The sequence below is a fragment of the Epinephelus moara genome, chromosome 12, assembly GCF_006386435.1.
Source record: "Epinephelus moara isolate mb chromosome 12, YSFRI_EMoa_1.0, whole genome shotgun sequence".
NCBI classification, from domain to species: Eukaryota; Metazoa; Chordata; class Actinopteri; order Perciformes; family Serranidae; genus Epinephelus; species Epinephelus moara.
This window is the reverse complement of record NC_065517.1, coordinates 23,133,170-23,264,282: the sequence shown is the minus strand read 5'-3', so window position 1 is coordinate 23,264,282 and position 131,113 is coordinate 23,133,170. Positions and strand designations below refer to the sequence as shown.

At 41.8% G+C, this 131,113-nt stretch overlaps 4 protein-coding genes across 8 annotated transcripts; all 4 read left to right on the top strand.

The window, feature by feature from the left end:
* The first annotated feature begins 39,299 nt into the window (after nucleotides 1–39,299).
* LOC126399123 (sine oculis-binding protein homolog) lies at nucleotides 39,300–54,182 on the top strand. 2 transcript variants are annotated; one of them, XM_050058940.1, is made up of 7 exons: nucleotides 39,300–39,596; nucleotides 42,171–42,300; nucleotides 42,603–42,797; nucleotides 44,616–44,767; nucleotides 45,946–46,041; nucleotides 47,551–49,452; nucleotides 51,743–54,182. In XM_050058940.1, exons 1-6 carry the CDS (start codon nucleotides 39,504–39,506, stop codon nucleotides 49,441–49,443), a joined length of 2,559 nt encoding a protein of 852 aa, XP_049914897.1. In that variant the 5' UTR covers nucleotides 39,300–39,503; the 3' UTR covers nucleotides 49,444–49,452; nucleotides 51,743–54,182. The 2 variants fall into 2 exon arrangements, with proteins under 2 accessions (XP_049914897.1, XP_049914896.1); XM_050058939.1 differs by having other exon boundaries at nucleotides 47,530–49,452.
* Nucleotides 54,183–56,468: 2,286 nt separating this feature from the next.
* Nucleotides 56,469–107,838, top strand: LOC126399121 (rho-associated protein kinase 2-like). 4 transcript variants are annotated; one of them, XR_007570856.1, is made up of 34 exons: nucleotides 56,469–56,924; nucleotides 65,040–65,121; nucleotides 66,884–66,984; nucleotides 67,655–67,792; nucleotides 68,882–69,142; nucleotides 69,802–69,946; nucleotides 70,229–70,367; nucleotides 73,813–73,904; nucleotides 79,498–79,657; nucleotides 80,930–81,026; nucleotides 82,029–82,108; nucleotides 83,897–83,945; nucleotides 84,037–84,172; nucleotides 84,530–84,621; nucleotides 84,865–85,111; nucleotides 87,209–87,315; nucleotides 87,508–87,667; nucleotides 90,360–90,520; nucleotides 91,876–92,060; nucleotides 92,258–92,327; nucleotides 92,550–92,653; nucleotides 93,548–93,734; nucleotides 95,582–95,675; nucleotides 95,955–96,049; nucleotides 96,337–96,525; nucleotides 96,642–96,810; nucleotides 97,896–98,117; nucleotides 98,748–98,815; nucleotides 98,930–99,018; nucleotides 100,512–100,590; nucleotides 100,740–101,007; nucleotides 103,112–103,394; nucleotides 107,187–107,287; nucleotides 107,338–107,838. XR_007570856.1 is itself a non-coding variant. In XM_050058927.1 (34 exons), exons 1-33 carry the CDS (start codon nucleotides 56,829–56,831, stop codon nucleotides 104,929–104,931), a joined length of 4,479 nt encoding a protein of 1,492 aa, XP_049914884.1. In that variant the 5' UTR covers nucleotides 56,469–56,828; the 3' UTR covers nucleotides 104,932–104,979; nucleotides 107,187–107,838. The 4 variants fall into 4 exon arrangements, 3 of the variants coding, with proteins under 3 accessions (XP_049914884.1, XP_049914885.1, XP_049914886.1); XM_050058927.1 differs by adding an exon at nucleotides 104,898–104,979 and having other exon boundaries at nucleotides 107,187–107,838; XM_050058928.1 differs by having other exon boundaries at nucleotides 107,187–107,838.
* Nucleotides 107,839–112,683: 4,845 nt separating this feature from the next.
* Nucleotides 112,684–114,183, top strand: LOC126399129 (leucine-rich alpha-2-glycoprotein-like). The gene is made up of 2 exons (XM_050058951.1): nucleotides 112,684–112,840; nucleotides 113,048–114,183. The coding sequence occupies exons 1-2, from the start codon at nucleotides 112,744–112,746 to the stop codon at nucleotides 114,043–114,045; spliced, it is 1,095 nt and encodes a 364-aa protein (XP_049914908.1). The 5' UTR covers nucleotides 112,684–112,743; the 3' UTR covers nucleotides 114,046–114,183.
* Nucleotides 114,184–114,321: 138 nt separating this feature from the next.
* On the top strand, nucleotides 114,322–116,401 carry LOC126399130 (leucine-rich alpha-2-glycoprotein-like). Its single transcript, XM_050058952.1, has 2 exons — nucleotides 114,322–115,157; nucleotides 115,281–116,401. Exons 1-2 carry the CDS (start codon nucleotides 115,123–115,125, stop codon nucleotides 116,290–116,292), a joined length of 1,047 nt encoding a protein of 348 aa, XP_049914909.1. The 5' UTR covers nucleotides 114,322–115,122; the 3' UTR covers nucleotides 116,293–116,401.
* Nucleotides 116,402–131,113: the final 14,712 nt, after the last annotated feature.

Below are 131,113 nucleotides of genomic sequence, written 5' to 3'. Positions count from 1 at the left end.
AACTATAAGAGTAAGAGTGTGAAATAAAAGTATGTAAGCAATAAAATAAGATAAAATGGAAATTAAAATATGCATCCAAATAAAGATAAAATGTGCATTATGCTACACTCGTACATAAAATATTAAAAATATTAAAAATACAATAAAATGTATATCGTCACTATTAAAAATGACATATTTATCATTACTGATAGATATAGTTGGAGAAGTTGGAAACATTTCTATTTGTAATAGACAAATAAGGTTACTACAGTTTGAGTGCTCTAGGATCAAAATTCAGTTAGTTAGAGGTTGTAAAAATAATGGATGTAGCTACCATGACCTCACCCACTGGTTTGTGATTTTAGATTTTTCTTGTACAGGCTATATATCTATTCAACCCAGTCTCACTCCGAAGTCGTCGAAATCCATCAACGTCAGCATGGTACATGGCCGATCGGCATTATAGTTTGATGGCGCTCGGTGGCGTTGTTGATGTTGTACTGATGCAGTGCTTTTATTTTGAAAGACACTGTATGTAAACTGTATATTTCCTGTGAAAACCGAAGTGTATTTTGAAAGAAGACAATGCATGTAACAGGCAGAACTTGACAGGTGTCCCCAAACGTCAACAACCAACACACCCAGAGTACCTTTTACATCATATCTGGACGTGAAAAGTCCGTGACAAAACGTTGATATGTGACGAGGTCGGAGTGAGAATGTGTTGATTTATTTCTGCTGTAAAGTTAGGCATCTCAACATGGGGGTCTATGAGGATTGACTCACTTCCAGAGTGAGTCAATCAAGTGGTCATTCAAAGAACTGCAGTTTTTAGCACTCCCATGTCAGCTTCATTTTTCAGACCCTATTGTTTCTGTTTGTAAAGCCTAGGTAATTTATTCTATTAAAGAAACCTCTGGTGCAATGGTGCATTAAATTCAATAGAACATTATATCGCCTGTATTGTTTTCTTACAGTTTGTACTTCTCTCAAAAAATGGCATTGACAACAAATTGTTTTGATATTATAAATGTGATATATAATATAATATAATGCAAAATCTACAATAAATGTTTCATAATGAAATGCAGTCCAATGACAAGCCAAAAAAACATCAACAAATCTAAACCCTAATTGAGGAGAAATAACTGAATTGTGCTGCCTCCATTAAGGCTCAAACACAGAAATCCATTATGTAGCAATAATAGTCTATTATCATAAAAATGCAAGTGTACATGAAAAAATTATAATCCAATATGCTTGAGAGGCACACTCAACAGTAAAGTGACTGCTGAGTGCTCCGTCGGCTGCACACAAATGGAACACATGCCAGTGTAGCAAAGACTAATGGACGGAGCGCAGACCAGCGAAGAAAACCAAAGGCGAATGGGCAGAAAACATTATCTGTTTATGTCTGAGCAATACACAGGGGGGCTACACTGGGGTTTGTTTTAATGTTTACATGATGCTTCACAGTTATAACATGGCATTAGCCTAATGTGTCTTTAAGATTCATTTGGGCGATGTGGTCACACAAACAGGAAGCCCTCGACACAGGAACCACAGATTGACACACAGTTTATCTTTGTTCGCCTCTTCATCGTGGGAGTGAGAGTTACTCCACTTTGAGCTGGTTACCATGCAAACTGAAAGCTGCCCTGCTGTTGACCATCGTAGATCACTGCCGCCTCCCATCAGGAGATCTCATGAGGCATGAAAAGTAAGACGGAGAAGCGGCTCTGTCATGTTATCCCAATTAAAGTCTGGTGAAATAATTAAATAAAACAAATCGTACTTGTCTCATGCAAATGACAATCTGCAAGCAGAATTAATGTTCTCCTTTTTTTTTTTGTTCCAGAGACGAGAAGGGAGAGAGGTGAGAAAAGAAAGAGACCGGGGGCCTGTGGCTGTGTGATCATGATTCAGCATGAAACCAGGCAACAAACAGTGCTGTCATTATAATCACAACTCCCAGGGGAAAGAGGGCACACTGGAAATTGGGTGCTTTGTCCATGCTGGCTCATTACATTGGGCCTGTCTAATGAATTACACCCCTGGCTGCTGCTCCAAAAAACTTCCATTCTGAGAGTAGAGGGTGACATCTTTTAGGCAGCACCCTGGCAAAAATAACCACTGTTGAAAATTTCTTGTCAGCTTGCTACCTAAGACAAAAGGGTCAGAGCATGAGAACAGAAGTGGTGTTTTTGTAGGAGGGTCATTCGTTCCCAGAAACACCATGTGTAGCATTTCTAGGCCTCCCTTCCATCTTGGGACCTGTGGCCCAAATCACATGGCCGCTCTAAAAAAAAAAATACAGCTTTGATCTAATTTTATTTCGTGGTCTTGCAGAGAGGGCCGTCAATATCTGACTAAGGAGACTTTAACCTTCCCTCAGGGTACCTACTTCTCCTGCACAAATCACTCTCTGCATTTGCATCTGTCTCACCTGTTGTTCCATGCACTCATTTTTCTTTCTCCTGTCATCCCTTGTTTTTTTAAAGTTCTTCCCAGCATCAAACAAACCAATTAGCAGACAAATCTCCAGATGCTTGGCTTACCACAGCTTAACAGCGAGCCTGCGGCGAGGCAGGGCATGAATGGCCACTCGCTGCTTTGATTATGTTCACACGAGCCTTGTTTATTACATACAGCGTCTTCTGAGCCACGGCAGGGAGGTAGACAGCAGGACTGTGTACCTCTAGCTAGCTGGGCTCTGAGATTATATTTTTAGAATGAACGATTGGTCTCTCTCCTCGGTAACTGCCCCATATTTTCTCGGATAGGTCAGATACAAGCACAGAAGATATTGACTGTGGTGTAGAGAAATCTAAAGGAAACCTAAAGGCATCTTTATATATGGCATAGCTCTCGGTTTGTTGTTTTGTCGGTGAACCTTGTGAGTTGTAATGGAGCCAAATTTTGTACTGTTACCTTTGTTAAATGTTGCTGTTGTCCCTGGTTTCATGTGAGAGGAGGAAATGATTGCTAGCTGCTAGGCTAATTTATACAATGTAAAATGCCATAGGCTTGTGCTAATAACATTAGCATGTTGTATTTGTTTGAAAAACGTGTGCAGTATGACCATTGTTTTGTCGGTGAACCGTGTGAGTTGTAACAGAGCCAAATTTTGTGCCGTTACTTTTGTTAAGTATTGCTGTTGTATTTGTCTGGAAAACGTGTTTAGTATAAGGCAGTTGTTTTGTCAGTGAACCTTGTGAGTTGTAATGGAGCCGAATTATGTGCCGTTACCTTTGTTAAGTGTTGCTGTTGTCCCTGGCTTTATATGAGTAGAGGAAAAGATCACTAGCTGCCAGGCTAATTTATACAATGTAAAATGCCATGGGCTTATGCTAATAATGTTAGCATGTTGTATTTGTTGGGAAAATGTGTCCAGATAAAGACAAGTGCTTTGTCTGTGAATGCTGAGAGTTATAGTGAAGCCAATTTGTGTACTTGTGTTTGAAACTGTCTCTATTAAGCCATGTTTAATGTGTGCTGAATGTGTGTTTTGAATCAACTAAACTTCACAGCACTTCACAGAAACCCCGCTGCTGACTAGTGTTTTGGAGGTGTAACTGCAGGGTGACACAGACACGCTACCGCATAAGTAAAAATGCTCACAACAGCATAGGCGACATGCGTAGGCTACAGCGTTGGTTCTGCCGCACATGTATAATTCCGCTTTAGACCAACAGCTGGAGCATATAGGCTTGTTATCACTCTGTACAACATGGCTGAATATGCTGCACTTCTATAGAATACTCATACATGATTTATCACATGAGTTTGCAAGCTTACAGGATTTACTTTATAGTGCAGGCTTATGATCTTATAAAGTGTACTCTCTCTTCTCAAAACCAGTATTTATGGTCCATGTAAAATATTTGATTGCGCTAAAGTGCCCACTTAGCTACCTGACAGGATTTGAAGGTACTGGAAGGAAAATCTCATGCAAATACAAAAAGGAGCTTTGGCACACTACTTACATTTCAATACATGCAAATAAAATGTGTTATGCTCACGTGATTTTTCTTTAAGAAAAACATGCTACTAAGACACTGATAATGCGAGGTGCTGGAAACATTCCTCAGAGATTTTGGTCCATATTGACATGATAGCATCACACAGTTGCTGCTGATTTGTCGGCTGCACATCCATGATGCAAATCTCCTGTTCCACCACATCCCAAAGGTGCTCTGTTGGATTGAGATCTGGTGACTGTGGAGGCCACTGGAGTGCAGTGAACTCAAATGGACGGATGGACGGATGGATGGATGGATGGATGACATAAGCCACAGACGACGAGCACAGTTTGATGGCAGTTTGAATGCACAGAGGTATGAGATCCTGAGACCCACTCTCATGCATTCATCCACTGCAACGATCTTATCTTGCAGCATGATAAAAAACGTCCCCATGTTGCAAAGATCTATACGTTGTTCCTGGAAGCTGAAAACACCCCAGTTCGTGTATGCTCACCTGGATCGGCGTGTCCCAATTCCTGCCAATGCCAGCAACTTCACACAGCCATTGAAGAGTGGGCCAACATTCCACAGGCCACAATCAACAACCTGATCAACTCTGTGTGAAGGAGATGCGTCGCATTGCATCAGGCAAAGGGAGGTCACACCAAATACTGACTGATTCTTTGGGGTATCTGTAGCGTTAGTCACGTGAAATCCTAATAAATGTCTTTTTTCAAGATCAAACTGCACATTTTAGAGTGGCCTTTGACTGTGACCATCCCATTTATGTGACCAAAAATTTAGGGAAATAAGTCTGTGCACAAAAAAGTCTAAGATATTTAAATTAAATCTGTGAAAAAATGGAAAATAAAACAAAAGTGTTGCATTTAAATTTTTTGTTCAGTGTAAATTCATATAAAAAATACATAAAAGAAACAATAAATTGGGAAATAATTGACATGTGTTTATGTTGTATACCTTTTACTTATGTGATTACATATTTTTGGGGCTCCATAAATTCTAAGGTTGTTGCTTTCGCAGTTATGTAAAAGAAAACCATGATGCATACAACTATATCCTACTGTTATATTCGTAGGTTGACTACACACACACACACACAAACCATGGCCAGCCCACAGCAGTAACACAGGAAACCAAATGTGCTCTGCTGTTCATCTCACAGATAGCATCTTATCTACAGGCTCCCTCCACACTGCAAGGACAGCAGTGGAAATATAATGCACTGTTGAGTCTCTGTTTATCCTGGGGATTAGGAAGAACTATACTGTATGCTGAGGTCAGAGTTATAGCTGTCAGTTTCAAACTTTGGCTTACACACACACCCACACACAATAGACATTTTGTCTATAAGAAGATCAACAACTTAAAAGTTGCTGAAGGTTGGAGAGTACGTGCAATTGTTTCAAAATGTTTTCTCCGTGCCTTTTTATATTAGAATACTATTAACCACTTTCCTCTCATCTTTTATTTTACATTCTATATTTACATGTAGAATAATGTTTGAATAGTGTGACAGAGACCACAAGAAGCGTGATGCAAATTAAATATTTGAAGAAAAGATTATTTACTTAGAAACAAGTTCGTTACGTTAGTGTTTCATCTTTTTACACAATGACTCTTCTAATGACTTTGAACCTTTCGAGGAAGCACATAGAGGAAAGTCCCAAAAGTGCCTTAAAACTTAAGTTTATGAAAATGTAATGATGTGAAATTTTAGCTCATGCCAATGTAAAGTCAGCAATGATAAATTGTATGTGAGCATGTTCCATCACATACAACAAATTCTATCACAACAAATTTAGGCACAATTTAAGATTTTATTTGCACACATTCGGACACATCTGCAAAACCCACATTTGTACAACTTTTCTTTTACAAAGACTCACAATGACACTGACAGCCTCTAAGCCTTAACCCTTAACCATAAACACCACATGCAACTCCAACCCTTGCCCTAATCTGAACATAGTTCTTACTTAAACCCTTAAACCAAGCCTTAAAGGGACAGTTCACCTCAAAATCCAAAGTACATACTTTCCTTCCTACCTGAGCGCTGTTAATCAGTCTAGATTGTTTAGAGATGTCTGCCTTCTCTCCAGTATAACGGGACTAGACGGCACTCGGCTTGTGGTGCTCGAAGCACCAGCAAATACATTTGAGAAACTCAACAGCAAAGTCTCTTTCTAGAAATCATGATCTGGTTACTCAAGATAATCCACAGAGCTTGTTGTGAGCAGTTTCATGTGGGAACTATTTTCTTTCTACCGAACTACACCCTCTAACAGTATCACAGCGCAAAACTAAGCGTGCATCCATCATGGTAGACAAGAGTTGTGTCTCAATTCAGGGGCTTCAACCTTTGAAGGACGCAGCCTTTGCGGTCGACATCGGCAAAGTCCTTTGAAGACCGCATCAGCCAAACCGAACGGTCTCCGCAACGGGACGGTCTGGTCTGCTGAAGATATCCTGATTGCAATACCAGTTGCTTTCGCCCTAGTCTCTATATACAGACTCTACATTCAGTGAATGTAGAGTCTGTAGGCAAACCCCGAAGATCTTGCCTCCAGAAGAAGAGCGGAAGAGCCCTGGTTTCCGGTTTTAGGCTGATTGTAGTCTACGTGATATTGACCAATCACGTTTGAGCTGGCTGCAGTTGTTGCCAGGTTAAACGGTCCGTGCAGTGAACTAACGAGGCTCCACCCGAATCAAACCGGAATGCCAAAAAATCGGGGGTCTGCCCCCAGAGGCTGTATCGCCGTCTGCCGGAAGTCAGACGCCGAATACAGCCAATGGGTTCTGAGAATGCTCTCGCCCCAACCCATTGGCATTCCTGTTGACTAGCAACCAGTTGTGCTTGACGAAAGAAGGAGTAAGCTACTAAGTAAGTTAGCCCTAAATCATATACCCAGAGATTGTTATTATTGATTTGATTTATTTCAGGCTGATGGAGGACTGTTTTCAGGTAAACTTTTTAAAATAAGGTTGTTTAAGCTGTTTGCTTTTAGCTAACAACAATAATGTTAACAACAATTAACTGTTAGCTAGTTAACAACTGTTAGTTGACTTAACTTGATATTTAATCTTCAGCGGCTCGCAATGCATCTTGGGATAGGCTAGGCCATGAAGGATTCATCCGTTGCATCCTCCAAATTCTGGGAAAGAAGGCTGCATTTCTCGCCCACATTTCAAAGGGCCTATGAAATGGGACAGCCTTGGTCACGCCAATGTGACGCAATCGGTCTTCAAATGCAGCCTTCGAATGCTGCAGCCCCTGAACTGAGACACAGCTAAGATGTAAATATTATTGCCATCCTCCTTGGCTCATGAGCTAGCTCCATGGTGCTAGGTGAGTTGGTAGTTTTGTTGCGCTGTGATACAGTTGGCGGGTTTAGTCCAGTAGAAAGAAAATAGTTCCTACATGAAACTGCTCCTCTCCACAGTCGGTATTTTCAACCCAGTCTCACTCTAAAGTCGTCGAAATCCAGCACTTGGCCAGTGACTTGCAGCATCAGATACCAACGAAAAAAGACGCCCTTTAATGTCGGCATGCTACGCGGCTGGTGGATGTTATGGTTTAATGGTGCCCAGCGGCATCAGGGGGAAACGTGGTGGTACAAAAACTTTAAAAGTTATGGTGGCGGAAGTCCAAGTAGGGTAGGTGGGAGGGGAGGTGGATAGGTCCAACAAACACTGACGAGATCGGTGTTCGAGTCTCCATAAGATCATAAAGCCAAACCCTGTTCTTTTTTCCTAAACCCAACCACATGGGTTTGTTGTTGAAGGAAAAAAACATCAAACTGTGGTGTTGAACCTACGTAGTGCATTTATTTTGAAAGAAGACAATGCATGTAACAGGCAGAACTTGACCCAGCATCCCTTAATTTCAAAAATCAACGCACCCAGGGTACCTTGCACATGGTATCTGGACATGGATGTGACAAGGTCGGAGTGAGAATGTGTTGATAGTACCAAAACTTGAACTGTACTGTCCCTTTAAGCAATAAAAACCTGTTTGAACAAGTGAAAGACAAACAAACGTCTTCATTCTCACAGTATAAAACTCAAACTGGTCCTAACAAAGGTGTAAAAACGTACACACTCACACACACAAACTGATTTTATTACATTAATTTATGTTCTTATAATTAATTGCCACCAGAACATAAACAATGACTGACACAAAACTCCACTGTAAACTCTGTGATTTATTGTGTTTCCACTATTGTTCCAACTAAGGGTACAAACTGCACTGTGCCCTATAAATACAGCAAATGCCAATAACTGCAGACATAACAGCTCCTTAGCAAATCCTTCTCTCTGGCATCTCTGCCATCTACCAACCCTCAGAACCCCGATTTAAGGACACTGCCCAGACTGCCAAAGATAAACACAAGTAGCCTGCATTCATTCACAAACAGAGGGGAAGCATTATATTTACAAGAGGTTTATTCTTTATATCCTCAGCGAAGGAACGCTTTCCCCGAATTGCTGTCTCAAGTGCACTTCTCTTATAATTACCAAAGTAGGATAACATCCCAAGTATGAGCTGCAACACTTAAAGCAACAGTTTGACATCACTGTGAGTATTTCTGGTGAAGAGTCAGATGAGACCTAATCTACACTGAATAGGCCTTTGAGGTTACAACCAGTAGCCACCTAGTGTAGCTTAGTTTAAGGATGAGAAATGGGAACCCACTTGCAATGAGGGGACAATGCTAACCACTGCACCACCGTGCTGCCCTTCTTTTTTTTTTTTTCTTTCTTTTTTTTATTTGACTGATATGATCCTGTACTGGGTTGATATCAGATATTAAGCTAGCAGATAAAGACGAGAGGCAAAATAAGTAGCAAACACTAAATTTGTGACACTCGGCCGGCCACGACATAGCCTACTTAAATGATACTCGCAGTTTACTCAAAGATGCCTTATAATTTTAATATATTTAAAATTTATATGTATGGATAGAAAATTCAGTTATATTACAAAATAATATCTCTCAAAGACAGAAATTCAGATAGGCCTCAATAGGGGACACATACACACACTAGAGTGTGGCGATCCGAGCCCGACGGTACCCGACGGGTCGGGCCGGGTTTGGTCAAAAATGTAGCTATAAATTGTATTTGGGCTCGGGTCGGATTAGGTCAGCTTTCACTGAAAATGTAGTGTAAAAATAAATAAAATCCTATTGTACGTCCTGTTTATTGCTTTGGCACTGTTATTTACGTGACAACACCTGAACATAACACACACAGACACACATTGGCTGTTTGTTTCTACCTCTCTCCTTGCTGGAAGTCTCGGACCTCCAGCCGCCAGCCTCTGCCTTGATTAAACGCTGAAAATAAAATAAAAGAGGGAGACGGGTTTTTCCTATTTTATCTTATTTTGTTTTATTTCTCCCTCTCCTCTCGCTAGAAGCGTCGGACCTCCCGCCTCCCGCTCCCGTCTCCGCAGCTGAGCACCCACGGTGCACGCCCGGCCTGTTAAATAGCCTGTAACAACTGTGTGACACAAACTCAGTGCTTTGGTCATTAAATAATGTCGGGCTCGGTTCGGGTTCGGACAGAAATATGCTGCTCGTGCCGCACTCTAACACACACACAAACACACGGAAAACTGGACATTATCATCAGTTTATAAAAACCCACCGGACGCCCTGGACGGGACGTGAAAAGTGGACATGTCCGGGCAAAAGAGGACGTTTGGTCAGCCTAGTATACCATTTCATACAGACCCCCAAGATGTGCATCGGGCTTCGTAGGCAATTTTCGTGGTGGCCAAACAGTGTGTGGCCCAAAAATATTTTTTCCCATTGACTTACATGGGAAAAGAAGCATCTGTAAATCCGTGGATACACAACCCCCACAAAATGACTCTTTTGACTATCAGGACCTTATCTGTTCATTCAGATAACATTTGAAAGGTCTAGAAGAGCCCAAGACTGAATCATTTTTTTTTTCCCATTCAAGTTGATGGAGCGCTTAAACGGTCAGAGGGAGTCTTCGGTCAGAGGAAGTCTTAAGTGTGTCTGCTCTAAGGGCTGCACAGTGCGGAAGCAGTACTAATCATTCGGACAGTTTTATACAGGGCAGCCTGACCATTTTGTCTTCATGCTTCATTGAACAGCTTTCATAGGAATTAATCAGATCAACTCCAACGTTGTATCCAGCTCTCTTTATACTTCCATGATTTCGTGCCACCAGTGCATTTTGTTATGCGCTACCCTTTGTTATACAGGCTAGTTAGCCAATTAGCACAATAACAACACAATCCCATGTGGTAAAAACAAAGCATATTTGCCTTGTGCCAGTAAACAATAACACAGGAAACATTTCTGCTAGAGAGTGCAATGGTTAAAGCAAAAATAATCTTACCTTATGTCACAAGGTTGTTTACGTTCCTCACTTCCGTTTCTCCTCTTGTGCGCTGAGCTGAACTGCCGATCAGAGTGATTTCTTCACCAGCAGGCTCCACAGTTGCTGATGCCAATTCATCATGCTGAATCAGCCGAAAAAAAGCCAAAGAAAGATTGTGATCTTTGTTATGTTAATAAAAAGGTAATAATTTAAAAGAATAGTGCTGCAGTTAGCCATGTTCCTGCATTAGCCTCTGTTATTGGCCTATAAAACATAATTTGCTCTGCATCACATTTCCATCAAAAACAATTAGTTGTATATGAACATAATTTCTAGGAAGCAGGGCTGCTAATGGACAGAATGATGCAGATCTTCATATCTAGCTCTCTGCCAGAAATAGACATGGGGAGACCAGGGTTGGATGGCTACAGGGGCTGTTACAGGGGCACACAGCTATTTTCTGGTCCTTTGAAGGTCACAGGAAAACAAATTCAACATCAAAATGTTTGCTTTCTTTGCCTGCACTCATCTACTGTGTTAAAACATCTGAAAGTCAGTAACTTACTTGATGAGGGGGAGTACAGAAGTACAGAAGGCACAAAATAGGTCCTTTAAAAAGTCATTTAAAAATAATTCCAGGGGTGGATGGGATGGAAAATAAAGTTTGAATGAAATATATTACTGCTGTTAGTAAATGATGGAATGTAAAATGTAAAATTGTATTTCCTTGAGTCAGAAGAAGTATTTAAAACAGTATTTCCTGTGCTTTATCAATGCACATTGATGGTAAATATTGATTACTGAATGCATTACAAACTTGTTCACTGCTGTCCTGCTGACACCACGTTGTATTCAGCATTGTTATGAAAAAAAACTCTGCACATTTATTCAGTCTGGTTCCCAAATGAATTATCTTTCCAGTATGCTTTACACCTGCGGGGATTAAATGTAATCCAAACAGCTCTTTTGCCCGAGAACATTGCACTTACACAAATACAACTAAACTTTCTCCACAGTCCACAGTGTCTCACACCTAATTGGGCAGCCATCTGATAAATGAACCACATTCATTATACAAATGTCAGTGCCTGCTGGTGGAGTGTAGGAAGAAGAGAGGGCTGGGGAGGAGGTGCGGAGGGGCTGGGAGTCGAGCTGACAGGCTGCTAATGAGATATCATCAAGGAAAACGGCTCCTCAGTCCAGTTAAGAGGCACAATTTCTAACATAGTAGTTGGGTGTATAATATAATGAGGCACACTGTGGGATTACGGTTTGTCATCCTGTTTTGTTGTAACCGTAAACCATGTCCATCACCATCATAACATGTCTGCACCAGGTTTTTATATCGAACAAGGTCAACCCTTTATTTTACTTTTAAGGTTACAAAAACACTCCAACATTTTATAATATGTTTCCGTCCTTGTCTCGCATCCCTTTGGCTATTCAAATTCACTCATCACACTCGCTGTTTACAAGGTAGCTCTTAGTGCGTATGTTATCAGGAGCATCTAAAATCCATTTTACGCTTAAAAAAAAGGATGTTATTGTAAGGAAAGAATAGACCACTGGGGCATAACAGTTATCTTTGGCTAAAAAGCACAGCAGAAAATATCTTTATGTAAATTTAACTCAACAGTTACAAGTACACTGAGAGGAAAAACATTCGCTAAAAGCACAACACATTAGCCGCATCGTGTCACACTGTGCTGTTGTTGCCCTGGGGATAGATACAAAGACAAGATAGACCCAAACTGTGGCGAGGTGCGCAACAGCAGATGGTAAACACCAAGCTCATATGTTGCAATCCCTATTCGACAGTGCTGACTGAAGTGGCTCAGACCATTACTTCTCTGAAACATTCAAAGGAATAGTTCAGTATTTTGGAAATATACTGTCTTGAGAAAAAGATACCACTGTCTATCTGTCCACTAAATACGACTGCAGCCAGCAGGTGGTTAGCATAGATTAGGCCTATGCAACTATACCATCTCTATGGGGTCTAATCACAAAAGACTTTTCAGATGTGTGTGTATTTTGGGCCTGTGTGTATATTACCACAGAGTGAAACAAACTGAATTTCCCCTCAGGGATCGATAAAGTACATCATTATTCATCTTTTTCTTCATCAACAACAATTACACCCTGTAAAGTGTCCCACCATCCGCTGGTCCTGATCCAAAACCACAGTTTCTGATAGCCTTTATGTCGCAATCACTGAGGTAGACCAAATAACATCGAAGTGAAGCAGCAATGCTGAGTTTAAGTGTAAAGTAGGCTACTCATTAGGCCAAGCAGTGTTGACAAAACGGAAACAAACCGGTAGTCCGCTTCCACTTGCTCACTTGCTTCTGGCTTATGCTTATCATACAAAGCAACAATGAACATGTATGAACTGAGGAGATCACGTCATTGTCTCTCAAGTGCTCCAATTTGCATGTCCAAACAGAGACACAGTAATCAGGGTTTCAGAAAGTCTGCATCTAGGTAGGCGTTTTTAAAAATAAACAAAAATATCTGCATACATCTCGACAGGGCCGTAATGTATGGGAGGTGAATTTTGTTGCATTTAGACAGAGCCAGGCTAGCTGTTTCCCCCTGTTTACAGTCTTTATGCTAAGCTAACCAGAAAATCTGGGCAGCACAGTGGTGCAGTGGTTAGCATTGTCGCCTCACCGCAAGAGGGTTCCTGGTTCTAACCCGGGGGAGCCCTTCTGTGTGGAGTTTGCATGTTCTCCCTGTGTCAGCATGGGTTTTCTCTGGGTACTCCGGCTTCCTCCCACAGTCAAAAGACATGCAGGTTAATTGATAACTCTAAATTCCCCGTAGGTGTGAATGTGAGTGTGAATGGTTGTCTGTCTCTATGTGTCAGCCCTGTGATAGCCTGGTGACCTGTCCAGGGTGTACCCCACCTCTCGGCCATTGTCAGCTGTGATAGGCTCCAGCCCCCCCACGATACCTAAGCGGTTACAGAAAATGAACGTACTAGAAAATCAGCAAAGTGTATTTCCCATAATGTTGAACTATTCCTTTAAACCCATCAAACCAATTTTTAAAGCTATGCCATTGCATCAACCTTGCAAAGCACACATCTCAACGGGTCTGAAGGGTTTGATATGTCGGCAATATAAGCTCAACTAGTTGTGGAAAATGATCCACTGGAGCAAACACTCTCTAACACACACCAGAGGCTGGATAAATCCTGGTTTGAGACCCTGAGATTTCAAATGAATTGCAGTCAGCTCACTGACAGTTTACAATTTTCAGAGCAGATCTGCAGCTGGCCTCGTAAAAATTGTATGAAAGAGTTCATAGGTGTTCGATATCAAATAAACAAGGTCTGTGGGAAGTGAAACTCATCGCCTCACCCAGCAGCAGCAGAGTCAGCAGCTCTTTTACCAAAGTTTCCAGTTGGCCTCGGCTGCGGACGTTGTAGTCGTGGAATAGATTGCCTTTTGTTTCCTGTGCAGCGGATGTCACTCACAGTTCACTTCAGATATCACACAATGGAGCGGCACTGAGTGGATGACAGTTTAACATAAAGATAGATCATAAATAGGAGCTTGTAAGCTACCTTGAAAAGAAAATGATGGCGAGAAATTGCCAACATGACCGAAATAAACAGCTCTAAACTTTGAGTTTTGGTCAAAATGGTCAAATTTAATAACACAAAAACTGTCTGTATTGTAAAGTATTGTCAAAAGTTGGTGTACAATACTTTACAATAACACAACATGCATCTTTTTTTTTTAATTGGCAAATACTGAGCAATAAAACATCTGATTTTCAGTTACTTTTAATGAGATCCCCTCAGATCTTCCTGGCAGGAAAACCAGTTTTAAGTGCGGCTTTCAATTTGTCAGATGATTCTGACAGGCGAACGCAGCTCGAAGAAAAAGCATTGATTCTCTGTTGCCTCACAGACCAGATGGTACTGAGACACGTAGACTCTCTCTCTCTCCCTCACGCATCAGTGTATTCAACAGTCATTGTGTGTGGGATTAGTGCATGTACATTGTAGGTTTCCGTCTGGGGCTTCTCGTATGGCCGTCTTTCGACACGGGGTGATTGGAAGCTGCTCCCAGCAAACAGGTGCCATCATGTGGCATCAGGTGTCCTTCCAAAAGGTTAGACAGAGAGAGGGGAGGATGGTTTGTCCTAGATATGCAGTTAGTTAGATCAGAGCCGCTCTCGGAGGACACTCTGAGTTTGGTAGCCACTGACAGCGGGGGACAGTGGCGCTGTGAATCTGGGATACAACCTGATTTGCTTATGAAATCAGGTTAGCTCTGTGGGCGCTCGCTCGTGTCGTGTTAAGCAGGTCAAGCTAAGCCTCGCAAAACGACGAGGCTTTGCATCACAGCAGAGTAAATATTAATTTTGGTTATCAGATTGCATGTGAAGTGCGCTCAATTATCACCCCACCTGTCTGATCGCAGGGCGGCAATCAAGCGAAGCAAAGAGGCCGCAAACACTTGGACCGACTTCGCCAGTGCACATTTACCCAGCAGGACAGCATTCCAGGATTGGTGTCAAACATCTCTCTGATGTTTGGTTTCCATGGTGACAGCAGCCTCTGGACATGAATCACTGAAACTGCAGACAGGAACAGAGGATCCATTTATGCACCTAATTGACGAGCTACATGTGATTAGTGTAAATGAGAGAAACCAAACAGCTTTACAGAGGTCTGTCTCCATCCATGCTAATTGATCCTTTAGCTGTCTGTTGATACAGCAAAGGGGACCCTCATTGTGTCTCAAAAGCAACAAGCTAGGGCAGGAGGGAAAAAAAGAGTACAGCTGACCATCTGGCAGGAAGGACCTTTCAGCTGATTTACAGCCTTTTGTCTGCCTTTTCCTTTTTCCTTCCTCTATTCAAGTCATTAAGGGCATAATGTTACTGAAATGTTCCTGTAGCCCTTTAACAGATCTATTTACCATTGATTTCATTTCACATATCAGAGAAAAATTGTTTAAAGTGATGTTTTCTGCAGTTTTGTTTTCTGTGTTGCGAACGCAACGTGGTTTCCAGGTATGCTTTAATCAGCATCCATCAAATAAATAACATCCAGGCATCAATCAGTAAACACACAAACAAGGCAACAGGTAGCGACAGATTGTGTTAAAAGCATATTTTCAAAAGCAGGAAGCAAGTAAATTGTGAATATGAGCCATTATGTTATTTCCTTAAAAATAAATTTGAGTTTTAAACCAGCTTTGTCCCTCTGTGCTTGGGTCCCGTTTGTCAGCTCAATCAATAAAAACAAAATTGAAGAGCTCGGTGAAATAAGCTCACTCTGGGGAGTGACAGCAGAAATCTTCGTCAGAGAGGGTGAAGACAGAAGCAGCAGTTTATGTTGTCCCCTGTCAGGGATGAGTCTGACCAACGCCCTCTTGGTGCTGCCATAAATGCAATTAAAATCTCATTTATGCCAACGCATGAGCTATGTGTTTTGCAGCAATGAGAAGACTTCTATTACTCTCTCTTGAGCTATTAAATGCTTGTCTGGTCCATCAGCTACTAATGAATCGCATGAGTGAATGTTGTGGAAATTCATCGTGTTGTGTTGGATGTTTTTGGCTTAATAATGTCGTTATTGTTGTGGTTTATTTTGGAACTTAATAAAAAGGTCTTTGTGGGGGGGTCATTGATTGGTCACCACCATCAGGAAGATTCTACTGTTCGGACATACTGTTGAGAGTAGTGGTTCTCAACCAGCTGTCTGAGGACATCCAGGGGTCCTTAAGGGAGTACTAGGGGGTCCCCAGAAAAATGGGAAATGGTTTATTTTCATGATTTCATTTACTATAGTGAGCACCGTGTGAATAAGGATGCTTTTACACCTGTCGTGTTTGGTTCGGTTCAGTTGAACTCAAGTACGTTTGCCCCCTAAGTGCGGTTCGTTTGGGCAGGTGTGAACACAGCAATCACACTCAGGTGTGCACCAAAACAACCAGACCGAGACCTTCATGAAGAGGTGGTCTCGGTCTGGTTACAAACGAACTCTGGTGCGGTTTGTTTGTGGTGAGAATGTGTTCCGACCTGGATCTGAACCAACTGCAGTCACATGACACGTTGTTTGGGTTAAACATGAGCACGTTACAGTCCTGGAGGATTATTAATGTGCACCTCCTCCTGTACTGCCTTAATATGCACATTCAGCACATCCAATGCATCAAAACATTGTTTTCTAGTTGGAGCCGCGCCTCGTTTTCAAACTGTATGGTTTGACTAAAATGAACAATGACAGCAATATAGTCCACGATGAGCAGCGCTAAAATCAACCTGCGTAGTTGTCCCTCCATTGTGACATTAGAAAGTGTCACATTTATCTTGCAAGTGTACTCTTCTTCAAAGTTTGTTTACTTCCTGGATTTTTCCTGCATGGAAATTCTGACCAATCAAGAGCAGCTTTCTGGCGCAAGGCATTTTGGGCCTGTCCCAATACTATGGGGTCAGATCAGTCTCATAATGAATGAACTCACGCAGGGTTTTTCACGAATGCACATGCTCTGGTTCGCAGTTGTATTTCGGACTCACTAATGCACACGCTCTGCTTCACAAATATTATTTTGAGGCACACTTGTAATATAAATTCACAGATTATGCGAATCGCTGAATGTGCATTTACAAATTGCTTCTCATTTGTGAACCTCTCTACATTTGTGAGAGAAATCTGTGTGGTGAATTTTGAGACTCTCCTGACGTCACCATTGGCTGATAAATCTGTCAATCAAATTTATGATTCTGATTGACAGATTCTTCAGTTAATCAGGTGTGTTCGCTTTCAGCCAATCGTATGGCTCCTTACATTTTCTCCACACTTTTAAACCAATCGCAGAGCTACTGTTATGTGCACATGCGCAGTGCAGTTCAAACAAGACGCACTAGACTGAAATGGTGGACAGGAGCCATGGTGGAAGAGACATGGATCAATCTCAATCTGTAAGTAACACATTTATCTTATTATCATTATCATGTCTACCAAGATTTCAAGGGAGCCCCGACCCACACTTTCAGCGAAGTGGAAGATGAAATGAAATGAAATTTCCCAAAACATTTTTGAAAAACAATTTGTTACTGTACGATCGGAATGTAAGCTATACAAACAACAGGTGGCTGGACTAGCGTGAACTCATCAGCAACTCAGTTGAACACAGCGTCAAAATATTTAAACAAATCGATTTATCCAAACAAAATCGATCAGAACTAGAAGACGTCGTAGGCGCCTCCTGTTTTCATCTTCTCCATTGATTCATCAGATGGAGAAGAATAAACATAGCACACACCACAACACAAGCACTGGAGCATTCTCAAACCTGAAAGACTACCGGTATTTTGCATTGCTACTACGCGTGACGTATGCCTGCACGATATTTCTCACTTCCCTCATCAAGGGTTATCTCGCAAACGAGGTACTCAATACCAAGTGGAAAATTTACGGGGTAGAAATGGGATTGGGCCTTTATCTGGTCCGCTTATAAATGTTGCCGTGAGAACACGAACCAACTCTAGGCAATTATGCAACTTTGTAACAAAATTCGTCCCTGATTCAGACCAAAGCGAGACAATTCTAGGTCTGAAAGCACCCTAAGAGTCAAAAGACTGACTACTCGTCCTCCACGGCTCTCTCCTCGGCTGTGGTGGACAACTATAGAATTACGGTCTTAATCAAAGTGAACAACCAAAATCTTTTTAGATGGAGTTCATGAATCAAAATCTTACCGAATGGGGGTCCATGACCTAATGTGTATCAATTTCAGGTCCTTGACTTGAGAAAGCTCCCCAGCTGACCACCACTGTTGTTACACGTTGATATATGGTTGAATTTAGGTTGTGATTCGTGGCATATTGAACAGTTTTTATAGTTTATCTATAGATTTTATAGCTTATGTAGAAAAGGCGTGTCATTTTGTTGTGGATAGGTACCACTGAAAACAAAATAAAGTAAAAAGAAAAAAGTAAACCAATAAACCATCCTTTTTGAGGACATATATAGCAAATGGCAATGTTTTTAAATTAGGAACATTGTTTTCAAGATGAATCACCTGCAAGGGCCAAGACATTTAAAATATCACCAGCCTGATTTTCATTCCAACCAAAAGTTGAATATCTCTCCAATGAAAGAGTCCATTGTCTTTCTGATGTCAAGAGGCCTGCTGCCAGCTGGGTCGCAAACCACTGATAAAGGCAATACAGTGAGAACATCTCAAAAAAGATTAGTTATTTAAAGATGCTCACAGGCATAATTAAGCCAACCCCAGGTTCACCCCCGTGTTTTTTTGTTTTGCTTTTCTGGCACTGCGTGTCTTGAATGCCTGCTGCTTACAGTCCTTTTTTATAATGCCCTCGACCTCACCTGAGTGCTGCGGGGGTGGACGCCCATTAACATCCAGAGCACAGAAAATAAGAAGAGCATAAGAAAATACAGGCAGAGGGCAGAGTCAGCCTGACCTAGTAATCTGAACAGGAATAAGATAAGAAACTAATTTGTCCAAGAAGACAAATCAAAATCCTGTAATATCTAGGGTCTCGCTGGCTGTAAACAGCTTCTGTTAAACTGTCTGTAGAGACGAGACAGATGAGGAAAATGTTCCTCACTGACAAGAACAGCAACAGCTTGTTCTAGTTGTGAGAGTCAAATGCTGACAGGAACAGATGATTTGCATAAACAGGGTAGAGGAGTGATAAACTGAGAAAGGATCAGGATAGTCTAATTACTGCAAAATATATTAGCGTTAAAGCTGAAAACCACAGAGCGCTTAGATGACAAGCTTCTTTGATAAAGTGTAGTGATTAATTAATGGTCAGTAATGTGGGTGCCGTTGTATACCCCAATATTTACAGTAAATATTTAAGTTAAATTATTTCTAGCTTTCACAGAACACTATAATTACTGTCAGTACGCCATGTAATTTAATTTTGAATATGCAGCTTTGTTCCATCATAATGGATGCATTTACTTTTGAAGTGTGCTTTACATAAAAGTACATAGTTCGACTTTTAAATAGTTATTAAAGTTCATGTTTTTGAAATAGAAACTTTGCAAATCTGAGACTGAAAGTTTGCAAGAATGTAAATTTTTGTAAATGGTCCTGATCCTCGTGTAAACACCTAAACTCAGAAGGTCCTTTGTTGTGCGTGTGACAGGTTTGTTGGCTGTGAACAAATTTGGTTCTTCGGCAGCAGGAGTCACTGTGATTTGAATTGCTTTGGGCTTTTTGAAAACACACCTGTTGAGGCTCTGTGGTCACTTCACCTCCTTGAGTTTTTCTTGTTGTGTGAAGGTTTTGAGCTCGTACAGGTCTTCAACAGAATTCAATTTACAGTATACCCATGAAAATACAAGAGGTTGAGCATTTTTTTAAGCAAATTAGCTCAAGAACGGCTTAAAGTTTGATGCTAAAATATTTGTTCGGTTGGCTTATATATGTAACGTTTTTCTAAAGTAAGTGATGGTTTTATTAATTGTTAATTAATGATTTAAGAATACTTTATAGATCTGTTGCCTTATGGCATGTGATTGTCTTGCAGCAGGACACTTGTCCTTTCTAAGCCCACTCATGGACCAATTACCTTCTGGAAAAGCCCGAAAAAAAATCTAAACCAACATGAAGTGGATTTTTTTCCTAGGGGTTACCAGATGGGGCCACTGAAAATCTTGTGTGGCACACCACAACCAAAAGTAATGACTGAATTTCAGAAATTCTATTACACTGCAGTGGTCTAGTATGTTAATATGAGAGTATTCTGATAAACTCTAGTCCCTGTTTTACAGTTAATGTTACTAAGTGTCTGATATGCCTGACTAGTGTTGGTACAGTTAACATATTATGCTCCACAGCAGTCCTGTTTTAATGTGTTATGTATCTGTATTTACCAATGACTGTATATAAAGATGGACAATGCATCTCTGCTTCCTCCCACAGTACAAAAGTGAAGCCAAGGTATCCTGAATATAGTCAATACCATCTTGTGCCGGTGATGTCATTTGAAGCCAGAGTGTGCACAGTGCTGATCTCCACGGTGTCAACTTTCCACCCGTACACCTGTCCAACCAACTGTGAGCAGCGCCATTGATTGTGAGCACATCACTTGGAGCACATAACTGTCAGTTGTATTGTCAAACTCCTTTTTATAACATCAAATAAGTAATTAAAAACCAAACGTACTAAAAAAATGTGCACATGAACACACAACCCAGTCTCATAAAGCTGTCCTTTCACGTTGGCATAATACATAGCCGGGCATCGTCAGAGTGTAACAGCATCCGACAGCGTCAGGGGGAAATGTGGCTGGACAACATCCCAAGTTAAAGGGGAACTAATGTTTTTTTTCAACCTGGGCCCTATTATCCGATCTACTTTTGTTTAAATGAGTGATAGGATGTTCAATATGTGACACTTCTCCAGTATGAAGCTCGGGATGACCTGCCTGCAGCCCGTGAGCGCGCGTTATGTTAAATAATAGGGCACTCAGACAGCATCAAACAACATCAGAATACGTCCACTAAAAGTGCATTTTTTTCACACAGATAGGCTCGGATTGTTAGTATAATTATCCGACAACATAACGGAAAGGAGAAATGAACGTCTGTGTTTACCTTTAGCTGGATTCGGACAGGAGTCCCTGAACGTGCGTGTATTGGCTAAACGTAACCATGTGCATTTATTGTTGAAGGAAAAAAAAGTCAATTCACTGTATGTTTATTTTGACAGAGCCTGTATGCAAATTGTACATTTCCTATGAAAACAAAAAGTACATGTAACAGGCTGAAGTTTACACGGTGTCCCAGAATGTCAACAACAGACACCCCCAGGCTGTCTTGCACGTCATATGTAGATGTGGAAAGTCCAAGACCAAACAACGATATGTGACGAGGTTGGAGTGAGAATGTGTTGGGACATACGTCAGCTAGAAATGACAAACAGTGATTGTATCAGGGTGGCTGTGGCCCCTCTGGCCACCACTAATGGCTAAAGTATACTTGCTGCACGAAACGCGTTTTTCGTGCACGTTTGGCTGCCACACGTATTTTGCGGTCGTTTGGCGCGTAGACCGCACACTTTGCTGCAAGGTGGTGTGACGCGTACGCGAGATGCAATATTGACATGAACACTAGAGGCGCTCATGCGAAGTATAGCTAGAGACCGTGAACATGAGGTCGGCCGCACATACCATCTCCGATGGCGGTGGAGACGATGCCTTTTCCTCTGCCGAGGTCTTAACAGCAATAAAATTATGATCTCCTCTTCATCGAGAGTGTCCATGTTTGTGTTTATCCGGAAATACACTGTCACTGCCTTCTTCGCTTTTCGCGACCTCTGTGTCTGAGTGCTGCGGTCTGCCCCTAGCGGAGACCACCAGTATCAGCCATTCTGGCTGCATCGACGAACGTCCGTGCTGCAGCAAGTATACACACAGGTGCAGCACACCGTGTACGCGTACGTTTGGCCAAGCAGTAAGTATACTTCTCGCTTAACATATATTGGTTAAAGGTGTATGTACAGCTGTTGGCTTGTTGGCTTAAGTGTGAAGCCCGTGAACATTTATCGATGGTTTACAAGTATTTACAACAGTACATCCAATGGATCCAGAGGATTTTTTTTTACAAACTGGAAACCCAAAAGTTGTTCTTATTAATGGCTCAGAAATTATCTATAAAGCACTGAAAAATAGGCTGTAAATTAACCATTACAAAAAATTACACAAATGCTCTGTAAAGGATGACCAATGAGGAAGTGGTACCATTATATTGTTCCCTTATATACACCATCCGCCTCAGCACAACCCCACCCTACCACTTTCAAAGACTTTTATGGCCAGCCATCAGATTTGGGCTGAGAATGTGAATTAAGTTGCTAATGTTGCTTGAAAATACTCCAAAAATGCTGCAGAGGGGAGAGCATATTTAGGTAGAATTTAGCATGAAGACCAACTTAATAATTTCTTGGATTTTGTTCTGGTCACCATAGTTCCAAAATGTACGTGGAAAAAACTTCTCAACCCCTGTATACAGTATAGAGCAGGACTCGGTATTTTCAATTAATATGTCCCCAAGAATAGACTGTTTTGACGAAGCTTACTGCAGCTGCTACCTGTTGTTTTTTTCCATCTCTGTACCAACCAAATTAAAGGCAAGTTGTTGTTCTCCGGAAACCCAAGAGCTGTACAGATCGTACTGTGAGAACAGCATGAGAGCAGCTGCGGTTAGTTCCACTATGATTTGACCATTGGAGAAGCCAACAATTTTTTACCTCAGTCATCTCCCCAGTGTATGAATCAGCCGGTGAAGAGACGGTTTCTGGGCACAGGGTTGGACAGTTGTTACACTGAGACTCGCATTTGTCTGAGGTGTGAACTGGTTTATTCATGAGGCCAGAACAATTTCCTTGATAGAGTTGAAGCTTTAAACACTCCCATACAGCTGGAGATCTAAGAACAAAAAGCTACATTTGAAATTTACAAGTAAGAAAAGTTTTAGATCTATGAAACAGGTTCATTACCTAAAAAGCTGCTATTGTTCCCAAGCAACCCTGTAGTGAGTCGTCTTACTACAGCCCTGAAACCTGACACAAGTCAGGAGGGCCCTTAATGACAGAAACGTGACTACTGTAGCTAATATCGGTTACGTTATTGCCACACAAACACACAAAAATATACACTTTTACAAGTGAACACACACATAAAGACCCCTCTCTCCTTTCACAACACAGTGTATGAATAATGACCATGTGATCAAACCACTTGCTTCTACACAAAGACACATATAAAAGGCCCCATGGAGAGAGGTGTCCATGTGGGCTGGGAGTGGAGCATTATATGTGTGTGTGACATTGTCCCCTGCAACACTGGCGGCTGTCTCAATAATTCATAAAGCCAATCAATGATTAAAGGTCTGCTGGGTGTCACACCTCACACCGGTAGAGAGGTCACTGTATGTCATTCACGGTTATGGAGACAGTATGGATGTTGAGGTAAAGTGACAGACGACATATAGCAGAGGAAAGAGGAAGTAAAACTTACAGGGACACTGAAGCTCCTTTCTTTCCTTTATTGCTTACGAAAGGTTGAAAACTTTTTTTATTGCTCACACAATGTGGCATTAAAACGATAAAGATGTTATGTTTGGTTTACTTGTTCCATGTCATGACTTTTTATTTGACTCATCGCCAGCTGATGAAACATAATAGTGACTTATCTCATACCTACATCATGAAAGCTTACACGGTTGTTGTCGTTGCTAACAGGTTTTGTCTAATGGGTCTTTTCAGAGAAAAAGAACACTGGCACACAGGAAGTCATGCCTCTGATGTTACTGGAAGCAGCAATTCTGGCTTATTCAGAATACTCAGAAGGAACTGTACACAATGGATAAACATGATCCCTTCATACCCTCAGAACTTCATCAACAGGAAAAATATACAGACGCTTTGACTGACAGGAAGTGCTTTACGTGAATGTTTCAGCAATCTGCGGTCAAAACTAATAAACCGAGAATCTCGTGGAGAGATTTCTATAAGAGATGTTTTGCTTCTCATTCTGGCTCTAAAAATCAATCAAAGGGAGGAGAGGAGCAGAGATGGAGGAAAACTTGAGACACTTGAGACCCTTCTGTGTAGAAATGACTCAGCAAACTACTACTGAGGTGTTTGTGTTACTGTACATCATTCTACTCATACACTCAGGAGCCAAGATGCTCCCCTAGCAAGGTCTGGAAGACGGTATTAAAACTTTTTTCCCTGCATTTGTATATTGTCATATAACTGGTGGGGTCATAGACTGTATAGAATAATGAATGTAGCTATGGTGACGTCACCTTTTGGTTAGTAAGCTGCTGTTTTGAAGCAGGCCCCAACTGGAATTACAACTTCCTGGGTCCGTCACGTGATGTCATTGGGCCCAAAAAGACTTTTTCCCTTTGACTTATATTGTGAAAGAGACATCTGTAGGTCACTAGATACACTTTTTTTGAGCCTCGTAACCCTGTCTTATTTTATTTTCAGAATTTGAGCCATTTGGTTCAGAACATTTGGGAAATCTAGAAGAGTTGCATGATTGAATCATTTTATCCCTATTCAAGTTAACAGAGCGCTAAACCGGAAGTAGCCAGCTCGGCCAATGGGAATCTCTGGTGCACTTGCTTTATGGGCCAAATGATGCAGAAGCAATGCCAATCATGTGGCAATATTAAGTGCTATATCGTAGGCAACTGGACTTGCTTGCATTACTTGAAGATGTTTCACCTCTCATCCAAGACACTTCCTCAGTTCTGACGTCTTCAAGAAACGCAAGCAAGTCCAGTTGCCTACGATATAGCACTTAAGATTACCATGACCTGGATGGCTGAGAACCTTCACCAACAATCATGTAGCAATTAAACGTTTTTGGCTCCGTGTGCCATTGAGCAACTTTCATAGGAATGAATGGGGCCCCGCCTTCAATGATGCATCCAGTTCTCTTAATACATCCATGTTTTGAAGCCTCAAGTCAAGGCATTTCAGATGTCACCATCTTGTCTTTTTTGGAGCCAGAATTGACCATATTTGGACGAGAGGGTGGAGCTGTTGCTGAGCGAGGGGTGGCTCTAACTCATAGGCTGTGGTAACATCACATTCTCACTCCGACCTCGTCACATATCGACGTTTGGTCATGGACTTTCCATGTCCAGATATGACATGAAAGGTACGCTGGGTGTGTTGGTTGTTGACGTTCTGGATCACCATGTCAAGTTCTGCCTGTTACATGCATTGTCTTCTTTCAAGATACACTCCGTGTTCACAGGAAATTTACCGTTTACATACAGTCTCTTTCAAAGAAACTCACTACGTCAGTACAACGCCACAAATTGTCGTTTTTTTCTCCTCCAACAGCTAATGCGCATGGTTAGGTATAGGCAACAAAAGAACTTGGTTAGGTTTAGGAAAAAAGAACAGGGTTTGCCCTTATAATTTAACGGGACATGAACACTGCTGTCCCAGGTGAAAGTTGGTGTTTGTTGGACCCATCCAACAGCCCGCCCCCGACTCGGATTTCCACCGTCTTAAAGGCATAGTTCGGGTTTTTGGACATGAAGTTGTGTGAAACGCTGACCATCTGTAGCTCTGATGTTACGGTGTCACTACTGTCAACGAGCCTCCTGCTCTGAGAAATCGCCCGTAGCTTACCGGAGAAAAAGTAGTTCTTAAGATATAAGGGGGACACGTAACCAAAAGGTTTTAAGCTACAAAAAAGTATGCATGTGTTTTGTTAGACTATTTCAATAATTTTAAAACATCCCCGCATTACGTCAGACCTTGCTATCAATTGGGACTATTTTCTGGCCAGTATCACTCCGCCGTGCAGGCCCGCAAGACAGCACGCCAACAGAAATCAATTAGACAGTTCATCACCACGCCGTGCAGGTGCGCAGGATAGCAACGGCTAACGAAAACTTCATCGGCTGTTTCCAACAGAGAACCAGTAGGCTATTATTAGTGAGGAAAAAGATGTACTAGCCCTATATATACCTACTACTACAGCGCAAACACCGGCTCAGGCTCACGACACACCCTCGTCAGCTGCTGTAGGTAAACAGAGGAATACCAAAATGGTGCGAACTTGTGATTTCCCCAGCTGTGGGAATAAAAACATCGCCGGCTCCCAATTCCATCGGTTTCCTGTTACAGATGTAACCCGTAGGCAACTTTGGCTAACCCACCACCAGAACAAAGCAGAGACTGGTCGTAATCACATATGAATTCACATTTCTATGTGATTGATTACTCATGTCATGGATTTAGCAGTTAGCCTAATATAATAAACTAAATGCCGACGGTAAAACGAGGCCGCGTATAATGTACTCTCCACAACACAACAGGCTATTAGTTCAATCAAACATTTTGTTTTACAGACAATCAGTTACAGACATCGTTATATAGACTGGTATTAGGTAATATATCTCTCTTTGGGCACAGCAGTGCGGAAATTGCGTTTTCTCTGTCCGTCGGGATCTGTGGGCAGCTGAAGTGAGCCTGACATACGCGCAGTTGCTTCACCCTCGCCGGCTTGGTAGCGAGGTTCATCCCAATTGACACAAGCCAAAGTTGCCTACGGGTTACATCTGTAACAGGAAACCGATGGAATTGGGAGCCGGCGATGTTTTTATTCCCACAGCTGTTCGCACCATTTTGGTATTCCTCTGTTTACCTACAGCAGCTGACGAGGTGTGTCGTGAGCCTGAGCCGGTGTTCGCGCTGTAGTAGTAGGTATATATAGGGCTAGTACATCTTTTTCCTCACTAATAACAGCCTACTGGTTCTCTGTTGGAAACAGCCGATGAAGTTTTCGTTAGCCGTTGCTATCCTGCGCACCTGCACGGCGTGGTGATGAACTGTCTAATTGATTTCTGTTGGCGTGCTGTCTTGCGGGCCTGCACGGCGGAGTGATACCGGCCAGAAAATAGTCCCAATTGATAGCAAGGTCTGACGTAATGCGGTGATGTTTTAAAATTGTTGAAACAGTCTAACAAAACACATGCATACTTTTTTGTAGCTTAAAACCTTTTGGTTACGTGTCCCCCGTATATCTTCAGAACTACTTTTTCTCCGGTAAGCTACGGGCGATTTCTCAGAGCAGGAGGCTCGTTGACAGTAGTGACACCGTCACATCAGAGCTACAGATGGTCAGCGTTTCACACAACTTCATGTCCAAAAACCCGAACTATCCCTTTAGCCTTCGTTCTTGTCCTGCTGCATATCCCCCTGATGCTGCTGAGCACCGTTAAATATAACATGACATCATGCCAATGTTAAAGGACGGCATTTTTCATCAGTGTGTGATGCTGCAAGTCCCTGCCCAATTGCCGGATTTCGATGACTTTGGAATGAGGTGGAGTTGGTGGTAATGCCTCACAGACAGCCTGTCACTCAAGTGGCCCCGCCCTTAAATATGCGTAACTTTAGGCCTTAATAAAATGTTATGTCTGATGAAAAAATTTTTGCCCCCGTACGGTTGTCATGAAGGGCCGCTTTTTTGTACCAGCCTGTAAACATGTTAACATGGTGCTTGATAATTGATCGCTTCTAAAGCCAGTCACCATTCCATGAACTGCACTTTTTTCATTTTTCAGCCTTGGAAGTTGCTGCACATTTGCGATTGAAGATTGGCTCTCTGAGAGCAAAGCCACATAAGTGGAGTTTGAGGGCCCTGACACATCAGGCCAATGGTTGACTGTTGGTCAGTGCCGGGCCATCCATGAGTGTCTGACGCTTTAGTTTTTATGGTGCCTCTTGCACTGTTTGTGCGAATCAAGTCTTGTCAAGGCCAGCTGTTAATGTGCTAACTGGCTAACTAACATCTTTGATCTTGAATCCGTCGTGTCAATTCCCTTTTTTTAATGACAAATACAGACTATTGTGCTCGCTGGTATGAAGAGTTATTACCTCTCATGCAGTTGCAGAACATACATGCCAGTCGGCCGTTGGCTGTAGTTGGCAGCTCATCTTTGGGAGCCATCTTCCTGATGTATTCCTGGAACTTTGTTGTTTTGTCCTGGACAGCGGCTCTGATGCTCACCAGTCCTCAGCCCCCCTCGCTCCACTTTAGTGTACAGTCTCAGGGTGCTGGATTGGGATGAAACTCTCCATGCATTGTGAGAAGCTTCCTTGTCTTGATATCAGTGGCCTCTATCTCCTCCTTTGGCCAGCGTATTATACCAGCGGGGTATCTGATGGCTGGCAGGGCGTACGTGTTGATGGCTCGGACCTTGTTCTTTCTTCTTCCTGTTCAGCAGACTTTTCAGAACCTGCCTTACTCTGTGTAGGTGGCCGTGGCTGACTTCCTTGCAGCTTCCTCATGGTTCCCATTTTTTCCAAGATTTTGGCTGTATTTTGACCTCCCTTCATTTACAGGAAGCCATGGACACCTGCCTGGTCCAATGCAATCCAACAGCAACACTATTTGAAATGGCTTCAAAGACCGCAGTCAACAATTCTCTGATCTAGTCTTAACACGTAACATAGAGTACAGATGTTCATGATATTGCCCATATATTGAAATACTCAAAGATTACCTCTTTTAATGTGAGCTGGCAGCAAGGGAATCTCTGAGCAAACATACTCTATTTACCCATTCCCAAATCCATTTAAATGTAATTAAAGCAATTCTAGCATGTATTGTTCCCGAGGGCTGAACAAAGCAGCCTATCCTGCTCTTTTAGACCTGCACACATGCAGCCACCTACACACTTAAGCCCCTGGATGTCAGGTTCTCTAATTGGAGAAAATGTCTGTATTAACAGAAATGCCCTTTGTATTTGTCTGTCCCTTTGTGCCAAAGAGTGCGTTGGCTGACCCCTTTTGTTTAGGAAATAATGGTATGAAGAAAGGGTTTTTAGTGAAGTAATTGTACTGAGATAATTTGGATTTTAGAATCTTTTAGATGGTGTGCTTTGTATGCTGTACCTGGATTAAATGGCATCATAACCTGAGATACTTGCATTCAACTATTTTGGGAGGAATCAAACATCTAATAAAGAGCCTGATTGTCTTTTTGTGTGGAAAGATTAATGTTATAACTATTCAGTGAGTTGTTAAATTGCAGAAGTGAAATAATTTCCAACAATACTCTGAAAGTGTTGTGTAGAAAAACAAAACCCTTGGTCATTTAAAAAAAAACAAAAAAAAAACAAAACACATCTATGCAGTCCTCACAGACCAGACTGCGGGGGGACAGTAAATGGATGGATCCGGAAAAGAGATACTAAAAGAGAGGAGGGGGGGAGATGGTGGGGAGATGGCGTTGTGTGGGGAGAGGTTAATAGTGCATAGAAGGATTGAGAGAGACAATAGGCCCGGCTAATGAGTCATGAAGCTGGCTTTAACTGGTGCAGAGGCATTTCCAAGCTGCACGCTACTCACTCTTTCATCACTGTGATCACCAGAAAATGCACACGTAATGGTGTTATCTGTGGTTTTTGCTTCTTTTGATTGGTTTAAATGCTTTTACTTGACTAGCTGCCAGATCAATAGTAAAAAAAAAAAAAAGCAGATATTTGCACTATGAGGGTTTAAATTGGAAGAGATTTGTTACAAAATGCTTCAAATCAATGCTTTTTATGACATATTTAACTTTCAAACTCTTTCTCAATAGTACAAAACCACTTTAAAATAAAGTCCTCTTCCATTATGTTTATCTCAAAGAGACTGTTACATTTGAAAACCCTATTAAATCTAATTAATATTAGAGTATGTCTATACAGATATTTTTCCATGCTCTGCAGCTGTTGGAGAATTAAGCACCGGGACACAGACAGGATTAGACAGCGTTGAGCACAAGCCAAAAGCCAAACTTGTTCAAACACCTAATCAAATATGACATTGCATTCCCTTAGGGACTCTTTAAACTCATCTTTATTCGTCTGAGTAATTGAAAGATATAAATAATGGTAGTCAGACTCCTGACTCAAATGACAGGTTGCTGCATGCTAACAGCTTTTTTACATGCTCCCGCTCCTCCTGCTGGAGTCAAAATGAAGAATCATAATCTGAGTGTTGTACGCAGGCTTATTTAGACTTTATACATCACTAGAATACCTCGGAGGCTGGCAGTGTTTCATATCCAGTCAGCGCTGTTCTGGCACTAATCCAGAGGAGATCAGCGGGGGCATCAGGGAATGCTGAGTCCATCTCTGGCCTGCAGCTCAGCAGTTGCCCGTCTAGACTGCCTGGCAGCTCAGTAATGATGAGCACAACATCACCACGCCCTTTAAATCGACTGTATCGGGATGATTTTCATGGACTGAGATCCATGCAAATTCGGAGGACGGAAGAACAAGATTATCAGAGATTAAACAGCATTAGTAAAATATTGGTTTAAGTGCTGCTCTCAAAGGAAAGACAAACATTCTTAACCAAAAGTTAAACAAAAATCAAAGAAACAATTACAGCTGTCGTCGTTTTTCATAATTTATTGTACATTGTCATTTCTTCCATTATCTTATACCCAAACTAATAAACAGTACAACATTTCAATTTATACAAAATATAAACTATAAAGGGGAAATATAAATCTAACATTAACCCGTCCCATATGGTTACACATACAGCCATTTCCTGGGTCTAACCTATGGGTGAAGGGAAGGGGGAAAGGTGTCAATCAAACCCTCATTGTAAAAGACCACAACTCTTTAAAAATCACAAGGCAAAACTGACACAAGTTTTGTGGCAACTGATTTGCTACATACATCTCTTTGACATTTCTAATAAAAAGACCGAGGAGCCAAATTATGAAAGAACCCAACTAAAAATGTCATCTGGCTCACGCTTTTGTTTTGTCTTTTTAAAACCCTCCTACTGTTTGTGCCAAACTTCACTTAACAAACAAAAACCATTCTGATATAGATTGCCAGGTGGATTTGAAGCCACAGAAAGAACTCTGTACACTCAAGTGGTCCGCATTTCAATCAAGACACGTGACATGACAACCGCAGCCCTGAGCATCTCCAAAATGTGATGGCGTGACTATGGAAACGCAAAGCCAAAAGGGAAGCTGGGTGACCCGCCATTCCTTTTGATTCCATGCAAAGGGCCTGAGGGGTTCGTGGTGATAATCTCCAGCTGAAGGTTAAACCCCCTTTATTGAAAGAAATGTCTTGAATTATACATATTTGTTTTATCATTACTTAAGGAGGACAACGAAGGTTGTGGAGTCCATCCATGTTAGTCTTGTGGTCTCTGTGCAGTGCGGTGAAGGGGAGAAGAGTGAGGTTGGACTGGGTGGGATGATGAGGGGTGGGGGGATGTGGGGGGCTGTGGGGTCCAGGGCTTCAACAGTAGCGCTGCAGCAGAGAGGCTGCCATGATGACGGGGATCAGGAAAGAGATGGCGCCTGCGTGCAGCGAGACGCCTGCTGCGGTGGGCTTGGTGGTGTTGGCCGAAATGCTGTGCATGTCTGTGGCCATGGTGGTGGCGTTGGGGTTGGAGGTGGAGTTTCCCCCTGCTGTGGCGTCTGTGCTGTTCTGGGACACCACCTGTAAGAGGGAGGAGAGGAGGATGGAGGGATGAGGAGGGTTTCAAACTTTCAAAGTATTCTGTGATAAAGCCTGTGCTTCAGTGCTGAACTTAGACACAGCGGCTACAGATGATAGAGGTGGCCACCTAGGGTGCCACCCAGAATGGGGGCAATATTTTTTTATATATTTTTTTTTCATTAAAGGGTTTTTTGGGGGGAGTTTTTCCATATCTGCTGTGAGGGTCCAAAGGACAGAGGGATGTTGTATGTCGTAAAGCCCTCTGAGGCAAATTGAGATTTGTGATTACTTTATTTTATTTATTTTTAGTTTGTTTTATTTTATTTTATTCTATTTTATTTATTTTTTTAGTTTGTTTTATTTTATCTTATTTTATTTATTTTTTTAGTTCGTTTTATTTTATCTTATTTTATTTATTTTTTAGTTTGTTTTATTTTATTTATCTGTATTTTATTTTATATTATTTTAAAGAATTTTGAAAAATAAAAAGTCCAACATAACTTAGATGCAATGGCGGATCTCCCTATAGACGACATAACCACTCACCTAAGGCACCAGGGCACCACCCACAACGACCCCCGTCCCCACCCCAACACCACCACCACCATATTTTATTTCATTTCATTTTTCAAAATTAAAATGAAATTCAAATTTTTTTGAAAATGATCCAAACCAGAGCCCTAATGCTAATGCTAAGTGTCACTCTGTAGGCTAGTTATCAGTTATTTATTTTAATTGCTTGTTAACTAAGTTATTTTGTGCTGATTTCTCCTTTGCTCTTCTTCTTGTTTGTAAAAAATACAATAAATATAAAAGATTTTTTTTTCAGGGTGCCGGGGGAAGCTTGCCCAGGGTGCTGAATGTGCTAGGTCCGGCACTGCTTCGACAAAATACACTTAATGATAAATACCTGACCTGATAAGTTAAAAAAAATACCTGATAAGTTTTGCAGGAAGTGATTAGTACAGAATAAAACTTAAAGCATGCACTGAGCTCAGAAACAGTGGTGCAAATTATTACAGAACACTGGAAATCAATTAAAATCCATTAATCTTTACCACAGTTATTTCTGCCTACTCGTTTAGCTGATAATATACTTCCTAACAGCAAAGAAAAAGCAAAAAAAAGATGAGAGACCCAAGTTTCTGCGCCTGCGTATCAGGTTTCTTATAGCCCACACACACACACACCGAAAAGAAACTTTAGATTCCCTCCCAGCCTTTGTACAGGTACACAATACTCTGCACCTGAATCATTAATTCGCTGGAGTGTACGCTAATCAAGAGCTGAAGATAAATGTGAAAAATTATCAGGACTGGGGATGAAGTGTAATTAATAAAGACACACACCAATTTAGAAATCGACAGACTAGAATTGAGGATCATATTAATTTCCCAAGAGAGCTTCAAGTCTAGCCTGTAATCCAGACCATCACAGCAAGCGAGTATTACAGTGTAAACCCAGACTGGAAACATCATTAAAGTCGAGTAACCCTGCAGCACACAGTACATTTCCATCTGTATTCAAAATATATTAAATAAAAAAGCATTAAAGCATCCAGAATATATTCATAATCATACCTGTGTTGATAAACATATGGCGAACACAATCACTCCCAGCTGAACGATCGTCATTTTAGACATTTTTTTTTTTTTTGCAGTAATTTGGCCAGGTGGAGGAGACTGCCCACAGACGCTGCTTCTCTCTAATGTGGACGCTGCATCAGACGGAGCTTTTTATACCAGCTACAGGTCTGTGACGTCAGCTATAAGATCCTAACAGACCGGGACATGGTGGAAATAACAGTTACACAGAAATGCAACATAGGCTATCAATGGAAAGAGGTTTGAGCGCAGGAGCGTCAATCATGGAAATAATGACACACTTTGGGCTCGTTGTATTCCGCGGAAGGCTTTAAAACACGTTTGGGAAGTGAGCTGAGCTGCGCATGCTCCGTAGCAGTCACATTTTATCCACTTTTTTTTTTTTTTTTTACCATATGTCAACACGTCTTGATCGATGACACGAGTCCGTGTGATGAAGACTCCATTTTTATCATCATAGTGACAGAGGAAGGCGGACTGGGTACCACCACCTGCACTCTGCTCCCACCGTTATGTTGCCATGGTGATAATGATTCGTGGGCTGCTTGGCTCCCAGGCTGTCATTTGGTTTCTTATTATTGAGATGTCAATAGCTGCCTCTACCGGTAAAACTCCGTTGCTTCACTTCGACTTGTATTGGCAAGAAAGTCACATAGATCGAATGAACGATGGAAGAAATGGCAAAGTTAAGTTAACACAACCTGTTGAGCAGGAGCTCACGCCGAGGCTATAAGTGTGGCAACAGCGACACCCAGTGTTCAGCACTGGAATTGACCTGATATATTAATAAACCCATTAAAGGTAAAAGTAGTACAGCAGATCTTCATTCTCTTAAATTTATCACTTGCAAAATCAATTTTTGGTAACATTTAGGGGTGTCACATTATGGGATGGCTTTGCCCACCTGGCAAAAAAACTGCTCCTCTATAAAAAGTTATAAAAGATGCTTAAAAACTGTTTTTTGCTTTTGCTCCTCGAAACACTTCTATCTTGTATATCTGTATATTTTGCCAGATATTTAATACTCTGTTGTTCTATAACTGTGCCCACCCAGTGAGTGGCCCTGACCCAGGGTACCCACACTGTAAAAATTATTAAGTCAGTTTAACTTGAAAACTTAAGTTCAATTGCTGCCTTAAAAATGTGAGTAAACTCAACTTCAAGAAAAGCTTTCTTTCAACTCAGAAAGATAAGTTATATAAGCTCAACTTGATGCTTGGAGTTGAAATGACTTGCCTTCTCTTGTCAAACAAACTTATAATTTGACACTATTTCAACTCACAAAATTCATTTACATCAGTTGTTCAATTAATGATTATTTGTTGTTTGAATCCGACACTGAGTTGAAACAACTCACTATATTACATTATACATTTAAGAAAACTTGCTTTGTGTTGTCAAAAGAACGCATTGGTTGTCTGGTTGGTACTGGTCGTACAGCATTCTCTGGAACAAGAATTAAGGGATAAATAAAGCTCTATTGAACTGAATTGAATTGTTTGTAATAAATACAATAAATATAAAATGTAATTTTTTTCAAGGCACCAGGGGCCGCTTGCCTAGGGCGCTTAATGTGCTAGCTCCGGCACTGCCTAGACTTCACATGAGCAAATACACTTAATGATAAATACCAGATGCTAAACGTAGACCTGATAAGTTAAAAAATAAAAAATAAAATAAATAAGTTTTGCAGGAAGTGATTAGTATGGAACAAAACTTAAAGCTTGCATTGAATCCATGAACATTGGTACAAATGTTCAGAAAACACCGGAAATCAATTAAAATGTCCATTAATTTTTATCAAGGTTTAAATTATTACCACAGTAATTGAACTGAATTGAATTGAATTGAATTGAATTGAATTGAATTGAACTGAATTGAATTGAATTGAATTAAAAGAACACTAAACTGCTGTTTTGTAACTGCTTTTCTCTTCCCATATATCCATAACAATCTCTAGACATTTTTCATCTTTTTTCCCCACTTAAAGACATTTATATATAAATGTATATGTATATGAATTGCTATGACAGGCAACCATGCACCATCGTCCAAATTACATTATTAGCAAATGTACCATAATCATAAATAAACTTAAATCGCCATTTTTATTGCTACTGGTTCTAGTATTACAGTGTAGGCTACTGTAGTCCTGCTTGTGGTTTGTCCCAGTGGTGCTGCTTGACTGCTGTGGATAGGTACAATCAATGTCCAACACTGTACTGCTTCTTTAATTCATTACTTTCAAATATATTAAAAAGTTGAAAACAAGAATGTCATATGACTGTGTTGTTGACTGAGTGTGGGGACCACTAGACCAACCGGCAGATTTTGCCCCCTCCATTGCTGACTCAATGACTACGGCCCTGTCAAAAACAGTAGTCAGATGTAATCAGTTACATTACTTTGATTACTGTAAGTAATTAAAATAGTTATAATACTTATTACTTTTTAACAGGGTAACCTAACTATTACATTTCAAAAGTGACCTTCCCAACACTGCTCGTTACTAAGTTTGAACTCTTGAGGTAGTAAAGACTGTAAGAATGTATAAATCGGTTGCTAGGAGACACCTGTGGACCGTCCAATCAAGAGCAACCACTTATGTAAACAGGAAGTCACTGTAGCGTCACAAGCTAGCATAAAATACGAAAAGACACAAATGATGTAGCTTTGTAAATGCCCGATATTACTTGGTTTTAATTGTCTGCAAACATGAAGAGGTACGATTTTTTTTTCAGAGTAAGTATTATACATACAGTTCACCATGAATTTGGAGAGGAATTATCCCATTTATGCTAAGCTAACTGATGTTTATAGCCATTAGCATATTAGCATTAAATGTGTCATTTTCGTGAAATATACGGCTTATTGAAAAACTAAAGATTCACATTGTTATGAAACAGCATTATCAATTTTTCAGGCCAGATATGTCAAGCGTATTTAATATCACCTTCTTAAGTTAACTCTTCACCCAAAACATTTTATATATTAGCAAGCTAAAGCTAACGTTAGCTTTGTCAGTTGGTCCAGTTAGCACAAGTGTTAACACTCAGTGGGTGTGAAATATTTCGCAACAACTAATCTCTGTTTGTCACATGTAGTAACATTTTATTTTTATATTTAGGATGTTTATATGGGCACAGGATTATAACGACAGAAATAAATGTACACAAATACACAAACTGTGGCAACACAATAGAGAGGAGGGGGTGCAACTACAGTTCAGCAACAAAGCAGTACTTGTAATGTAGCCTATAATGGTGGGGACACATCATCCCCAATATTCAAGTATGCTCATATGTTGCGTGTGTAATTTGTGTAGTCAGTGGTAACTTTTATTTATTACATATTCGTATCCTGTATAGCTTTACCCGCCCATGATAGATAACATATCAGGACGTGAGTTTGGGAAATAAATTTAAATGTCAAAGTTGTTAATCAAATGTGAATGTTTCATATGCCTCAGGTCAGTTTATTTGGTCACTGAGGCAGAAACACAGATGCCCTCATCATGACTGTATTTGCATGTAATTTGATGCAGGGAAAACACCAGGCTATATTCACTGACACAACTATGCAAAACCAATGGGTGGACAACGCCCCCTTATGGTGGAAACACATTACTGTAAACCGCAGTGGATCACACAGAGTATCCCTCTCTTAATGCTGAGGACCAGACTACAACATTTTCAATCATCTTCTAAATTGACAGGGTATTTTCACTGTAATCATGTATCCATGGACAATAATGCAAGTAATGATACACAAAGTGGCCAATTTTTATGATTCAGACCAGATGTTGGGGATTGTAACTTTAGACCTATAAATACTGTCTGTAGTCCTCTATCATTTGTGTAAGTGGATTTCTGAGGGAACAGTGAGACAGTCTTATCCCCTCCTTCACCCCCCAGAGGAACCTGAAGGGACAGCGCTCCCTGCAGAGGCACCAGATGTGCGCTGTTATGGAAAGCCGGAGAGAGGGGCCTTTTGTGAGGCATCAGATAAGCCCTGTTCCCAAAGCCGGGCCGGATCGGGTATCATCAGCGGGTGTACGAGGGGGCGAAACCCAAGCCCCACGCACTGGATCAGGTTTCTGTTTACACGAGCCATGGTCCCTGGATTCCTCCAACCAGAGCAGACTGAGGACGGCAGGAGACAGGGAGGAGAGGGGCTGTGAAACAGCCTTTACGTCCCGCCTGTCTGTCTACCTGTCTGTCTCTCTGCATGGGGTTTAGTGTCCAAGTGAAAGTTCTGCTAGAGAGAGATTTCAGGATGCAGCAGAGCCCTGTTTACCTACATATTTGGTAATGACATGACCAACTTTATGACTTAAATCCATCACAATAAGTAGTAGTAATAACCTGATGTTAGGTAAAATAGGGATGTTTAGAATAAAAACAAATTTAGCAGTAAATAGTGGTAAAATAATAATCAGAGTTTTCCAACTTCAGCAACTCTGACATGACATTGATGTTTGTGTTGCTGAATGTAACTCTATCCTCTCCATCTTTTCATCACCAGCCTGGAAACATCATATTGTAATAAATCCTCTGGCCTCTCCCATCAAGAATAACCATGGGACAAATATTTACGCGCACAGACACAGGACACACACCTCCCTCATATGTGAACATAAATCCTGCCCTCAGGCGTGTGTGGTACTTTTCCTAGGGCAAGGGGTGGCTCAGGGGCCAAATGTGGACGTTTCAGGTGTTTTTAATGCTGCGTGCACACATACACACACACACATCATGGCTCACAAACAGACACTGATCAAACAGATGCCATTTGAGAAAGCCCCATACATTCTGCCATGGTATCATTTAACTCACGGCGTTCTTTTCATCTCTTTATTTTAAGACAAGAGTATACAGACAGTGTTTGTACTGTGTCCCCCTCAGATAAAACACAGTCTTTGCATTCCTTATGAAATGTATCTGTTGAGATTTGGGAGGGGTGGGCGCCAGGTGTTGGGTTACATCAAATCACAGGGCCCTCCCTTCCCTATCCGAGAGGGCAGCGTCAAGGTAGACAGAAAAAGGGCATATTAGACCGGAAGCTAGGCGACTTTGTTTTCATAATAAAAGCAGAAAACGTATTGGCGTCCAAAGAAGGTCCCAGAGCCTTCAAATTGTATTCAGATGCAAATAATTATTTGTAAGATGTGCAGCACACGTTTCTTGTGTAACCTAGCATACAATATGAGCTTAATATTAAGCAATCTAGTACTAAATAAAGGAGATGGTGCTGCGATTGTTCTTTATACACCTTTGAGCAGAGCAAATGAGTCTCAACCAGTTGTGTTTATACTATTTATGCCTTTTCTTCTATGTTGTGATTGCATTTGCATTATTATGCATTTTTCAACATTCAAATAACATTAAAACAGATAAAGTGCCATAAATCTCAGACACCTTTGTGGCAACAGACAATGCTGTTTATATTCTACTGGACACTAATTGACAGGAAATATTGCTCGCATTTACAACGTTTTTGTCTCCAAAGTTTTGATGCAAATTGACCATAAGACCTTTACGTATCTTCATTTAGTTTTTAGTTTTTAACTTTATTTTTATAGACTTATATGTGTTATAGAATGAAATATAAAAAGAGAAGGGGTTAAGTTGTGGAGTTGTTTCATTCCAGTCCATTTCTGTACCTTTTATTTGTTTTCCCGTTGGGTGGGTTGATTTGTGTCCTTATATTTAGGAAATCAGTCCACTTGTATGACCATACAATGAGCAATTCCATTAAAAGTCCAAAGCATAGGGCCAAAACCGTTTGTTGTTATCTATTTTATTCACTAGAGGGGGGTTGTTTTCCTCCAAAAATCTACTAACTTTCACTCATATATGCAAACATATATACATATACACACATAGATATACTGACGCATATATATATATATATATGTATATATACACACAGATGTAAAAACATACACAACTACTTTACATATCTTTGCAGACACACATCTGTACACACATATTATGTCATTACCTTCATTCTCACACTTATGTATGTACAAATATTTTTACTAACTACACGTTGTCATTGAGTAGGAGCCACTATATCAAAATGAGATGCCCACTTTCTCCATCCATCCATCCATTCATCCATCCATCCATCCATTTTCATCCGCTTATCCAGGGCCGGGTCGCGGGGGCAGCACTAAGTGCCACTAAAAGAGTTCTGTAGTGGAGTGGTAGATTATTGGGCCCACTTTGGTTTTCTCTTTTACGCACTGTTACGTTTAGCCGTAATTAACAATTTACTTTGAAAGTCCCAACCGGAAGCTTTGTCTTTGTTACCTGCAGATACTTGACAGTGTCGGAGAAGAGAGGGTGAGGATTGTTCAGCGGCGGAGCCTCCAGCCCGGAGCGCACGCATGTTCAGTGGACTCGAATGGTGCGAAGCCCCAGATGAGGGACTCAGACGTCCGGGAATGACAGCCGCTGTCACCGGGAGTGACAGCTTTCACTCTGAGCTACTCCGCTAAAAAACCCCTCCAGCTGACACCCAACACTGATCCGGATCGGATCCAGCCACACCAGGACTATGCCAGAGATGGAGAAAGGGAGACCACCGGAAAATAAACGCAGCAGGAAACCTGCGCACCCCGTGAAGAGGGAGATCAACCAGGAGATGAAGGTGAGAGTGAGTTTGTGTGTCACTGCTAGATTAGTTTTTATCAAGTGAGATGCGTTCATGGCCGAGAGATAACTTCTGTACGCGCACGTCTCCCTACTCAGCTCAGAGAGGCAGAGAGTCAACTGCGCACAGATCAATGCTGGGAATAATCACGCACGTAACTGTGTTTGTTTTCACTCAATACTCTCCTTATGTCTTTAAAGTAAGCAAACATACGTCATGAAGACACTTTGGTTGCACGTTTAGAGAAATCACTGCCATCTTCAAAGTTTGCACCCCTCGGAGGACAATCAGGGAATCATAATAAACATATCTTATAAATATAAACTCCGAAATGTCACACACACAGACACACACAGGACGTTTTAATTATAGATGTTCGCAGCGGATAAGAGTAGGTTGGCCTTTGCCTGTACTCGGGACGCCATGTCAGCCCAGCTGTGGCCGGACGCGCACACCGTAATGTCCAGCGGAGATCCAGATGTGCGTCACTTCTTCCCCGCTCTCGCAGTGCGCACACTTGCTGTACCACAGAGGCTTGCCCTCATGCCTTCCCAAAGAGAGAGGGCATTTATATGCTTTAAATAGAATACCTCAGTCTCACCATGGGAAAAACACTACAGCAATATCACACTTTTTGAATTACACACCAAATTAAAGTTCATTTCCAGAGATAGGACATGTGTTTTAGGAATGTCTCCTCTTGTTGCTTACTTTAAAGGACAGTTACAGTTAAATCACAGTAACAGACATGATTCCCTCCTCCCATTAAAAGCCTATTACTGCATGGAAACTAATCCATGGATTGTCTGCTTTGTTTGGGTTTGGACACTGGCTATTTGAGAGTGTTGATTGTGGTGGTAAAGGGATATCCGAAGCTCCTTCAAGCAGGAGCTCAGAAATCTAAAAAGACAAGCAAGTTTCTTTGGGAGGGGGGAGGTGGTGGAGGAGGGAGATTCTGGCCTTTTCGTGAGAGAGGAAATGTGCTCTTTTTGTGTAAGTGGTTTGGATTGTAGCGTTTGATATCCAGGGGAGGTGTAGTGTTACAACTTAACTAATTTTAATCAAAACATGTGAAACGCTATCCCCGCTTGATGTGAGCCTGCCTGGGCTGAATCTCAGGGTCGGCCCCGGTTTGTTGCCTTTGGCTGCAACTCTCTCTGTGGTTTGGGATATGGCTTGTCACTCTCACAAAGCAGATGTTTGTCTGAACTGCCAAAAAGAAACAAAAACAACATTGTGGGAAGTGGAGGGGTGGGTGAAAAAAAAAATTGCCCGGCTTTCGTTAACAAGCAAACGGAAAGACTAAGTGACACTGAGCTGTATGGATATAGGAGAGGATACCTAGATAAGACGTAAAGTGAAATCATAGAGATGTGCAAAAGGAAGACAGTGAGAAAAAAAACGACAGACAGGAAGGCAGGAAAACTGATTTCGAGCTCAGCTGAGGTCCGGCCTTGTGTTGTCTCTGTAATACATCTGTTTCAACACCACATTCGGACCTACTCCCTCCACGTCAGACCCGAGCGCAGCACCAGACACCGGATACTTAACTTTAATCATCGTTAGGCATATTTAGCTGGATATGATACCACTGCTTGCACTCACCCACACACTCTCCCAGACGCACACACACAGCAGAAAGTGAGCAAGCAAGGGAGAGATCCATTTCTTTGAGGCCCTAGAGCAGAGCAGAGGTCGGAGTGAGGAAAGCAGGGGAAAGAATGTGCAGTCAGTACTACAGCACTACAACACCACCACAGCAGACTGGCTGTGCTGGAAAAGGGTGAAACCTGAGAGGCAGCGCTGTGTCGGGTGTCAGGGCTGGAAGGTGCTGGGGTGGAGGGGAGGATGGTGAAGATGGGAGGTGAGGGAGGGGGGCAGAGGGGAGAAAGAGAGGCAAGGGGAGGGACAGGGAAAGTGGGGAAAAGAGAGAGTGGTGGACACTGGAGGGAGAAGAAGGGAGAGGAGTGGGGCATTTCCGAGAACCGTGGGACCTCGCTGTGGTGTAGGGTGTCCCGCTCTGATTTCTGCCCGTTCCGGATCAGGTTTCTCCTCCAATCCGGTCCTCCCAAAGCCACAGAGAGAGGTGGGTGGATAAAGAGAGAGACCTTTGTGTTTTTTTTTTCATCTGGTCGTAATAAAAAAAAGAGAGGGACCACACATCCCATCTGCGGGGAACAGTTTTCTTTTCTCCCTCTTTTTTCCAATTAAAAGAGATAAACAAAGGATGATTCATAGATTTCACACTGGTGTTAGGTTTTAAACCTTTCCGTCTCAGATTTAGCAAGAGTAAACAACTCGAATACATCATGGAAAAAGCGTCATACTGTACTCCACTGTGCCCGTATTCATTTCCCCAACTGGGCTGGGGCTGAGAAAGAATCCCTTGCATTGATTCAGAGTAGGAAGGCCTGATTATGTTTAACATAGGATAAAAAGTTCCACTAACAACCCCTAAGATGTACGGTCACAATTTCCCATGTGCAGGCAGGCTATGGCTCAGTTACCGTATCTCTTTACATAGAGGGTTAATCAGTGATTTCTTTTCCTCTTTTTTTTTTACTCATGCAGACGTTCGCAGAGAGCACCATGAACGAGCTGCTGGGATGGTACGGCTACGACAAGGTGGACCTCAGAGAGTCAGAGGCCAATGAGATCAGAAACTACAGAGAGAGGCGTCAGCATGTGTCTGTGCTAAAAGGTGAGGGCAGGTGTCGACAGTTCACTGTTAGGAAGGAGTCTTCTTGGATTTACGCTAACAGGTTGGGCAGGTTTCAGTGCAGACATTGTGTCACTGTTCAAATTTGCCAGACACACTGTACCGCAGATGCAACTTCTCGAGTTTCTTTCATTACGATACATCTATTGTTTCTCAGCACGACTGTACTGAAAATCAGTGTGGGGCTTTGTTACATTATTACAGTATCATGTGAGGCATACCGTGGATTTACACTATTGTGTTACCTGAAAAATCATTAGCATCATGTTGCGTTTGTCTTTCAGAGAACTCATTGCCAAAACCTAAGAGCATGGACACCAAAGTCGGTCACTCCGTCCTCACCATGAAGAGTGGAGAGAGAGAGTCCTCCAGTGTCCCCTCCTCCTCACCTTCATCTTCCTCAACAAGTTCATCCCTGACCACCCCAAAGGAGCACAAGAGTGCCCCTGTCATTGTCCCCCTCATAAAGCCATCAGCAGGTAGTGGAGCTGTGGGACTACACAATAAGGGATATGATGTTAGCTTGTAGCTGTACCCCAGATTCACACATGCACACATAACCCCTGACTTGTGTTATGGTTATATTTGAGAAGTCAGAGTGCAGGATCAGCAATGTGGATGGGCAAATATGAGTTTCAGCAGTTTCCTCAAGGGTCCTGAACAATCACGGAGGCCCAGAAGACAGTCAAAAGGATCATTTTTGTTTTATTTAGTGACCTTCTAGAGCAGTGGTTCCCAACTGGTGGGTCGCGGGTCCACTCTGAATGGACCGCAAGTGACTCGCAAACGTGTCAACTTTGTAAAAAACACTTTATTTTGTAGTACAGTGAATTTCCAGCATCAAGCTTTTATTTTGATGTACCATTTTCTGCTGTAATGGACAGCTACTTGACAGAGACAGCAAACTAGCTTGACATAAAGCGCAACGGCTATGCATGTTCTCAGACTGCTTAGTTGTGCACCTACGAATTTTTGTAACTAGGCGCTGCTATGTGTGTGGGGCTTTTCAAACGTGAGTGTCACAAATAATGATAAAAGCAAATAAACCTAATTAAGAAGTAAAATAATGAATTACTTTTTACCATCATTATGTCTCTGGATTTTAGTCACTTCACTTAAATATACTCATATCTTTCTTATATACTCATATACCATCTACCTGCCAGGGACTGCAGATGAAAATTAGCCTGTATGGCTAAATCTGGCACATTCATGTGAATTAGGTGGTCATGTTAATTAACACGCACTGTCCCTTTTTAAATAAAACAGATATAAAAAGAAACATAAATGCCCTAAAACCAGAAAATCTTAAAAATATGTCGCCATCCGAATAAAACCGGTACAGGATATTCAGTGTATCAGCCTTGTTATTCCAGTTATTTGCCTGCTTTCCTTGAAGGCACTCTGTAAAGGCAATAAAGTATGTCCATGAATATTTGATATGAGATCTGAGTTTACAGCTAATTACAATTCCTCCTCTGCACTGAAGCGTTGCTTGTTGCATGTATTGTCTATGGTGTTTTTCAGGTAACACTGCGCTGAGCATAAACGCCTTTGTGTGTGCACGTAGCGCGCTCGCCATCTGTTGAGGCCCAGGCCTGTGCAGTGACATTTTCTATTGTTTTGACTGTGTAAGAAAAATCATACTTTAAATGTGCTGTACGCACAGTATAAAAAGGGCTACAGTTCTTACCCTGTTCGCTCCATGTTGATGTAAAATCGTCAATGAAAGCCAACTCTTAAACCTCAGTTATTGTTTCATTTCAGTGTGCCAGAGTACAGAGTCAAAACAGTTCAAACTGTGTCGGGATCCGAATACCCACGGACCACACAAAGCAGTGTTGCAGATAATAAGAAATAACAGTGGTGCGGCGGCCTCCCTGAAATTAGACTGCCCCGAGACCTCTTTAATTAATTCATAGTGGGGTATATCCCACAGGAGGTTTGGAGCCCCTCCAGCTCTGGGCCACGATCCTGTGATTCTCCAACACGCTGACATTATTCAAACATATACTTGATCAGATAATTGGTTGAGGAAGAGCACAGCTGACTCATGTCTCCTGAATTCTGGTGAGATTAAAGAACTTTGCTTTACCTGATCAAAAATACTGAGTGAAAATACTTTTATTTTGTCTATTATCAACACAGGTCTCACTCTTAAACAGTCGTCGTCTTCTAAACCCAACAGCCGCACACACTTCTTCAGAGCTGGGCTGTTTTAGCAAAGCTGGGTAGTCAAAGTTTTGCAAGTTGCATGCATTAACTGACCTCAAACTTTTTCTGCTTTTCCCCGACAGTGGAAGACGTACAGAATGTGCAGATAGTGTGTGTTTGGTGCCAGAAGGAAGGTGTAAAACGCTACTCTCTATGTATGGGATCAGAGCTCAAGAGCTTCTGCAGTGAGAAGTGTTTTGCCGCCTGCAGACGGGCCTACTTCAAACGCAACAAGGTAAGTGGTGAATGAAAAAATGTTTTCAATACGTAGCACCATCACTGGAAATCCTGATACCTCACATGTATGAGTACTTTACATGGACAGAGTTTGTTCCACTCTACATAAACAGGAGACCCAGGCATCAAGTGGCTTCTGGCAGGTAAACAGACCCTGAGAAACAGATCCCCCTGATCTTGTGAGGTCATAACTGATGGATTAATTTACAGGAATTTGAAAAGCGGGGATCTCTGAGAACACACTTTCTAGTTAATATGGAGGACCCAGTTTAGGAATGGTGGCAGGGAGGTCAAAGTTTGTAGAGGACACTTAGTATCAGTTTCGCGTTAATGGAGGAGGGGCCGGCCGTTAAGTGGCTTTGGTCTGGAGGACAGGAAAGCTGCAACTATGAAGAGCCGCTCTGATGCACATTGCCGTGATTTTTCACCTTCCATTACGACATGGATATGGCCTCTTTAGAGGTGCGGTGTGACAAGCAGCTGTATCGCCTTTCGCCCTCGCTGTTGTTTATACTGTGGTTGGTTTATTCACATGACAAGAGAGACAAAAAGGAGGGCTGGACGGACCCTGCGCGCAACAAGGCCTCTAGTTTTTCAGAGGCAGGGAGGAAAGCATTGCCGTTGGCTTGTTGCAGCTTGTCTGAGAGGAAGGCCAGAAGGCCTGGGGCGAGGTGTCCACTTTCAGTGCATACCTTACCTTCAGCTGCCTCATGTTTCGTAACTCAACACGACTCAATGGGTTACAGAGATGGGGGAGCACTCAGATCCACAGCAGATCAGCTTACATGAATCAAGAGGAATTTCCTATATTAATACTGGCAAGGCCATTAATAATACGACAATACATCACCTGCATTATCTCCCCGCTCGGTTGTAGAGTCGTATCTGTTTCACAACACAGTGATTTCCCTCTGTTGTACTGACCTTTACGGTTTGGCGCCATCACGCATGAAGTTCAAACTGTTTCTAACCTTGATGACAAGGCGATTCATCCGAAAGCTATTTTCTGCACTTGTTATTTAAGAAGCTCAAGTTTGGCTTAATGACCACAGAATGATTCCATCAACTGCAGCTACATCATTATTTATTGGAGAATGAATCCATCAACTTAGGTCTGACAAACTGCCTCACAGTGGTTCATGTCATGTGTGTCACACTGCGGTTTTCCCCTGTCAGGCCAGAGATGAAGACCTCCACGGTGAGAGATCCCCTCAACATCCCCACACAGAGGACTCGCCCAGACTGGTGCTGAAGATAAACAGCAATGTCAGAGTAAGAGGACACTATCAATGTATCTTTTGTTTTCCAATCTGAGGTATTATTATGAATACGTTATAACATTACAGGAGTAAATAGCTTTATACACATGTAGCTTGTGTTCTTCTTACCTTAAGGTCACAGTTAGTAACTCTTTTAAGAAATAACTTTTGTCATATTTGCTAAAACTGTCACTATTTTGTCATACTCCTCTGCCTACTCTTGTAGCGCTTCTAATGGCCTTGCCACGTGTGAACGAAAACAATTGATTAGAACCAAGGAGTCTGTAACGTAGCTGTCAATCAGATCAATCACTCTGTGAACTGCAATCAAACTGTCAAAGTGGGCAGCGCTGATCAAATATGAATCAAGATTCTGTAACTGCATTGCTTCTCTCTCATCTCAAGTGTTTTCAGAAACATATTTCAGTGTACTGTTTAGCTGTAAAATGAGAAAGTTAGTCCTTTCGATGTCACAAACAAACAAACTTTCTCATTTACAGCTAAACAGTACACTAAAATATGTTTCTAAAAACATCTTAGGTGAGAATTAGGCAATTCAATAACAAAATATTATTTCATATTTGATCAGAGCTGCCTTGTTTGACAGCACACAGTGATTGACATGATTGACAGCTACGTTAGAGACTCCTCTGCCCTGATTGGTTGTTTTTGGTGCCCCGTGGTCCGGTCTAGTGAAGCAGTAGGAAGAGGAAGGACATGATTTTTTTGTCTCATGCACTTTTTTTCAGAGTATTGCGACAATTTCTGCAAATATGACAAGGAGTTATGTTCATAAAAGTTAGTTACTGTAGCTTTAACATGTTGGAATAACCAGGGCTGTCAAGTGATTAAAAAAACTAATCTCATTAATTACATGCAATTTTTGTTGTTAAAGTATTTTTAAAAATTCAATTTAAATTAATTTGGCAGATGTGTCCTTGTAAAGCTGACGAAATTTGGACATAAGTGTCCCTATGTCCTCTACCACTGAAACTGGTCTGCAATCCAGTGCGATCCATTTTGCAAGGGAGCTAGTTGGTCACAGGTAGACTTAGTCAGTTTGAACGCCTGGTTAAGTGTGGCTTGACGAGGCTAGCTGCTAGCGTTAGCATCAGAGGCTGTGCTAACTAAATCCTTTGAGCTGGGGTGATATTTCAGGCTCAAAGTACTCTGATAGTACAAAAATTCCTTACTGCAGAGGACAGTGCTCCTATTAACAGTTCCATCTGGGTGTTTTTTAAATGTAAATGTTCCATTCATGGGGCCAAGCAGCATCGTCTCGTCTGCCTCCATCATGTGATAAAGCCACTGTGGCCTTCAACAACTCACCGGGTCAAAGGGCACCAAGGAATGTGATTAATCAGCGTCAATTTTTTTAACATGTTATTTTTTTCTGTGATTAATTAATCAAAATTAATGCGTTATTTTGACAGCCCTACTCCTAATATTGTGTACTTGTATATTTTCAGCTAGACTCTATCAGGTCAGTGACCCTCCACAGTCTCTCTCCCCTGTACCACAGGTATGTGATTGGTGCAAGCATGTCCGTCACACTAAAGAATACCTGGACTTCGGATCTGGCGAGGAGCGACTCCAGTTCTGCAGCACCAAGTGTCTCAATCAGTACAAGATGGATGTTTTCTACAGAGAAGCCCGCGCAGCTCTCACTAGCTCCAGCCCGAGCAGAGCCAGCCAGGAGGGGAGGGCGGACGCCATCGTGGCCGGGCAAAAGCTGCTCACTCCTGAGTCTTGGAGCAGCAGCGCAGCAGAGGCTCGTCATAGAAACCTTTCCCCTAAAGGGCCTACACCAATCCATGGATCAGCAGAATCCACCTCTGTGTCCCCCTCAGAGGCATCCTCATCAAATTCCAAGATCCCTGTCTCTGGGCTGAGGACCCTGGAGAGACCCATCCAGCCTCCTCCCCCTGCTGTGGAGGTGTCACCCCATCCTGCTCCCGTTCACCCACCACCTCCTCATCCTCGTCCCACTCTGGAACATCAGCCTGTACCTCAAATCCATATGCCCTTCATCAGACCTCCTCTTCATGCTCAGGGCCTGAAAAGCCCCCTTGCCAACCCTCCCAGACACCCAGGCCCCCCTTCAAGTCCTATCCACAGACCTCCCCACTCTCCTCACCTGCAGCCCCCGACCTCTTCCATGAATCCCCCTGGACTGATGCATCCCTTCCCAGGTGCCTACTTCCCTGGCTTGCACTCCCCTCCTCTGAACATGATGCCAAGAGGTCCCGTCCCAATGCCTCCAATAATGAACTATGGTATTCCTTCCTTTAGCCCTCTTCTGCCCCAACCCACTGTCCTGGTGCCTTATCCCATCATTGTTCCCCTACCTGTCCCCATACCCATTCCTATCCCTATTCCAGTTCCCTCTAAGTCAACCCTAGAAACTCCAAGTCACAGTGGTGTTATCCAGCCTGTGCCAGAGGGGGTAGACAGGGGTAGATCCAGGGTTACCAGGCCGCCATCTCCGGGGATTCTTGAAGGGGACAGCAGATTGGTATCCAACAAATTGGGTGGAACCTTGACTCAAGGTCTCCCCTCACTAAGTGAGCCCAACACAGATTGGGTTAAATCAGAGAGGCCATTCCCGTCCCCGACATCCACACCCCACAGCGGAGCATCCTCCCCCAGAGCACAGTACAATGAATCGCCCTGCTCAGCCTCAGGGTCAGAGGGGCTGACAGACTATAAGCAGCAGCAGCAGTCAGAGCGACAAGTCATCCAACGGGTTCTTCAAAGGACCCAAGTGAAGCCCAGTGCCAACGGAGTGGTGGACCTATCAGGGCTGGGAGAGTCAGGAACTGGGCAGGGTACCAGATCAGGACTCCATGACATCATCAGACCCACCCCTCCTATACAACAGTCCCCATCACATGACACTGTCTACCACCACCAGGACTCCCACACTCCACCTTCACACACCCCGCCCAGCCCCGCAGGCAGCAGCCCTCCGTACGATGCCACATCCTCTGCCCTGAAATCTCAGGACCACAGTCCAAACGGGATGTCCTCCTCATCCACACCCGTCAGCCCGGACTCCTCCCTGCTCCAGAGAGTACCAGCACCGCCTCCTGATCCTGCGCTCAGTGAGCTGGAGGCCATCAAAGAGAACAAGTGCTCTGTTGTTGGCCCAGTGCGGGTTGAGGGCCCAGTCAGTCAGTCAGAAGAGCCCTTGGCAGTAGTTGGGGATGTAGGAGAGGACCCCCATGTTCCTGATGAGGACCATGCCTATGCCCTGCCCACAGCGCCAAAGACAGGTGGGACCACCATCCCGCTGCTCTTGCCCAAACTCAGGGACAAGGGCAGCCTGCGGAGCCCTGCTAATATGCCCAGCGCTGTAGACATGGAGCCAGCTCTGAAGAGGCGATGTCTACGAATCCGTGATCAGAATAAGTAGAGGATGGAGGTGAGAGATTCTGTTACAAGGCAAAGTATAGATAGCATTGCTTTCACTAGCTGTTTCATCTGATATGACTGAGTTGGAAGAAAGGAGAGAACTACTGTAGCTCGTTATCTTACTCATACATCCGCAGACGACATGCCACAAGCAGCACATGGGTGGGAGAGCATTTCAGAGATTGTCAGGTACATCTGAGAGTGTACCGAGTTGACTCTAACTGTATTTGCACAAGCTTTCTAAATCACACTGCGGAGCTCTGTGTGGCAAACCCCCACCCACGTGGTGCTCTGTCTTGGTTAAATTAAAAAGCAGCAATTATTTTTAAGCGCCATTTGACTAAGGATTGGAAAATGTGCACACACTCACACTCACGCAGGGCGAGCTTAATCACAGGTCTCACAGTATGCGCGTGGTCACTAAACAGCATGGCGCCAAAGAGAGAGAATCCCAGTAACCTGGCACTCCTCTGGGCTCTAAGGTTACAACAGGGGAAGGAGGTGGAGGGCACAGGCAGTGAGAGTCACTTTGAAAGGCGATCACTTCACCACAACCTGACAGTCACAATGCTTTGTTTGCATGGCAGCCTGTTCTGTAGATTCAGTTTTGCCAAGATGTGTGAAAACGTGTGTTTGCGAGGGAAGGAGAGGATTTCTTCATATCTACCAATTAGCTGAAATCCAGAGTAGTTTGCAATGTATGAGAAGGTAGTAGGTGAAGGACAGATGGCTGCTGCTAAATCAAAACCGTGACCTTGAGGTTATAAGATGGATCGTCCAACGTGACACCCAGACAGAGAGACAGATCGAGCGAGGTTGATCAAGTGTGACCCCAAAGTCAAACCCTTGCTTCTCGCAGTCTGAACGCTGAGGCGGCGCAGACATGTCTCTGAGGTCACTGTAGAGACAGAGGTGATTGTCAGGCAGACTACAAGGCGCTGCGAATATGAGAGCCAGCCTTCAGCTGTGATAGAGCTCTGGGGCTTCGCTAGAAAACACAGGGGCAGAACCAGAGCGGTTCGATTACGCATGTCACAATGACACCCTGTTCTGGCTTCGGCTCGTCTCCCACATATGACTTTAGCACTCTCCTCTCCCCTTTCAGTCCTTTTCCTTCTCTTCACTCACCACCGCTGTCCTGTGCCAACCAGATGTTGTTGTAAGAGTGCAAGCAGAAAATCCTCCTCACTTCTGACCAATCAAAGGGTCTCTTGATTTCACTTGCCTGATTGGTAGTCCAAATGGCTGTAACACCACCCGCCGTCCTCACCCGCTGGTATCTTGCCACGGCAATATCACGTTACGGTTTTACTGTATGTGCTGAGATTAATCTGCTGATATTACAGAGACGGTTTAGATTTCAACTGACCTGCTTTTCTCTCCGAACGCCCATCTGTCAGCGTAATAATTCTGTTTAAAAATAATGGCTGTCGATAGAGAGAGCACAACACGAACCTTTATCTTACACCCCCAGATGTTTTGCGTCTAAGTTACAAGATTCCCTTTCACTAAATGAGTTCCCACTTTACTCTTTGTCATTTGTTGTGGTTTCATGCGTCCCCTTAGTAACCAATACATATGAAATCACAGCATGCTGCTTGTGTCGTGCAGATGGATTTATGGCCCTGCCGTTGTGTGTAATGGGAGCTGGCTGCCGTATGCGAATGACTTTAGCTCGCCACCTCTGTGCTCTGAGCCCAACACCGCTGTCCTGTTCTATTGTCTCCACTGCTAAGAGTCTTTCTTTTTATTTAAAAAAAATCTCCCACTCTGACAGAATCAGCAGCCAAGTGAAGGATTTCACCTCAGGAAACAGCCCGTTTTTTCGTCTCAGTTTTCCCTTGCCTTTATTTGGGATATTTTATAGCCCCGTGTAATCCGATCCCACCACATGGGTATTCGCTGAGCGTTTGAAACTAAAACGCAATGGGACAGAGGGAGTACAGAACCCTGGTTTGGCCCTTACATGAGAGTGTGTGTGTGCGTCTGTTTACGTTTAATATGTGTGTGTTTGAATGGGAGTCTGTGTTAGTGTGTGAGAGAGAAAGAGGCCAGATGTTCTTGGTTTTGATTGTGCCCTGTGCGACAGTTATCTGAGTGTTGACACGACTAAAAGCCTCATTCTCAGGGTTCGTGTAGAATAGGTGGATTAAGGAATGAGTGTCCAGAGCAGGAGGGGTTGATATAAGATATCCTAGAAATGGAAATTACACAGAATCAGCCCAGAATCTATAACATCTCACCGCTCTGTCTCCCTCTCCTTCTCTCCTTCTCTCCCTCTCTCCCCACCTAATGAACAGACTCCCTGTTTAACACTGTATGGCGGTGCCAGATTCAGTGCCACGCCCTCTTGTGGACAACGCCAGTGCTAACACCCTCCAGCCTGTCCCTCAGCCTGTCAGCCCACCAGAGTGCTGCTCTGCCTGTAGACCAGCAGGGTGCCAACCCAGGAAGCAGTCCAGATGGCCATATTATCACAAGTCAACGTGGGGGGAGAACACAGCACAGTCACACATTTTGTCTTGGACCAAAGAGTATCGCCGGCTCGTGTTTTTTCTGTTGTGTTCAGCGAGCGCTTGATATGGAGCATCTCAGATCTTCTCCCTGTCTGCCCTAAAGTGTGTCTATGCGTGTGTGTGTATGTGTAAGTGCCCAGATGCGCCTCCTCCTCCTCCTCCTCCTCTCATTGCTCCACACAGCAGACAGGGCTCTGATCAGCCTTGTGTGGTCTTCTCAGATGGAGCCTGAACATGATCTCTTTCCAGGGGAAACGGTTTGTTTTCCCTGCCCGGCTCGCACAAAGAGCCACATTGTTCCTCTCCCCATATCCCACGCTGACTCCCCACTCCAGGTTTTGGGTTACCTGGCCGACGGGGGCTCAGACTTCAGGAGCTTTTTTATTTTTTTGACCGACAGCCAGGAATATAGTATACCCTTCTCCCCCTCCGCCCTCGCCGCCCAATCTAAATACGGTACACGGTAACACACCAGTGCTGAGGTTTGATTCCTCGCAACCTGTGATTCTCAAATCTGCACACTTCCTTTAAGGGAGGAGAGAAATTCTGCTGAGATTAAGACTTTATCATCGGGCGGTTTAGACACTGAGCGGAGAGAGCCTGGCTGGGCTGTTGAGACAGACGACGACTGAGTGACAAAACCCAATCTCTGAGAGGAACGGATGCTCCCTCTGCCTCCTCTTAAAGTCAAACTACGTAGAACATGAGTGGACACCTACTGATACACAGTAGCAGAGACGGTCTGTGAACACTTGAGTCATCCTGATGATGCTGGTCCCTCAGTTTTCACCTGATCTGCCAAAAGCTTTGACGGCAAATCAGAATTTGAATCACTTCTAGCACCAAGTGCTGTATGCTCCAAAACCCTGAACACCCACAGCACCTGACAGTTCCTGATTAAGATTTTTTTAACGTCACTGGCTTTGATTATAAAAAAAAAAAAATCAGGCTTATAATGTTACCAAATGTGGTATTATACTTTAGCATCATGCAGCAGTCAGTATTACAGTTCCCACTGTTGGGGATACCTGATGAGATCTGATCCAGACAGATCACTCAGAGGCTTTTGTCAACTCTTGTCCCATTGTACGACTTCAGTTTCTCTTGTTGAACTCTACACAGACACTATTTGATGTTATATTAACTTATGGATGATGCATCTGTAGATTTTCACCAAAAAAAAAGTTTGTTTTTTCTTTGACGATTGTATTCTGTGAGTGCCGAAGCTCTTAAACGCCCCCCCCTTGTCGTTATGTTTGTATGCCGTATCCCCACTAGAGTGCAGTGTTTGCCTGTGTAACTTTGCACCTGCCCCTAGCTGACAAGAAGGCACCAGAAGGCCCATAGGCAGCCTGCTGAAACCCATATGAGTACACAGAACATAACACTGCGCTCGGTGCCAGCAGACTGATATCCGATGCCAAGTAGAGCGCTTTTCCTTCACATCCTGCTGCCATTATTTTCTCTTTACATGCTACCATTACAGCAGTGTCAAGAAGACCCAGGGTGCCCTTCAGAGCCTCTTCTTAATGAAGAGTTCACCGGTCCCCCCCCCCCCTCCTGGGACGAGCAGTCATCATGGCCTACTCCTAGAATAACTCCAAATATGACCCTGCCATCATTCCAAAATGACATGCCTATCAGTTTGTGTGTGTGTGTGTGTGTGTGTGTGTGTGTGTGTGTGTGTGTGTGTGCGTGTGCCCTACAGCAGCGACGCATTTCTCCCCACTCATTCCAGCCCTACATCTTCACCACCACAGGTCATGCCATCCTGTTAGCGTCATCCTCGGCTGGCCAGGGGGGACTTTGTCAGTGATGACATCACTCCGTGCAAATAGCCGTGGTGTCAACAAGTGGTCCTCTACTCTGACGCCAGAGGCCAAAAAAAAAAGAAAAGAAAAAGACTATTAAAGACTGCCATTGTTGGTTTGATTGCACATTTTAATCATTGCCATTTCTGACCTGATACAGTATGAGTGTTAATACAATGTTTGGACAACAACAACAACAACAACAACAAAAAAAAAAAGTACTTTTGTGTCAGAAATGTTGTTGCTGTTGTCGCCTGGAATCCATTGGTACTTTCTGACATCCCTTGTCAAACATTTAGCCCACTGTCTGAATAGATTATTCACAGATTGTTTGTATTTGAATATAGATTCAGTAACCGAGAGCTTTGGTGGAGACCTCTTTGTAAAGTTAAATAAATAAAAGTTATTCTAAGAGCAAGAAATGTGGTCTGATTTCACACTTTGTCATAATTTTTATTTATTTATTTTTATTTTAAAACAACTGATACTGTGTTGAGGTGTAACCTTGTGAATCTTGATGTTATTCCCACACAAATAACAATTATCCAGATTTTGAGCTGTAGATAAGGACTGCTAACACACCACGGGCCCCTGTAAATATCTATTTTTAGTGCCAGCGTGTCTGCAAGGCAGCGCATCAGCATTCCTAAAATACTGAAAGTTGGTCGAGGCCCTGAGCTGTGACGGTAAAACAGATGAATGAGATAAGAGAGCAGGAATTCCGGCTAGTTGAGGGCACGAGGGGAGCTGTGATTGGTTGTTGGGGGGCTGTGGTATCCCGGCCTGCGGCAACATGCCTAATAGAGACCCAAATCTGCGGGACAGGAGTCCTCACAGCATTTATTAGTCCACAGGAACACAGGGAACAGATCTAGGATTGATATTTGTGAAGTCAGCTACACTTAGGCAGCAAGAAGCCGGATGCGAGATCTGCCTTCAAAATAAAAGCATCAATCAATCTTACCCATGATATTATAACATGGTAGCATTGAGGGGTTTATATTATTAGGATATTTTATTATCTCCTTTTATGTCAAATCATATTAACAAAATTTCAAAAAAGTCAGACAAACAACTTTATTCATATTTCACATTTCATACAAATGAGTGCAGATGGTCTACAATGGTCTTTACAACTGATAAAAAAATAAAGACAGACATTAAAAAATAGGAAAATAGCTGAAAATACTATCTAAAAAAGACAAATATTTTTAAATGAAATGACATTCCTTTAAATAAAGTACATTGCCTAATTAATTTTAGGCCAATTAATGTTGTAGTATCTCAGTCTATAGGGACTTGGCTTGGGAACCAGAAAGTCGCTGGTTTAAGTCTCCATTTGGACCAAGTATGTAGCGTGGACTGGCAGCTGGAGAGGTGCCACTTAGTATATCTTCTTCTTCTCCATCTTCTTTGTCTAATTTTAGATTAAAAGTTACTTCTAAACCCAAGGTCCAAAAAGCATATCTTAATCATTATTTTTCATTCACATAATGCAGTTACATAGGCCCATAATACATGTAGGCCTATATTAGAGATAGGAATCACCAGAGATCCCATGATACAATATTATCACAATATTTCTATTTTAAACATTTTGCAATATGCTTAGTATCACAAGAAAATATACTGCAATACATTTTGATTTATTACATTTTTCAGCTGCAAATTATGTCCCCAAAGAAAAGCTGTCAACATCGGTTTTTATTTAATAAGATAAAGTTTTCTGCCCATTCATCTCTCTCTTCAGTCAATTCTATCATGGCAAAATGCATCTAGTGGATTGAAAAGGCAATTTATTTTATGGGCCACCAAAAGTTTGATTTGCAATATTAAGAATTTATATAGCTAACAAAAAAAAAAAGATATTTGGCATATATTGATACAATATTGTCACGCAAATATCACGATACACAATATCGTGATACTAAGCTGTGTAAACCTTTTCCCCACCCCTTATGTATAGCTATAAAAATGCACTGTATGTAAACATGTTTACAATATACTTCTTACTTTTTACATTAACCTTTTTTTTTTTTACTACTTTTATTAAATAAAATTGTTTCTCCCCTTGAATTTAAAGTTCTTTTATAGTAAACATTATATGCTAGAATTTTACTTGGCGTCACTGTAGTAATACAATATTGCCACGCCAAATATCGAGATACAAAATGCTGTATCAATGTCTTCCCCACCCTTATGTATAGCTATATATATGTAAATATGTTTAAAATATTTTTCTTCAATAAATAATAAATAATGTTCTTTCTTAAATTTACATTTATTTTATTTATTTGCAAAATGTACACATTTCAAAATGTGTATGTCTTCATTATGTATAATTATTTTTATATTATATAAATATTTTTATTTATATAAAACATTTATCTTTTTTTTACTTATTTTATTATATAAAACTGTTTGTATGAATACCTATTTATATATGATACTAAATTATACTATACTATAATACTATACATATACTATATCAACTATTTATCATATTTATCATATTTATATATATTTATAAATGTGTTATATTATATATAATAACTATGTATAATTCAAAAATATGTATTTATTTATTATATATTACATATTTATATATTTATATGACTAGAGCATATCTTTGAGGGCTAATGGTTCTCTGAGACTTTTAATTTGACAGTTGTAACCGGAAGTGGCGCGGTGTAACTTGACAGTGGTGAGTCCTACAGGTTGGGCACGTTGTGGTCGGATCAGATTTTGTTGTATCTACCTGGAAGCAGACGGAGCTCACCTGAAAGTGAAACGCTTTCCTTCCTGGCTCTCGTCAGTCCGCTCGCTTTCCTCTCCGCTGTGAGACTTTAATGAACCGGGAGCGAGGCAGCGGATAAATTATTAACCTGACAACTCCGGCAGCAGTTCACAGGAGAGCTGACATGAGGAGCTGAGCCAAGCGGCAGCGGAGTGCTCCTCCTGCCCGCCCGCCTGTCTCTTGTCTCTGTCCCGGGAAGACAAAGACAGGCCCACAGGTGTCTTTATATTGTCCTCTGACCTGGATACACCGCGCTGTGATCATGCTGGGAGCGGAGAGCAGGCTGGAGACCCGGCTCAAGAAGCTGGAGTCCCTCATGAGGAGCCCACAGTCGGCTCTAAACTTGGGAACACTGCTGGTGAGTTTGCATTTGCCCTCTGGCTCTGGCACAGGTAGGTGTCACAGCTCAGACTCAGAGGTAATAAATTACACATCTAGCTGTGTGCTGTCGGTTGTAATTCTGTCATGATCACACATCACCTGAAGAGACATGTGTGATATCTCAGAGGGGAGCTGCAGGAAATAAATCAAACACCAGTCACACAGCATAAAAGAAATACACAGAGCTACAGCTGCTATTATGTAAGTGAGTGATTGGACAATCCCCTTCATGAGACAATGTCAGTTTGTGTTTGTTTTTTAATCAGGGATGCAGCAGGGAAACCACACCTAACTCTGTGCTGCCACCTTTTCCTGTGTTCAACACACTTTAATCCTCATTTTTCAACTTATTGTCAGGGCTGGGTCATGTGGAGAAAATCAAATGTCACAACAGTTTTGAACAAAAACCACAATCTCGATATTACAACAGTAGATAATTGATAATTAGTGCTTTCACAAAATATTTACACAAGGGGATTTTCCATATTCATCAGTGAAAGGGATATGATGACTAAGGGGGTAAAGGTAAATAACAAAACAGCTAGGACAGCCTGATAAGTTCAGAAAATGACATCACTTTACTGTAATGCAGCCTTTCAAACAAGGAAAAGACAACACAAAATTAAAAAATCTAAGATGATGTCTAGTCTCATATCACGTCTGTCGACTAATTTCCTTGGTGTTTAAAATGGAAATTTAAATTTAGACTAGTCAGCTAGTCTATAAAAGGAGAAAACACTCAGAAAACAATCAACATTGAGCACAGTTTAATCCATGCGATTTAACACTGTCTGAAAAAATATTGCAGATATAATATAATTCAAATCAGATTTTTCAATAATCAAAAATGCGTTGCTCCGTATATTATGAACATTACACATTATCCCACAAAACATGACACTCACTAAATTCAAGTTAACAAATTCAAGGAAGTTTTTGGGAAATCGTTTAGGAAAATAAATCTTTGGGTGAACGCAGTCACATAAAGTCATGGATAGATTATTGAAGGGGTCTACCGGGCATAGGCCCAGGGGCCTAATGTGTCAGGAGGCCAGGAGGAAAATGGAAATTAACCCATAGCAGCCAGGAAGAGACTCAAAATGATCACAGAGTGACACAAAATGACCTAAATTACCTCAGAGACCCAGATGACCACAAAAAGATACAAGACAACCACAAGGAGACACAAAATGACTACAAAGAGACACAAAACTACATAAAAAGGGACAAGACAACCACAGGGAGACACAGCATTACCTTATAGAGACCAAAATGACAACAAGGAGAGACAAAATGACAAATAAGACACAAGACAATTACAGGGAGACACAAATTTACCTCAGAGAGACCCAGATGACTACAAAAAGACACAAGACAAACACAAGGAGACACAAAATAACTACAAAGAGACACAAAATGACAACAAGGAGACACAAAATTATCTCAGAGACACAAAATGACAAAAAAAAAGACAAAAGACAACCAAACGGTGACAAAAAATGACTACAAGGAGACACAAAATGACAAAAAAGACAAAAGACAATCACAAGGAAACATAAAAAGACTACAAAGAGACATAAAGTGACTACAAAGACACACAAAATGACAAATAAGACAGAAGACAATTACAGGGAGACACAAATTTACAACAAGGAGACACAAAATTATCTCACACAAAACAACAAAAAAAGACAAAAGACAACCGTACGGAGACAAAAAAATGACTACAAAGAGACACAAAATGACTACAAGGAGACACAAAGTGACAAAAAAGACACAAGACAATCACAAGGAGACATAAAAAGACTACAAAGAGACAGGAAATGACAAAAAGACACAAGACAACCACAAGGAGACAAAAAATGACTTCAAAGAGGCCCAAATGACTACAAAAAGACATAAAACGACAACAAGGAGACAAAAAATGACCATAAAGAGACATGAAGAGACAAAAAAGACCCAAGACAACTACAGACAAAAAAATCAGATATGGTAGGTTTTCAAAGGGGGCATTAAACTGAACCTTGCTGTTCAAGGATAAAGACAAAAGAACCAATCAGTGCCCTCCCTAAAATCTAAGTAGATCATCCATTTATCTTTTCTTGCCACTTCATTACTGTCTGTTTGCAATAAGTCTCTTGGTGTGTCCTCTAATTGACGCGCCCTCTGTCTGACCTGTCCTAAGAATGTACTCGACCAACTCTGATAAAACAACTGCTGCCACTGCTCTAAGCCTCCCTGCCCCAACTCTCTCTGACAACAAATACTCGTTCGGAGCTGATAGGGAGTCGCCTTTGTTCTGGACTTCTGTCTTGACAGGATCTCCCACCAGGCCTAGGGCCTCAAACTCTGCTTACTTTGTAGGTTTGCACAATGCTCACAACCGTTTCCTCAGCACTGTGCTTGTGTAAAAATACATTTTGAAGTATGGAAATGCCTTTTCGACAATCCAAAGATACTGGGGGAAATGTCAAGACCGGACTAACGTGTTTGTCTACATGGTGACACATTTGCTTGGCAAATGAAGTCATCCGAGGGGGAAATGTAGAGAAAATTCCTTTACTTTTTAAGTTATTCATTTCCTTCATATGCAGCACCGGTTGGGGTTGTCAGTCAGGTTGTCCTGGTGACAAACCCTGATAATCATTAGAGTTGATATATAAACATGGTGACTAGATGACAATTTGATGTTGTGTGTGTACAGATTGTCTACAAAAACAACCTTTCCATCTGCAGTATTTCCCGCCGGAGGAAGCCATGTCTATTCTCAGAGCTGATGAGTCACAAGTCCAGTGTAAAGCCAGAGCAAACTCATGTCATACAATGACATAAGACACCTCAGCAGTCATGATTCTCAGTTATATCTCTATCAGCTTCATCTGGTTTGGCTCTTTAGTGGAAATGACTGTGGCCCCCATGTTGCCTAATGCAGGGAGCTTCCACACAGGAAGCAGGAGTCACTTCCTGGAATTGAGATGCAGTTAACCTGCAGTGGCCTCACGTTACTGCTTCCTGTTTGTCCACAATCATTTGGTTGTGTATGCACAGAATATGTGTTTTGAAGTGTTTTTTTAATCTGTAGAAGAAAGGATTCGGGTCCCAGGCGACAGAGCTGCCGTTAATTGCTGCATTGGTCGTATTTCTTTCCTTTGAGTCAATGGGGACCTGATCTGTAGCCTACAGGCAGGACTCAGTTTACATTCTGATGCAGTCTGAGAGCCTCCCCATTGTTGCTGACTGCGCTCAGGCAGTTTCAGCTCGCAGTGGATGTGAGGTAGGTGGGAGGTGTTGTTGAGGACACACAGCCAAGCCTAAACTCCAGGATCGTGTTCAGATTTGTCCAGATTCCAGGAGTGAAAATCAAACCAGTTTGATCTAACTGTCTCTGGCTCTTGATGTTTCTGAGGCTCAATCAGAAGACGAGAGATTTAAAACCCTAAACCCTTCACACCGCAAGATAACATGCTGACTGTACTTTATAAATAAAGGTGGGAATCAAAGGATAACTCGCAACCTATTATGACGATGTCATGATAAAGAAGAAAGGCCTCTTTTTAATGGGCGTGATGCAATTGGTCTCTGACATTAACTCCTACACCTACTCTAGTCTGTTCTAGTAGTGGCTTTCACCTACTCTGGCAGCTCACAGTCAGCCCCGTTATCTTACTGGTGTCAAGCTGCAGATGATTGTTCTACCAACAAACTACGGACTAAAATTCTGAAACTCCCCCACGAAAAGATTAAAAGTGAAGTTCCAGTAGTGGTCAACTAATTCCAAATTTGAGTTTCAACAATAACCCGAACTATACAACTATAACACTTATTTTGTTGCAATTCTATGTTCTTAAATTAATTATAATATATTTTTTTTTTTTTTACTAATTTCTCATATGGTCAAGAATATAGTTATTGCTAAAATACCCTGAAATATTGTGATATTATTTAAGGGCCATATTGCCCAACTCTGTGGACAAACCTGTTGATGGTATTACTCATAAAACCTTTGTGAAGCCATTTTTTTTTTTCATTTAGGTATTTTAAACATTGCATTGTTTACATCCATGTTAACTTGCTAGCAGTCTTCTTCCTCGCTGCCTTTGTTCGGGCATTGCTGCGTATCTATTCGCATCACTTCCATCACCTGTTGATAAGCACAACAGTGTGAAACTGGTGGCAGAAATGGGTATACTGTTGTCCCGCATGCTCACGTGTGCGTATATGTATGTGTATGTAAACACCTTGACCCACTTCTGCATCATTGCTCTATAGTGACATTGTCTAGCCTGCAAAGTGGGTTTTAATACTTCTGGCCCATATGATAATGAAAAGGCAGGATATTAGCACCCATCTTGTTGGAGGCAAGGCAAGGCAAGGCAAGGCAATTTTATTTATATAGCACCATTCATACACAAGGCAATTCAATGTGCTTTACAAGAGAAATACGTTAAGATAAAACATTAAAGGAACAATAGATCATTAAAAACAAAAGCTAAAAGCAAGAAAAACAGTGCAGAAAATGCATTTAAAAAGCAATCATAAAGAAAAAGCAACAGCAGACAAATATAAAAACAATAGCTACAGATTATCCTAACAATAAGTTACATATCTAGTTCACTGGTAAGCTGCAGTAAATAGTAATGTTTTAAGCCCTGATTTAAATGAGTTGACAGTTTCAGCCGACCTCAGATATTCTGGAAGTTTGTTCCACAGGCGGGGAGCATAGAAACTAAAGGCTAAAGGCTGCTTCACCACGACCTGATAACACTTGTCGCAGCGGCACATCAGTGGGCTGAATGGAAACGATGTGTTGGATAAAATCATGTGGCTAGTAAACTGCTTTCATAGTTGGAAGAGGTCATCTCAGGATAAAGTTATATTTGGCAGTACTCCCACACAGGGCTAGGGGCATTTTTCTTTTTTTAAACTCCTGGAACGTTATCCCCACCGCTTGCAGTCGCCATCTTTCTCACCTCAGCTGCTTGTTCCACCAGAAGAGACTGACCTCTGGTGGCGTATGCTGTGCACTACATCGCCTCAATACAGCATCTCCGTATCAGTTTAACAGAAAGCGCAGCGTCTGTGTTTTTGACGATTGCTGATAGACAGATTTAACAAGGGAGTCAAAGGGTTTTGATTTCAATAAGAAAATTTAATACTGTATTTAGATTTGATACCGAACTTCAGCCCTTGTTATGGATGCCATTTCTAGCTCTATGTGAATTTGCCAAATGTACCGCAATTTCCAGTGCCAGGTGATTTCATAAAAAATGAGTGGGTTCAACCTTAATTTTTAAAAACTGTATTCAGATACGAAGATGTAAAACAGAATATAGCAGCCCAAAAAGTTCACAATTCTAGTCCTGCATTCCCACAGAACACACACAGTTGTGTTAATAGTCCATTAAAGTATTACAATAGATTGTCTTAAGCCCCACCCACCTACTTTGGAGTAATAGACCCAAAGAGTTTAATTGGTCTTTTGTTTTCTTATACTTATCAAGTAAATACACTGTAAGTATTTAAAGGTCCATTGTGTGAGATTTAGGGGCCTTAAGTGGTATCTAGTGATGAGGACTGCAGATTGCAACCAGCTGAATTTTCTCCTGGTTAGAATTCCGTCATTGTTGTTTGTTCAGGAGGTTTTTAGTCTGAGCTGAATTATCCGCAGAGGTCTCCTCCTCTCCAAAACAAACGAGGCACGTGATTAAAACCAGTAAAAACAGAATAAGGCAGTTTCATGTTACAAATCAGTGTTTCTACTACCCTGTTGGGCACATCGCAGACGCTGCTAGCCATGCACCTGCTGATCAGTGCTCACCTTTTTTTTTTTTTTTGATCCAGACATTTGGGAAGTTTTTACGGGGAGCCGAATTCTCCACAGAGGTCTCCTCCTCTCCGAAACAAACGGACCGGATGATTTAACCCGGTAAAAACACTGAATGAAGCAGTTTCACGGTACAAATCAGTGTTTCTTTGACGCTGTTCAGCCGCTAGCCCAACACCTGCTAACATGTGCTAACCTTTTTTTCTGATCATTTATGATCCAGATGTTCACAATGTTGCTACCTGGAGCCAAAGTATCCGCAGAGGTCACTTACTCTCTAAAACAAACAGACTGGTGATTTAAACCGGTAAAAACACAGAATAAAACAGTTTCACGTTAGTTAATCAGTATTTTTCCAACAATCTTGTTACGGAGGGGCTGCAAACTATGATGGCTAACACGAAAATGCAAATGGCCCTATCTAGAGCCATATCTGTGCTACTGTAGAAACATGGCGGTGCAACATGGTGGACTTTCAAGATTCAAGATTGACTTTATTGTCCCACGAGTAGGAAATTTGTCTTGGGCTTTTTCACCCCTGCTGCAGCCATAAAACACACTGTTAACACAACATAAAAACAGGTAATAAATAAACAGTGCAACATAGTCAGTGGATAGATAAAATAGTGCAGCGGGCAATAAATAGTATAACATAGTAATAAATAGGAAATTAAAACCGTAAGACACGTTTGTGGACATAAACCGCTCACTCTAAAACAAAAACACAACAATTCTTATTCTCAGGTGATTATATACTAAAGAAAACATAAATATAATGTTTAATTTCTGCCAATATATCTCCTTAAATCCTTCACACCGGACCTTTAAATGGATAGTTTGGAGAGATGGTGACAGTACACATAACCTGCCATATATCTTTAAACTGGTACTTAATTTATTCTTATACCAATGTGATCTGTGTGAATACTTATGTGACAAGGAACAGGTAAACACACACACACTCTCACACAAAATCCAAATGCTTCGGTTGAATCAGATCAAATTTCATTATATTTGCATACGAACATAGAGTTCAACAGACAGACTGCTATGAGTTTCCTCCTACTGCAGTAACCATGGCCATTACAGCACACACACACACACACACACACACACACACACACACACACACACACACACACTCACAGACTGTGTAAAACGATCACAGATCTTCGAGTGCTCAGCCTGAATCCAGACCCATAAGCTGTTTGTCCCACAATAGCTTCTGAGCCTTTCGGTCTATTTCCACCCGTCTGCGGTGGGGGAGATCTCTCCGCACCGCTGCTATTTAAAGGTGCAGAATTGTTCCACATGCCCCTGCCCACCCACTCACATGTCACAGAACAAACAGTCCGATAGACACCGCTGTGGCTCAACCACCCTACCTCACCCACACACACACACGGGATGACTCCACTTGACCCTTGTTTCTGGGGAACAGAGGGTCATACTACACCACCGACCCCCACCTCCACCCCAAATCCCACCCACCCACCTGCCCAACTGCCCTGCCAGTCTGATGCGTTTGGATCACAGAGACATTTTAGTTCTGTGAAACTCAACACCGCTGATTTAAGCGCTGATGACACTACCGAGGCCCCTGCTCTTAGTCCGATGCTGCCACTGCTCCCCTGTTAATCCAGAGGGAGGGGTTTGTGTTTGTTTGGATGGAGCAGGTGTTTAGGCAGGGGGATGTAGCGACATCATGTGACTACTTATTGTCTCGGGAATCGTTATGTCTGTACATCGAGCCTCCATTGTCCTCCTGTCGTTGTTTGTTACGCTGCACATTAGCAGTCTGATGTTGCGCCGAAGAGCAAACAGCTCACAAGCTCATGTAATTCTTTCCTTCCTTCCTTTCTTGCTTCCTCCATTCATTCGTTATCTTGTATCAGCCAGCAGAAGGTCAGGGTTGTCCCACTTACAAGACTTGTCTCGACAGATAACGATACAATCATAAAAAAAGTATTCCTTCCTTCCTTCCCAGCAGGAATGAAACTTGAAATCAGCTTTGAAACACGACTATATTTTCATGTTTCTCTGTTTGTTAGTGAAGCATTCAGCCAAACCAAAGCAATAATAACCCCAATTTGTTCCAGTGTAGTGGTGAGTTTAGAAGGCAGATTGTTATTGGATAAGCTTTTTAAAACACCAGGGGCAAACCGAGAAATTAAATGTTTTTGACATTTTGGAAAATCCATACTTTGTTGCTGTTCATTTGTTTGTTTTCAGAGGTTGATTGAATATTTTGTCTTCTCTGTCTTTCAGGACTCCATGAACGCGCTGGCTCATGATTTGAACTATCCTGCCCTGCGGAAAAACAAGAACATCGAGGCCTTTCTGAGCCGATGTAAGAGATACAGTGTGTTTGGTGAAGGACAAGATTCTGGTGCTTAGCCTGAAAGATATCTATGAAGTTGTTGAATACAATACAGAGCACTCTGATCATGATGAAATTAGTATGTTACGTGTTTGGCATTGCACACAAACTATACGTACAGTAGAACTTTTATGTCAATATGATGAAAAGCATGACTTTCCAGAAAATAACAATGTTAGATGTTCATATAAAAGGTAGCCACTTTGTGTATTAATGATACTCGTTAACTGGAGAGGTTGGTTAAAGATATATACGTTTCTTCCCTGTTCCAAAACCAAATTCAAACCCTGAAAAGTATAGGGTTAGCTAGCTAGCTACTGAAGATATAGCCTACTGAATGTATACACATGCTGCTTTTGCTTTTTAATGATTATAACAGTGAAAAAAAAGACCGACCCTGCTGTACAGGAACCAGTGAAGGGACGCAGGGGAACTTTGCTGATATTGAACCAGCTCTGTGCCATCTCAGTGTGTGCAGATGAACGGTGTTGACTTTTCCTGAAGATCCCTGCCCGTCCGGTGGCAGAGGTCTGAAGCGCTGGCAGCAGCACAGGGGTGAAGCCAAACACCGTTCATCTGCACACACTGTGATGCCACACAGCTGGTTCAATATCAGCAAAGTTTCCCTTTATATTCATTGTCTTGTGTGGCGATCAGCAGTGATGTGGTGGTTCACTTTTACACTGTGATCTGTAGCCTATAGTTCGGCTTTAGCTTCTAACTATCTTTGTCTTTTTAACCTGTTGTTGCTGCTGAGTCAGTTTGACATCCTGGATATATCCTTCAAACACAGACTGTAGACCCCTCTGTCTGCTTCTCTCTGGAATCACTGTTTCATTTTCCAAAAATATGATAATATTTCTTCAGGGAGTGCAGTTAGTTACAGTCTGGGCTACATGCTTACTGCAACAGCTTGCCGTATCACCACAAAGGGGCAGGGCTTAGCTAAAGGTCAATTTGGGTCACTCATGGTACCCATTACTGGATCAAAAACCACTGGGTCACCAATCGCACACAAAAATAATGTTATTTTGACCCAGATTTAAAACAAACCAGCCACCTGTGCATGAGATCAAGAAGGTTGTGGATGTCGGAACATATCAGTTGGTGATTTTTCACAGCAGAAAGTACTTAAGTAAGAGTTCAGACGAAAATCATCCACCATTATCCATCATCGTCCATTGTTTGGAAGTATTTTGGCTATAGGAAAGAACAAATAAAATACAAAGAGTGCATGAGACGTGTTTGTGCCGCAAATGAACCCAACTAACTTGTTAACCCCTTGAAAAAAACACCACAATCTGCAGTACGATGAATGATAACGGCCAAGAAAAATAACATCGCTAACGTCACCCCACTGAATCCCCGTCCTTGTCTGACATCAGCTCAGACATTCTGACAGTGAGCTGCAGGAATACAGCACAACATGGAAGTGATTTCACCTTTCTTTCATGTTGGTCATCTTTTGTTTGCAACAGCCCAAAATCACACAGTGTACACCAGGCTTTAGATAATTTTTGTTCGACCAGAAACAGCCTTGAAATCTCTAAATAAACCCTTAAACATATTGTCCGTTCTATACATGCTTAAATTACTGTTCATTTAAATGGAGTCTGGTGGCTTTTGTGGTGGTTTAACAGAAAGTTCTTACTATCTAACAAAAATGTGTTACTCTGTAGGGATCCTTTCTGTAATGTCAGACACTCTGGTAACATATCTGTCCTTCCTGCAGATGAAAAGGCTGTGAGTCAGCTGCGAGAGCTGCAGGTGAAGCTCGAAGACTTTGAGAAAGTGAAGCTAATCGGGAGAGGAGCCTACGGAGAAGTGCAGCTGGTGAGGCATTTCTGTCTGTGAAGAGTTGACAAATAAAGTGGGTTATTTTTTAATTATGCCGCAGCAGTACTGTTTGATATGAAGGGAGGTGGAGCAGGCATGTTTCTGAATTCAGCAATTTTGGCACCAAAATTCCAGAAATGTGAGCCACTAGAGGGAGCAACAATCTGTGAATCCACCAACATATAAAACATGTAACATCTGCAACTTTGGGTGACTCAATATAATTTACATCTTTCTCCTCATCATGGCCAATGTTCAGTTTATAAAAGGTAATTAGCATCGAGCAGTAATTCCCTCCAAACTCCTGGTTTTTCCAGATGTCTGTGTCTTGTGCTGGTGGAAGCTTGAATGTGGTCTCTGCTGAGCGTCTTGTGGTAGAGACGAGTCTGGACAGGCTCAGCGTGTGTGGGAGAGGAGTGTGAAGTCTGGTGTGGGGGTGTGGAGGGGATGCTTAGTGTATTTGTGCTCGAGATCTTGTGTAAGCATGTCTCTCTATGGGTGTGTGCCGACAATTATAGGTTCCCCTCTCTGTCTTTCTCTTTGCTTCTCATGTTATCTCGGTCATTGTGACATTCTCACTATCTTGTTCTTATTGTCCTTAAGCACTTATCGCTGTTGACACACCAGTGCCTCCTCTCATGCCTTGCCCTCCTCTGCTCCTCTGCAGGTCCGTCACAAGGCCTCCCGGAAGGTCTACGCCATGAAGCAGCTCAACAAGTTTGAGATGATCAAGCGGTCAGAGTCTGCCTTCTTCTGGGAGGAGAGGCACATCATGGCCTTTTCCAACAGTCCCTGGGTCGTCCAGGTGTGCAGGTTTTACTCTACTGAAAACACAATATGTAGCATACCAGAACTCCTCCCACTACATAGGCTGAGTAGGGTTTTACGAAATGTTTTGCCCCTTTGAAACCACACACATTAAGTAATTTTTATCATGCTAAGTATACCAGAGTTTATTATACCCATAGGTTTGATCCCCGTATCTGCTATCTCCTGTCCTCCTGGCTTACGTAGTCCACTTCAAGGGAAAAGGAAAATGTTACAAGTACTCCCAATGTTCGGGGTGAACTATATGGATTGAACCTTCTATCATGTAATATGAGATTTTAGATTTTAGTTAGCTTACAGGACCTGCTCCCGTAGAAAGGTGCGGGGATGACGTTTGTTTGTAGGCCAACATGGAGGTTAACATCACTCTGGTTCCCTCATCAAAAAGCTGATGGGATTTTTCCATTGGATTTAGGATTGTTGCAGAAAATAAGATCTGAGGCGATATTTAGACGTTTCATTGATCAAGATAAATGCAATCGCTGGAAGTAAAAAGCTAACGTTAGGCTATAAATGAGCTGCAGTACAGTTCCATGATATCAGTGTCATGATGTCCTGTAGTCTAATTTAGCCACTTGCTAGCAACTGTCTTTTTTAGGACACATAGAGGCTTCAAAATTCACAAGCGGGGTATTAACTGGGTATGTGCTGACGTTGTAGTATGAAACGTGAAAGTCTCTTACAGGTTACGTTTAAAACAGCACAAGCACATCCATAATAGAGTGGTGCAGGAATGAGTTCTAAAGCCCAGAAGTGAGTTAGTACTTTGGCATTCGCAGTTCCTCTGTCTTGAAGTCAATAGGTCTTTTAAATGGGTAAAATTTCCTTTTTATGTCGCAATATCTCTTATTGATTACCATCTTATTATTTCTTTACTCTACTTACTGTGTACTGGAGTTACAGCCTGGTGTCATGATGCTGGCATGGAGTTGGAGATAGTAATCTGTGACACAGATCATCCACAGATACACCCGTACCTTGTAGTCAAAATATTGTTTTGGTGATGGCGTAACATCCTGTGTCGGGCTTTCAGTGACCTTAAGTGACTCTGTTTGTCGTCTCCTAGCTGTGCTGTGCTTTCCAAGACGACCACCACCTCTACATGGTGATGGAGTTCATGCCCGGAGGCGACCTGGTCACGCTCACCATGAACTACGACATACCCGAGAAGTGGGCTCGCTTTTACACGGCCGAGGTAGTGCTGGCACTGAACGCCATCCACGACATGGGCTTCATCCATCGGGACATCAAACCCGACAACATGCTGCTGGACCAACACGGACACCTCAAGCTGGCAGATTTCGGCACGTGCATGAAGATGGACTCGGTAGGTTGATTTTAGAGTTGGGTCGTTGTTGTTTTCAAATGTGTTTGACCTGGAGAGGGGATGAATTAGGGAGCTGAAAATATTTTAATCCTTTCATATTGAGGAACATAGTTGAACAGAGAGTGAACTGACTTTCCTGTCTGAAAACCAGAGGTCTTTTTTGGGGCTCAAGTGCACCACCAAGTGGTCAGATTGCAAAGTGACGCTCAGTGCGGCACTCTTGCATCAGGTTTTTTAAAAAGGGCCCCAGACATTATTGCGCTAAGCAACCAATCTAGAGTAGAGCAGAGGTCCCGCCTCTCGTCAGGACGTGTTTTTTTTTTCCACCTTTTTGTTTTTACCACAGCAATTTCTAAATAGCTGGTTCAACAAGTCTCTCCGAAAGTCTACCAGTGCACAGAAAGTGTCATAAACATGGTCAGTGCAGTCCTGCAGAGATTTTCTACCAGTTGTCTCAGAATATCTGGAACATTGTTAAAGTTTCAGAGGTATTTTATACAAGAAAAGTTTTCGGGGGGTCATAAAATATAGAAATGCACATTGCAGCCATGGGAAAATGCGGAAATCTTTTTCTCTAGCTCTACCAACCTCTTACTCTCACTGCTGTCTCACTCTTGCTTTCTCTCTGCTGTAAACCTTGTGTATGTCTCTGTTTGCAGACAGGCATGGTGCACTGTGACACAGCTGTAGGCACACCAGACTACATCTCCCCCGAGGTGCTTCAGTCCCAGGGTGGCGACGGTCACTACGGCCGGGAATGCGACTGGTGGTCCGTAGGGGTCTTTATCTATGAGTTGCTGGTTGGTAAGTGATTAACCATGTGTCATTTTCAGTTATTTATTTATAAGGACAACACACATTAATCAGCATTCCTGTAAATGTGCCAGTGTCACCACCTAGTTACAGGTTAGCAAGATGTTCATGTGCACTAACACACAAGCGACGCTGACAGAAAGTTAGCAAGTTAGCAGCAGGTTAGCCACAAATAACAACAACAGTGTATGTCATGTTCGTTTTCGTGCTGTGAAATCCCAAACATTGTCAAACTAACAATCAATCATTGTACACATCTTCTTGTTTCCGCAGCTGAAACTCCATTCTACGCTGAGTCCCTGGTTGGAACTTACGGGAAGATCATGAACCACAAGAACACGCTCATCTTCCCAGATCATATAGAGATGTCTCAGGACGCCAAAGACCTCATCTGTGCCTTTCTTACCGACAGGTTCGCTCACGTAACTCTAAATCATATAAACGAACACTTCTTTTCTACCTCCTTATTCATGTTACTGATTGTTGGACGATGGAGCAGTGACTTTACATTGTTTGGATCACTGAACAGAACAACGTCATAACTCAACTTTGAACTTTCTGGCAAAAAAAAGACCTGGTTTTAAAAATAGACACCTTAAATCATGTGATTGAACATGACACTGCATATCTGTGACCTGCCTCTGACTTCACACCTTACTGTAGACTCATAATTTACTCAACTCAAGTTTATTTATATAGCACCTTTCACACAAACATGCAGCCCAAAGTGCTTCACATGGCAAAACTGGAATGACAGACACGAAACGTTGAAATATTAAAAAAGCAAACCAACCAAAACAGAACAAATGAACAAAAAAAGATGATTAAAACTCCCTAGAATAAAAAGAGAGTAAATAAATACATAAAATAGAATTAAAATTAACAGGAGGGATAAAAGAAAGTAAAAAACTGATGGTTTAAACTTAAAAATCAAGACTGATGAGACAGTTTTGGTGATTGAAACCCTTCATTGTCAGGACCCACGTGGGGAAGTCATAGTTTAGTGACTGATAGAAGTTTATGCAGCGCTTTAGTGCTTCTGATGTGTTTATGTTCTTTGGTTTCACAAAGAGCTCACGGAGAAATAACCGATTGTAAGCATTATTAGTAGGCTATCATTAGACTGCAAATCAACCTCGTTATAAATAATTACTGACGTAGAAACAAGATGAAAAGGTTGTGTTGTACTGTACTGATTCAGAGCTTGTTACTTTGGGATCACTGTCACACACTTTTAATGGACTTAATGAACTTACAAAGTACAAGAAGTTGGATACAAGCTCAGCAGTTTAAACAGCTTGTTAATCTGAAAATACCTTTTGCCAACGTGCCTATGTATTACCATGGTTTCACGTATGCATTAGCATAAAAAGGTAAGGCTATACACAGCCTTTAGATGGATCAGTTATAAGAGCATGGACAGATTTCATGATCGGTAGATGGATTTATTAGTTGTTTAGCCTTTCATCCTGTGGTTGGTTCGTTTTCTTTCACACCTCAAATGAACTGCACCAGAGTCTGTTTTTCAAGCAAGTTTCTTTGGTTCACACCAGGCCACCAGCCCAAAATGAACTGTACTTACCTTGCAAAAGGACGTGAGATTGTTTCAGCCAAACCCCATCATGTCCTTACACTAGCCTTCCCGTGTAATCAATCTACTGTTTGTTTGTTTTTGTTTTATTTCACAGTAATTAGTATCTAGTTCCTAAAATGTTGAGGCAGAAGGTACTTGCTGTAGCTCTGGTTGAGGGTGAGAGGCTGTCAGTAAATAGTTTGTTGGGCACAGGGAAACAGAGATCTGTGTGGGTACATGAGACCCTAAAAAAGAGGGTGGATCATGGGGAGTACCACCAGTTGGTCCAGGAGCTTCTCCTCCATGATGCCCGTTTCCAGGCATATTCTAGGATGACTCAGGGGCAGTTTGACAACCTGCTGTCTATCATCAGGCCGTATAGCTCTGGGGATCCAGCAGCTGCTACCACCAGTTTCTCCTCCATTGTTTACCAACTGTAAACTTGTTGTCGTGCCCACCACAGAAGGCCCAGCTCTCAGATCATCCAATTGGACAATGGGAAAAGAGATGATGTAGGCCGCTTTTCCGGTCTGAGTTGAAGTTTTTTCAGCTTGAGGAGTTCAGAGCGCTCCGGCAAAAACACCAGGCGCTTGAAGCACAGAAACCTGAGGTGCGTAGCAACGCAAAAACAGCGAGCAAAAAGCTTCATTCTCATTAAAAACGATTACAAAAAGTCGCCTCCAGCTGCTAAAACACTTTCTGTGTGATCAGGGCCCAACGCATAGTGTTATGGGGGTAAATTCACATCCAGTTCAGCCGATTAAGTAAGTAGACTTCAAGAAACAAGTCATCAAAAGACAAGGCTGACTATATTCTAGATTTTTATAGATTTGGTTTTCTTGTTAAACAAATTTGTTCGTCCATTTCTTAATACTTTACAACTTGTGCAGCTTGTCTGTGGTTCTCTGCCACAGTATCTGAGTGTCCTAAAACAGCTGGGCACTGCAAATTTAGCAAATGTTTTTCAAATGGGAGAAAAAAGAGCATTTGTTGGGAACTATTTTCACCTGCGGATTGATACACATTTGGTGTAGTTTTGTAAAAACAATATCAGTGACTCCAAACTTGAGTGCACAGCAGTGCTGATCCCATCTAGGCACAAATCTTTATGTGTCATAACATAATATTAGTATTAAAGGTAAGAAGTCATATGAATGTGTGGGTGTGGGTCATGTACTCGGTCAGTGGCCCATCCCCCTGGAAGAAACCACTTCCTGTTTACATTAGTAACCCCGCCCCCAGAGGGCTCAAACACAGGCCCTTTCTGCTTCAATACAGAGCAGCCTTTCATTTTTCCTCCCTGCGTTTATTTACCTTCTCACTCACTATTCTCTCACCACAGACAGAATCTCACATGTGCACGGCTGCCTAGCCACACACCCACCCACACACGCACACACACACACACACACACACACACACACACACACACACACACACACACACACAAACACACACACACACATCTTGAACACTGACCGATACATTCATTCACCACTTAACCCACATGCTCTGTCACTGTCGCCCTGTGTTGCTGAATCACTCCTGTGAGCCTGCCACAGTTTACCTCTCCTTCTCCCCTTCTTTTCCATGTGTTCTTCATCACCACTCCTCATTTGTAATTTTTACCTTTTCCCTGTGCCACTTTCCATTTCTCCATCCTTTTCTGGCGTAACTTTCTCCTTTGCGCTCCTGCAGTTTCCTGGGCATCGAGACACGGCCTGTTCTAAGCCTGGCTCAGTTGCACGTCAGATTTTTTTTTAATGCGGGGGTTTAAAAACTCTCTCTTTCTTCTTCCCCGCCCCTGCCCTCTCTTCCTCTTGGCTGGGTCTGGAATGTCCCACACGTGGCAAGCCCAAACTGCCGCACCCCTCCAGCCCTGTACCCAGCGGTGGTGGAGGAGGGAGGAAAGGGGGACGAGAAAGAGTGTGTGTAGAGTTTTGGAGAGAGAGACAAGAGAAGGAGGGAAGGCAGCGGCAGCTCTCGCAGTCCCGTTTGAGTCAGAGTTGTTGATGTTGGCTCCTGCACTCTGATCCTGCTGTCTTCACTCCCATTCTCCTCCTGGATCTGTATTATCTTGTGTTTAGAGGCGGTTCCAGTGTCCACCAGTGGTCATGTGGCTCTCCATGCTGGTCAGTGTGGTCAGTGCCTGGCGGTCACTCTGCTAGGCTGTGTGTTTGGGATGACATGTTGAGGGTGATGGTGGGTGGAGGTGGAGGGGACGAGCGGGGTGTGTTTTGTGTTCGGGCTCTGCTCACAGTCTCGCTCCTGTCGCTGTGTGCAGGGAGGTTCGTCTGGGCCGCACCGGAGTGGATGAGATCAAATGCCACCCTTTCTTCAAGAACGACCAGTGGACCTTTGACAACATCCGAGATAGTAAGTGTGTGCACGTGCATGTTTTTTAATACTGTGTGTTTTTAAATTCCCTACATACAGGTGCAGAGTTTTCCATCTCTGGTAATGTGTGTATTTCTCACCTCTGAAGGCCATTCCTCTTTTTTTTTTTCTTTTTTTTTTTTGCTTCTCCTTATCATCTCCAGCCCATTCCTCTGCAGACCTGGTTCTTTTCAGCCTTAGTTCATAGTTTATTTCCATCCCCTGAGCCATTAAGCCGGCGTATATTGTACACATGCTCCCCATATGCTCATATATTACATTATATGACTGGATGCTGTGCAGAGCAGCGGAGCTCAGGATGCACAAAACCTGTAGGATAACCAGCTGCATATGGGTGCCACTGCAGAAGATCAGATTAGAGAGAACTGAGAAAACATCAAACACTGCTGATTTTATACCAGATAGTTACTGTAGTAGTGATGCACACACTGATGAAAGTGAAAGGCTGTTTTAATGAAAGTCTTCACCAATGGGAGCACGTAAGCTGACAGTCTGAATTAAGATGAGTCCAAGATGTGACTAACATTACATTATTAAATCTTTGTGATGTATTTTCCGAGCTAAATGCATAACTTAAATATTAAAAAGTAGTAGGAGTTGTTGCAGTACATTGATGACATTATCACTTGGTAAATTAGCAACCAAAATTTTAGTGCTGCTATGAAATAATAATCAGCATTTAATGTTAGAATGCCGTGATGTTTCATTATCAAAGAACAAAAACAGAGATTATTTTTTCACATTTTATTTTACTTTTATGTTACTTTGCTTTTCTTGCACTTATTTTATGGTTTTTATTTACATTTAAACGTTGACACAACAAAATGTCAATGCAAAATCAATGATCAACAATGTACAGTCATATTAAACAATTATCTTGGATTCAAAAAAGAGTTTATATACAGTATATCCAACCTGAATTAATTTCTTCTATGTGTATTGAAAGAAAAACAAAGGGTTTGGGTTTTTTGAGGCGGGGTTGTTAGAGGTACTTACCCATAGTTTGTGTATTACATACATTAGATGTCAGTCGGCTCACCCCCAGTTTGGAGAAGCAGACAGGAGTCCAAAACAGAAGCTCAGTAATGTACTGCTGTGAATGGTGGTCAGCAACAAAATGTATTTTAGCCACCTTAAAAAAGTCTTACTTAAAAAAAGTTTCAATGTACGCTCTATTGAGAGTATTTTTACAGCTTTACCTTAATGTCACGCAGCCTGTTTCGACAGGGATGCTGTTAACAGCTTTAGTTCTCCATATATGCTCTCGTCTAAGCCACCAGACTCCATTGACAAAAACAGTAATTTTAGATCACTGAATACGGGAGCTACTGGTCTACTGCTGCTTCGTTGGTTAGTTTGTTTGTGTTATTGTGTGACTCTGGTGAATCCTAACTAACCCTTGTAGACGTCAAAGTCACATAATAACACAAACAAAATAACTGTTAGTGGCAGTGGTAGACCAGCAGCTCCTGTGTTCAGCCATGTTAAATCACTGTTTTTCTCAATGGAGTCTGGCTTTGAAGGGGCGTGGTAACGGCTTCATTTTCCTGCTAGAAATCACTGTGTGACGTAAACGTAAGGCAGTGACAATATTCTAAAAATAGCATACATTTAAACTGATATTGATTTTTTTTTTTAGGTGAGAATTTTTTTAAGAGGCTAGAATTCATTTTGTTGCTGACCCCTATTCACACCAGTGCATTGCTTAGCTTCCGTGTTGGATTTCAGCCTGCTTCTCCAAACTGGGGCCGTGCCGTACTGTCTATGAATAGTTACCCCGTACAAACCCACCTCAAAAAATCTGAACTATCCCTTTAATTGATGTAGGTCAAATAAAGTCAAAAACAAATTACCTTAAATGGTGAAAAAGATTATGATATCCACCAGTTGCGTTTTTAAACTCAAACTTTACTGTATCATTCGATCACTGCTCATGGGGCACCTGTTAAGAGTCATGGTTTAATCTCCTCTTACACAGTTGTATCAGATTAAGCGTCGCTTAGGAAGGAAGGAAATAAGGAAAGGGATATATTAGGGAACGTGAACAGGACCTCTGTGTCCATATATAATCACATGCAGGCTCTGTCTCGCTGCCTCTGCGTCTCTCCGCTTCACCTGGCTCTGATTAAGACAACAGACAAAACTTCTGACTGAACTTCAGACTGCCTGGCAGTCTGGAACACAAAACCACTACTGTGCCACTGCTGCGCTGCTCAGATCTCTTCATGTTTGCACATGCATGTCCAGTCACACACACACACACACACTCACTCAAAACACGACCCTGCTTCTACTCAGAGCTGCGTGTACCTCCCAGCGCTCTGTGTCTGTTTAAGGTTGACTTCCTGCCGAGTGCAGCCTTGGCTCAGGAGTGTTATTTTCCATGTTTGGGCTCTTTTAAACATTCTCCCAGTTGTCTTCACGTTTATCAAGTGTATTAAGCGTTTGGGATGGTTGAGGGAAAAGACGCCAGCACCATGGATTGATGGATGAATGGGGCAGGAGGCAGCGCCCCCCGTAGCGGCGGGCGGGGCAGGCTGTGCGGCCTATGTGGACTGCACTAATGAGAGGGGCGCCCCAGTTTGGAGGGTTGCTCCCGCTCTCTCACTCTCACTGTGGCCACGGTTGCCTGTCATTAGCCGCCCGCTATCAGAGAGCATTCTGGGAAGCCGAGCCACAAGGGCCTCCATGGAGCGGCCTGTGTCTCTTTCTGTCTCACCACATTTTGGCTTTTTTTTTTTTTTTTTTTTTTTTTTACTGCCTCTTCTTTTTTATTTCCCCTCATTTGTTTCATTCCTGCGCTTGATCTCCGCCTGCATTTTCTCCAGCATCTTTGAGGCACGTTTGTCACGCTGAGGGTTTCTACTTGACCTAACAGTAATGAGTTCTTTGCTCCGAGCCAGAGTCGCGCTGGTCTGGGGAACTCGATCCATAATGGCTGCTTTTTCTCGCAATTAGGAGCTATTTATAGGTGAAAGGACCAGCTTAGTTTTATCTGATTGGCCCTTTGACACATTCTTGTCTGCCCGTTGTGTTGTGCAGAACTTTTAAAGCACGCCTGCTCTCCTCTCACAGGAGCGGGTGCTTAGGCTTCCTTCGTGAAAGGCGCCGTGTGTGGGGCACAAAGCGAGCACTGTGCGGGAAAAGGAGTGGTGTCAGCCTCACGGCAACCTGCCGAGAGCTTACTCTTGCTGCAGGCAGTGCCAAAGTCGTCACAGAATTTACTCAGAAAAACACAAGAAAAAATGAGTTTGTTGGAGATGAACTTTAAATTTGAATACATGTGGCACCAGGTTTTAATCTCCACTGGTGTAAGAGGTTGTGGTATGACATATAGGTTCTGATATTATTTAAGTTTACGCAACACTTCCTGTATATTTTGGATAGTGTTTAGTTGTGGATAGGGTAGGGCTGGGCAATAGGGCAGAAAATATCGCGATAATTTTCCCCGTATTGATCGATATCAATACTTATCACGATATATAATTTGATAATGCTGCAAGTTTAAAAAGTATCCTGATAATGTCTGACACCTGAAGAAACCAAATGATTTTCCAGCTTCCCACGTCACTTGTTGCAAACCTGGAGCAAACCAGTTTGAGAAAAATATTTCCTACCTGGGAGCTCGTACCTGCAGTCCAGCACTTAAATTAACTTCTTGACCCGGTCTTTCTCCACTGTGCTCATGGGCATCATGTCTTTGGCTAGAAAGTATGACACTGCAGTTGTTATATCTCTGCGGGGGTCACGGCGGCAAAAAAGGACACTATTGATTGCTGTTTTGATGCAGCCCCGCTAGCGCTGCCCACAGCAGCAGAAGTGCTAGGCCATGGAGCAACACTTGTTTGCCACTGTTTCAGGTGATGGATAAGGTTTGTTGTGTTTCGTGTCCTGGTTAGCACCAACTGACGACATGTTTCGAAGACCGTCTTTGTCCGTAGCCAAGTAGCCAAACCACTTCCAATTGACGTTGTGTAACCTTTTTTATCAACAATTTTGTCCATTTTTGAGGGTAACGTGAGGTCTTCTTCAGCTTCACTGCCGCTACACTCCTCACTTCCACTTATTTTCCCCTCTCTTGGTTATGTCCATGCTACTTTCACTTCCTCCTCACCTCGGCACAAACTTTGCAGTGAAAAATGGGTATGTACAATGACACGCATCCCCAACACTTCAGATTGACTGACAGCTGTTTGTTAACTTCCTGTTTTTCCCATTTCAAGATTGTTTTATCGCCCAGCCCTAGAGGACTCACAATACGATATTATGATGTTATTGTGCGGTTATAGTCACATATGAATCCACTGACCTGAAAGTCCAGGCATCACAAGTTAATGCCACCCTTCCTGCTGTACTCAAAGATTCCTCAGCTTTATGCTTCACCTCCCTGTAGAGCATGGGTACGGCTGTGTCGGTGAAAGACACATACCTGGGTTCCAGTGTTTTTAGCATGTCAAAGCCTTCCTCTTCAACATTGTATGGATGCAGATCTTTGGTCCAACACTTGTAATGGTGTACCCCAGGGTTCTGTGTTAGGTCCATTGTTATTTTCCATTTATATTAATAGTCTTGGACGACACAGTGATATATCGTGCCGGCTCATCCGTCACAGACACTGTAGCCAATTGCAGGCTGTCTTAACAGTTACCCAGATTCAGGTTTTAAATGCTGCTAAAACTAAGGTTATGCATTCCTCAAATGCTAGGAAGAAGCCTGGGAACACTCCTGATGTTATTACTGCTCAAGGAAAGAAGTTAGAGGTTGTCACTTGTTATAAATATCTCTGTATTTGGTTTGATGATTCCCCGTCTTTTAAACCTCAGGTTGACAATCTTCTTAAAAAGCTGAGGCTGAATTTCGGGTTTTATTTCAGAAACAAGTCCTGTTTCTCCTTTGAGTCCAGGAAGATACTTTTTGCTGCTACATTTTTACTGATCCTGGATTATGGTGATCTGTTGTACATGAATGCATCTGCACATTGTTTGTACTGCTGAGTCAACTGCTGAGTAAACTCCCTTCATACACTTGTACTTTGATTTAACAGAGATCTGACTGTAGCTATAGTCTGAGATCTCAAGATTTAGTTTTGCTGTCTGTTCCCAGTGCATGGACTGAGCTGGGAAAGAAAACTTTTATGTGCTCTGCTCCTCTCACTTGGAATAACCCTCAAAAAAAGTTGAAACTACATGAACTGGTCTCTCTGTCTGACTTTAAAGCTCTCATGAGTACAAGGATGAATGAGTCGGTTGGGTCTTGTCATTGTGTATAGGTGTTCTAATCTTTCTACGTGTTACTGTGTATCTTATGTTTTTTATTGCGTGGTTGTTTGGCTGTAACTTTTTGTGTGCTGCTGTCTTGGCCAGGTCCCCCTTGTAAAATAGATTATTGATCTCAAAGGGACTTTACTAGTACTTCCATGAGTACTTTAGGTCTTCACAACAAAGTAACAAGAACACAAGTCTGTGTCAGAGGAACTTAGGCATGTTAACATGGCCGCTTATGTAAAACATTATCCTTCTTTTTGCTGCTCCTTGACTCTCTCTGTCTGTCTCTCTCTGTTTCTTTCGTCCAGCTGTGGCTCCAGTCGTGCCTGAGCTGAACAGCGACATAGACACCAGTAACTTCGACGACATAGAGAATGATAAAGGAGATGCTGAGACCTTCCCTCCACCCAAAGCCTTTGTGGGCAACCAGCTGCCATTTGTGGGCTTCACTTATTTCAAGGAGGACCAGTAAGTTTTTTGTCCTGACGTCTTCTTTGAGTATTTTACCTCAATGCTTTTGTCAATGTATTTTTGGTAATGATACAGGGATTGGAACAAAATGTTGCTCTCATGTGTGGGAACTTTCACAGGAGCCTTTAGGCACAGGAACCAGGTTTAAGGACAGCGCTGTGCCTAAAATGCAAGAGGCAGAAAAAGACAGCTTCACACCCATACCATTTAATACAGCCTTACACCAGTCAGACACTGTATGCCTGTTCGAGCTCCACACTGCTGCCTTGTTCTGACGGCCCCCTTTTTAAATGCCCTCTTTGCTCATGATGGAGAGTAGTTTTTGAAAGCCTGGTCTCGATCAGTAGGAGAGGTGGTAAAAAACATTTTGGATTTATGATCCTACAGGGCTTTAATCAGCAATGTTTTAACCTGAAGGCGTGTTTTTAGTTTTTAGGCATATATTTATGGAGCTTGGGATGGAAGTACGTGTGTCAAAGCCATTTCTCTTTCACATTAATCTGACTAAAGAGAGTCAAGGGCAAATCAGTACGAATTTAAGTCAGTAGATCCAGCACAGAAGTGTGGTTAAAAAAACAGAGAAGCTGGAATACATGAATATTAAGCAGGTAATAAAAAGGATAGCTTTAGATCAGCCTTCCTTGGATTTTAGACATAACTTTTCTGAAATCGTCTTCCTTTTTGTTTTGCAGGATGTTTGCGTGCATGTCCTGTTTTTGAATATTATGAGAAGCATGCAAGAACTTTTAAGCTGAAGGGAGCAAATTGTCTGAAAATGATGATAAAATTGCTTCAGATTTCTCGGTCATTATGCTGCCATGTGGCAGAGTCATGTAATGATTCACAGAGATAGCTGCCCACCATTACAAGTCCACCACCATGGATGGCGACAGATAGTGTGGGCTAGAGGCATCCTTCTCCAAAGGTAAACCCATCCAGATGTTAGACAGAGCCTGAAAGATCTTCAGACCTTATTGCTTTTTTCCACAGCGCCACAGTTCTCTGCTCCGTGCGTGAGGTTATGGGTCTTAAGTGATTTCTGAGTGGTTGTAATAAACCAATAAATGTGATGTGTGTCTTGGTGAACGTTCAGCTTCCCTTTGACCACCCAGCTGGCATTATGGATCTGGTTAGGGTGAAATACGTCACTTGGTTGCAGACAGTTGGACGTGGGGATAGTGTTGGATGTTGTCAGGGCTGGAAAGACTCCGCAGGTAAACTCAGTTACAGATGTTTATGGCTCTCGTCTGTTTCTTCTTTCTCTGTTAGGCTGCTGAAGGGAAGTAACAACTGCTCTTTGGAGGAGTCAGAAGACATTAAGGAAAACTCTGAGGATAAGGAGAATTGCTCGGACAGCAAAAAAGAGGTAGGTGATTCTTTATGTATACATATATATCTTATATTTTTATGTTGTGTATAGGGAGAGGACTGGAACATTACAGCTAAATCAGTGAAAAGAGAGGAAGGGAGAAATAAAGGAGGCACAAGTACAGTTCATTATGCATCTAAAGGGTTTAGATAAAACAGAAAAAATTATTAAAAAGTTTAGATGAATATGGGGCAGCCTCTAGGTCGGCAAGTAGTGTCCGTCCTAGAGAGTCCTTTGCAACGGCTCGGGTTTGATTCCAACCTTTGGCCCTTTCCCGCATACCATGCCTATTCTCTCTCACCCCTTCCTGTCAATCTCTAGCTAAATAAAGGTAATAAGAGCCCCCCCCCCAAAAAAAGTTGAGATGAACATAACAGTCCCATTTTTCACAGTATTAATCCCTCGTGTCCTCCTGAAGTTAGAAAGTGAAAGTAGTTTTCTCCATATCTCCATAGAGTTGATTATGTTGATAAGGTCAGATTTTTTTTTTTTTGCTTGCAGCCATAAAATATTTCGAAAGGTATGTGTCACTTTTACTGATGTTTTTAAGAATATTTCCTATGTATAAATACATTAAAAAATATATATATATCAGTTTCAGGCCCTGAGACTAAATTTCTCACTTCTCTCCAAAAAGGCTTCACATTTAGACAAGACCAAAAACTATGTGAATGGTCCGCCGAAACCGATCCACACTTTCTTTAGCAGGAGGAAACACCTCATATTGTTCCAGCAGAATTCTCTCCACAACAAGAAGTGGGTGGGAGTTTGTTTGCTTCATGTTTGTTTCCCAAACATGAAGCCATGTTTCCTCTGATATTACCATGTTAGTTTCCTTTTCCCAGCGCTGCTTTATGTAATTGTTTGAATAGAGGTGGGTGTTTTTGTGCGTGTGATCTTAAAATTCTGGTAACAGAGGAGAGATAAAAGACATAAAATGACCGTAGTACTTAGTATTAATAGTATTTTAATTTTCTGGTTGTCTGTTTGTCTGAGCAGCTGCAGAAGAGGCTTCATAAGCTGGAGGAGCAGCTCGACCATGAGATGCAGGCCAAAGATGAGCTGGAGCACAAGTGCAAGTACGACCGGACTAAAAACACAAACTATGCTGAGCACCATTAGTGATTTTTTTTTTTTTAATGCAATTTAATGCGTATTTGTAATTCTGACATTTCAAATGCAGCTGCAGCTGGTTCATCATCTGTGAGTCTTAACACAGTGTAGGAGCAGAGTAGTAATATGGCGTGAAAGTGACTCAGTCTGTCTGTCATCATCTAAAATTGAATGAAATTAAAGGATATTTGTACAGCATTAGCATTAGGGCCTGGACACCACGCAGTGCGAGGACCCTATTGTAATCCAAGAGATTTTCTTCTTCCTCCAAATGAATTGCTTTTTTGGGGCGCTTAACATACTAGAAAATGTTGATATTTTATTGGTTTCATGCTCAATTGCGAAAAAATAGCTCAGTAGCGCCCTCTACAAAATTTCTCTGAAGCAGCCCCTGAAGCTGGTTTGACCTACATCTACGAAAATTGGTAGGCACGTGTAACGTCCCAAGACGTACAAAAAAGCCTCTTGGAGCCATACCCTATACCTAACAGGAAGTCAGCCATTTTGAATTCTATGTGGAATGTTTGTGCATTTTTGGCCATTTCCAGGGGTCATACTTTGACGCCTCCTACAGATTTGATCCGATTGACTTCAGATTTGGTGTGTACTAGAGTGTGTAAAGACCTCGGACATCAAAAGCTGCTTAAGCTTGAGTTTTCATCAACCTGTGTGACCGCAGTGAGGTGTCAAATGTCAGTGTTTTGCCAGTAAACAAGAAGTGGTTTGTAACTCCAGCATACGTAGTCCAATCTGCCCCAAACTTGACATGTTTTATGAGGCTCCAGGCTCAAACCCAACTACATGCATAGTAGGTGTCATGGTGATTGCGCCGCCTACTGGCAACAGGAAGTAAGACTTGTCAGACAATTATCTTTTGATTTACCTGAAATTTGCATTGTGAGGTCTTCAGTGGATTCACAGCAACATGACGTATGATTAGTGTGTTCTCCAGCGCCACATAGTGGACAGAGAAATGGCACAAAATGTGAACTAGGTCATTCCACACACACTCTATGAAGCATCATCTCACTTTCATAGAAAAGGACAGACGTGTCAGCCAGCATCCTGCCAGCACCAGTTTACCAGAGGTGCGAGGGCCCGTTCGTCACTGCTTGCAGCTTTAAATTTTATCGGCTCCAATATTTTCCCTTTTTTGTGTAAAGAATTGCATTCTGTAGACGTTCAAACTTTTACAAAACAGCCTGAGATGTCTTCAGAAAAATATTTCCTCTCTGCTGTGACTTCTTTTTGTAGCAGCAGTGTGGACATGAGTTGTCATTTTTTTGCATTGCACAACTGTCAGAGAAACATGCTGGCATCAATAAAAGGCACCGATAGCCCTGAAGGCATAAGATTCCAAAGGATTGGACAATGTGGAAACAGTTCTCGATTTTCATCCCTTTTTGTGCGTGTAGCATGTTTGTATTGATCAAAACCACATTCATTTTGAGACACTGGCGTATTTAAGAATGCAGAACACGTCATCACTGCAAAGACTGGAATTCATTTTGTATGATATCAGTTGTATAAGTCAGGAAATGTGTTTGATAGCTTTGCACAACAGGAAATGAAATCCATTCCTACAAAGTTGACGTTTTCAGAGTTTCTGATGATGGTAGAAGTTAAAAAGAAAAGCACTTCAGCACTGTCCCTCATTTAAGTAAAGGAAGAATCGGTTGCTGATCTGGTGTCTGTGTCTGCTGCCTCTTAATTCGATGATTTTTGTCTGCAATCAAACTCTTCTTTTTCCCCAGAAATGCCACCAACCGTTTAGACAAGCTGGTCAAAGAATTAGACAAGGAGGTAAGACCATTTCCACCATGTACCTGATGTGATGTGATAAAGTCAGTAGTTCATTCCACTCAGCATTCATTGTGATTTCCTCTCTGATCAGATGAGCAGCAGGCAGAAAGTGGAGGCCTCGCTGAGGCAGCTGGAGATGGAGCGAGCTCTGCTGCAGCACCAGAGCGCCGAGAACCTGCGCAAGGTGGAGATTGAAACTGACAGAAAACGCGGCCTGGAGAACGAATGTAAGCACCTGGGGAATATCCTATCCAAACATTAGGCTCGAGACTCCCGAATAAGAGTATAAAAAATGCATTTTAACTCTTTAAATGTTTTGATTTCATCACACGCACAGAAATAAGCTGACAGTATATTTATGTAGGTCTCAAGTTGTTTTCATTATCATATATTTTACTTGCAAAATTGTCCTTACGTGTCAGACTGCCTATTAAACCCATTAACCACAAGGATGCCTGGGAGCTCTCGAGCACTGTTTATGCCACAGTATATATTCTATATGGTTGTACATGCTGGCTATCAGTGGGTGGATGTGTTATATCACACGCTGCGTTAACTCTTTTACTTGTGCGTGTTCTCGTTAGTGAACAACCTGAGGGACCAGCTAGAGGATCTTAGGAAGAGGAACCAGAATTCCCAGATCTCCAACGAGAAGAACGTCCAGCTGCAGAAACAAGTGAGAGGAATCTTTTTTAATTTCAACTCTCTTGATGTTTCTCTATGTTGCTTCGCTGTAGTATTTGTACTTATGTAAATCAAACATGCTAATTTGATAATCCATATTCAAGCAAGCAAATGTGAATGCTGTTTTCATTATTCCCCTTCTTTCCCCTCGTTAAATCCCTTTTAATTTTGTTGCTGCGCTGACCCAGTTTAGCCTGCAGGGAAAAGTTTCATCCTGTCTGTTTCTCATCTGCAGCTCGAGGAGGCCAACGCCGTGCTGCAGGCTGAGCAGGAGGCGGCAGCGCGGCTGAAGAAGAGTCAGGCGGAGGCACAGAAACAGGCTCAGAGCCTGGAGGTCAGCCTCAGGGAGATGCAGGAAAAGTGCAGCCAGCTTGAAAACAGCAAGATGGAGCTGGAGAAGCAACTGATGGGGCTGCAGGCCGAGCTGGAGGAGGAGAGAAGAGACCGTAACCTCGGGAAAGAAACTATTACTGACCTGCAGGGTGAGACGTGGCTGTCGATTACTCATTGGACAAGGATTGAAATAAGCTGTTCCAAGTAGATTAAAAGCAAGACTATCAGTGTTGAGAGAAGAAATATATCATTCTTGGTCTTATGAATAAAAATAGTTAAATTTATAAGCAATAAACACATAATTGTTAAGTTCATTACAGTCGGTAGAGTTGTTGCTACAGCTTTACATGGTCACAAAAGTTACCAAAAAAAAATAAAAATTGAAAAATTAATTAGAATTAGAAAAATAAAGTAAAAAGTTATTAAGTGTCACAAAAAATAACAAAAAAAAGAAAAATGTCACACAAAAATAACAGAAAAAGAAAGAAAAATAATAGTAAAATGTTGTTAAAAAAAAGTTGGAAAAATAATACTAAAAGGTCAGAAAAAAAAATCTGAAAAAATATTACAGAAATGTAAAAAAAAAAAAAAAAAGGTAAAATTTTGTAAAATGTCCGAAAAATATGACAGAAAAAAATATTAGAAAAAAACTGTCAGAAAAAAATATTTTTGAAATGTAGGAAAAATAATAGAAAACTGTCAGAAAAAAAATCAGAAAAAATATTAGAGAAATGTCAAAAAAAAAGGAAAATTTTGTAAAATGTCAGAAAATATTAATAAAAAGTAATAGTGAAATGTCAGAAAAAAATATTAGAAAACTGTCAGAAAAATAAAAGTAAAATGATGTAAAAATGTCAGAAAAATATCTGTAAAAATTAGTAAATTGTCAGAAAAAATATTAGGAAAATGTTTGGGAAATATTGCAACAATATTAATAAAAATTTGGAGAAACTAGTCCATACCCGGGGAAGTGTTAAGAAAGAAGAAATCAAAAACAGTATATTAGAGGAGATGCAAAACAGCGCAGGCGTTTTCGAAGTGGTCTCTGCGCATGCGCAGCTCGCGCTGATAATGGTGCTCACAGTATGAATGGGTAGTGGACAAAAACGCGAATATAAACAGTAGAAATGTGGGAAAAATGCAAAAACGGCATCGTGGCTGTCTGCCCAAGATGAAAGCCTATGTGCAAGTTCAGAGAAGTAGGTCAAAGCAGTGAGGAGGAAAACGGATGATGACAGACGGACGGGCGGACAGAGGGACAGAGGTTTCTCCATTTAATAGTAGGATGTAGGAAAAGTTTTAGTCAAATGTTTGGAAAAAAATAGTAAAATGTCGGAAAATATTAGTAAAATGGCATATTAAGTATTTGTTAAAAGTTGAGAAAATGTCTGAAAGATATTAAATGTTCAAGTCTCACTTTAATATTCTGTTTATATGCATATAGCCTGCACACAGTGGTTTGAAATAAACCATATGCAGAAGAAAAGCACTGTTCAGATACAGCTGTTAATTTTTTTTTCAGCAATCACCACCTTAGCATCCAGCCAGCCCTTATTTACAAGCCTTTTATATTGCAAACATGAATGTGTCTATTAAAATGTTATAAGGTTAGCAGAGTTAGAATGTACCAAAACAAAAAGATGAATTCGCTGCCATAACTGCAGGTAACCATCAAACTGTGATCTTCATGGGCTCATTCAGTAAACATCTCGTCAGTAGCAGGAAAAAAGCATTACACAACTTGGAGCAGGAGGTTGGACATGGTTATTGGATGTGAATCGTTTTTTGGATCAGTCCTTGGGAAATATCAGATCATAGGTGGAAACATCTGTTCAAAAGGCTGCGAGTGAAGCAAGAGGCTGTGAAAGCCAGAGCCGGACCAGAGCCAGCACCTCTTGTGAGACGCTGTTTGGAAACTTAAACGTGCTGAGTCCGTGCAGAGAGGCCAGTGGCTGAGGTCAGAGGGGACGTAGTCAAACAAAAGTGTTGCCTGTTTGCTGCAACGCCTCGTGCTTTTTTTTTTTCCTGGTAAAACTCTCCATGTGGGCGGAGGGAAAATAAACATAAACTGTGTTGTTTTTCGTATATTAGAGGCTGAATGTGTGCAGCAGCATTATGTAATGTCTCACCTAGGATCAGGTCTGTTGAAAACTGAACCATTCAGGTGCATTTTTTTGTAGTTTTGCATTCGCTGCACGTCCTGCAAGTTCTCCTATAGTCTCCCTGTTCTCATCTCTCCACCTCAGGACGTATCTCTGGCCTGGAAGAAGAGGTGAAAGAGGTGAAGGCATCTCTGTCCAAGGTCAAGACTGAAAAGAAGCAGCTGCATGAGAAGATAAATGAGCTCGAGAAGGTTGGTAGTCATTTCAGTTTGCTTATTCCCAATGTGAAAAGACAGTTAAGGCTAGCCCAAGAGATATCTCGTTGTTCCCCAGCATTTTGAAAACTTACTTTTGGCTGCTCCCATGCAATGAGTTGATTTAATATGAAACAGTCCTATGTAACGATAGCCATTAGAAACCCAATATCCCCTTTGATTCTACAGGCGAAGAGCAACCAAGAGATCGACTTGACGTTCAAGCTGAAGTCGCTCCAGCAGAGTCTGGAGCAGGAGGAGGCAGAACACAAGGCCACCAAAGCCAAGCTGGCAGATAAAAACCACATCTACCAGTCCATCGAGGAGGCGAAATCAGAGGCCTTAAAAGGTGAGGAGCTGGAGGGAGAACCAAAGTGTGAAAGATAACTTTTGGATTTTTGGATTTCTTCGTAAACACTTGGTGGTAGGATGTTTTGTTGCATCTCTCACCGCTAACTTTTTTCACCACGTCAACAAATAACGGATCTATATAACGGTTCTGGCTTTGTTTCTTGACTTTTCCAGCTCTGCTTTATGTTTTCATGTTGTCAGTCCGTACTAGTCTCTATATACAGACTCTACATTCAGTGAATGTAGAGTCTGTAGGCAAACCCCGGAGATCTTGCCTCTGGAAGAAGAGCGGAAGAGCCCTGGTTTCCGGTGCTAGGCTGTTTGTAGTCCGTGTGATATTGATCAATCACATTTGAGCCGGCTGCAGTTGTTGCCAGGTTAAACGGTCTGTGCGGTGAACTAACGAGGCGGAACATAATTGCCTTCACTGCAAACTCTGAATCCATTGCAATGGTTCAGCATATTTACTTATATATAAACATCCATTGCAATGGTTCAGCATATTTACTTATATATAAACGGAAGTCGGAAACGGAAATTCGCCTTCTCAAACCTGAATGCCAAAAAATCGGGGGTCTGCCCCCATCGGCTGTATCGCTGTCTGCCGGAAGTCAGACGCCGAATACAGCCGATGGGTTCCGAGAATGAGTCCGTACAGAGATACGCCTGTGCGTACGTATGTCTCAGGATATCTCAAGAATGCCTCAGAGGAAATTCTTCAAATTTGGCACCAGTGCCAACTTGGACTCAACAATGAACTGATTAGATTTTGGTGGTCAAAGGTCAAGGTCACTGTGGCGTTGCATCTATCTAATTCTTTAAATGCAATATTTCAAAAATGCCACCAAATTTGGCACAAACATCCACTTGGACGTAAGGATGAACTGATTAGATTTTAGTCGTCAAATGTAGGGGTCGACAGATAATCAGCCTGGCCGATTATCGTGGCCGATATTGTTATTGGTATCAGTGATTTTTTTTCCCACCAATTTGCCGATATACAGTTTTGTTTTCCTTAGCTACGCTGTTTGGCCCCTGGCGTGCTTCTCACTGCCTGCACGTACCACTCTAGGCTCTTAAAAGCAAACTCATGATCTACCTTTTTACCCTGGCTTTTAATGGAGCTCTCCTTTATTTTTATTTTATTTTATTTTATTTTAAATTTTGTATTTATGATTATTGTGGGTTTTTTTTATTTATTAATCTGTTTTTATTTAGCTGGCATATTCTTCAACTTCGTTACTGTTAGTTACTTAATTACTGTTAATTCTGTGTCAACTACGATTTNTGTGAATTTTTAGAGTTATTGGTATCAGTGATTTTTTTTTCCACCAATATGCCGATATACAGTTTTGTTTTCCTTAGCTGCGCTGTTTTGCCCCTGGCGTGCTTCTCACTGCCTGCACGTACCACTCTAGGCTCTTAAAAGCAAACTCAAGATCTACCTTTTTACCCTGGCTTTTAATGGAGCTCTCCTTTATTTTTATTTTATTTTATTTTATTTTAAATTTTGTATTTATGATTATTGTGGGGGTTTTTTATTTATTAATCTGTTTTTATTTAGCTGGCATATTCTTCAACTTCGTTACTGTTAGTTACTTAATTACTGTTAATTCTGTGTCAACTACGATTTTTACAGCAGACATATATCGGTTGTAAATACCAGCTATCGGTATCTCTGTTTCATAATAATCGGTATCAGTATCGGCTCGGAAAAAACCATATCGGTCAATCCCTCGTCAAACGTTACTGTGACCTCATAGAAACGTTTTGGGCCATAACTCAAGAATTCATTTGCTAATGATGACAAAGTTTCACACAAATATGTAATAGATTAAAATGATGTAGTGATGACATTTTATATCCAAAAGGTCAAAGGTCAGCTTCCCTGTGACATCATAATGTTCTGCAGAAAGCTGGCCATTACTCAGCCTCACAACTCAGGAACAGAAGGGGAGACATTTGGAATTGGTGACTCTAATGTTGGGTGTCCACCTTGAAACTGTCATGACTGTGTAGATCTTGGATGATGCCAGGTTGAAGATGTGTTTGAAGCATCCATATTTAAGACCATTCTGTGCAGCAACATTTGAAGTATTCTTTAACAGTCATAGCTACATATGAGTCTGGACAGACATGGATGTAAACTGAAACTGCAGCTTGACTGGTTCGCAGAGGCAAACAACCACATGGCTTTAATTCTAGTTTCTGTTCCTCCTCTTTCCAGTCCATCTCCTTCCACCACTTATCCACGCTTAGCCTCTAGTAAATCAAAATTCACATCGCAATCTGACTTGTTACGCAGTCACAGCTGTGTGTTAATAAAGTGTTTTACAGCTTTCAATACAGCTCAATCAGTGGCAATCAAGGACCGGAGCGATCTATTTAATAAACTGTATCTTACATTAACACAAATATTGAGATAAAAAAACAAAAGAGCACAAGTATTATCTATAATGGGGGCCTGATTGATGGAGTAGACCTTGGACAAGCTGCAGTTCTTGAAAGGAAACTTACTGGCCGGCCTTCAACAAACAATGTTTTACTGTGGTTGTCTCTTCGGGCACCTGGCCATTTATCTGGCGCTCCTAGCAGGTTGAGTCAAAGGCAGAAATTGTTTTGTCAATACTGTGATATTGAGCGCAGGATAAATTACCCTCCTGATCGTTTCCCTGGTTGTTTCGTTGCAGAGATGGAGAGCACCCTGCAGGAGGAGCGTAGCCAGAAGCTGCAGGTGGAGGGAAAGCTGCTGCAACAGGAGAAGGACCTGTCCATGCTGGAGCGCGACTACAAGCAGGCGCAGCACAAACTGGAGGAGCTGCAGGCACAGAAGGCCAAACTTTCTGAGGAGGTGCGTCTCTCTCTTCATTAATAAATCGCTTGATAGACAATTATAAATTATAATACATTGATAAATGTCTCCGAAAATGGTGTTATTCAGGCCTTGACCAACGCTTAGCTGAGCCTAGTCAGGTTTGATAGTTGGTTTGTTTTTTCCATCTTCTATTTATTTCAGAAAAGTGAACAATCAATAAGTAGCAACGACCAAGGGCTGAACATACAAACATAACAGTACACTGAGGGTCATATCAAATCTCCACATCCCTTCCCTCCACCCAAGACAGTCCAGTACTGATCACCACTTCAAGTTTTCAAAGCAAAAAAAAAAGTAAAACAGAAACCAAATGTCGTGAAAACCACCACAGGCCTGTTTTTTTTGTTGAGTTGATCTTCAAGGTAAAAAATTGTGATATTTGGTCTATGAACAGCTTAAAAGTTGGAGGAGATTTGTTTTTACCAAAGGAGAAGTATGCATGTCTTAGCAAAATATGTTCTAGTAATAGATACTAATTTTTATTGAATTGAAAATCAGTCGTATCGTTTACTAAATAGGATCAAGGGTTTAAATCAAATTCTATTTCCAAAACTGATTTAGTGAAGTCGTGAATCGACTCTAGAAAGTTGTCAGCAGATCGCATCACCAAAACAGATGCATGAACATTCCGTCTTTCGTTTTGTATCTAGGACAGTTTGAAGGAATGAATGAATGAATTGATTACTTTATTTCAAGCAAAACATCATCACAATATTTCAAACTTATTTACAGCTATTAATAAACATACAAACAGTCTTACATATTAAATATACAAATCTTATCTCAACCAAGCCCCAGATAAATAAATATTTACTTGTAAATGAGGAATATTTTCTTGCATAAATGTTTCGGTAATTTTATCTAAAACCATCCTAAGATCTTTTCCCCAGATATTTAATTTAGTTATAAAAGATAAATAACCTTCTCTGGGTAGAATATCATAAAATTTGCAGAATTTACCTTTAATTATAATGGAGGACATTAATATTTCCTGTTTTTCAGATAATCCAGACCTAAAATTATTTTCTTTGACAAGTGGTTGTACAATATTCCAAATTTGTAGCCATTTAAAAAATACCTATTTTAAAAACATGCCAAACACCAGGTTATTTTCTTCACTATGAATATTTGCAGCTTTTCCTTTTCACATTTCAAGTCTTTTAACCGATGTTCAGACAAAATATGCCATAAAAATGACACGTTGGGCGTTTGTCCTCATTTCTAGACTTTTAATAGACTATTTGATTGTTTGTAATGTAAATTATCACCAGTTTGTTTTGCAGCTTGTGTGCCACCACTGAACATGCTTGTGTGCATGTGTGTTTGTGCAGGTAAAGAGCCTGGGCTTGCGTCTGGAGCAGGAGGTCCACAAGCGCAGCCTGAGTCAGAGCGATCTGAAGATGCAGAACCAGCAGGTGTCGGTGCTTCGCACCTCCGAGAAACAGCTCAAACAGGAGCTCAACCACCTGCTGGACATGAAGCAGGTCCTGGAGAAACAGAACCAGGAGCTCCGCAGGTCAGTCACACATAAATCACATAATAAGCATAATGCATACTGAGCATAAACACATAATGCAGCTGAGTTTGCTGTAACGTTGTTGGCAAATGGTTGTTGAGACTCTGATTCATCGTATGTGGTTTGAGGAAAGTGCTTTGGCTCTGGTGGTTATTTGGCCAGCAGCAGTGATTGACAGATTGTTGGTCCTGTTCCAGGGAGAAACAGGAGGCTGGTGACCAGCTGAAGGAGCTGAAGGACCAACTGGAGGCTGAGCAGTATTTCACAGTAAGTCTTAACAACAATTTTTCTTCTTTTGTGTACCTTGTTTACAAGCAGTCGTGACTGCCAAACAATATAACAGCCCTCAGCAGAGACAACATAATATTGTCAGACTAGTAAAATAAACTCTAAATCTCTCCACAATGAGAGGGTCAAATGTTTATATTCCACCTGCGTCCAGAATCTGTGATAGAAATTAACTGAATCCTAAACTGTGTTTGTCCTTAGACCCTTTACAAGACACAGATTCGTGAGCTGAAGGACGAGCGAGATGAGAGGAATAAGCTGTACAAAGAGCTGCAGCAGCGACTGGCAGAATATCAGGAGGAGAGGTAACCAGCTCAAACACTGCAGCAGTAAAATGACCTGATATTTCTGCTCTGTTGTAAACAGCACACACATCAGAGGGTCTACAATTTGAACAATTAAACGGCACCTATAGGGCATTTTACCAGCTATCGTTATTGGAGGAACTTGCCTAGTGGCTGATGGCTGCGCAGCCTCGAGGACATACCTCACCAACCACAGCTGAATATGGGAGGGCAGAAATAAGGAGCTGATCTTCTAGTGTTTCAATTATAAAACAATGTGTAGGTTCCATTCTAAAAATGTACACATGGAAAAAAGCCAAAAATGGCATGCGCCAAAAAATATTCAACAGTTTCTGTAATCAGGCTTCCATCTCACAATCTGTGAAAACGAGGCGCGGCTCCTGATGCTTTGAATGTGCATATTAAGGCAGTACAGGAGGAGGCGCACATTAATAATCCTCCAGGACTGTAACATGCTCATGTTTAGCGTGAAATTCATAGGTTGAGTTTTTAGAGTTAAATGTCAGTGGCAGTGAAGCATTCGCAGGATAACACCACAAAGATAACATCTATCTGTTTTTTAAGAAGGTAACAGACTTTCCAGATTAGTGTTATTTGCCTTCTGTCAGCCAAAATGGAGGACTTGACCTTTAACTGAATGAGTGGAGCAGATTAGCAGCGTTCCCAGATGCACTACAGCCAAAGATCACTGAGGATAACAAGTTACACTCTGATCCAGTGTAACTCTCACTTGGAAAATCGTGCATTGACAAAAAGGTCATTCATAAATGAAAGTCTGTCCACACTACGGCAGATTGCTTCTGACTGGCATAACAACAGCAGGGGTAGGATTTATCCAGCTGTAGCAATTTGTTAACAAGATAATAACAGTTCCTTCTCCTGCTCTCTCCACAGGGACTCCCTGACAACCCAGCTGGAGGCCAGTCTGACCAAGGCGGACTCTGAGCAGCTGGCTCGCTCCATCGCTGAGGAGCAGTATTCGGACCTGGAGAAGGAGAAGATAATGAAGGAGCTGGAGATTAAAGACATGATGGCGAGACACAAACAGGAGCTCAGCGACAAGGAGGCCACCATCAGCTCAGTGAGATCAGAGTGATTTTTTTTATTAATTACATCCAGGAAGTTTTTGTTGTTTAAATAACAACCTGGAGCGACGTCACTTTCCTTGTGCTGCTTTCAGACGACTTTCGCAAGTATTTAAACCTTTGAACTTTGAGCAAATTGATGCGATTTCTTTCAAAAACATGGGGAAAAAAGGCAATGAGCAGCTTGGTAAGAAATGTCCCACAAATTGCAAAAAAATTAATAGATAAAGAAAATTATGGAAGAAAAAAAACCTAGGAAAAAAGAAAGCTTGGCAAAAACTATATTTCTAATTATTATTATTATTATTGCATTTTTAATTTATTTTTACTAATTTCTTTTTTACAAATTTTTTGGTTTGTATTTCTCTGGTTATAATTTTTTGCAATATTTTTGGGTCATCATTCATTGCTCATTGCCTCCTTCCCATGTTTGTGAAAGAAATTAAGCCAATCTGCTCAGGTGTCACATATTGCCAAAAAGACAAATGACAGACTAAAAGTAATCAATAAGAAGTAAAAAAACAAAAAAAAAACAAACAAACCAACATTTATTTAAGCATTTTAAAATTATGTACAGAACAGGTCACCAAATACTTGGTTACAGTGATGTATTGTAGACATTTTTTTAATCATTCTTTATTGTTATTTACATGTTCCTGTTCTAAAAATTAACTGAAATAATAAAATCTATCAAAAAACTTTTCTATGGATGTCAGTTTAAGGCCCACGACGGAGGTCAAAATGTGACCTGCAACAGTGTGGCTTGTTGATTTTAGCCTAACTCAGGGGTAGGCAACCTGTGGCTCTTTTGCCCTTCTCCAGTGGCTCCCTGTGGCTTTGGCAAAAAATTATAAAGAAATTAATAATGGCTATTTCTTAACATTTTGATTTCAATTTTTCATTGTCATAGTCCTTGAGTGATTCTTACATTCGGTATTGTAAACATGTGTAGCCTCTTCAGAGTTTAAAAAAAAAAAAAAAAAGCTTTTACATTTCATCAACTAAATGTTCGTCAGACGGCCTATCGCCTTTTACTTTAAATTTTGCTGAACCTTAATAGCAATGGCTTGTCTTGGACCTCCCTAGCAAAGCTAGCTATGGATTCCAGATCGAAAAAAGTCTTGGAGGAGAGTCGAGAATTAAACAGTGTGTGGGCATATTCGTTTGCTTTTACAGCCAACCCTGCTAAGTTAAAGTACCAAACAATCATAAATAGCCCACTGCGGAGTAGCTGCCTTGTAAAACATATCAGTAAAGGCATATTTAGACCTATTAGTAATGTTAATGGGTGAATTTAAACTTACTGTTACCTTCATTACAAGGCTCAAACATGTTTTGCGGCTCCAGGCAGATTATTTGAGAGCTTTTTTGGCCAAAAATGGCTCTTTTGACAGTAAAGGTTGCTGACCCCTGGCCTAGCTGATTGCTGGAAATGCCTTTTGCTCCATGACTTTGTGGAGGAATTGCAGCCCGCCCCAGTTGGTTAAGAGGAGTTTGCGGTCAGTGATGGAATAAAACATTTTTTTTAACAATTGCGAATCACCGCAACCGTGAGAGGTCCATGAGCACACAGTCATCAATGTGCACACAAAATATGAGGCTGATCCTGGTCCAGTAGCGTTCGAGATATGCTGCAGACACAGTTACACACACTTAGACACACACGACCAAATGCATGATCTCCTCCTAAAAATCTACTAATGTAGTACATTGTCTCTTTCTTATTTCTTCTTCCAGTTCTTATTAATGTTAAGCATTTGGTGACCTGTTTTTAAATGTGCCATTTAGTTATCTTCCTTGTTTCTTTGACACTCACCTCACCTCTACCCTGACGTCCCCACAGCTGGAGGAGTCCAACCGCACTCTGACGGTGGATGTGGCTAACCTGGCCAGCGAGAAAGAGGAGCTCAACAACCAGCTGAAAGACATGCAGCAACGTGAGTGTCATTCGGAGCTAACGAGCGCCACAAAAAGAGAACTGATTACTACTGGAACGACATTTCCCTCAGTCCTGGAAAATGTGTTAAAAAAAACCATCTGACATATCTGGATGATTTATAGGGAGAGGGCTGTAAAAATGTCATGAAAAGTAGCCATTAATCTCTTCATCAGGGGAGCAAGTGTCTGCAGATCGGCAGAATACTGGTCTTCAGACTTGTAATTTATGGATTACTTCTGTAAAACTTATGTTCAGTAAGTATCTGTTATTTATACAGAGTTCCAGAAAGCCAAGGAGGAGGAGAAGCACATGAACTCGCTCAAACTGTCCTTTGAAAAGCAGCTGCAGAATGAAAGGACACTAAAAATTCAGGTGTGTGTCTGGGCGCCTACACAGGTCTGGAAGGCCTGGGATATTTTCTATAGTCTCCTACTTTTACCGTCTGACTTTTTACGACTGTTATGTCACATCATTTGTTGTTAAGAATAATGTTCAGCTGCAGGCTTTGTGTTGAACTCGGGGCAAAATCACTGAGATCTGAAACAAGTTTTTAAGAAATCTATCTCGCAGTAACTTTGATTTTCCTGCAGACCTTCCTGAGTTCACAATAATCACAAGTAAATCTCTGAAAAGCTTTATTGCTGCGTTTTTGCTTCCAGGCTGTCAACAAGCTGGCCGAGGTGATGAACAGGAGGGAGACGGTGCGAGGCGGCCACCGAGGCACCGGCACCGAGGTGCACAGGAAGGAGAAGGAGAACAGGAAGCTGCAGCTGGAGCTGAGAGCAGAGAAGGAGAAGCTCAACAGCACCATCATCAAATACCAGAGAGAGATGATGGATATGCAGGCGGTCAGTACACCGAACAAATAGCATGAATATAAACACGTTATCAGCTCTTTTGCAAATTACAAACAAGAGTAAACACCCTGAACTGCAGTTAAAGTCTGCTTGTGTCTGTTATTTAGCTGATAGCAGAAGAGAACCAGGTGCGTCTGGAGCTTCAGATGGCGTTGGACAGCAAAGACAGCGATATCGAGCAGCTGCGTTGCCAGATCTCTTCCCTCAGCGTTCACTCTCTGGACTCCACCAGCATCAGCAGTGGAAACGACCTGGACATGGGTGACGGATACCCAGGTAGGCAAACAAAGGAGTCTTCATCTCACACCCATCCTCCTATGATTTGGCACCCACATGTACAAAGAACAAAAATTCAAACACAACTCTTTTGTTTCTGGGGGGGGAAAAAATATGAGTTCAAATTATCAAAAGGCTTAGTTTGCTCAAATTTTGTTCACAAATTTGTTTAAATGTGTGTTAGTGAGAACTTTGCTGATATAATCCATCCACCTGACAGGTGTGGCATATCAAGATGCTGATTAACCAGCATCATTACTACGCAGGTGTGCCTTGGGCTGATCACAATAAAAGGCCACTCTAAAATGTGCAGTTTGATCACACAGCACAATGCCACAGACGTCACAAGTTTTGAGGGAGCTTGCCATCGGCATGCTGACAGCAGGAACGTCCACCAGAGCTGTCTCATATGTCTTTACTGAGAAGTTGGCAGTACATTCAACCAGCTCAGGATCTCCACATCCAGCTTCTTCTAACCAGCCAGATGACCCTGCAGTTGAAGATGACCTCAGATGATCTTGCAGGTGAAGAAGCTGGATGTGGAGGTCCAGGACTGGCTCACTAGGCTGGTTGGATGTACTGCCAAATTCTCAGAAATGGCATTGGAGACGGCTTATGGTCGTGAAATGAGCATTTAATTCACAGGCAAAACGAAACATTTCAAAGTAGCCTTTTATTGTGACTAGCCGAAGACACACCTGTGTAATAATCCTCCATGTTGATATGCCAGACCTGTCAGGTGGATGGGTTATGGATAATGTTGGCAAAGTGTTCACTAACACACTTTAAACAAATTTGGATATGAAAATTGAAAGAAAAGTCTTTCGTATGCATTGAAAAAGTCAGAGATTTTTTCATTTCAACTCAAAAGTGCTGCATTTATATTGTTGTTTAGTGTACATTCAAAGCATCAAATACACTTCCTGCATTCCAATTCCTGCAGCCCCTCTTCCTGAGTTCTCCCTGTTTCCTTTGTTTTGACGTTGAGTCTCTTCCAGGCCAATTGTTGCTGACCTTTTCCTCTTTATGCCTCTTCCTCCCCCACCTCCTTTCACCTTAACCTCTCTCTTCGGGGTCCGGCACAGTGCGCATTACTCACTCTCACACCTCCGAATCAATGTCCTTCACCTACCAGCGCACACACAAATCTGTGCGCATCGACACACGACCCAACCTTCACTCTGCCCACTCTCTCTTCGATTCTGACTCTGACAACGACAACGAAGAAGAATATGACGGGCAGGTGGAGCAGGGCCACCGTCCCCTGGCCCTCACCTACGAACAGCCCCCTGAGGCTGAACCTGCAGGTGACCCTGCATGGCGGTGCAAACCTGGGATGGGGATACAATGACCCAGCAATGTTACACTGGTTTAAAATTTGACTTTTTTCCTAAATTAATTAATATGTGAAAGAAATACCCCCAACCCTGGTTCAGTCCTGCAAAGTTTCAACTAATCCCTTTACCCTTGACTCTGTCTCTGCTGTGCTTTAATCCTTTTTAATATTAACCGGACATCTGAATACTCACAGCTTGATGATGGCCTGCTTTGCTGAAATGTATTCCACTGCAAAAGATGTGGACATTTCTCCAAGAGTGAAGTTTGTGTGTGGAGTTTTTCCTGAGCCTAGAACAAAAAGCTTTCCACTTGAGCTTATTTTTCCTCACCAGACACCGTGTTGTGTGCTGCAGATTCCCTATAATCCGCACAGCTCCCACTGAATAATCTGCTGCTGAGACCAAGTGGCAAAGCTTCCTGCCACTTGCCCTTTGGTTTTAACGAGGAATCATTTCCTCTCCCAAGTGATGAGGGCTGTTTAAAGAAAATGCTGCCATTTGGAAATGTCAAGGTGTTCTTTCAAGTGGTTTACACGATTGAAGGCAGTTCTCCTCTTTGTGTTAACATCTTCCTGTTTTTTTTTTTTCTCTGCAAATTAGACTCCAGGCTGGAGGGCTGGATTTCAGTTCCTAACAAGAAAGAAAAGCGGTTTGGCTGGGAAAAAAAAGTAATGTATCCACCGCTATATTTCATATACACATCTGTTTTCTTAGCAAATACCACTACCGTTTAGTCATATCCCGCTCTAATTGTTTGGCCCTTGTTGCCTTTTCCTTTAAAGTATATAGTTGTGAGCAGTAAGAAGATCCTGTTCTACAACAGCGAGCAGGACCGAGAGCAGGCCAACCCTTTCATGACCCTGGACATTGAGTAAGTCATTTAAAGCGGGGTTTGAACATGTAATACCAAACATTTCTTATGATGGTAAAATGCATTTACTTAACTTAACAGAACTGCCTGCAAAGGTTAGCTGCAGTAACTACAACTCCCTCCAAATTAATCAAATTATCCAAATTAAACCTTTGGATGTCTGTTCTGTCTTGTGACAAAATACCTTGGTTCAATCTTCAAGCTCTGTTCTAGAGAAAATGGATAAAACATATTGGGCTGAACAGTCAAAAAACTTTGTAACCATTTCTCTCAGTTTCAGTGTTAGCATAGTTACTGTAGTTAACCTTTGTAGGGAAGAGCCTACGGACATGCTAGCATCTCTGTGAGGTCGTACTTGGGCACAGAAGTGCTTTGAGCTAAACGCTAACATCATCATAAACTGACATGGTAGCAGCGCTAGCATCACTAACATCATCATAAACAGACATGCTAGCATGCGAAGCGCAGGAGTGCTTTGAGCTTAATGTTAGTCTCGCCACCAGACAGAGATCTCCGTCTTCTGATAATGCTATCATCATGTTAAACATACATTATAAACAAAAATGGTAGCAGTGCTAGCATCACTAACATCATCATAAACAGACATGCTAGCATGCTATGCACAGAAGTGCTTTGAGCTTAATGCTAACAACATCATGTTAAACAGACATCATAAATAGACATGCTAGCATGCTAGGCACAGAAATGCTTTGAGCTAAATGCTAACATCATCATGCTAAACAGACATCATCATAAACAGACATGGTAGCAGCGCTAGCATCACTAACATCATCATAAACAGACCTGGTAGCAGCGCTAGCATCACTAACATCATCATAAACAGACATGCTAGCATGTTAGACACAAAAGTACTTTGAACTAAATCCTAATATCAACATGCTAACGTGCTCACAATGTCAGTGGTAACAGAAATCAGTTCCTTGTATTCACCATCATAGTTGAGCGTGTTAGCATGCTAACATTTGCTAATTAGCACTAAACACAAAGTACTGAGGCTGGTGAGAAAGTCATTACTTTTGGAGGTATTTGAACATAAACCAAAGCATTGGACAAATTTAATATTTAATATTTGACTTCATCCTGAAGGGGACATGAATATTTCTTCCAAATCCATCCAGTAGTTACATTACACTGAAAACTAAAAATGTGACCCTCATGGTGGCACTGGAGGAAAAGTCAGAGGACCTGTTGGGGCCTAAGAAGTGGACAGCCATGCTGCTAGTGTGGCTAAAAGCAAAAATAAGATAAAATACAGAATAAGAACAAAAGGCAAACTTTAAAGCAGCAGTAAAAAATAATGACTGTTTAAAAATCAGTAGAATACAATCAGGGTAAAGTCCCTTAAAAGAGGAAACTGACTCGTCTAAGTATACATATTGGCTGCTACACATTATGATATTTTTGTACCCTTATTAATTGCACTTAATCACCATGGTCTACTCTCAACTATTCTGTCTCTCTCCATCCAACAGTAAGCTGTTTCATGTCCGCCCTGTCACTCAAACTGATGTGTACCGTGCAGAAGCCAGAGAAATTCCAAGGATATTCCAGGTAATGAGCTAGGACACTTCCTGTTACCGTTTCTTTCTTTCCCCTCTCCCTCCGCTCAGACTGTCAGTATAAATGAGGTTCTCTCAATTCAACTGCCTGCCTTAATAAACCCTCAATAAAACTCCTCTCCCTCTCCTTTCTTTCCAAAGATCCTGTATGCCAACGAAGGCGAGATCAAACGGGATCAGGAGGTCGCAGTTGAGCCTGCGGCATTTGGTGAACGTCCCTCCTACATCAGCCACAAGGGCCACGAGTTCATAATCACTCTGTACCACTTCCCATCCAGCTGCGAGGCCTGCACTCGGCCCCTGTGGCATGTTTTCAAGCCCCCGCCAGCCCTCGAGTGCCGCCGCTGTCGCACCAAGTGCCACAAGGATCACCTGGACAAAAAGGAGGAAGTGATTGTGCCCTGCAAGGGTAAGAACGCTCAGTCAAGAGATGATAGGGAACTTAACCTCTTCTGTGGAGCCAGCATTAAGTTGTACACCACCACGATTCTGCTTGTTTCAGCAGCTGCTGGATTTCCCACTATAGAAACCTATTTTATTAGATATTAAAGGTATATTATGCAGAATATTTCTAAAAAGTAATGTTTAGGTTCATACAGAAGAAGCGTGTGGCGATGTATTTATCTGCAGAGTATCTGCCCTCAGCCTGTATTTTCTGATGTTCATCCTATTTTGCCATGTTCGGGAAGTTTGAGGATGCAGCGCACACTTGAGGTTGGAACTTTATAAGAAAGTCAGCAACCAGGTGCCAGACAATAAGCAGCACACATCAAAGAGGAAGCTACGAAAATTGCAGACACGACGCAGAGAATAACTAAATAAATAAAAAAAAGCAATGCAAAATGCCAGGAAGATAAAGCGGGCTTTGGCTTTCACTTTTCCTTGTGATTCTGTTTACAAACAGTAGCCTACAATTGCTGCACAGCTTACCTTAAAGAGGGGCAATTAGTAAATCCTCATCAATTAATCATTGATTTATTTTCTGATTTATTGTTTAGACTGCAAGATGTCAGGAAATTGTCATTTTTTGCTTGAAAAATGACAATTCTAATGATTGTATCGTTTTTCAAATTGTTGCCAATTAATGACCTTTTGGTCAAAAAAAATAATTGGTAGTTTCAGCTCTATAAATCAGTTACTGCTTATCCTGGCACAGGGTCATGGTAAAGCCTGATTTATGGTCCTGCGGTGTACCTACGACATAACTACGTCGTTGTCGTGACGCCGTCGTGAACCCTTCGAACTTCTCCGTCACTCCATTTCGTCGCGGTGCAATTCACCGCCAGAGCGGTAGGAGGCTGCGTTCCTTTCCTGAATGGTTATCGTCATCTCTAGTTGATTCTTTGTTTAGCTTCCAGCTTTTCCGGTCACAGAGAAATGAACGCGGAGCACGGACAGACGGCTCCGTCCGTATCCGTATCCGTATTGAACGTTGAGCATAAATGGGCCTTAATACTGCAACATCTACATCGCAACAGAAGATGTGGAGATGGCGGGGATGGCGCAATCTGGAAATATGGAACCGGAAATGTGTTGCTACCAAGCAAACCAATCACAGCCCTCTCGGTCTGCACTTGGTCTGCGTCGCCTCGACGTGTAGTTACATTTTTGGGGAGGTGCACGTCAGGCTACGCCAGGGGCTACGGCGAGCCTTCTGCATAGCCACGTACCCTACGACGTAGCGACGTCGTTGACATAGCCACGTACCCTACGACGTAGCGACGTCGTTGATTTAACGCAGGACCATAAATCAGGCTTAAAGCTGGAGCCTATCCCAGCTGACACTGGGCAAGAGGCAGGGTACACCCTGGACAGGTCGCCAGACTATCACAGGGCTGACACATAGAGACAGACAACCATCCATGCTCAAATTCACACCTACAATCAATACAGAGTCCTCAGTTAACCTAACCTGCATGTCTCTGGATTGTGGGAGGAAGCCGGAGAACCTGGAGAAAACCCACACCCATGAACATATTTTTAATTTAATTACCACTGAGGTGACGTTGAGAGCTTTATGGTCTTCATCAGATAAAACACAACATAGAGACACACCTTCAAAAACCTACTCTGCCAGGTCAGGTAACATTACTGGAAACATCACCAAGGTGGTAATTAAATTAAATATATGTTCATGGGAGCATAGTCTAATGTGCATACTCTTTATTTCTGTCTGTTGCATTATCTCTTGTCCAGCACCTAGTGTTCATCGTCTGAATGTGCGTGCTTTTGGACACCTTTTGGCAAAATATTATAAACATTTTTCAGTGTACTGCAGTCCAACACAACACTACCATAATGTGCAGCATGAAATTGCACCATAGAATTTAGCCAGCATACAAGAAAATATAAAACTCAGCATAAATGTAATGCAGTGTTTCTGTTTTTCTGGTCCTTCAGTGTGGCTTGGCTGTTATGTTGGAAAATTACTTGATTTGATTACTTTGTAAAAACAGCTGTTAAAACCACAGAACTCTTGTTTCTAATCTGATTTAAATCCCTTCCTTTCACAGTGAACTATGACATGTCCACCGCCAAAGAGCTGCTTCTGCTGGCCAACTCCAAGGAGGACCAGCAGCGCTGGGTCAGTAACCTCCTGAAACGCATCCCGAGGAAACACCCGACGTTGAGTCCTCCCGCAGCAATACAAAACAGCCTTCCTGAAGCAACAGCGCGCTCGTCTCCACAAGCCTCTCCGCGGCCTTCACCCAGGGGGTCGCCTCATATGTCGGCGAGACATCGCGGAGCCATCAAGGTCCAGCCCAGCAGACAGCAACAGCCGTCAGGGAAGCCCAGGTGAGGACGGGGAAGATTTTACCGCACACAGGAGATTTTTGACTTTTTTGTTTCTGCAATGACTGTTTACACATGATATAACCATCTTATTCAAAGGTCAGAGTCACTGTTTGTTATTTTATAAAGTTTCAAACTCAGTGTGCAAAGATGATTGACACGTGAGGTTGTATTTATTTTCAGACATGTGACACTTTCGGAGGAAAAGAACGGACTTAGTGTGCAAAGGACTTTAATCTGCAGCTCACTTTTGTTTGGCCCCATTCCTGTCAGTGTCACAAGAGAACTTAATTTACTGTAAACTATGGGACAAAAAAAAATCAGGGTAAAATACTAAAAATATGAGCTAATCTTAAAAAAAAAAAAAAAGGATTATTTTTTATGTAAAGTTTGGTTTAAAATTTAGTTATTCAGATATTTGCAGGTAAAAGAGGCCAAAAGTGGTGGCTGACACAGGATTTCTTGATTTAAACAGGATGCCTGAATCATTTGCACAGTGCTGTATACAACATTAATGCTCCAACATGGGTGTGCACGCATCTGTGAGCTACGTAGTCAGCCTGTGCTCTGAGTGCACGTTCATACTTTATATAATAATCTGCATGAACCTTTGTAAGAATGCAGAACAGAAATCATGAATTAGTTTAATTTGATGAAAATGAAAAGTTGGACTGAGTGGCAAAGTGTGGGCTGGTTTTATTTCTAAAAATCAAAGACTGGATAGTACACCAGTATAAAGGCATACAGATTATATTGACAATGTTTTCCTTTTATTTGTATATTTGGTCTCACACCTGCATACGTGGATGCTGATAGTCTGCTTGTAAGCCAGTGTGGGCATCTATAGCCCTGATTCCACCAAACACTTTCGGTATGGTACCTTTGGAACCAAAAGTAACCCTTCAGACATGGTACCTAGACCCTAGGGTTTCCACCACAAACAGTACTCTTAAAAGTGGACAAGGTTGTTGTCACTCGCTGCTCCGTCCAGCACTCACTGTATTTCCCTTATTATCGGTGACACAGATGGAAGTCTGCACCTCGTTTATCGTCCACAGAAAGAGGCTGCACGCCGACATTTTCAGAACAAACAAAAAAGGCTGCAGTGAGAGTCAGCAAAACATCCTTTATTTTTATAGTTATAGTTTACTAATGTAAAACTTGCCACAGTACGAACAGTGGTTAAAAAAAGCCACAACTCAGCCCTTAACAGAGTGACCGTCCTCTATTGACCAATCAGACTGCAGAGTTCACAGCTCCACCGTTTAGTACCAGATCTGTGTGCCAGGTACCCCAACAGAGGGGGGACCAAAAATGGGGATGGAACAGAACGGTTCCATCGGAGAGACCTTGTGTTTTTGGGGATTCCCGTCAGTAGCCACCTAGTTGAGTAGGAAACCAGTATGGTAGTCACTAACTGTAACTGTCTTGTTTTCTGTGATTGATTAAGACATCAGTTGTCAAAGTTTGCTCTTAGCCACGACCTAACTGGCTCTCATCCCTCAGCACTGGCCCCATGCTCCGTATCATCCTCCACTGACCTCTGACCCCGACCCCACCATTCTAACGTCTCTCATGCTGGGAGACTGTAAGTAGAAGAGCTTGTTGCACCTGCCCGCCCTCCAAAACGCTGTGCTGTGTGTCCAGTAACACCCCCCTCATCATAACAAGCAGGACTGAGCCGCTCACTAAACTACTCACAGCTCTACACTGCCCCCTGCTGAGCCTGGCATGTATTGCCCCAGCAGATCATAAAGCACTAAAGGCTTCTTACCCCTCAATGAACCTCCATACTTACTGTTTCAGATTGCTTGAGTTTGGCCTGAAAGACTGGAGTTGGCCATTGGATGATGACGATAATGATGATGATGATGATATGTTCTTCTGAAGGAAGTGAAAGAGGGGGGACAGAGGGTAACTGTACCTCTGCATGTGTGTTTGCAGTTAATAGGAGGCCTTAATGTGGCCAGAGGCATGTTTTTGTGTGATTTCTAAATTTGCAGTTGAGTGTGAAGACATGAACTTGATGTTTGGACTTCATCCTTGTTACAAGAATAGTTTTATGGTTTGGGGGAATTTGCTTGCTGCACATGCTTAGTGCACAAAAAGCAGACTGATTTGGCAGTAATAATTTTTGCAAGAAGTAGAATATTAAGGCAGTAGTTATCTGCTGAGAATGTTTTTCATAGCATGTCAGTCTGTAGGTAAATTTTGCTGCTCTTCAGGTTACTGCACTGCGTACCACTTGAGTCAGTTGGGAGCTAGCTAAAGGAGCCGCTCATTGGGGGATTACTGCTCATAACACCGTCCTGACCAGGCTCCCAGGATCTGCGGCAGCCGTTGAACTCAATTTTAGTTGTGGCTTAACAGTGGAATTACAACACCCATGTCTGTCATGTGATGCCATTGGGCCCAAAAAGTCTCTTTCCCCAAAGACTTATATTGGGAAAGAGATGTCTATAAATCAGTGAATACATTTTTTTAGTGTTACAACTGCCGCAGAGTAACTCGTTCCATCTGTTCAGTCCAATAACATTTGGAAATAGAAGAGAGCCACAAGATTAAATCATTATATCCCCATTCAAGTTAGCGCTAGTGCGCTTGCTCTATGACGCGGAAGCAGCGCCGATCATCTGGATGATTTCATATGTGGTAGTTTGGTTTTTGGATTCATGCACCACTAAGCAACTTTCACAGGGATGAACGAGGTCCTGCCTCCAGAGCTGTATCCAGTTCTCTTTATACATCAATGGTCCTGACCCCGCAGTATTGCTGTGGAAACATTGTGCCCACCTTTCAGTCTCCCCTCAGGTCACTCCAGTGAGTAAGTGGCTCAGTTTTAAGCCGCAAACCCCCTTTAGCATTGTTAGCTACTGTTAGCACTGTTAGCAGTGTCAGCGTGGCTAGTGGTGCTAACATAGTTAAGAGTGCTAAAGGGGTTTTGCAGATCAAAATGAAGCCATTTACTCACAGGAGTGAGATGGGAGTAGACACAAGGGTGACTACCATGTTTCCACAACAACGGCATCCCACCACCAGGACGACGTCACCAGTGGTAATCACAAATAAGCAGCGCTGCAAGCTAGCTTAGCTCCCACCTTACCAGGATGGTGCTCAGTGCAAAGTGGCCAAGGCCAACCAGTGGAGACTTCAGGGTTGGCAGTGGGCACCATGTTTCCAGTTGCTAATGCAGCTAGCAGTCTGTCTGTCTGTCAGCAAAGCCAACAAAAAATTAAATAAAAGGCAAGACATTTAACGTTAGCTTACATCACATAACATTAAAATTTCACCACTGCTAAATGGATATCACTCTGAAATGCAGCTGTGAATATGGAGCTGCAGCCAGTTAGCTTAGCTTAGCATAAACACTAGCAACTGGGGAAACAGCTAGCCTGGCTCTGTCCGAAAGTAACAAAATCAGCCTACTAGCACTTCTATATGAGACATTGTTAAAAAAAAAAAAAAAAAAAAAGCAATTTAAAAAAACAGTATAATATCCAGAATACCTTTGGGTAGAGCCAGGCTAGCTGCAAACATGAGAGTTTGTACGGTATATGTAGGCACTTGTATATCTGAAAATGGACTTCAAATTTCACTCCTTGTGAACATGCAGACCAAGATTATTCCCATATCTGTCTGCTTTTTATGCATTTCACTCGTGCATTGTGTGGCTTGTGAATAGCTTCCTGGTTTAATATGTGTGGATTTTGTGTGGGTGTGCCTTTGAAGTGCAGCCATTCTGTTGGTAGCATCCCAGGTTTTCACATAATTTTCTTTCTCTCTCTCTTTTCACAGTTAACCCTGGCTGATCAAAGATGTGTGTTTTCATCTTTGTGGATTAATGACCGCAGTCTGGACGCAGTGCCTACATGTGTCATTTTTTCAGGGAAGTAGACTGGAAAAAAAAAAAAAAAAAAAAACATTAATCATGGAGAAAAACATTCACAGAAACCGGCTGTCGTCATGAGAACTGAGGCTGCCTTTGTCGTTGTAACAAGAGGAAGAAAATGAGTATTCATATTAGAGTGAGATTTTAACTAAAGGGAAAAAAAAAAAAAGGTCAACACTCGGTGATTAAAACTGCCTTATTTTATAACCGTCATGACAAAAACGTGGACATTTTATTCTGTGAGGTGCAGTGACTCACATGGATTTGTCTTTGTGAGGTGTTAGGCATGTGTGTGAACATTTGTATATAGGATTAAGAGATCTGTCTGTGTATTGTAACACAGGAGGTGTAGCTCATAGAATATGATTGTTTTATTTTTATGGATATAAGTCAGCAGCACATTATGCAGTACATGCTTGTCTTGTAAATGAATACAGTTTTCATTACATAAAGTAGATCAATTAAAACATGAAACAGAATAATGTGAATTGAATAGGAACAATGTGTTATCTCCTCGACATTCATGGCTAATTCAAATAAATTCTGTTACCCTGAAAATGAATATTTCATTTTATATTAATTGGTTATCATCACTTGGGAAGGATTTGTCAACCCTATCACCAGAACAGATGTTGGCATTGTTCATTTGTGCAAACCTCAGATACGAAACTTGGTACATCACTTCAGTATTACAATACAGTTTGCACTATCTTGTATGTCTAACATAATTAATTGATACCTCATTAACAATTCAGGTACAGTGCAACAAATTAAACAAGTAAGCGATAATGTAAAGTGAGCAGATCTCTGAGCGGGAATCACTCTTAAACGGGATTTAAACTTGTGGAGCAGACCCTACGCACGTTGCCTACACCGTTTTTTCTTTACCATTTCCCTCAGTGGAAAGCTTTTATTTACTTTTAGTTTCACAGATAAGAAACGGCAAATTGCAAAGACAGTAAAGCCTCCACAAAATAGCATTTTAAGTCTTGTGTGTGATTTATACTTAGAGATTTATCCTGGCTTCATATGAACAGAGGAAATATTCGCTCATCGCTAGGCTAATTTATACAATGTAAAATGCCATAGGCTGGTGCTAATAACATTAGCATGTTATATTTGTTTGGAAAACGTGTTTAGTATAAGACAGTTGTTTTGTCAGTGAACCTTGTGAGTCGTAATGGAGCCGAATTTTTTAACATTACCTTTGTTAATGTTGCTGTCTTCCCTGGTTTCATGTGAGTAAAGGAAAAGTTCGCTAGCTGCTAGGCTAATTTATACAATGTAAAATAAAGGCTTGTGCACATAACGTTAGCATGTTATATTTGTTTGCAAAACGTGTTTAGTATAAGACAGTTTTGTCAGTGAACCTTGTGAGTGGTAATGGAGTCGAACTTTGTAACATTACTTTTGTTAATGTGGATTCATGTAAGTAGAGGAAAAGTTTGCCAGCTGCTAGGCTCATGTATACATTTAAAAATGCCATAGGCTTGTGCTAATAGCGTTAGCATGCTATATTTGTGGGGAAAATGTGTCCAGATAAAGACAAGTGTTTGTCTGTGAATGCTGCGAGTTATAGTGAAGCTGATTTGTGTACTTGAGTTTGAAACTGTCGCTATTAAGCCATGTTGTGTGTTTTAGGTGTGTTTTGAATCAACTTAACTTTACAGCACTTCACAGAAACCTCACTGTCAACTAGTGTTCTGGAGGTGTAACTGCAGAGTGACACAGACACACCACCGCACAAGTATAAATGCTCACAACAGCGTGGGCGACATGCGTAGGCTACGGCGTAAGGTCTTCCGCACAAGTATAAATTCCTGCTTAACTGTTGTTGAAATGTGAAATATAAGCAAGATTAACAATACCAGAAAGATAACTGATATAGTTACTTCTAGCAGTGGTTCCTAACTGGTCCAGATTTCTCCTTAGTCATTAGTTCAAGGTCCACACAGTTTATATATTCAGTGTCATACTTGCATTTGGCTGTGTTGTTGGGCTAGTTTGCTGTCTCTGTCATGTAGCTGTCCAGTCGTCGCTCACTCTACAGCAGAAAATTACATTTCAAAGTAGCTTCTCTGCGCAGGAAATTCACTGTCCTTCAAAAAAAAAAGTGTGTTTTTTACAAAGCTGACACTTTTGGCGAGTCACTTGAGGTCCATTCAGGTTGGACCTGCGACCCAACAAGTTATTGCATCTCAGCGATATTATAAACAGAGATGTTGTAGGAATATTGTAGTGATCCTTGAGAGGTGTTACAGACTACAGTGTATTTTAGGAGACTATTTGAACTGCACCAGAATAGGTCTGTCTCTATCTTGCAAGTGCATGTGGAGTGAGTGGGCTTGACTGAAATAAATCTTTCAGAACAGCCTAAAGCCAACTGGCACTCATCATACATAATGTAATGGTTCATCATGTTGCCCATCTGCTAAAATCGTATTTCATACTGCAGGTCTCATCCATTCTGTCTATCAGCTGTGTGACTGTATGTTCTGCTTAAATAACCATGAAACCTGCCGTACCTGCCGGCTGTACCGACCGCTGCGACCTCAGGTGGCACGCAGCTTTCATCTCCTGCTTCTTCCTTCTCATCGTGAATCAACATGTATTCTTTTATCTCCAGGCTTTTCATTTACATTTCTAAAAAGGACGTCCTTCCTGTAGTAGTGTCATGTAGTGTGTTACTTGTTTCTAATTCTTTAACTGAGTATTTCAATTTCATGCTAGAGTTAGAGTTTTACTCACTAGTTACTTTACAGGCTCAGAGTTATGGTGAGCTTATAAAATATGAGATTATGAATACATTAGAGATTAAACTACCCATCAGTATGCAAGATTAAAATTAACCCCTCTTCAACAGTAAAATGCTACTTAACACTTTAATGCATCAGTAATAATAGTCTAATAATGTAGTATAACAGCTGTGTAACACTCACATAGGCAATTTTACATTACATTTATATTTTGCTGATGATACTAAAGTGATGTTGTCAACCTAGGACTTTTAATTGATTCATTCTTTTTCCGTAACTGCTAGGGGTTGCTGGGGGCTGGAGTCTATCCCAGCTGACATTAGGCAAGAGGCAGGGTACACCCTGGACAGGTCACCAGACTATCACAGGGCTGACACATAGAGACAGACAACCATTCACACTCACATTCACACCAACGGACAATTTAGAGTCACCAGTTAACCTGCATGTCTTTGGAGTGTGGGAGGAAGCCGGAGTACCTGGAGAAAACCCACGCTGACACAGGGAGAACATGCAGACTCCACACAGAAGGGCTCCCCGACCCTGGGTTTACACCAGGAACCCTCTTGCTGTGAGGCAACAATGCTAACCACTGCACCACGGATGACTATAAACATTGGCAAATAAAATAAATTTTAAAACAAAATACTTGTCATGGCCAAAATATTGTTAAGTCTGATCTGGTTTATAAGAGAAGTCGACATTTTGACTTTTGTTTGTTTCTTTAGACACTTGTTGCCAATGGTGGAATTTAAAAACTTCAGTCAAAGCCTGATCCCAATTAAACGCCCAGTCCCTTTTACTAGCCTAGTGTGGTTACACATTTTGATAAATAAACGCCTGTCTAAATTAGATGCTGGGTCTGGTTGCCAAGCAGTTCATTTTTTCCTCAGATGTATAACAATTTGCTGAGCAACAATTTTGTGTGAACGTAATTAAAGGCCTGTCCCATATAGACGCCTCTCCCACATATAGGCCTGTTGATTTCAGTGATTTAAGCAAATAATAGCCTGGGCTATTAATTGAAGTTCTACGGTACATTTGCTTAAGTACTCCACTTGAAGGGACAGTTCACCCCCAAATCAAAAGTAGATATTTTTCTGCAGTGCTATTTATGAATCTAGATTATTTTGGTGTGAGTTGCCGCGTGGAGATGTCTGCCTTCTCTCAAATATGATGGAACTAGAAGGCATTCGGGTTTTGGAGGTCAAAAAATAAATTTTCTTTGTACAGAGCTACACCTGCCTACTCTAATCACAGTGCAGAAGGAAGTGTGCATCTACTGCTAGCTCACCTAGCACCACTGAGCAAGCTAACGTCACAACTCAGCCGAGGAGGACGCCATTAATGTTTATATCTTGCGCTGTCACAGGCCTCTTGTCCACAAAATCAAAAATACATATTTTTCCTCTTACCTGTAGTGCCCTTTATCAGTCTAGATTGTTTTGGTGTGAGCTGCCAAGTGTTGGTGATATTATGTCTGCCTTCTCTCCAGTATAATTTTGAAAAACTCAACATCAATGTCTCTTTCCACAAACCATGATTTTGTTACTCAAGATAATCCAGAAACTATTTTCTTTCTACTGAACTTCTCAGAAGCATGTATGTACCCATGAACAAGACGCTCATGCTCATGACAGTGAAAGATGCAAACATTACTGGCGTCCTCCTCGGATGAGCTGTGACGTTAGCTAGCGTGCTGCTAGGTGAGCTTACAGCAGATACACGGTTTCTTCTATTTTATGCTACTGTATACATCTCCATCTTTTTTGCGTCATTTATTTGACGACCATAACTTCTACTTTGCTGATTAAGACTTTACATGGTCAGCATATAAACTACAGTACATTGTTACTGAAACATTTTACACTCAACAGTACAATGAAGTTAAAATTAGCTCCAACTCAGCAAACTACAACTGTAAAATACTATTTAAATGTCAATTGATTTAACTTTTTATACTACCTGGAACACCTGGTTATAATTATTTGGGATGCACAAAGTATTTTTACATTACTGTATATGAACTTTTATGTAGGTAGAAGATCTGGATATTTGTTCCACCACTGCGTCAGTATATTTCTACTTCATACAATCCACACAATGGAAACAAGCTAATAAATTGAGATACATTTTATCCATCAAATAAACTCACTGACTAAAATTTGGGTTTAGGATAAAGCCATTATGTAACTCTTGTTCAGTGCTTACTGCTTTGCTTTAAGCTTTTTGCATCTATGTGAATAATTAATATGTAAACATTCAGCAGCATGACTAGTTAGCTTTTCGATTATTAATTAAATGTTCAGCAAAATAACTTAAATCCACCTCATTTTAAATTGATGATCATGCATTTTTATCTCTCTCCCGCCCTCTCTCTTCCTCTTTCCCCCATATCTAGAAAATCCAAAGTACAAAATAATGCAAACACCTAACTGAGTTTTTCACTCAGTGGCAAACCGTCATAATCGTAAACTTCATACGCTCACATTACACACAGACTCCAACATCATATTTCATGATCAGCAGTTTTGAAGGAGAGCTATATAGCATTGTATTCGATAAACCAACTCAAACTAAGTTTCCAGGTTCTGGACTTTCCCTGCAGGTTAGAGTCATAGAGTTTGCTCCAATGGCCTGTCCTTGACAAATGACTGTGTAATGAGTGGGACCTTGTTTACTCAATAAGTAATGATTAGTTTGGAGGATGCTGCTCCCCAAAGGACTCAGTAATTTGCAAGTGACCACTGCTGAATCTGATATAAGGAGCGTTCTGGCTGTGTCTCATCTGATAACAAAGAACGGTAAGTTTTATTTTGTTACTCATGGCACTGAACATCATGTGCAAGAACGTGTGTTTAATTGCTTAACTCATGTTTCTGAACATCTTGTGCATGACCTGGAAATGATCTGTGATGTTTCGCAGTGGTGAAATACTTCAGTGGGATATTTAAGTCTTCTCCGATGTCCTTTCCTCCTCATCTTTAACTCTCTGTGTCCTCTCCTTCTAGCAATGAAGTCCTGGTGTCTTGCTTTCCTCTGCTTGGCATGTTTCTGCCATGGCGCTCTGTCCTGCCCGGCACTTTGCAAATGCTACCACAGAAGAGCTGAGGTGGTCTGCAACGAGGTTCCCCTGACGGAGTACCCCTCCGAGGGTCTCCCAAAGAACACCACCCTGCTGACCATCCAGTTCACGAATATCACCTCCATCTCCGAGCAGCACCTGAACGCCACGCCCCTGCTGCAAGGGCTCCACCTGTACAGCAACCACCTGCAGAACCTTCCCTCTCATCTCCTAAGAGGTGTTCCTCATGTCGACACTTTGGACCTCACAGACAACAAGCTGTCTGACCTGCCTGCGGATGTCTTCAGCCACGCTTCGCTCCGCAACCTGGTGCTGAAGAATAATTTGATTGAAAAAGCTGATGCCAACTGGCTCTCTGATAACAGCAGCGTCACCTGGTTGGATTTATCTGGGAACAGTTTAAAAAAGATCCCGGCTGCTCTGCTGCAGAAGCTGCCCCACCTGGACAATCTGGACCTCGCCAACAACCGCCTGGAGTCAATCTCTGCTGATTCTCTGGACCAGATGACCAAACTTGAAAGGCTTAACTTGAGAAACAACAAGCTAAACACCCTGGATGCATCTATATTTCAGAGCACCCATAACCTCACCTCTCTGTTCCTCTCTCGGAATAAGCTCAACAAACTTCCCCAAGACCTTTTCCAGGGGCTTGCTCAGCTCAAATACCTGAGTATGGATGACAACCAGCTGAGCCACATCCCCACAGGTCTGTTTGACCCTCTGAGCTCCCTAGACGAGGAGGGGCTGGACCTGACCGACAACCCCTGGCTGTGTGACGGGAAGGTGGAGTACCTCTGGAGGTGGCTTCAGAAGAACAAGAAGATGGTGTTCCTGCCAGAGACCGTCATATGTGCCAAACCGCCGTCTCTAGTGGGGCGCTCAGTGATGTCACTGACAGAAAGTGAACTAATCCTTCAGTCTTAATATCCTCTGTCCTCATGCTGGTTGTTATCTGACATGGTGATGTACCCTGTCTTAGCTTTCTTACTTTTCAATCACAAAAACATTCTCTTTTATCGAATGTATAATTAAATATGATACAAGTAAAGAGAGCTTTCAAGACTTTCTGTCTTTCTGTCTTTACTTTACTGCAGATAAAATGTGTTGTCAGTGGACATTTTGGGCCTTGTCGCTTTCATGTTAAGATTCAAATACAAAGATCTGTACCACTCTCATGTCTGTACACCAAATATGAAGCTACAGCCAAGCGATGGTTAGCTTAGCTTAGCATAAAGACTGGAAACAGGGGGGAAACATCTCGCAAGGCTCTGCAGAACCAAAACTTGTCCTCTTGTATGAATTAAACCAGTGGTTTTCAACCTTTTTGAGCCCAAGGCACACCAAAGGGCAAGCCGAAATCTCAACACTTGTATTTATACCTGTGCACAACAGCTTCTATCGTGTGTTAGCACTCTTATCATAGGACAATAGAAATAAGAAAAAATAAGACAGGTAGCTTTTGTGATACTGTTTACTTTTTTTTCTTTCTCTGTTTTCTATTGGTGGTAGGTCGTCTTCACTGGTGCTTTGTTGTGATTTGCTCTGTACAATAAGCTAAGCTAATCAGCTGCTAGCTATAGCTTCATATTGAATGGACTGATTTGAGAGTGGTGTCAATCTTCTCATGTAACTCTCGTAAATAAGTATGTGTCAAACTATTCCTTCAACTGACTGTATGCTCTTTAAACGGGAAATCCAAACACAAAGAATAAAATGAAAATGGATCAAATGATGAGATTAAATTGAAAACCTCAGTCATCATAGATTTACAAGTCACAGTTAAAATAACATACTGCATAAAAAATGTTTTTGCAGGAATGAAAAAAGACTATTGATTTGTGTGTGGTAAGATCTTTACTTTTGGACCGAACAGTAAAAAGTAACCACTCGCCGGCTGATGATCTGGTTTGTTTGCTTGGTTTTATTTGCCTCTTGCAACATCTTGTCCTGACTCATTGCTGGGAACAGATACACTCAACATTGTATAAAACCAAGTTCGTAATGACAAACAGGAGGAATTCTGCCGTGCCTTTCAGGTAAGATCATACATTTATGATCATTTTTTCACAATGCAGTGAGATCACTTAAACAGCTGATGATTTGTACTTTGATTATTACATTGATATCTGTTTCTGATACAGTTTGTTTCCTTTGTGCAGTGCTTTAAAGATGAACTTGTGGACGCTCCTGACTGTGACTGCGCTGGCTAAATGGGCCCACTCCTGCCCAGATCTGTGCTCCTGTTCCTTCACACCTTCAGGTGCAGAGGTGACGTGCAGCGAAAGCTCCCTGACACATTTCCCTGTAGACGGTTTACCCTCCATCACCACTCAACTGTACATCCAGTCCACCAAACTCAGCAGTGTCGCAGCCAGCCATTTGAGTGCCGTGCCCCTTTTAAAGTACCTCCAGCTGTATAACAACAACCTGACGAGCCTTCCTTCAGATCTACTGACGGACGTCCCTCACTTGGAGACGTTGGATCTGACAAGAAATCGTCTGGTTCATCTTGCTCCGAACATCTTCAGCCATGCCTCACTGCGTGGTCTTGTGCTGAAAGATAATCTGTTTGAAAAAGCCGATGCAGAGTGGTTTCCTGGCAACAGTGGCCTCACCTGGCTGGACTTGTCTGGAAACCGTTTGTCGGGTGTATCCACTGCTCTGCTTCAGAAGCTGCCCAATCTGGATAATCTAGACTTGAGTGACAACAGCCTACAAGACCTGCAACCTGATGCCCTGGAGAGCCTGCACCGCCTGCAGACACTGAATCTCGCTGGTAACAACTTAACCTCCCTGAGTTCTACAATCTTCACCAACAACCTTAATCTATCTCAGTTGTTTCTGCAAGAGAATAAGCTCCGAGACCTGCCAGCGACCCTCCTCCAGGGTCTCCAACACCTTGAATATCTGCTGCTCAACAATAATCAGCTGCAGCGTTTCCCCTCAGGGCTGCTGGGTGACAGAAAATCTTCCTTCCGCATGATCTTAATAGGAAACCCCTGGGTGTGCGATGAGAAGATGGAGTATCTGTGGAAGTGGCTCACTGCCTATCGTCAAAATGTCATCTTTTTGGAGGAGGTGACATGTGCAGAGCCTGAAGCTCTTAAAAGCCGACCAGTGATCTCTTTGACAGAGAGTGAGCTTGGACTTCACAAGATGGAAAATCAATGATGAAGACAAGGCAAAAAGAAAATCTAAAGTCTCTATATTCTACTAAAATCATATGTGGAATGATAAATTATTCATTGTATCGAAGGTTGAAATAAAACTTTACGAGCCATTCTTTGTCCAACACTGCTTTTTATGATCTCTCCTTGGTCTCTCTATTTTTTGGATTTTGTCCAGCCCACTGGGTGGCGTAAGATCCTCAATACATTTTCAAAGCAATGAGCTGAACAGACAGTGCAGGTTGGTTGAGAATCAATTTACTTAGTAGATCCCAGCCCATGATGCTGTTTTCATGTGTGGGGCACGTTATCTCAAGTTAATTCAAGGTATGGAAAGACTAGATTTTTAATCATCATGTAGTCGAAAAAGCTGTGATCAAGACAAGAAAATGAACATCAGTGGTGTCGCAGAATCGCCAGCAATCAAAGCGCTCCTCCCTCCCTCCTCTGTGTTTTTTTGGAGATTCTTACGGTGAATTCTTACTCCAACAAATCTGTCTCACTTGGTGTTGGTTGCATCACAGATTGCGGCATTGTTTCAGTCGTGCCCTTTTGTTTTTAATGATGTTGAGCATGTGGGAGTGTGTGGGCAGTGCAATGGCTGAGTCTTCCAGCTGACCTCTTCTGGGTGTGTTTAAATATCTCTCACACACACATACACACACACACACTTCCTTTAGGTCTCTGTCTTTCTCTCATTGTGTATATGTGTGTTTATATCCTCCGTACGCCCACACACCCATGTCTTGGAGCCTTGATCACAGTGAGTGCACCCCACAAATGTAATTTATTACTCTTATAAAATATAAAACATTGCCTCCTCTACAGGCTGTTACTTATGAAAATTAAACCTTGTTTGTAAAAGCTCCCCAAAGAGTGGAGGGATAACTTCCGAGCTTTGATGTATGCCTTTCATTCTGCCTCTCTGAATTGTGTCCTGCAGGTTAAAGGTGGAGGAAATGCTGGTACGATTACTCCCTCCAGATGGAAACATCTGTTTTGGGGAATGTGAACAAAAGCACTCTGCTGTACCGTAATAACTTCTGCTGCTCTTTGGGGCAAGACATTTAATCTCCATCTGCTCCTGCAGAATCCTCCAGGCTCTGATTTTTGTAAGTGTGTAATGGTGGGCAGGTTGTTCCTGGGATAAATGAGGCTTCCCTCGCCTGATCAGTATGGAGGAATGGTGCCTGCTCTCTGGCTCGCTGCTGTGCTGCCGGCTAATGATGACTGACTGACACTGAAATCTGAAAGGTCACAGGCACACACTTGATATTGACTGTGGCCTTTCTGACTTGGTGTTGTGTTAATGGAGACATGATTGTCTCTGAGTGCTGCTCATTAGCACATAATGGTGCTCTAATTACTTGACATTTTTGCAACAACTATGATTTTTCTGAATATGTATTTTCAGGTGAAAACTTTGGTTCCCTTTCTGTCTTACTTCAGCTCTGCACCAATATGAAATTTAAAAATATGTTCTTATACACTCATTACTGACTGTAAAACAACTTATTCGTAACTCACATTGCTGTGATGAAAGTTCAGGAAGTACATCTACTCAATTTATTGTACTGTCCTTTTTACGTCCTTATCAGATATAGTTATTGCACACTAATATTTTACACATTAAAATCCCCTGAGAAGGTCATAAAACATAAAAATGCTACAGAATAAACTAATACACAGTATATGAAAGAGTTACCGCTACCTCACCCAGCTATTATTAAAACTCTGAATGGGCTCATGATTAAAATCCTGAAGTGTAACACTCACAAAAGGGCCACTGTGCACTATAATTAAGGCCATTTTGCTGATTGATATCAATCTCATAACTGTCTATTGAATTAAAGGCTATAGAGAATGTGAAGTTGACGTCACGCTGTGGTACTTTTTTTTAGGATGGGGGTGCCATCTTGTCTGTGCCTGCTACAATGGTCCAGCATGTGTGATTTAACAAACTCATGATAAACAACATACATCCATATGACTTGGAGATACTTGAAGGTACGTCACGCTGTGTGGGACATGGGCGCCCTCATCACTCATTCCAAAAAGACGATAATTTCCTCCACTCACTTGGACAAAATATCAACATTAAGTGACCGGCGCTATGGCAGGTGTCACAGTACACTACATTTTGCAGGAGGCAGTTGATGATTTTTGGAGACATAACGATAAGATGTCATGAAGAAGTAACCAAAAGGGCCTTAACTACACATTGGAGGGATATATTCATTATTTTATTGTTGAGAAGGTCAATGAAAAGCTTAAATTACAAGCCAAAATTTACAGGTCGCAGTGTAAGCGTGATAAACCGCATCTCGTTGCCGTCACCATCAAAGACAACAAGATAGAGGATCAGCATTGTTCATGCACTGCAGGGTAAGAAATTTAACAAGAAAAGGATAACGGCCTTTTTACCATCTTTACCGAGAGTGTCTCTCCGTTAGTTTGGTGCTACAGTATTTACATTGAATCATTCAGCATAACGTTTGCCAACCTTTGTTATCTCTGCAATTACAGACAAGTTAATGAAGCTAAGCTCCAGAAGTTAACGTTAGCTTAACTAGAGCCCTTTGGACAACAGCTAACAATGAATCACAATCACCAAAGTACAAAACTAGAACAAAATAGGCTAATGAACTCCCAGCAAACAAGGTGACATGATGAACAATGCAGCTAGGAGCTAACGTTAGGCTAACTTTAGCTAACGTTAGCTAGAGATGTTAAAGATAACTTTATATTTCTTTCCAGCAAAGTGACAATATGTTGCCTCAAACACAATGTTGACTTACCTTTAAACAGATCTAGACATCATTGTTAATCTTATTCACGCTGAGTTGATGTTGTGGTCTAACGTTACCACACAACTTTATCCAAAGGAGACACTTTTCTTGGACGAGATGTGGTTTAGGAAAGAGTAAAAAATACACCTCGTCGCCCAGCCTCTCAGGATACCTTGTGTCGGAGTTTCATGTACCTCATGCACACTGACCATTTTTAAACTTCAAATCTCAGAAAAAGCTCATAAAACCGAACGAAACTGACTTTCTGTAATGCATTTCAATGGACGTCCAGGCAGAGAATGTCCGAGTGTATGGGAATGGCTATATGCACTGTGATTGGCTCATTGCGTTTGAGGGCGGGGCTTAGCCATAGGTCAGTTACCACACAGGTGTTCTTGAGGTGGTCACAAGGAAAGGCCACTCTGAATTAAAGTTTGATGACACAACACAATGCCACAGATGTCCCCCAAGTTTTGAGGGAACATGCTGTTGATGCTGACTGTAGGAATATCCACCTGAGCTGTTGCGCATGAACTGTGTTAGAGTCATTTCCGGTAAGCTCTAGTTTCCTATTATTTTTTGAGTCACATAAATGCACCACCTCACCTGGCAATTGAGGAACCTTTAATTAAAGGCAGGTGTGCTGAAGTGAGTGTAGAATGTGGGAACACCACAGGGTTACAGTGTGTAACCGCTGCCTGTTTGGTTTATCTTTGGTTTTATTGTTTGATGAAGTCATTTAATACCCCATTGGTAGACAGAGCTATTCCCCCCAAGATGACAACACCTTTCAAAAAAATGGACATGGTGCTACATCAACTTTACATTCCTTATAGGCTATTCAACGGACACATATGGAAGTGGTGACATCTTCTCAACTCTTCGTCATAAAGCATATTTTCCCAAACTGTGAAACCACTCCTTCTAAATGTAAGACTTGTAATAGTGGTTTTATATTATAGTATTCCTACCTGGCTCAAAAATCTGAGTATTTTGTCTACTGCTGAAATTATTCAGCCATCCCACATCCCTCAGTTTTTGATTAAGAGTCACTACAGGACGGTCGAAGCAAAGATTAAAGCACGATTAATCACAAAGAAAGGAAATCCCAAGACAAAGTTTCCCCTCTAACAAGACACGCCTTTGTTAATGGACACATCTGTTCACTGCAGCGGTGCACCTTTTGTTCAACCTTCATATTTCACAGGTCACCTTCTTACGTTACATGTGTCTGAGCTCTGGCTGAAATAAGAAAAGAGGCTGTTAGACTCATTAAAAGCTTACCTGAAGGTGGGTGAGAGGAGTCACACTGTGGCTGCCTTCACAAGCTTGAGGCCATTACCATGCAAGCACTCAACAACAGTAAAACACTCCCACTGAGCCTTTTATCCACCTCCCCACGCTTTTTACTCAAGAGTGATAGTATTTTGTTTATGCCTCAAACCTGTGCATGTACAGGACCAGCATGCATTGCAGCTTTCAGCCCTTATCTAGCATGTTTAATCAATTTCAACCATGAGCGTCTGAAGGTGTCAGTGCTGGAAAACGGCACCATCTCATGCATTAACCTGCGTCTTCATTTATCATAATCCTACGCGCATTTTATCCATCCCGTTCTGCTCATAAATCACCGCTCCACCTGACAACATCAACACGCAGAAACAAATGTGCTGTTGCTTTTGTGCATTATCTCATTATTGGCGAAAAGAGAACTGATGCCACTTCCCCGACTGTATGATTGGTTGTTGTAAATGGCCTCCCATGCTCTCCTGGGAAATGGGCTATTAGGAGGCTCTTTCTAGATGGACGCCGTGTTTAACACCCTGCCACAAATCGAGCCTACTTTATAGCGGGGATAAAGGATTTGATGGAGGCTCCTTTAATATCCCCATACACATACAGACAGCGACCACATGGAAAACGCATTAACCTTTGAAGAAATATAACAGCTGTTTATTCATCAGAATCAGATGAATATGCAGGCAGATGTGGGAGAAAGTGTGAAGCGGCAACCAAAAATATCAAGATGACAACAACGCAGCAGCATTAATGAGGATATAACAGTAGTGATGACGCATGTTAAGAGAGATGAAGCATCCGTTTATGGACGGTGCTATATTTTCTCAGACAGATGCAGCTTGTTGTTGGTTTTTTTTTTGCTTAAGGCTGAAATAAAAACCTGATAGGACTAATGATGAGAGGCACGAGTAACCAAGAGGAAAGGCAAGTCTCAAGTTTCTGTCAAAAGGGTTCGTTCACCCAAATTCCAGTTAATATTTTCTCGCTCACTGTATCTCCAGCAGTATTCAGATATACCGATCACCTACCTACAACCAAATAAAAACTGAAGCACAAGCCCTGTACTTTTACTGTATACACATTTTTAAAAAATCTCATTTATTGCACTATTCCCTCACCCCCAGAGTGCATTAACCAGAGCACAAGCCCAGCACTTTTACTTACTATACACTTTTTATGTTTCTTATTGCATTATACAGCAAACAGTAGGACTGATCATGTTGCTCTGTTTATAAATGTGTTTAATTTTTGTTTAAATAGCTAATCAGCCAATCAGTTTGATGCATTTAGGCATGTAGACATGGTCAAGACGACCTGCTGAAGTTCAAACCGAGGAACAAAGGTAATTTAAGTGACTTTGAACGTGGCATGGTTGTTAGTGCCAGACAGGCTGGTCTGAGTGTTTCAGAAACTGCTGATCTACTGGGATTTTCACACACAGCCATCTCTAGGGTTTACAGAGGCTGGTCCAATGAAGAGAAAATATCCAGTGAGCAGCAGTTCTCTGGGTAAAAATGCCTTGTTGATGCCAGAGGTCAGAGGAGAATGGTCAGACTGGTTCAAGATGATAGAAAGTCAACAGTGACTCAAATAACCACCCATTACAAGCAAGGTCTGCAGAAGACCATCTCTGAACCAACAACACGTCCAACCTTGAAGCAGATGGGCTACAGCAGCAGAAGACCACACCAGGTGCCACTCTTGTCAGCTAACAACAGGAAACTGAGGCTACAATTCACACAGGCTCACCAAAACTGGACAATAGAAGATTGGAAAAACGTTGCCTGGTCTGATGAGTTTCGATTTCTGCTGCGACATTCAGATGGTAGGGTCAGAATTTGGTGTAAACAGCATGAAAGCATGGATCCATCCTGCCCTGTATCAAAGGTTCAGGCTGCTGGTGGTGGTGTAATGGTGTGGGGGATATTTTCTTGGCACACTTTGGGCCCCTTAGTACCAACTGAGCATGGTTTAAACACCACAGCCTACCTGAGTATTGTTGCTGACCGTGTCCATCCCTTTATGACCACAGTGTACCCATCTTCTGATGGCTACTTCCAGCAGGATAACGCACCATGTCACAAAGCTCAAATCATCTCAAACTGGTTTCTTGAACATGGCAATGAGTTCACTGTACTCCAATGGCCTCCACAGTCACCAGATCTCAATCCAGTAGAGCACCTTTGGGATGTGGTGCAATGGGAGATTCACATCATGGATGTGCAGCCAACAAATCTGCAGCAACTGTGTGATGCTATCATGTCAATATAGACCAAAATCTCTGAGGAATGTTTCCAGCACCTTGTGGTCCACACAACAACCAGTGGCATATACACACGCTTCATTCAGTAACTGTGTTTCCTATACATCGATTTATTCAGTCTTATTTCATTGTACAGTTGTGCACAGCTCATTCCCTCAGCCCCTTTCTCACCCAGAGCTCTCTCTTTACCACAAATGAGACAAGAATTAGCTAGTTAGCCACTCCACGGTCCCTTCACCTCGCTCCCCACTGCTGTGGACTGCCTCCCTGGGAGGAGAGCAGTCAGCAGCTCTGGAGACAGACCGTTGAACAACAGCTATAGTGGCTTGAATTCTGCCAACACAAACCCCCAGCAGCTGGTGTCACAGCGGGCTGGCAGCCAGCAGCAGCGCTGGGTCTAACCTGTGTCTTGGCAGCCACAATAAGTCTGCTGATATAAGGTGAGTTGGGGTTGTCTGGTCCCCTGGAGCTGGGGGTAGCTCTGTCTGGATTGAGTTTGCTGCAGCTGCTGACTGGGGGTTCATATCCAGGGCTTCTGCTTGCTCTCCACCCAGATTTTATTTAGGCTTAAAGTGTCCGCCTTGAGTGACAGGCTGTTTGCCGATAGTGTCCTCAGCTTCTCAATCAGATCCACCCCTCGCTCCTCCCCAGCGCCAGCCTCTCTCCCAAATACGGTCACTTCTGGCTCCAAGAAAGCAAGTTGGCGACAGCTGAAGTGTCGAACTCGAGACATAATGGTCTATGGTATATTAGACTTTACTGATCCCCAGGGGGAAATTCGCAAGCTATCCAGCAGTATATGAAGTTATTAAAATTAAAATTAGCTCCTCCTTTACCAACTGTGACTGTCTGAGAGACATATTTTACTGAAACTGAATTGAAATGCTTTTCATATTTTGTTATAATTTCATTACGTTTAAATTCATTCAAATGTAAGAAATAGGTAGTTAAAAAGATATACTACCTTTTAAAACTATTGTTCAGGCAGAGAAAAATGCATTGTTCTTGATGCAAGTTTATTTTGATCTAGAGTAATAGGTCACATGACGAGTGAGTAATGAGTTTGGGGGATGTACCTGTTGCATTATGGGCTGAGGCAGCATGGTGGCAGAGAGAGCCAACAAAGAAAGTACATACAGTCCCAAAACAATAATATTCTGCATGGTCCAAGAGGCGCAGATTTTAATTGTCATTTTGCACCTTCTATTTGGTTTTGTATCTGATTTATGATATTTGTTGAGGTGACCTGTATGGACAATTCAATATGTTTTCTGGTACTGTGCTAACTTTTGGGACCTGTCTATTATCAGAAAATTCACGTGAGAGACTACTGTTGGGCACGTCTAAATGCTGGACATTTGTAGTTCTCATGGTGTCTGTGGAGGCCTTGAAGGATGGAAATAAAACTTTTAAAGACATCTGTATGATGCGTGGCCATTATTTCCTTGGACCAGTGCAGTTACACCAACTGAAACATAAAAGTGATGAACCCGATAACACATCAATAATCATCAATAATCCAGTGATATAATATGATTCTGAAATGAGCAACTCTGCTTAATGAGCACTTTTACTTTTGGTATTTTGATGCAAATACTTTTGTACTTCTCTTTTGAAAAATTTTAAATGCAGGAATTTTACTTGTAACAATATCTACTGGCGATACCAGACCTAATTAGGCTGTAGAAGCAAAACCTCTAAGTGTGTTGAGTTGAACAGACCGTACTTTTTCATTTGTAAGAGGAAGCCTGTGTTCCTTCTTGATGATCCACACACAGAGAGACAAAGGACCCCCATCTGTGTTTTTTCATTAGCCAACCATCAGGACACAAAACAGTATGATCTTCAACTGACATGCTCATGGCCGTTTTAAAAAATATCACTGACAGATCTTTTACTCCTCCCCCAGCCCAGTCATTCTGGTTACCATACATATGCATACCACACGTTAACCACAGCATTGTTGAAATGTAAAGTTTCAGCACATCCACTACATAATAACATCCAAATGTTACACATCTGTGGCTGATAAGAACATTTATTCAGACGACTGGGTTGCAGCCTCCCCCAGCTTCCACCACTCTTATCCGACTGTACACATCCACTCTCTTTAATTACTATGTAAATATTCCACTGCAGCGATGCACTGTGTACGAGCCCCGCAGCTTTGATCTGAGGCTGCTGTGAGAGGGAAAATCTTTCTAGTGTACTCTGGTAACCATTATTCCTTTTGTGTCTTACTCTGTAATTTTTCTTTCCAGTGCTGGCAGATTGATCCTCACACTGCCATCCATCATCCATCTGTAATCACCCACAGTGACCCACGCAGGGGACAAACGGGGCTGAGGGAGTTTAATTACCTCCGAGCACAAAGACAAGGACAAGACATTTCATCACTGTTTGACGTCTAAATCTCCTCGATGACTCCTCATTTCCTTTGCAATAAGTTTTTATGTCAGCTCACTGACATCGTTCCACTCTGCGCTCATGTGGATTATCATCTGGCTCCATGTGTACTCAGAGGCTTTATGCTGTGCCTATAACAGACCTTTCACCTGTTGTTGGGCCGGTCGGCGCAGAGCCACGCAGAGGTGCTTGTGGTGGTTAAAACTTGTTCACAGCATGTAAAAACAAGGTCACGGCTACTGAGTGAGATCATGTGTCACTGATGAGGACAAAGAGGGAGTCAGGCCAACTGTTTGTGAGGGCGGACTGAGATGAAGGCACTCATTTAACAACTTATTGATTCATGCATTTGACAAGCTTCTGCAAAGGTCTCTGTTTTAGTTATAAATTATTCAGAAATGTCTATGTGTTAATTATAGAGCCAGAGCTGGGAGCCTACCAGCCGCTCTAGGTCTTAGTAACATATTGTATCCAGGCAGCAACCTCCAGTAGACATGTATAGCTGCAGAGAAACTGTGCCCACCACTAGCACAAGACAAACCCACCAATGTCATGGTTATCTGAACCCTGCTGCTACAATGCTACACTGTTGTGAATATATGAGACAAAATGTCACAATAATCTACTTTATAATTCATAATTCATTAAGACATGATTCACTTTATAAGTAATGAGATGTGACCCTTCCCACTACCCTTTCTTTTAACGTGATACTTTAACAACTAACGTTAGCTAATTGCTAGCTTAGTGGTGTAAGTAATGAGATGTTGCCTTCCCATTACACTTATCCTAACCTTAACTGCCTCTCTTTTAATGTAATAGGCTACTTAATAACTAGCTAATTTGTAGCTTAGCATTAGTAACAAGATGTAGCCTTCCCATTACACTTGTCCTAACCTTAACCACCTCTCTTTTAATGTAATAGGCTACTTAATAACTAGCTAATTTGTAGCTTAGCATTAGCATTAGTAACAAGATGTAGCCTTCCCATTACACTTGTCCTAACCTTAACCACCTCTCTTTTAATGTAATACTTCATAACTAGCTAATTTGTAGCTTAGCATTAGCATAAGTAACAAGATGTACTGTAGCCTTTCCATTACCCTTACCATAACCTTAACCGGCTCTCTTTTTATGTAATACTTCATCACTAGCTATTTTCTAGCTTAGCATTAGCATAAGTAATGCGAAGTAGCCTTCCCATTACACTTGTCCTAACCTTAACCACCGCTCTTTTAATGTAATCACTAACCTACCATTAGCACAAGTAACGAGATGTGGCCCTCCCATTACTCTTACCCTAACCTTAACTGCCTCTCTTTTAATGCAATGTGTCCTAAAATGTGGACATTAGTTAGCATTTTGGCATGTCCGGATCCCTTGTCTTGAAGTCAATGGGTTTTTTTGTCAGATGCCTGAAACAATGTGTCTGTGGCTCAGAAGTAGAATGGGTTGTCCACTAATTGGAAGATCGGCGTTTCGATTCCTGGCTCCTCCATACTACATGTCAATGTATCCTTGGGCAAGATACTAAACCACAAATTGCTACCAATTGCTGTTCGATTGGTGTGTGAGGGCCTGTGAATAGTTGCTGAGTAGCAGGTGCACGTACGGTATGGGGTGTGTGTGAATGGGTGATCGTGACAGGTAATACAAAGCACTTTAAGTGGTTGGAAGACTAGAAAGGTGCCATACAAGTCCAGTCCATTTACCATTTACAAGCTTTAGAGCTTTTCACATTTGGTTCTGCAGCATAAAATACATCAGTAAATGCCCCGCTCATGAATTCTGAAGCTTTTAGGTGTCTTAAAAAAGGCATTTGCCAACAAGTGGTTAAATTAGATTACAGGACTTTATCATGCTGAACACGGCTTTACAACCTCGTTGTGGGGGTGACCGTAGTGTATTTGTTAATAGTTAAACATTAGCTTTTTATTTATGTTGATTGCATTTATGCTTTAAAAATCATATGTTGTGTATTTGTGAAGAGTATCTTGCTGAACTCAGCTTGTCAGTATCATAAACTTTTGTTGCCACAGAGCTTTTTTACTGCAGTGATTCAAAATCCAATGGAAAAATCCCATTGGCTTTTTGGGGGAGTTTTCCTTATCCACTGTTAGGGTCCAAGGACAGAGGGATGCCACATGCTGTGAAGCCCTCTGAGGCAAATTGTGATTTCTGATATTGGGCTTTATAAATAAAATTGAATTGAATTGTTAATTTCTGTTGGACTCCCAAAAAAAAAGGTCATTTCTGTAGCACTCTATTTTACTGCCATTACCTACCTAGTGTGCCCCCATCTAACTCTCTCAAGAAAGCAAATAATTGTATTTACCTAACAACGTGTTTTACAATATACTCCAAACATATTTATTTTACTTAATATTTAAAAAGGAAATTGTCAGTATTTAGTATTTCTCCAGTATTTCCAGATGAGTCACTTGATTTCAAAATGCTGATTCTTGCACCTAATTCCCATCAGACATGGTTTTCAAAGCAAAAGCCTTGATTTAGAGCTCATGACTCAAAAGTGAGTTTTATTTTCATGGCAGCAATCGATCTTTTTAATGGATGGATGACGTATTTTTGAATAAAACTTCAAGTGTCACATCAGCCACAGGCAGAGCCCTAAGGCTGCAAATTACAATAATGCAACGCTGTCACAATTTGACATATGGAAAATGCATGTTTGAGTCATTCTTTGACAGAGACATATCTTCTGTCCCAGAGAAGCTATAAATCTGATGGCACCCTCACTAAATATTGTTTTTATGACCTGCAGCCCTAATCGTAATCATTAGAGTAAGCCACTGCAGGACAAGGATGTTCCACTTCATAAAACATTATTGTCTCAGGATGAGATAATCAGCAGTGGCAAGTGTATCAGTGAGCAGGTCAGATCAATCACTAAGGCTTTGGTCTCCCAAGGCCAATTTCCTTAATTAGATGTCCATACATTTATCAGCAGAAGTGACACAGGGACACTACAACATGGCTGATGCAGTAAAATTTGCCCTTTGTAAGCCATTTTTTTGAAGCGATGACCATCAGTGAAAGGAAGGACATGAACTAAGTGACTGAGAAGGAAGAAATACGAACTTGTACCAGACCTTAAGCAGACCCAGTTGTATCTCTTTATTATGCAGGCAGTGGTCCACAGGAGAGCCGTTTATTTCTTTTATGTGTAGTTGTTTATAACCTTCTAATTAAATTCATTTTCTAAAAAAGCCATGCAACCGATGGATTGATTTTTAAATAAACCGAGGCAGCTTTAACAAGCTTTGGCTTTGAACAAGTTATTTGAAGCCGTCCGTGGACACGCAGCCTTTAAAGCCCAAGTTCATCTGGAGACTGGGCTCGGCAGAAATGCGAGGGGTGTTATTTCAGACTGCTGGGGCTTGATCAAAGCAGTCAGCACAACATTAGAGTGTGAAGCAGTGCAACACAAAACACACCACCGTTAAATGAAGATTCAAACGAGGCAACAACATAGGAAATCACAGGGTAATAACATAAATAGCTACATCAGGATTCTGACTTTTAATTTCCATATTCATGTTTGCCAAATGAGCGTTCGCTGTACACTGGGGGGACTCGGCCTGAAAAAATAATAGGGGGATGTAAAGAAGGGATTTCACATTATTTTCCAGCCTTCAGCAAACTTGAATCAAACAAAGCCTGAGGGACATAGTGCTACCTCACACTTGTGACCTTCACAACCAGCTGAATCTTTTTTTTTGTCATTGATAGTTTGAATTTAACTTTGACTTTTAAAGGAATATTTTAAAAGCTTGAGTTAAATCAGATGATCACTAAAACTCTAAGGTCTTTATATCAAGTGCAAAGCTGGAATAAGAATGTGATTAGCCTAGCTTAGCATAAAGAAAGGCAGCAGGGGAAAACAGCTAGCCCTATTGTTAGTTTTACCTTTCTGTGTATGGAAAAAAATAAAAATGTGCTTAAGGCCTTTTGTGTAGGATTTGGTGGCATCTGGCACTGAGGTTGCAGATTGCAACCCACTGAAACTTTTTCCACGTGCCAAGCATGTGAGCATGGTCTCACTCTGAAGTTGTCGAAATCCAGCACTTGGGCAGTGACTTACGGCAGAAACCAATGAAAAAAGGCATCCTTTAACGTTGGCATGATACGCGGCAAGTGGCCATTATAGTTTAACGTTGCCTGGCAGTGTCAGGGGGAAACGCAGCAGGACAAGGACGAAAGTTAAGGCAGTGAAATTCCGAGTGAGGCCAGTGGGAAGGGTGGTTGATGGGTCCAACAAACACCAACTTTCACCCGAGAGAGTGATGTTCGCATCTCGTAAGATTCCCTGTTCTTTTTTCCTAAACCTATCCACGTGCCTTTGTTGTCTAAACCTAACCACGTGTTTTTGTTGCCTAAACCTAGCTGTGTTTTTGTTGCCTAAACCTAACCACATGCTTTTGTTGCCTAAACCTCGCTGTGTTTTTGTTGCCTAAACCTAAGCAAGTGTTTATGTTGCCTAAACCTAACCACGTGTTCTTGTTGCCTAAACCTAACCACATGTTTTTGTTGCCTAAACCTAACCATGTGCTTTTGTTGCCTAAATCTAAGTGTTTTTGTTGCCTAAACCCTAAGCAAGTGTTTATGTTGCCTAACCCTAAGCAAGTGTTTATGTTGCCTAAACCTAACCACGTGTTCTTGTTGCCTAAACCTAACCACATGTTTTTGTTGCCTAAACCTAATCACGTGTTTTTGTTGCCTAAACCTCGCTGTGTTTTTGTTGCCTAAACCTAACCATGTGTTTTTGTTGCCTAAACCTAGCTGTGTTTTTGTTGCCTAAACCTAACCACGTGTTTTTGTTGCCTAAACCTCGCTGTGTTTTTGTTGCCTAAACCTAACCATGTGTTTATGTTGCTTAAACCTAACCACGTGTTTTTGTTGCCTAAACCTCGCTGTGTTTTTGTTGCCTAAACCTAACCATGTGTTTATGTTGCTTAAACCTAATCACGTGTTTTTGTTGCCTAAACCTCGCTGTGTTTTTGTTGCCTAAACCTAACCATGTGTTTTTGTTGCCTAAACCTCGCTGTGTTTTTGTTGCCTAAACCTAGCTGTGTTTTTGTTGCCTAAACCTCTGTTTTTGTTGCCTAAACCTAGCTGTGTTTTTGTTGCCTAAACCTCGCTGTGTTTTTGTTGCCTAAATCTAACCATGTGTTTTTGTTGCCTAAACCTAACCATGTGTTTTTGTTGCTTAAACCTAACCACGTGTTTTTGTTGCCTAAACCTAGCTGTGTTTTTGTTGCCTAAACCTAACCATGTGTTATTGTTGCCTAAACCTAACCATGTGCTTTTGTTGCCTAAACCTAAGCAAGTGTTTTTGTTGCCTAAACCCAACCATTTTTCCCAACTATTGAGGGGAAAAAAAGTTAATTTGGGGTGTTGTACCAACATAGTGCATTTAATTTGAAAGAGACTGTATGTAAACATAAAATTTCCTGTGGAAACGGAAGTTTATTACGAAAGAAGAGAACTTGACACGGTGTCCCCGAACGTCAACAACCAACACACCCAGGGTACCTTTCACATCGTCTAGAGACAGTGTTTGGTTTTTCCGTTCTGGGATACTGTAGAAACTACATGGTGGACTCCACAGAAGAGGACCAGCATGAATGTATAAAGAGAAGAAGCAGGGCCCCATTTATTCCTATGAAAGTTTCTCAATTGCTCATGAAGCCAAATGATTTATCTGCCGCCTATAAAATTACCCAGACATGAAATGTTCAATGGAACTTTGTATAACGTAGCTTTTGGCGAGAAACTTGATTAAGTACAGCTGTTTGAAGGACACATTTGTTGATGTTTTCACAGCACTATAAAATAGATATTACAAAGGACAATTATGATGTATTATATACAGTAAAAAGACTTTTTGACTATTTCTTTAAATATGTTTTCATCTGAAAGAAGGTTAGTATAGTGCCTAGGGCACTAAATTAAGATCACCAGTCCTGCAGGGCATCACGGTGTAATTACAGTGTTTGACCACCATTGTAAAAGTCCCGTCTGTAGAACTGCTGACAGGACACCTCAAA

Excerpts from the sequence above, each read along its gene's own strand:
- LOC126399130 (XM_050058952.1), top strand. The coding sequence starts at position 115,123 with ATGACAAACAGGAGGAATTCTGCCGTGCCTTTCAG. Across the intron at positions 115,158-115,280 it reads AATTCTGCCGTGCCTTTCAG|TGCTTTAAAGATGAACTTGT; the intron begins GTAAGATCATAC and ends TCCTTTGTGCAG.
- LOC126399129 (XM_050058951.1), top strand. The coding sequence starts at position 112,744 with ATGCTGCTCCCCAAAGGACTCAGTAATTTGCAAGTGACCACTGCTGAA. Across the intron at positions 112,841-113,047 it reads TCATCTGATAACAAAGAACG|CAATGAAGTCCTGGTGTCTT; the intron begins GTAAGTTTTATT and ends CTCTCCTTCTAG.
- LOC126399123 (XM_050058939.1), top strand. The coding sequence starts at position 39,504 with ATGCCAGAGATGGAGAAAGGGAGACCACCGGAAAATAAACGCAGCAGG. Across the intron at positions 39,597-42,170 it reads AGATCAACCAGGAGATGAAG|ACGTTCGCAGAGAGCACCAT; the intron begins GTGAGAGTGAGT and ends TTACTCATGCAG. Across the intron at positions 46,042-47,529 it reads AGATAAACAGCAATGTCAGA|TCTCTCTCCCCTGTACCACA; the intron begins GTAAGAGGACAC and ends GACCCTCCACAG.
- LOC126399121 (XM_050058927.1), top strand. The coding sequence starts at position 56,829 with ATGCTGGGAGCGGAGAGCAGGCTGGAGACCCGGCTCAAGAAGCTGGAG. Across the intron at positions 65,122-66,883 it reads CGAGGCCTTTCTGAGCCGAT|ATGAAAAGGCTGTGAGTCAG; the intron begins GTAAGAGATACA and ends TCCTTCCTGCAG. Across the intron at positions 70,368-73,812 it reads TGTGCCTTTCTTACCGACAG|GGAGGTTCGTCTGGGCCGCA; the intron begins GTTCGCTCACGT and ends CGCTGTGTGCAG.